The 141,536-nt window shown below is 56.5% G+C and overlaps 1 long non-coding RNA gene across 1 annotated transcript; it reads right to left on the bottom strand.

Moving 5' to 3' along the window:
- Window positions 1-24,427: 24,427 nt before the first annotated feature.
- LOC146808620 (uncharacterized) lies at window positions 24,428-137,099 on the bottom strand. Its single transcript, XR_014968015.1, has 3 exons — window positions 136,985-137,099; window positions 130,799-130,969; window positions 24,428-24,512 (listed from the first exon to the last, which is right to left on the bottom strand). It is a non-coding gene; the product is annotated as an uncharacterized LOC146808620 (long non-coding RNA).
- Window positions 137,100-141,536: the final 4,437 nt, after the last annotated feature.

Raw genomic sequence — 141,536 nt, 5'->3', positions numbered from 1 at the left:
CCCCAGGCACGAGACCCCTCTCCGCGAGGACTCCTGACTTCAAAGAGGAGGGGGAGTATAACAAGAGGTGCTGAAGGGACGAGAGGCAGAGAAGACCTGGACTGACGAGAGCCTGCGGACCTGGTCGCGGCTCGATCGCTCACCGAACAGAAGAATCGCTATCCGTACTCTGAACCATCTGAGCCCTGCTGACGCCGTCGCGGCTCCCCGAACGCTGAACCATCTGAGCCCTGCTGACGCCGTCGCGGCTCCTAGAATTCTGAACCATCTGAGCCCTGCTGACGCCGTCGCGGCTCCCCGAACGCTGAACCATCTGAGCCCTGCTGATGCCGTCGCGGCTCCTCGAATTCTGAACCATCTGAGCCCTGCTGACGCCGTCGCGGCTCCCCGTAACGCTGAACCATCTGAGCCCTGCTGACGCCGTCGCGGCTCCCCGTAACGCTGAACCATCTGAGCCCTGCTGACGCCGTCGCGGCTCCCTGAACGACGACCCTCCGGTGCCTGCTGAGTGACTCGCGGCCTGCTCCTCCAAGAGAATCGGCAGAGATTGCCGAAGAGACGCAACATCCCCTCAGCTCGAGGATTGAGAGCTGTGCGCCGGATACCTCGCAGAGACACTAATTGAAAGACTGTCCCGCTACCCCTTTCCCGTCATCACAAGATCGCTGCCGCTTGTGGCATTAATTCTGCACCTGCCTGCCGGATCATAAAGATCCCTGACAACTACCGATAAAAGCTTAATAACGAACTACTGTGTGGTGTCCCTCTATCCGAAGAGAGAGTAAGCGCAGCGCGTGCGATCCTAGGTGCGAGACCATTCCAGGAAGGGCCTCCCTGCTCTTGCTCGGCCTAAATCTGGGAAGGGTGGGCCTCAGGGTGGTCAGGAACCCATTCCGCAGCCTCCCCGGGGAACCCCTTCCAACATTTGGTGGCAGGCGACGGGATCCGAGCCAACACCTAGAGATCGTGCGGTAGACGGCTTACGCACCACCAAGAAGAATGGAAGGAGAAACTTCCCTAGGTGCCGCAGGCACCAACCCAAGCACGGCATTTCAAAAAGACCAGTTAGAATCGTATACGCACCGAGAACTGAAACAATTTTGCAAAGACTTTGGAATCGCTACCACCGGACTAAGCACGAAAGAGGACTTCCAGGGGGCATTAAAGACCTGGGTCGAGGCAGAAACTCCCCGGTCACAAGCAGAAGGAGAGCACCCCAACGAACCACGAAGCAGCCCAGGGAGGAACGGCGCCCCCGAGGGGGGCCTATCCCCAGAGGAACTAGCGGACCGAGAAAGAAGTCGCAACCACGAACTGGAACTAGCAAAACTAAAAATCGAAGGAGAGATAAAACTAGCTGAGAAAAAACTAGCAGTGGAACAATTACGCCTACACGGAGAACTAGAAGAAAAGAAACGACAGAGAGAACACGAAGAAAAGAAACTCCAACTAGAGCACGAACGTAGCCTGAAGGAGATCGAGCTCCAGGCCAAGCGGGCGGAGACCCGACCCTCGGAAACGCAACCCATCTCCTCCACCGTGGAACCGAAGGTCCACATCCCCAAAGATGTGGTGAAAGAGTACTATAAGAACGACGACATTCAGCAGTGGTTCAAGGCCTACGAAGTCGCCATGACCTCTCACCGAGTCCCGCAGAAAGACTGGGGGGCTGGGCTGTGGGGCCGGTTCCTGAGCGAGGGGAGAGATACCCTGCTGGACCTGCCCTCCACCGTGATGAACTCCTACAGTCACATGAAAGAGGCCCTGGTAGCCAGATATGGGCTCACCCCTGAAATGTACCGGCAACGGTTTAGAGACTGCAAAAAGATACCCGGTACCACATGGGTGGAGTACGTGAACTTTTACAGCCGGGCCTTGGACGGATGGATCAAGGGCAGCAAGGTCTCCACCTTTGAGGAGCTGTTCGACCTGATCGCATGGGAACACTTGGCCGCTAATTGCTTCGTAGAGCTACGCCAGCACCTCCTGGACAGCAAACTCACAGACCCTCGGAAACTGGCCGTCGAAGCTGACCGGTGGGTGAACACCCGGACCTCCCGGGGCCCCGTGGGAGACTACGGTCGCCACAATCAGGGACCCCCCCGCCAGAGGGGCGGAGGGAACCAAAGCCGGCAAAGGGAGCTCCCGGGGGGATCCCTGCTCAGCCCTCCCAGAGGACAATCTCCGCCCTTTCCAGCTCCGCCTCCGGCCAGCACTGGGCCACCAGGGAGGCCGGGACCCCGAGGGAGGATCACATGTTTCCGCTGCCAGCAGACCGGACACTATGCCAGTGACCCTCAGTGTCCCCTGTACCATCGGACCACCACCACAACCCCGCCGGCTCGACAGATGGCCTCTGTAGCCCTGGGGGAAGAGATGGAAGACTCCGAAGAATGGGAACCAGCCGCCATGGCCTTGGTCTCCCTAGGGGACCGGGAGATGGTCCCCGGAACGCCCCTGCCCACCAACACGAAGAATTACCGACAGCAGGTGACGGTCAATGGTCACCGCATCGAGGGGCTCCGGGACACGGGGGCGAGTGTCACGGCGGTCCACTGTCACCTGATTTCCGAGGATCAGATCCTGCCTGACGCCTTTTGCCCCGTCATCTCATCAGACAATTCCGAGAGCCTCTGCCGGATGGCCCTAGTCCCCTTCGAATGGGGGGAGTCACCGGCAAGTTAAAAGTAGCGGTCAGAACCTCCCAGCCCGTGGACTGCCTCCTGGGCAACGACCTGGAGAACTCCCCGTGGGGACAAGTGGAACGAAGGGCCCACCTAGAAATGATGGGCCTACCCGAGTGGGTATGCGCCACCACGCGCTCGATGACTCTCCGGGCACCTTCCTCCGAGGGGGGAGAGGCCATGCCCCTGAACACCGCCACCATCCCCGAGAGCCAGGATACCCCACCAGAGGCCAACGACCCCCTTCTGGACGAACCAACCGCTCCCGGCTAAGAATCCGGGCCTTCCGACCCCGCAACACCGACCCAACTCGGGGACTTGCCAGAACTGGCCCCGTGGCCCTGCGAAGGGGGCCCCTCCCGTGAAGAGTTCTGCCAAGAACAATCCACCTGCCCGTCCCTCATTGGACCCCGACAACAGGCCGAGGCCCAAGCAGCAGGCGACCAGACTGGCACCCACTGGGTATACTGGGAGAACGGACTGCTATACAGTGAACAGAAGTCGGCCGAGTTGGGATCGGCCCGAGTACTAGTAGTACCCCTACGCTTCCGAAGTCTTCTCCTGGGCCTGGCCCATGATGTGCCCCTGGCCGGACACTTAGGCCAAGATAAGACATACCAGCGACTCGTCACCCACTTCTACTGGCCCAAGATGCGAGCCAATGTGGAGGCCCACTGCAAGTCCTGCCCCACGTGCCAGGCCAGCGGAAAGAGTGGGGGCAAGCGCAAGGCTCCGCTCCAACCCTTCCCCGTCGTCAGTACCCCTTTTGAGCGGGTAGGAATCGACATTGTCGGACCACTGGACCCTAAGACCGCCCAGGGCCACCGGTTCATCCTCGTCCTGGTGGACCATGCCACCCGTTACCCCGAAGCCATCCCTCTCCGCACCGTAACGGCCCCCGTGGTGGGCCGGGCCTTGATGGTGATCTTCTCCCGCATGGGCTTCCCCCGCGAAGTCGTGAGTGACCGGGGGACGAACTTTATCTCCCGATATATGAGGTCCCTCTGGCAGCAGTGCGGAGTATCGTACAAATTCACCACCCCGTACCACCCCCAAGGAAACGGCCTAGTCGAGCGCTTTAACAAGACACTGAAAGGGATGATCATGGGCCTCGAGGAACCCCTACGCCGGAGGTGGGACGTCCTCCTCCCATGTCTCCTGTTCGCCTACCGGGAGGTCCCCCAAAAATCCCTGGGGTTCAGCCCATTCGAACTGTTATATGGACACCCCGTCCGAGGACCCCTGAGCCTGGTCAAGGAGGGGTGGGAAGCAACCCCCCGGGGGACCCCTCCAGACGTGTTCCGATACATCCTGGCGCTCCGCAACCAGACCCGAAAATTCAGGGAACTCGCAGAAGCAAACCTCGAGGCCAGTCAAGAAGAAATGAAGCGCTGGTATGACCAGAATGCTACGCTGGTCGAGTTTCAGCCGGGCCAACAAGTCTGGGTCATGGCCCCGGTGAGACCCTGCGCTCTCCAAGATAAAAGGACTGGGCCCTTCAAGGTGGTCGAGCGGAAGAGCCAAGTCACCTATCTCATCGATGTGCAGTCCCCGCGGAACCCCCTCCGGGTTCTCCACGTGAACCGCCTCAAGCCCCACTTTGTACGGACCGAATTAAGTCTACTCCTAGCCACCGACGATGGGGCCGAAGAAGACACCGAGCCCCTCCCAGACCTCCTGGGGGCGAAGGAAGCCGGTGGATCCGTGGAGGGAGTGAAACTGTCGACCGCCCTCACAGCCCAACAGACCAACGACTGCCGCCAGCTACTTGGGCAGTTCGCGGATCTCTTCTCCCTGACCCCCGGGGTCACCAGCTGGTGTGTCCACGACGTGGACACCGGAGACAGCCCGCCAGTGAGACATCGGGCCTACCGGGTCCCTGATCGGATCCGGACCTGCATCCAGACCGAGGTGGCGAAGATGTTGGACCTTGGGGTGATTGAACCCTCCGACAGCCCCTGGGCTAGCCCGGTAGTCCTGGTTCCGAAGGCGACTACCCCGGGTGTTGCCCCCGAGCTGAGATTCTGCGTGGACTATCGAGGCCTCAATGCGGTCACCCGAGCAGACGCTCACCCTATCCCCCGTACCGACGAACTCATTGACCGCCTTGGGGCCGCCTGCTACCTCAGCACCTTCGACCTGACCAGTGGGTACTGGCAGATTGCCCTCACCGAGGGAGCCAAGGAGCGCTCCGCCTTCTCCACCCCGGATGGGCACTACCACTTTAGGGTAATGCCGTTCGGAATGAAAAATGCCCCGACCACCTTCCAGCGGCTGGTGAACAGGGTCCTGGCCGGACTAGAGGGGTTCAGCGCAGCATACCTTGACGACATAGCGGTCTTCAGCTCCCAGTGGACCGAGCACCTCCAGCACCTCCGTCAAGTCCTGCTGGCTCTACGCCGGGCCGGCCTCACCATCAAAGCTGGCAAATGTCAAATTGGGCACGGCTCCGTAACGTATCTGGGGCACCAGGTGGGGAGTGGGCAGGTCGCCCCCCTCCAGCCGAAGATCGACGCCATCTTGTCCTGGGAACCCCCTACAACCCAAACGGAAGTCCGAGCCTTCCTGGGCCTCACCGGCTACTACCGAAGGTTCATTAAAAACTATGGCAGCATCGTAGGCCCTCTTACAGAACTAACCTCCAAAAAACACCCCAAGAAAATACACTGGACTCCCGCCTGCCAGAAGGCGTTCGACACCCTAAAGGCCGCAATGTGCGCGGCTCCAGTACTCAAAGCACCCGACTACGCCCAGGAGTTTGTGGTCCAGACGGACGCCTCGGAACACGGCATCGGGGCAGTCCTCTCACAATACGACGACAAAGGCATAGATCAGCCCATAGCCTTCATCAGCCGAAGGTTACTGCCCCGGGAACAGCGGTGGAGCACGATTGAACGTGAGACGTTCGCCGTAGTCTGGGCTCTCAAAAAGCTACGGCCCTACCTGTTCGGAACACACTTCCGAGTGCAAACGGACCATCGACCCCTGCGGTGGTTGATGCAGATGCGAGGGGAAAACCCCAAGCTGCTACGCTGGTCCATCTCTCTCCAGGGGATGGATTTCACTGTGGAACATCGCCCCGGGACTGACCACGCCAACGCGGGCGGCCTGTCCTGATTCTTCCGCTTCAGCGAGGAGAACTCCCAAGTGGATGGGTAGTTCTCCCCGCCTTTCAGCTGGGGGGGGCATGTGTGAGACCGGCCTCGTGGCGTGGGCCCTCCCGACCAGCAAGTCACACTACAAACACGCCGAACCCCGTGGGCACGACCTTCCGGCCTCCGTGGACCAACATCCCGAGGGCCGACCAGATCCCCAACACGCATGCCCGGCCAAGGGAGAACGAAACCCCCCCCCCAAACCAGACCGAGAGGCGCCGACTCTGTCACACCTCTGGACTCTTCCCGAGGGAGGTTTCGATCGGCCACCCGGCCCCCGGCGAGCGGGCGCCTCTCCTGCTGGGCGTCTGGGGTCCCTCCCGGACACATCTGAACAGATCAAGGGGCTGAGCGACAGGAAACCCCGACACCTCGCCCCCCAGGCACGAGACCCCTCTCCGCGAGGACTCCGGACTTCAAAGAGGAGGGGGAGTATAACAAGAGGTGCTGAAGGGACGAGAGGCAGAGAAGACCTGGACTGACGAGAGCCTGCGGACCTGGTCGCGGCTCGATCGCTCACCGAACAGAAGAATCGCTATCCGTACTCTGAACCATCTGAGCCCTGCTGACGCCGTCGCGGCTCCCCGAACGCGAACCATCTGAGCCCTGCTGACGCCGTCGCGGCTCCTCGAATTCTGAACCATCTGAGCCCTGCTGACGCCGTCGCGGCTCCCCAAACGCTGAACCATCTGAGCCCTGCTGACGCCGTCGCGGCTCCTCGAATTCTGAACCATCTGAGCCCTGCTGACGCCGTCGCGGCTCCCCGTAACGCTGAACCATCTGAGCCCTGCTGACGCCGTCGCGGCTCCCTGAACGACGACCCTCCGGTGCCTGCTGAGTGACTCGCAGCCCGCTCCTCCAAGAGAATCGGCAGAGATTGCCGAAGAGACGCAACATCCCCTCAGCTCGAGGATAGAGAGCTGTGCGCCGGATACCTCGCAGAGACACTAATTGAAAGACTGTCCCGCTACCCCTTTCCCGTCATCACAAGATCGCTGCCGCTTGTGGCATTAATTCTGCACCTGCCTGCCGGATCATAAAGATCCCTGACAACTACCGATAAAAGCTTAATAACGAACTACTGTGTGGTGTCCCTCTATCCGAAGAGAGAGTTAGCGCAGCGCGTGCGATCCTAGGTGCGAGACCCTTCCAGGAAGGGCCTCCCTGCTCTTGCTCGGCCTAAATCTGGGAAGGGTGGGCCTTAGGGTGGTCAGGAACCCATTCCGCAGCCTCCCCGGGGAACCCCTTCCAACACTGCTCTGTGCAAAATACCAGAGGGTGAGCACAGGTTAATTTGGGGTTTTCGTATGCCTTACCCTGACAGGGATTGTGGTTGCTTCTTGAGTAGGGATTCACCCCTGTCAACCAGTAACCCAATTTACAATCCCTAAATTTGGAATCATACATTGGTTGAGAGCTGTTAAGTTACTCAGCATGTTTGATTTAATGTCTGGGTACGGGCAGATTGCTTTAACCAAGGGGACCATTAACAAAGGAACTAATTTTAAGATTGAGATAATGTAAATACTGGGCATGGTTTTCAAGAATGAGCAAAATTTCCATTGGAGTTCCAGACCAGAAGCATCAAGAATTGTAGAAAGAGTCAGTGGTTCGCTGAAAATGAAGTTAGCAAAAGTGAACACCTGAACATCCCTGAAGTGGGCAGTAGCAGCAGCGGCTCCTCCACATTGGCGGAGGAGCGTCGCCCCACTGCCTGGCTTAGAGCCAGCAAATGTTAAATAAAACGATGTTCTTGCATTGTTTTATTCTGCCTTTGCTGGCTCTTAGCCAGTGCTGTTGGAAAGGAAGGACTGAGGCATGGGAGGGGGGAGGAGGAGTGCTACGTGCACTCCACTCCCTATGTGCTCATGTGTGTTTGGCTGACTGTCTCAGGCCGACCAAAACACACATGCACACTTAGGTTTTCTCCAGCCTGGCTGCATGGAACAGTTGGACTGGAGAAACCCCACAGACTTCCTGGTTTGAGCAAGGCGTGTTTCCTGTCCACTCAGACCGATCTCTGTGCTGTTCTGCTGCATGGGGATTAGACAGGGAGTCAGTCCCAGGGGCTGCTGGGTTATGAAGGAAGAGAACTCTACCTGTTTATTCTATAAATGTACAGTCTATCATTTAATAAATATGCTGACACTTAAACTAAGCCTAAACATGAAATTTCAAGCGCTTTCAGTACATAGCCAAGGGTCAATTCAAAAATGTTGTTTATTTTTCTCTATAATCAATTTTTAGACAAAATATATTCAATACATAGGCCTATTCATAATTTTGTGAGAGAAACATAAAATCACAAAGACCCAAAATTTCAATGGGTCCCAGATGAAATCAGCTGCACACAAACTCGCAGACTCATACCGGTATCATAACGCACCAAAAAACAAAAAAACAAAAAACAAACTTCATACATACATAAATAACAAAGTCATAGTGACTGTTGGAGGGAGGACCACCGGGGAGTCGGAGGGACTGCTCCGTGGCGCCTTCCTACCGCAAAGTTATAGCCGAGCGCCGCTGAGAAGCCTCCTAGGAGAGGTCCTTCTCCTATGATCGTACCAGGCTCAGTAACACCACCTCACAGGACTCTGGATCGGAAGAGTCTCAATGTTCTTGGAGGGATAGGGTAGCGGGACAGTCTTAGTACCAGCCAGGTACGGGAGGGCTCTGCGCCAGACCTTGGGTGCTGGTCTCAGAGCGGCTTGGACGTGGAGAGCCGCGACGGCGTCAGCAGGGCTCGGGTGGTAGTTCCGCTCGGGTCGAGCCTCGACACAGTCAGCAGGGCTCCGGTGGTAGGTCGGCTTCGGTCGAGCCGCGACGAGGTCAGCTGGGCTCTGATGGTACGTTTCAACAAGGTCGGGCCGCGACAGCGTCAGCAGGGCCCCAAAGGTTCGTGAAGGTCTTGTAAGCACGAGGGAGCCGCGACGTCGTCAGCAGGGCTCAGAGTCTGGTTTCAGGAAGAGTCTTTCTCCGTGGGGTCAGCCGCGATCAAATCAGCAGGGCTCTTGACTCCGGGATACAACTGTCGTCTTGTTGTCGGGTCGCCCCGGATATAGGTCTGGAACCCTTTGATGTCCGGACCCTTGCGCCCAGGAGGGCGGAGAGGCCGGGTAGGGCGCGGCCAGACGCCCAGCAGGAGAGGCGCCAGGCCCCAGAGAGCTGTGGGGTGATCGCACCTAGGTGTGGAAGGACGGTTGGGGGTCCCATCGATACTGCCCTCCGCCGGGAGTGGGAAGGGCTCACGTGGTGTCCCCCGTGCCAGGGGTTGGCGCCTCGATGTCGGGCCTCACCGGGACCGAGGCCGGGTAGAGCAGGGTCACGTAGGTAGTCACGTGGAGGGACGTATAATCCAACATGGAGGAGCCCCGAGGCACATGGGACCTCGTGCGGCTTTGCGAGGGGGAACAGGACCACGCCACGAGGCCGGCTCCAACACGCGTCCCCCCCAGCTGAAGGCAGGGAGAGTCACCCATCTCCTTGGGGATTCTCCTCGCCGAGGCGGAACAATCGGGACAGGCCGTCAGCGTTGGCGTGGTCGTTGCCGGGCCGGTGTTCCACAGTGAAGTCCATCCCTTGCAGCGAGATGGACCATCACAATAACTTGGGGTTCTCGCCCCGCATTTGCATGAGCCACCGCAAGGGCCGGTGGTCAGTCTGGACCCTGAAGTGGGTGCCGAAAAGGTAGGGCCAGAGCTTTTTGAGAGCCCATTCCACAGCGAAGGCCTCCCGCTCGATGGTGCTCCACCTCTGTTCTCGTGGCAGCAGTCGGCGGCTGATAAAGGCCACAGGTCGGTCGCGGCCCTCGGCGTCCATCTGGGAGAGGACCGCCCCGACCCCGTACTCTGATGCGTCGGTCTGCACCACAAATTCCTTGCTGTAGTCGGGGGCCTGTAGCACCGGGGCAGCACACATGGCCGCCTTGAGGGTTTCAAAAGCGGTCTGACAGCGGGGCGTCCAGTGCACCACCTTGGGCTGTCTCTTGGAAGTGAGCTTCGTAAGGGGCCCCACAATGCTGCCATAGTCTTTAATAAATCGCCGGTAGTAGCCTGTGAGGCCTAAGAAGGCCCGGACAGCGGTTTGGGTTGCGGGGGGCTCCCCCGCCTGGATGGAATCGACCTTTAACTGGAGGGGCGCCACCTGGCCACTCCCCACCTGGTGGCCCAGATAGGTCACGGATCCCTGACCGATCTGGCACTTGCTGGCCTTAATCGTGAGCCCGGCCCTTTGGAGAGCGGCCAGGACTTCCCCGAGGTGTCCTAGGTGCGCGGCCCAATGGTCGCTGAAGACGGCAATGTCGTCGAGGTAGGCCGCGCTGAAGGCTTCTAGCCCGGCCAGGACCTTGTTCACCAGCCTCTGAAAGGTTGCTGGGGCGTTCTTCATACCGAAGGGCATCACCCGAAAGTGGTAGTGCCCATCGGGGGTGGAAAAGGCGGATCGTTCCTGGGCACCGGGAGTGAGCCTGATCTGCCAGTACCCAGCGGTGAGATCAAAGGTGCTTAGGTAGCGGGCGGCCCCTAAGCGATCGAACAGCTGGTCCGCCCGTGGCAGGGGGTGGGCATCGGTCTTGGTGACTGCGTTCAGGCCCCGGTAGTCTACACAAAATCTGAGCTCCGGAGAAGTGCCGGTGGCGGCGGCCTTCGGCACCAAGACCACCGGGCTGGCCCACGGGCTGTCTGAGGGCTCGATGACCCCGAGGGCGAGCATCTTGGCGACCTCGGTCTGTATGCAGGCTCGGACTCGGTCAGGCACTCTGTAGGCGCGGTGTCGCACAGGGGGGCTGTCCCCGGTATCCACGTCGTGGACGCACCAGGGGGTCACTCCGGGCGTGAGAGAGAAGAGGGCAGCGAAGGGTTGCAGCAGCCGCCGGCAGTCATGGCGCTGTTCTGGGGTCAGTGTGGCGGAGAGGTGGACGCCCTCCAAGGAGCCGTCTTGGCCCGAGGACCCCAGGAGGTCTGGTAGGGGCTCGGAGTCGCTTTCGCCCCCATCGTCAGTAGCCAGCAGCAGGCTTAGTTCAGTTCGGGCAAAATGGGGCTTGAGCCGGTTGGCGTGTAGGACCCGGAGGGGGTTCCTCGGGGACTCCATGTCGACCAGGTAGGTGACGGGGCTCTTCCTCTCGACCACCTTGAAGGGCCCGGTCCACTTTTCCTGCAGGGCACAGGGGTCCATGGGTGACATGACCCAGACTTGCTGGCCCGGCTCGAACTCGATGGTCGAGGCATTTGCGTCATACCAGCGCTTCATGTCTTCCTGGCTGGCTTCGAGGTTGGCTTCTGCCAGGGCCCGGAACTTCCGAGTCTGGCTCCGCAGGGCCAGGAGGTACCGGTAGACGTCGGGGGGGGCATCTTGGACGTTCGCCTCCCAGCCCTCCTTGACCAGGCTGAGGGGCCCTCGGACGGGGTGCCCATACAGTAGTTTGAAGGGGCTTAAGCCCAGGGATTTCTGTGCTACCTCTCGATAGGCGAACAGGAGGCAGGGCAGCAGGACATCCCACCTCCTCCTCAGGGGTTCTTCCAGGCCCTTGATCATCCCTTTTAGGGTTCTGTTGAACCGCTCGACCAGTCCGTTCCCCTGGGGGTGGTAAGGGGTGGTGAATCTGTAGGTGACCCCACTGCTGGTATTTCTGGGTGTTGCTTGGGAGGGCCGCTCGGGGCACCATTTCGCGGGAGCCCAGGCATACGAGCGCCATGGCAGCTGGTTCCCACTCGGGGGACTCGTCGTTGCGGTCTTCCTCCCCGTCCTCTCCTTCTCCCAGGGCTGCGGCGGCTATGTGCCGGGGAGGGGGCCCAGCGGTCCCGTTCCGTCGGCTCATGGGGCAGGCCGGGTCGCTCGCATAGTGGCCGGTCTGCTGGCAGCCGAAGCAGGTCACTGGTGGTCGGGGTCCAGGCCGGGCGATGGGGGTCCCCCTTCGGCCCACGGTCGGGGACGTGTGGTTGGCGGCTTGGCCCCGTGGCGGGCTTCGTGGCGGCCCGGCCGGGAATTCTCGATTGCGGTGGGACTCCCCTCCTCCGCCCCTCTGTTGAGGAGGTCCCGTGGTACTCCGTGGGTAGTCTCCCACGGGGTTCCGGGGGACCCGGGTGTTGACCCATTGGTCTGCTTCGGCGGCGAGCTTCCGGGGCTCGGTCACCTTACTGTCCAGGAGGTGTTGCCTTAGTTCCACAAAGCAGTTGTTGGCAAGGTGCTCCCAGACAATGAGGTCGAATAGTTCATTGTAGGAGGTGACCTTGCTCCCTTTTATCCACCCTTCAAAGGCCCGGCTGAAGAAGTCCACGTACTCGACCCATGTGGTACCAGGGAGCTTCTTACAGTCCCGGAAGCGCTGCCGGTACATCTCGGCTGATAGCCCGTAGCGGGTGAGCAGGGCTTCTTTCATGTGGTCGTAGGAGGTCATCACTGCGTCGGGGAGTTGCAGCAGGGTATCACGGCCCTCGCTGAGGAACCTCCCCCATAGGCCAGCACCCCAATCCTTCCGGGGTACCCGATGGGAGGTCATGGCTACCTCGTAGGCTCGGAACCACTGCTGGATGTCGTCGTTTTTGTAGTATTCTTTGACGACATCCTTGGGGATATGAACCTTCGGTTCGGTCAGTGGCAGAGCGTCCCGGGCCCCGGGGGTGCTGGTCCCCCCCGTTCTGGATTTCAGTTCGAGTTCTTTGAGGCTCCTCTCGTGCTCGAGGGTTAGCCGTCTCTCTTCGAGTTGCCGATGCCGTTTCTTTTCTTCGATTTCCTATTGTAGCCGTAGTTGCTCCAAGGCTATTTTCTTCTCCGCCAGTAGGAGCTCACCGTCCAGCCGGAGTCGTGCGAGGTCCATTTCGTGTGTCCGGACCCTCTCCCGTTCTCGCATTTCTTCGAGGGATAGGCCGGCTTCCGGGATGTTTCGTCCCCCATCTGTCTGGGTTGTAGTCGGCAGGTTCCCGTCCCGTGCTGAGGTCCCTTCGGTTCGGGGTGGAGTGGCCTCGGCTTCTGCCCAGGCTTTCAGGGCTTTCTGCATTTCCTCCTTGGTGCCCAATCCTGTGGTTGGGATCCCTTTGTCCTTGCAGAATTGTTTTAGTTCTTTGTGGGTGTATTCTTCCAGTTTTTCCGGCTGGAAGGTTGCGGCCACGGTTGCTTCTTGGCCGTCCATGGTTCCCTTTTTCTTTTCCGTCCGGTTAGGTAGTGGGTGTGTTACTTGCCTGTACGATTGCGTCTGGCTCGGATCCCGTCGCTGGCCACCAAATGTTGGAGGGAGGACCACCGGGGAGTCGGAGGGACTGCTCCGGGGCGCCTTCCTACCGCAAAGTTATAGCCGAGCGCCGCTGAGAAGCCTCCTAGGAGAGGTCCTTCTCCTATGATCGTACCAGGCTCAGTAACACCACCACACAGGACTCTGGATCGGTTGCTTATCTTGGTTCTTTATATAAAAAAAGGAGCACGTTCAATATTTACAGTGGGATCGAGTGATCCAGGAAGAGTCTCAATGTTCTTGGAGGGATAGGGTAGCGGGACAGTCTTAGTACCAGCCAGGTACGGGAGGGCTCTGTGCCAGACCTTGGGTGCTGGTCTCAGAGCGGCTCGGACGTGGAGAGCCGCGACGGCGTCAGCAGGGCTCGGGTGATAGTTCCGCTCGGGTCGAGCCGCGACACAGTCAGCAGGGCTCCGGTGGTAGGTCCGCTTCGGTCGAGCCGCGACGAGGTCAGCTGGGCTCTGATGGTATGTTTCAACAAGGTCGGGCCGCGACAGCGTCAGCAGGGCCCCAAAGGTTCGTGAAGGTCTTGTAAGCACGAGGGAGCCGCGACGTCATCAGCAGGGCTCAGAGTCTGGTTTCAGGAAGAGTCTTTCTCCGTGGGGTCAGCCGCGATCCGATCAGCAGGGCTCTTGACTCCGGGATACAACTGTCGTCTTGTTGCCGGGTCGCCCCAGATATAGGTCTGGAGCCGTTTGATGTCCGGACCCTTGCGCCCAGGAGGGCAGAGAGGCCGGGTAGGGCGCGGCCAGACGCCCAGCAGGAGAGGCGCCAGGCCCCAGAGAGCTGTGGGGTGATCGCACCTAGGTGTGGAAGGACGGTTGGGGGTCCCATCGATACTGCCCTCCGCCGGGAGTGGGAAGGGCTCACGTGGTGTCCCCCGTGCCAGGGGTTGGCGCCTCGATGTCGGGCCTCGCCGGGACCGAGGCCGGGTAGAGCAGGGTCACGTAGGTAGTCACGTGGAGGGACGTATAATCCAACATGGAGGAGCCCCGAGGCGCATGGGACCTCGTGCGGCTTAGCGAGGGGGAACAGGACCACGCCACGAGGCTGGCTCCAACAGTGACCAAAAATAGGAGGCCCAAACAGCCACGGTAATCAGTATATGAATGAGGTCATGAGAGACATTCAGTACAGTGCTGGATAATACATGTTCAGATTTAAGGAATTGGGGCTTGGGTGGACCTCATAGAAGCGCCAAGGGGCTGCTGGGACCAGGCAGGAAGAGGAGAGGTGGCACAACGAGACGCTGGAGATAAAAGGTACGTTTTTTAAATATTGTATTTTTGCCCCACCACGCGATGCCTCCGGTGCTACCCATCAACCCTTCCACCCTTTGTTTATGGTGGGCACTCCCACTTGTATTTGTGAGTCTCAGAAATTCTCCAAACAAATAGACACAACTCTGTCCTTATGTGATTTCAATCGGGGGGGGGGGGCAATATTGTGAATCTTTCTAACCCTGATTGTAGACTGACTGTTGGAAGGCGGACCCCGAGGAGTCGGCGAGACCACTCAGGGGGGGCCCCCACACTGTACGAAGTAGCCGAGCGCTGCAGAGAAGCCTCCTTGGAGATCCTTCTCCTATTATGTACTAGCACAGTAACACCACCACACCGGACTCAAGGAGGTTGTCTCAAGATGAGCAATTCTTTATCAGCACTTTAAAAGGTTACGGGTTCAATATTACACAAAAAGGGGATCGAGGGAGCCGCAAAAGTCTCAGTGTCTCTTTTAGGCGGGAAGGGGTAGCGGGACAGTCTTAGGCAGGAGCTTGGTATGAGGGTACCTGGGGCCCAGTTCTTATCCTCAAGCTGGAGAACCTCCGGGTCTCGGAGGGGTCGAGCCGCGACGGTGTCAGCAGGGCTCTGGCGTTCAGTTCGTGGAGAGCCGCGACCAGGTCAGCAGGGCTCTCAAGATGGTTTCTGCTCAGCTCGAGCCGCGACATCGTCAGCAGGGCTCCGAGGGAGGTTTCAGCGAGGTTGGGCCGCGACAGCGTCAGCAGGGCCCCGATGTTCCGGGGGGCTTCAAGGTTTCAGCAAGAAGGAGCCGCGACGCAGTCTGCAGGGCTCGTGGTGGTTTCAAGCAAGAGTTCTTCTCCGTAGGGTCGGCCGCGATTCAATCAGCAGGGCTCTCGACTCCGGGATACAACTGCCGGTCTGTGGCGGGTCGCCCCAGATATAGGTCTGGAGCCCTTTGATGTCCGGACCCTTGCGCCCGGGGGCGGAGAGGCCGGGTTGGGAGCGGCCAGACGCCCAGCAGGAGAGGCGCCCGGCCCAGGAGAGATGGAGGCCGATCGCACCTTGGTGTGTGGGGACGGTTGGGGGTCCCATCGATACCGCCCTCCGCCAGGGCGATGAGGTGTTCACGTAACACCCCCTGGCCAGTTCTTGGTGCCTCAATGTCTGGGCCTTGCTGGGGCCGAGGCCGGGTTGAGCGGAGTCAGGAGGACTGGTGTGCAGGGTCACGTGGCAGGCGACAAAATGGCGGAGCCCCGAGGCGTAGGTGACCTCGTGCGGCCCGAACGTGTAGCTCGTGGAGGCTAGGGCGGGGAACGGGCCCAACCCCCGGGAAGTCAGGACCACGCCACGAGGCCGGGTCCAACACTGACCTACACACCAGACTCTGGTACCCTATTCCCTTCACGTTAATGACTGGAGCTCACCCTCTCTTCAGGATCTGGGAGCCTTAAAGGAAGCCCCAGGCATGGAGCCTGTGAGAAAAACACGTGTTGGCTAGCCGCAGTCCAGAAGGTTCAACATGTGGAAAGTACATCTACTAACAGCAACAACAAGAAGCTGAGGGTTTGAACAAGACGGAAAGCTGGTCAACCCTTCTTTTTTTACCCTTAGTTGAAAAGGGTCAAACTTACAACACTGTTGTATATGATATGTAAGACAATCTTGATATTTTATTGAAAACTCTTACATCTGTTCATTATTTGTTGGGACTTACCAATACAGTGACATCACACTTAGTGCCCGGGGTCAAAACCCCGGCCTAGAGGGAACCCTTCTGGGATGCAAGACCCGCACACTTATGAATGCCAGGCACACGTCACATACTTGTCCCAGTCTAGGGCAACCCTGAGGGGTGTGTCCGGACACACAGGCCTCGGAGTAAGTACTATTCCAGGGAACAGTTATATGTATTTACTGTCTCTCCAGCCACGAGCCCAGAAGTAGATTGTGGGAGCCGGCCTCGTGGCGTGGTCCTGTTTCCCCGCGCTCAGCCGCACGAGGTCCCATGCACATCGGAACTCCGCCATCTTGGATTGCACGTCACTCCACGTGACCTTCTGTATGACCCTGCTCTACCCGGCCTCGGTCCCAGCGAGGCCCGACATCGAGACGCCAACCCCTGGCCCGGGGGAGACCACGTGAGCCCTTCCCACTCCCGGCGGGGGGCAGTATCGATGGGACCCCCTACCGTCTCTCCACACCTAGGTGTGATCACCCCACTGCTCTCTGGGGCCTGGCGCCTCTCCTGCTGGGCGTCTGGCCGCTCCCTACCCGGCCTCTCCGCCCCCTCCGGGCGCACGGGTCCGGACGTCAAAGGGCTCCCGTCCTATATCTGGGGCGACCCGACAACCGGACAGTAGTTGTATCCTGGAGTCAAGAGCCCTGCTGATCGGATCGCGGCTGACCCTACGGAAGAGAACTCACCCTGAACCACCACTTGAGCCCTGCTGACGGCGTCGCGGCTCCACCGTGCTTAAAGACCTTCACGAACCTTTGGGGCCCTGCTGACGCTGTCGCGGCCCGACCTTGTTGAACCTTACCACCAGAGCCCAGCTGACCTCGTCACGGCTCGACCGAAGCGGAACTACCATCCGAGCCCTGCAGACGACGTCGCGGCTCTCCACGTCCGAGCCGCTCTGGGACCAGCATCCAAGGTCTGGCGCAGAGCCCTCCGTGCCGGCTGGCACTAAGACTGTCCCGCTACCCTTCCCTCTTGAACGAACATTGAGACTCTGAACGGATCCCTCGATCCCTCTGTAAATATTGCACGTATTGCTCACGATAAAGAATCTAATCTTGCAACTACTACTGAGTCCTGTGTGGTGGTGTTACTGGGCCTAGTACGAATATAGGAGAACGACCTCCCCGAGGGGGCTTCTCAGCGGCGCTCGGCTATAACCTTTGCGGTAGGAGGGTGTCCGGAATAGTCTCCCCGACTACCCGGTGGGCCTCCCTCCAACATTTGGTGGCCAGCGACGAGATCCGAGCAAACGCAATCGTACAAGCAAGTAACGCAACCACTGCCTGACCAGACGAAGAGAGAAAAAGGGAACCATGGATGGCCAAGAAGCAACCGTGGCCGCAAGCTTCCAGTTGGAGAAACTGGAGGAATACACCCACAAGGAACTTAAACAATTCTGCAAAGACAAAGGGATCCCAACCACAGGATTGGGCACCAAGGAGGAAATGCAGAAAGCCCTGAAAGCCTGGGCAGAACCCGAAACCCCTCCACCCAGAGCCGAAGGGACCGCGGCCCGGGACGGAAACCTGCCGACAATGACCCCGACAAACGGGGAGCGAACCACCCCAGACACCAGCCTTTACCCGAAGAGATCCGAGAACGGGAAAGGGCCCGGACCCACGAAATGGGCCTTGCCCGACTCCGGCTGGACGGGGAGCTCCTACTAGTGGAGAAAAAGATAGCCCTAGAGCAACTACGACTACAGGAAGAAATCGAGGAGAAGAAAAGGCATCGGGAGCTAGAGGAGAGACGGCTAACCCTCGAGCACGAGAGGAGCCTTAAAGAACTTGAACGAAAAGCTAAAACTGGGGAGAACAGCAACCCCGGAGCACGGGACGCCCTGCCCTCGGCCGAGCCAAAAGTTCACATCCCTAAGGATGTCGTCAAGGAATACTATAAAAATGACGACATCCAGCAATGGTTCCGAGCGTACAAAGTCGCCATGACCTCCCATTGGGTACCCCGGAAGGATTGGGGCGCCGGCCTATGGGGGAGGTTCCTCAGCGAGGGGCGAGATACCCTGCTGCAACTCCCCGACGCCGTGATGACCTCGTACGATCACATGAAGGAAGCCCTACTCACACGCTACGGACTGTCGGCCGAGATGTACGGGCAGCGCTTCCGGGACTGCAAGAAGATCCCCGGCACCACATGGGTCGAATATGTGGACTTCTTCAGCCGAGCCTTGGAAGGATGGATCAAAGGGAGCAAGGTCACCTCATATAACGAACTGTTCGACCTCATTGTCTGGGAGCACCTCGCCAACAACTGCTTTGTGGAACTAAGGCAGCACCTCCTGGACAGTAAACTGACCGAGCCCCGGAAGCTCGCCGCCGAAGCAGACCGATGGGTCAACACCCGGGTCCCCCGGAACCCCGTGGGGGACTACCAACGGAGCACCACGGGCCCTCCCCGCCAGCGCGGCGGAGGAGGGGGGTCCCACCGCAGTCGAGAATTCCCAGCCGGGCCGCCCAGAAGCCCGCCACGAGGTCAAGCAACCAACCACCCTTCCCCGACCCAGGGCCGAAGAGGGACCCCTATCGCCCGGTCTGGACCGCGACCGACGGTAACCTGCTTCGGATGTCAACAGGCCGGCCATTATGCAAGCGACCCGGCTTGCCCCGTGAACCGGCGGAACGGGACCACGGGGCCACCTCCACGACAAATTGCCGCCGCAGCCCTGGGGGAGGGAGAGGACGAGGAGGAGAACCACGACGACGGGTCCCCCGAGTGGGAACCAGCTGCCATGCCACTTGTGTGCCTAGGCTCCCGAGAGATGGTGCCCTGCGCCACCATCCCCAGCAACACCCAGAAGTACCAACAGTGGGTCACCATCAATGGACGACGGGCCGAGGCCCTCCGGGACACTGGGGCCAGCGTGACCGCTGTCCGCTGCCATCTGGTGACCCCCGAACAGATCCAACCACATGTCTTCTGCCCTGTCCGGACCGCCGACAACACCAAGAGCATGTGCCGGATGGCCCGAATCCCCTTCGAGTGGGGAGGAGTGTCCGGCACCCTGAAAGTGACTGTCCGCGACGACGCCCCGGTGGACTGCCTCCTGGGGAACGACCTAGAGAGCTCCCCCTGGGCCCAGGTGGAGCGCTGAGAGCATCTGGGGATGCTAGGACTACCCGAGTGGGCCTGCGCCACCACTCGATCCATGACCGTCCAGCCAGTTGCGGCCCCGGCCCCCGACCAACCAGCGGGCCCCGAACCATCCACCTCCGCCGGCCCGGAGGAACCTCACGAAGAGGCTGGGCCACCCGAAACTTCTTCCAACGAGGCCGCTCTCCTCAGCGAGATCCCCGAGCTAGCCCAGTGGCGCCACGACGGGGGCCCCACCCGTGAACAATTCCAGCAAGAACAGAAGGGCTGCCCGTCCCTCGAGGGGGCCCGACAGCAAGCGGCCGCCCAGGCTGCGGGGGACCCCTCGGGAACCCACTGGGTCTATTGGGACAATGACTTATTGTATAGCGAGCAGAAAGTCGCCGAACTAGGGGCCAGCCGGGTGCTGGTGGTCCCCATACGATTTCGAGAATTCCTCTTGAACCTGGCGCATGACGTGCCCCTCGCCGGACATCTCGGGCGAGACAAGACTTACAGCCGCCTCGTGACACATTTCTATTGGCCCCGAATGAGACGAGATGTGGACCAGCACTGCCGGTCCTGGCCGACCTGCCAAGCTAGCGGGAAAACGGGGGGACGAGTGAAAGCCCCCCTGCAGCCATTCCCAGCCGTCCACACCCCGTTCGAGCGAGTGGGGATAGACATCGTGGGGCCCCTCGACCCCCGAACCGCCCTGGGCCACCGCTTCATCCTGGTACTGGTCGACCACGCCACCCGGTACCCAGAAGCTGTCCCCCTCCGAACTGTGACCGCTCCAGTGGTGGGCCGGGCCCTAATGGGCATCTTCTCCCGGGTGGGGTTCCCCCGAGAAGTGGTGAGCGACAGGGGGACGAACTTTATCTCGAAGTACATGAGATCCCTCTGGCAACAATGTGGGGTCACCTATAAATTCACCACCCCTTACCACCCCCAGGGGAACGGACTGGTCGAGCCGTTCAACCGAACCCTGAAGGGGATGATCAAGGGCCTGGAAGAGCCCCTCAGGAGGAGATGGGTTTTCCTGTTGCCCTGCCTCCTGTTCGCCTACCGGGAGGTACCACAGAAATCCCTGGGCTTCAGCCCCTTCGAACTGTTGTATGGACACCCCGTCCGAGGGCCCCTCAGCCTGGTCAAGGAAGGTTGGGAGGCGAACGTCCAAAGTGCCCCGCCCGACGTCTACCGGTACCTCCTGACCCTGCGGAACCAGACTCGGAAGTTCCGTGCCCTGGCAGAAGCCAACCTGGAAGCCAGCCAGGAAGATATGAAACGCTGGTATGACGAGAATGCCTCAGCTGTCGAATTTGAGCCGGGCCACCAAGTCTGGGTCATGTCCCCCGTGGACCCCTGCGCCCTGCAGGACAAGTGGACCGGGCCCTTCAAGATAGTTGAAAAGAAGAGCCCCGTCACGTACCTGGTCCACATGGAGTCCCCGAGGAACCCCCTCAGGGTCCTGCACGCCAACCGGCTCAAGCCCCATTTTGCCCGAACTGAACTAAACTTACTACTGGCTACCAACGATGGGGGTGAAAGTGACTCCGAGCCCCTACCAGACCTCCTGGGGACCTCGAGCCAAGACGGCTCCTTGGAGGGCGTCCACCTCTCCGCCACCCTGACACCAGAACAGCGCCATGACTGCCAGAAGCTACTGCAGCCCTTCGCTGCCCTCTTCTCCCTCACGCCTGGGGTAACCCCCTGGTGCGTCCACGACGTGGACACGGGGGATAGCCCCCCTGTACGACACCACGCTTATAGAGTGCCTGACCGAGTCCGAGCCTGCATAAAGACCGAGGTCGCCAAGATGCTCGCCCTTGGAGTCATCGAGCCTTCCGACAGCCCATGGGCCAGCCCGGTAGTCTTGGTGCCGAAGGCCGCCGCCCCCGGCACGGCCCCCGAACTCAGATTCTGTGTCGACTACCGGGGCCTGAACGCAGTGACCAAGACCGACGCCCACCCCATGCCACGAGCCGATGAGCTGATTGATCGCTTAGGGGCCGCCCGCTACCTAAGCACCTTTGATCCCACCGCTGGGTACTGGCAGATCAAGCTCACTCCCTGCGCACAAGAACGATCAGCTTCCTCTACCCCCGACGGCCACTACCACTTCCGGGTGATGCCCTTCGGCATGAAGAACGCCCCGGCGACCTTTCAGAGACTAGTAAACAAGGTCCTGGCCGGTCTCGAAGCCTTCAGCGCGGCCTACCTCGATGACATTGCTGTCTTCAGCGACCACTGGGCCGCGCACCTAGGACACCTTGGGGAAGTCCTGGCCGCTCTCCAAAGGGCCGGGCTCACAATTTAGGCCAGCAAGTGCCAGATCGGTCAAGGATCTGTGACCTATTTGGGCCACCAGGTGGGGAGTGGCCAGGTGGCCCCCCTCCGGCTAAAAGTTGACGCTATCCAGGCGTGGGAGCCCCCCGCCACCCAAACCGCTGTCCGGGCATTCCTAGGCCTCACAGGCTACTACCGACGCTTCATAAAGGATTACGGCAGCATTGTGGGCCCCCTTACGGAACTCACCTCAAAAAAACAACCCAAGGTGGTGCACTGGACGCCCCGCTGCCAGACCGCGTTTGATGCACTCAAAGCGGCCATGTGCGCTGCCCCGGTGCTACAGGCCCCCGACTACAGCAAGGAATTTGTGGTCCAGACCGATGCCTCGGAGTACGGGGTCGGGGCAGTCCTCTCCCAGCTGGACGCCAAGGGCCTCGACCGACCGGTGGCCTTTATCAGCCGCCGACTGCTGCCGCGAGAACAGAGGTGGAGCACCATCGAGAGGGAGGCCTTCGCTGTGGTATGGGCTCTCAAGAAGCTCCGGCCCTACCTTTTCGGTACCCACTTCAGGGTCCAGACTGACCACCGGCCCTTGCGGTGGCTTATGCAAATGCGGGGCGAGAACCCCAAGTTGTTACGCTGGTCCATCTCGCTGCAAGGGATGGACTTCACTGTTGAACACCGGCCCGGCAACGACCACGCCAACGCTGACGGCCTGTCCCGGTTCTTCCGCCTCAGCGAGGAGAACCCCCAAGAAGATGGGTGACTCTCCCTGCCTTCAGCTGGGGGGGACGCGTGTGGGAGCCGGCCTCGTGGCGTGGTCCTGTTTCCCCGCGCTCAGCCGCACGAGGTCCCATGCAAATCGGAACTCCGCCATCTTGGATTGCACGTCACTCCACGTGACCACCTGTATGACCCTGCTCTACCCGGCCTCGGTCCCAGCGAGGCCCGACATCGAGACGCCAACCCCTGGCCCGGGGGAGACCACGTGAGCCCTTCCCACTCCCGGCGGAGGGCAGTATCGATGGGACCCCCTACCGTCTCTCCACACCTAGGTGTGATCACCCCACAGCTCTCTGGGGCCTGGCGCCTCTCCTGCTGGGCATCTGGCCGCTCCCTACCCAGCCTCTCCGCCCCCTCCGGGCGCACGGGTCCGGACATCAAAGGGCTCCCGTCCTATATCTGGGACGACCCGACAACCGGACAGTAGTTGTATCCTGGAGTCAAGAGCCCTGCTGATCGGATCGCGGCTGACCCTACGGAAGAGAACTCACCCTGAACCACCACTTGAGCCCTGCTGACGGCGTCGCGGCTCCACCGTGCTTAAAGACCTTCACGAACCTTTGGGGCCCTGCTGACGCTGTCGTGGCCTGACCTTGTTGAACCTTACCACCAGAGCCCAGCTGACCTCGTCGCGGCTCGACCGAAGCGGAACTACCATCCTAGCCCTGCAGACGACGTCTCGGCTCTCCACGTCCGAGTTGCTCTGAGACCAGCATCCAAGGTCTGGCGCAGAGCCCTCCCGTGCCTGGCTGGCACTAAGACTGTCCCGCTACCCTTCCCTCTTGAACGAATATTGAGACTCTGAACGGATCCCTCGATCCCTCTGTAAATATTGCACGTATTGCTCACGATAAAGAATCTAATCTTGCAACTACTACTGAGTCTTGTGTGGTGGTGTTACTGGGCCTAGTACGAATATAGGAGAAAGACCTCCCCGAGGGGGCTTCTCAGCGGCGCTCGGCTATAACCTTTGCGGTAGGAGGGTGCCCCGGAGTAGCCCCCCCGACTCCCCGGTGGTCCTCCCTCCAACATATATAGTCTCTGCTATTTAGCCCCCTGCACAGGAAATAATATCTTTCTACTATTTATTTGGCCAATGGCCAATTAGCACCAACATTTCAGTACTTACGTAGCGCCCTCACCTCCACGACCTCTTCATCTTCTCCTGCCCTTGAAATGATGTGCATTTGTGAGGTGAACTTTACTCCAGCTCGTCACTCCTTAGGTTAGGAGTTACAATACAAACACACTGAACACAATTCGATGAAACAACACAACATGAGACAACCTACTATACCACAACCTCGTCCATGACACATCAGTTGTGATGCTCATGATCAGTCCTGGTTTCTCTCTGCAGCTGGAATGTGCAAGTAGCCCAAAGGAAAGAACAGCTCCTAGGAAGGTGCAAGGAGACGAGAGCCCTAAAGTCCTCTGAGCAACATTTTTTCACAATTTCTGGCATGTAAATTCTATCGTATTCAAACCTCAGCAGGAGCCCATGCTCAGCTCCAAGGTCCACAGTACAACATCCGGGTACTTACATCTCTGTGCTGCATGTTCAAGTTGTTCCACAAGGTCCATTCTGGGAATTTTCTCCAGTACATGTTGTGTGATCTCCAGGGCCCTTCGATCACCGTAATGTTCGATCATAGAGTTCGTGGTGTCCAAGTGATCCGTATTTTCAAGCCGTGATCTTGGGATCTTTGCCTGTCCAAGTTCCACAGCGCAGTCTTGTAGCCGAATTTTGAATTCCCTGAACTGTTGGCCAGTCAGTTCTTCTAAACAATGATAGATCACATCCCTGGCTGTCTCTGGGCTGCTTCTGTGATCTATTCTCGCATGTGAAAAATACCCGCTGGAATGAAAAATGCATCTTTCAGGTGAATTTAGCAGAGATTCGTCACACATAGTCAATGTCATGAGGGTCTAATTGGGTTAATGACAACATGAGCCTCGCTCTGTGTAGGGCGCCGGAGCCCTGCTGATCATACATCCGTACTCATAAAGACAGAGCCTTGGAATATTCAGAGCCTCACATTTATCTGACTTACGATACCCTTGTATATAGGAGGGGAGGCTGCTGTACTCATTTATACAGGTCTGAAGTGCACATTTTCTCTGGGTCTGAAATGCCATAAAACTCATTAAAACACCTCTCCATGACAAACACAGCAATCCTACCCCATTTCCTGGTCTTCTGAGTCACTGGTGACGTCACGCTGAGTGAGTTCAGGAGTTTTTAGAAGAGTTTCGCAGGGGTCTCCAGAGCACTCGCTTGAGAGTCCACGCCCACATACACTGTAGAACAAAAGCAGGTGGTATCAGTCAAGCCCAGTGTAACTCACCCATGTGAATTTCATAAAAAACTATATGTCACGTTCTCCCAAGGGGCCGCCTCTATCCACACCCTGCCCTCTGCGGAGTCCCCAGTCCAGGAGAAATAAAGAGCAATCTGCCCATTGTAGAAGCACAGCCCTGTACAGGAGCTTCTCTGTGAGCAGGGCCTCTGTGTGCGCATGAACCTCTGTGTCCTCAGAGGCCTCTGTGTGCGCAGGAGCCTCTGTGTGCACAGGGCCTCTCTGTCCGCAGGAGCCTCTGTGTGCGCAGGAGCCTCTGTGTGCACAGGGCCTCTGTGTGCTCAGGAGCCTCTGTGTGCACAGGGCCTATGTGTCCGCAGGAGCCTCTGTGTCCTCAGAGGCCTCTGTGTGCGCAGGAGCCTCTGTGTGCACAGGAGCCTCTGTGTGCACAGGGCCTCTGTGTCCGCAGGAGCCTCTGTGTGCGCAGGAGCCTCTGTGTGCACAGGGCCTCTGTGTGCTCAGGAGCCTCTGTGTGCACAGGGCCTATGTGTCCGCAGGAGCCTCTGTGTCCTCAGAGGCCTCTGTGTGCGCAGGAGCCTCTGTGTGCACAGGGCCTCTGTGTCCGCAGGAGCCTCTGTGTGCGCAGGAGCCTCTGTGTGCACAGGGCCTCTGTGTGCTCAGGAGCCTCTGTGTGCACAGGGCCTATGTGTCCGCAGGAGCCTCTGTGTGCGCAGGGAATCTGTGTGCACAGGGCCTCTCTGTGCTCAGGTGCCTCTGTGTGCACAGGGCCTCTGTGTCCGCAGGAGCCTCTGTGTCCGCAGGAGCCTCTGTGTGCGCAGGGCCTCTGTGTGCACAGGGCCTCTCTGTGCGCAGGAGCCTCTGTGTGCACAGGGCCTCTGTGTGCACAGGGCCTCTCTGTGCTCAGGAGCCTCTGTGTGCACAGGGCCTCTGTGTCCGCAGGAGCCTCTGTGTCCGCAGGAGCCTCTGTGTGCGCAGGAGCCTCTGTGTCCGCAGGAGCCTCTATGTGCGCAGGGCCACTGTGTGCACAGGGCCTCTCTGTGCGCAGGAGCCTTTGTGTGCACAGGGCCTCTGTGTGCTCAGGAGCCTTTGTGTCCGCAGGAGCCTCTGTGTGCGCAGGGCCTCTGTGTGCGCAGGAGCCTCTGTGTGCACAGGGCCTCTGTGTGCGCAGGAGCCTCTGTGTGCACAGGGCCTCTGTGTCCGCAGGAGCCTCTGTGTCTGCAGGAGCCTCTGTGTCCGCAGGAGCCTCTGTGTGCGCAGGGCCTCTGTGTGCACAGGGCCTCTCTGTGCGCAGGAGCCTCTGTGTGCACAGGGCCTCTGTGTGCTCAGGAGCCTCTGTGTCCGCAGGAGCCTCTGTGTGCGCAGGTGCCTCTGTGTGCGCAGGGCCTCTGTGTGCACAGGGCCTCTCTGTGCGCAGGAGCCTCTGTGTGCACAGGGCCTCTGTGTGCTCAGGAGCCTCTGTGTGCACAGGGCCTCTGTGTCCGCAGGAGCCTCTGTGTGCGCAGGAGCCTCTGTGTGCGCAGGGCCTCTGTGTGCACAGGGCCTCTCTGTGCTCAGGAGCCTCTGTGTGCACAGGGCCTCTGTGTCCGCAGGAGCCTCTGTGTCCGCAGGAGCCTCTGTGTCTGCAGGAGCCTCTGTGTGCGCAGGAGCCTCTGTGTCCGCAGGAGCCTCTGTGTGCGCAGGGCCTCTGTGTGCACAGGGCCTCTCTGTGCGCAGGAGCCTTTGTGTGCACAGGGCCTCTGTGTGCTCAGGAGCCTTTGTGTCCGCAGGAGCCTCTGTGTGCGCAGGGCCTCTGTGTGCGCAGGAGCCTCTGTGTGCACAGGGCCTCTGTGTGCGCAGGAGCCTCTGTGTGCACAGGGCCTCTGTGTCCGCAGGAGCCTCTGTGTCTGCAGGAGCCTCTGTGTCCGCAGGAGCCTCTGTGTGCGCAGGGCCTCTGTGTGCACAGGGCCTCTCTGTGCGCAGGAGCCTCTGTGTGCACAGGGCCTCTGTGTGCTCAGGAGCCTCTGTGTCCGCAGGAGCCTCTGTGTGCACAGGGCCTCTGTGTGCGCAGGAGCCTCTGTGTGCACAGGGCCTCTGTGTCCGCAGGAGCCTCTGTGTCTGCAGGAGCCTCTGTGTGCGCAGGGCCTCTGTGTGCGCAGGAGCCTCCTTGTGCACAGGGCCTCTGTGTGCTCAGAAGCCTCTGTGTCCGCAGGAGCCTCTCTGTGCGCAGGAGCCTCTGTGTGCACAGGGCCTCTGTGTGCTCAGGAGCCTCTGTGTGCACAGGGCCTCTGTGTCCACAGGAGCCTCTGTGTCCGCAGGAGCCTCTGTGTGCGCAGGGCCTCTGTGTGCACAGGGCCTATCTGTGCGCAGGATCCTCTGTGTGCACAGGGCCTCTGTGTGCTCAGGAGCCTCTGTGTCCGCAGGAGCCTCTGTGTGCGCAGGGCCTCTGTGTGCACAGGAGCCTCTGTGTGCACAGGGCCTCTGTGTGCGCAGGAGCCTCTGTGTGCACAGGGCCTCTGTGTCCGCAGGAGCCTCTGTGTCTGCAGGATCCTCTGTGTCCGCAGGAGCCTCTGTGTGCGCAGGGCCTCTGTGTGCACAGGGCCTCTTTGTGCGCAGGAGCCTCTGTGTGCACAGGGCCTCTGTGTGCTCAGGAGCCTCTGTGTCCGCAGGAGCCTCTGTGTGCGCGGGGCCTCTGTGTGCGCAGGAGCCTCTGTGTGCACAGGGCCTCTGTGTGCGCAGGAGCCTCTGTGTGCTCAGGAGCCTCTGTGTCCGCAGGAGCCTCTGTGTGCGCAGGGCCTCTGTGTGCGCAGGAGCCTCTGGGTGCGCAGGGCCTCTGTGTGCGTAGGAGCCTCCTTGTGTACAGGGCCTCTGTGTGCTCAGGAGCCTCTGTGTCCGCAGGAGCCTCTGTGTGCACAGGAGCCTCTGGGTCCGCAAGAGCTTCTGTGTGCGCTGGAGCCTCTGTGTGCGCAGGAGCCTCTGTGTGCACAGGAGCCTCTGTGTCTGTAGGAGCCTCTGTGTGCACAGGAGCCTCTGTGTCTGCAGGAGCCTCTGTGACCGCAAGAGCCTCTGTGTGTGCAGGAGCCTCTGTGTCCACAGGAGCCTCTGTGTGCACAGGGCCTCTGTGTGCGCAGGAGCCTCTGTGTGCACAGGGCCTCTGTGTGCGCAGGAGCCTCTGTGTGCACAGGGCGTCTGTGTCCGCAGAAGCCTCTGTGTCTGCAGGAGCCTCTGTGTGCGCAGGGCCTCTGTGTGCGCAGGAGCCTCCTTGTGCACAGGGCCTCTGTGTGCTCAGGAGCCTCTGTGTCCGCAGGAGCCTCTCTGTGCGCAGGAGCCTCTGTGTGCACAGGACCTCTGTGTGCTCAGGAGCCTCTGTGTGCACAGGGCCTCTGTGTCCGCAGGAGCCTCTGTGTCCGCAGGAGCCTCTGTGTGCGCAGGGCCTCTGTGTGCACAGGGCCTCTCTGTGCGCAGGAGCCTCTGTGTGCACAGGGCCTCTGTGTGCTCAGGAGCCTCTGTGTCCGCAGGAACCTCTGTGTGCGCAGGGCCTCTGTGTGCGCAGGAGCCTCTGTGTGCACAGGGCCTCTGTGTGCGCAGGAGCCTCTGTGTGCACAGGGCCTCTGTGTCCGCAGGAGCCTCTGTGTCTGCAGGAGCCTCTGTGTCCGCAGGAGCCTCTGTGTGCGCAGGGCCTCTGTGTGCACAGGGCCTCTCTGTGCGCAGGAGCCTCTGTGTGCACAGGGCCTCTGTGTGCGCAGGAGCTTCTGTGTGCACAGGGCCTCTGTGTGCGCAGGAGCCTCTGTGTGCTCAGGAGCCTCTGTGTCCGCAGGAGCCTCTGTGTACGCAGGGCCTCTGTGTGCGCAGGAGCCTCTGGGTGCACAGGGCCTCTGTGTCCGCAGGAGCCTCTGTGTCTGCAGGAGCCTCTGTGTGCGCAGGGCCTCTGTGTGCGTAGAAGCCTCCTTGTGCACAGGGCCTCTGTGTGCTCAGGAGCCTCTGTGTCCGCAGGAGCCTCTGTGTGCGCAGGAGCCTCTGGGTCCGCAAGAGCTTCTGCGTGCGCTGGAGCCTCTGTGTGCGCAGGAGCCTCTGTGTGCACAGGAGCCTCTGTGTCTGTAGGAGCCTCTGTGTGCACAGGAGCCTCTGTGTCTGCAGGAGCCTCTGTGACCGCAAGAGCCTCTGTGTGTGCAGGAGCCTCTGTGTCCACAGGAGCCTCTGTGTGCACAGGGCCTCTGTGTGCGCAGGAGCCTCCTTGTGCACAGGGTCTCTGTGTGCTCAGGAGCCTCTGTGTCCGCAGGAGCCTCTCTGTGCGCAGGAGCCTCTGTGTGCACAGGGCCTCTGTGTGCTCAGGAGCCTCTGTGTGCACAGGGCCTCTGTGTCCGCAGGAGCCTCTGTGTCTGCAGGAGCCTCGGTGTGCGCAGGGCCTCTGTGTGCACAGGGCCTCTCTGTGCGCAGGAGCCTCTGTGTGCACAGGGCCTCTGTGTGCTCAGGAGCCTCTGTGTCCGCAGGAGCCTCTGTGTGCGCAGGGCCTCTGTGTGCGCAGGAGCCTCTGTGTGCACAGGGCCTCTGTGTGCGCAGGAGCCTCTGTGTGCACAGGGCCTCTGTGTCCGCAGGAGCCTCTGTGTCTGCAGGAGCCTCTGTGTCCGCAGGAGCCTCTGTGTGCGCAGGGCCTCTGTGTGCACAGGCCCTCTCTGTGCGCAGGAGCCTCTGTGTGCACAGGGCCTCTGTGTCCGCAGGAGCCTCTGTGTCTGCAGGAGCCTCTGTGTCCGCAGGAGCCTCTGTGTGCGCAGGGCCTCTGTGTGCACAGGGCCTCTCTGTGCGCAGGAGCCTCTGTGTGCACAGGGCCTCTGTGTGCTCAGGAGCCTCTGTGTCCGCAGGAGCCTCTGTGTGCGCAGGGCCTCTGTGTGCGCAGGAGCCTCTGTGTTCACAGGGCCTCTCTGTGCGCAGGAGCCTCTGTGTGCACAGGGCCTCTGTGTCCGCAGGAGCCTCTGTGTCTGCAGGAGCCTCTGTGTCCACAGGAGCCTCTGTGTGTGCATGGCCTCTGTGTGCACAGGGCCTCTCTGTGCGCAGGAGCCTCTGTGTGCACAGGGCCTCTGTGTGCTCAGGAGCCTCTGTGTCCGCAGGAGCCTCTGTGTGCGCAGGGCCTCTGTGTGCGCAGGAGCCTCTGTGTGCACAGGGCCTCTGTGTGCGCAGGAGCCTCTGTGTGCACAGGGCCTCTGTGTCCGCAGGAGCCTCTGTGTCTGCAGGAGCCTCTGTGTGCGCAGGGCCTTTGTGTGCCTTGGAGCCTCCTTGTGCACAGGGCCTCTGTGTGCTCAGGAGCCTCTGTGTCCGCAGGAGCCTCTCTGTGTGCAGGAGCCTTGTTGGAGGGAGGCCCACCGGGTAGTCGGGGAGACTAATCCGGCACCTTCCTACCGCAAAGTTATAGCCGAGTGCCGCTGAGAAGCCCCCTCGGGGAGGTCTTTCTCCTATGATCGTACTAGGCCCAGTAACACCACCACACAGGACTCAATAGCAGTTGCAAGATTAGGTTCTTTATCAGCAGTAATACGTGCAATATTTACAGAGGGATCGAGGGATCCTGTCAGAGTCTCAGTGTTCGTTCAAGAGGATAGGGTAGCGGGACAGTCTTAGTGCCAGCTAGGCACGGGAGGGCTCTGCGCCAGACCTTGGATGCTGGTCTCAGAGCGGCTCGGACGTGGAGAGCCGCGACGTCGTCTGCAGGGCTCAGATGGTAGTTCCGCTTAGGTCGAGCCGCGACGAGGTCAGCTGGGCTCTGGTGGTAAGGTTCAACAAGGTCGGGCCGCGACAGCGTCAGCAGGGCCCCAAAGGTTCGTGAAGGTCTTTAAGCACGGTGGAGCCGCGACGTCGTCAGCAGGGCTCAAGGGTTGGTTCAGGGTGAGTCTTCTTCCGTAGGGTCAGCCGCGATCCGATCAGCAGGGCTCTTGACTCCAGGATACAACTACTGCCCTGTTGTCGGGTCGCCCCAGATATAGGACGGGAGCCCTTTGATGTCCGGACCCGTGCGCCCGGAGGGGGCGGAGAGGCCGGGGAGGGAGCGGCCAGACGCCCAGCAGGAGAGGCGCCAGGCCCCCGAGAGCTGTGGGGCGATCGCACCTATGTGTGGAAGGACGGTTGGGGGTCCCATCGATACTGCCCTCCGCTGGGAGTGGGAAGGGCTCACGTGGTATCCCCCGGGCCAGGGGTTGGCGTCTCGATGTCGGGCCTCGCTGGGACCGAGGCCGGGTAGAGCAGGGTCATGCAGGTGGTCACGTGGAGTGACGTGCAATCCAAGATGGAGGAGCCCCGATGTGCATGGGACCTCGTGCGGCTTAGCGCGGGGAAACAGGACCACGCCACGAGGCCGGCTCCCACATGCCTCTGTGTGCACAGGGCCTCTGTGTGCTCAGGAGCCTCTGTGTGCACAGGGCCTCTGTGTCCGCAGGAGCCTCTGTGTCCGCAGGAGCCTCTGTGTGCGCAGGGCCTCTGTGTGCACAGGGCCTCTCTGTGCGCAGGAGCCTCTGTGTGCACAGGGCCTCTGTGTGCTCAGGAGCGTCTGTGTCCGCAGGAGCCTCTGTGTGCGCAGGGCCTCTGTGTGCGCAGGAGCCTCTGTGTGCACAGGGCCTCTGTGTGCGCAGGAGCCTCTGTGTGCACAGGGCCTCTGTGTCCGCTGGAGCCTCTGTGTCTGCAGGAGCCTCTGTGTCCGCAGGAGCCTCTGTGTGCTCAGGGCCTCTGTGTGCACAGGGCCTCTTTATGCGCAGGAGCCTCTGTGTGCACAGGGCCTCTGTGTGCTCAGGAGCCTCTGTGTCCGCAGGAGCCTCTGTGTGCGCAGGGCCTCTGTGTGCGCAGGAGCCTCTGTGTGCACAGGGCCTCTGTGTGCGCAGGAGCCTCTGTGTGCACAGGGCCTCTGTGTCCGCAGGAGCCTCTGTGTCTGCAGGAGCCTCTGTGTGCGCAGGGCCTCTGTGTGCGCAGGAGCCTCCTTGTGCACAGGGCCTCTGTGTGCTCAGGAGCCTCTGTGTCCACAGGAGCCTCTGTGTGCGCAGGAGCCTCTGGGTCCGCAAGAGCTTCTGTGTGCGCTGGAGCCTCTGTGTGCGCAGGAGCCTCTGTGTGCACAGGAGCCTCTGTGTCTGTAGAAGCCTCTGTGTGCACAGGAGCCTCTGTGTCTGCAGGAGCCTCTGTGACCGCAAGAGCCTCTGTGTGTGCAGGAGCCTCTGTGTCCGCAGGAGCCTCTGTGTGTGCAGGGGCCTCTGTGTGTGCAAGAACCTCCATGTCTGCAGGAGCCTCTGTGTGCACAGGAGCCTCTGTTTCTGCAGGAGCCTCTGTGTGAGCAGGAGCCTCTGTTTCCGCAGGAGCCTCTGTGTGCCCAGGAGCCTCTTTGTACACAAGAGCCTCTGTGTGCACAGGAGCCTCTGTTTCTGCAGGAGCCTCTGTGTCGGCAGGAGCCTCTGTTTCTGCAGGAGCCTCTGTGTGAGCAGGGCCTCTGTGACCGCAAGAGCCTCTGTGTGCGCAGGAGCCTCTGTGTGCACAGGAGCCTCTATGTGTTCAGGACCCTCTGTCTTCACAGGAGCCTCTGTGTGCGCAGGAGCCTCTGTGACCACAAGAGCCTCTGTGTCCGCGGGAGCCTCTGTGTGCACAGGAGCCTCTGTGTGCGCAGGAGCCTCTGTGTCCGCAGGAGCCTCTGTTTGTGCAGGAGCCTCTGTGTCTGCAGGAGCGTCTGTGTCCGCAGGAGCCTCTGTGTGCACAGGAGCTTCTGTGTGTGCAGGATCTTCAGTGTCTGCAGGATCCTCCGTGTCTGCAGCAGCCTCTGTGTGCGCAGGAGCCTCTATGTCTGCAGAAGCCTCTGTGTGTGCAGGAGCGTCTGTGTCCGCAGGAGCCTCTGTGTGTGCAGGAGTCTCTGTGTGTGCAGAAGCCTTTATGTCTGTAGGAGCCTCTGTGTCCGCAGGAGCCTCTGTGTGTGCAGGAGCCGCTGTGACCACTGGACCGTTTATGTGCACTGGAGCCTTTGTGTGTGCAGGAGCCGCTATATCCCCAGGGGCCTCTGTGTCCACAGGGGCCTCTGTGCCTGCAGGAACCTCTGTGTCCTCAGAGGCCTCTGTGTCAACAGGTGCCTCTGTGTGTACAGGCGCCTCTATATCCCGAGGAGCCTCTGTGTCCGTAGGAGTCTCTGTGTCCGCAGGAGCCTTGTTAGGTTTGAAATTCCCCTTTCCACATAATGCACTTGTTTATGCTATATTAGATCAGCAATATGTGGCTAAATAGATGCCATTTGTGTTCACCTTATGCAACCCACTGAGTTATCCTTGCAACATGTAAGTTTTTGTTAGCCCGTGTGACTCCATTTTGTATTTCGTAATCCTTATTAGACTGCTTGGACTTTGCTCGTACTAGGCCTTAATATTCAGAATTGCTTGCCTGAGCAGAACACTGTACTCCGTTATTATTTTCTCTCTTGTTCAAGGCTGCAACCTGACGTGCAAACAAACAATTATTCTGCTTTTGGATACCATTCTCAATGTGTAACTCTGCTCCCACGCTACGAGAGGCTGAGACTCGGCACAGTGGCCTTGGACTACTAACAGTGTGTACCCATCTGGCAGGTGTTAGCTCATCTCTCTGTGCCTCCTTTGTCCATGCCGGGCTTAGGCCGGTAGTTTTTCACTAGAGGCGTGGTCGAAGTCTCCTAGAAAGGTTTATCATGTATTAGCAAACGTAGGGGCACCAGTCCCCTCTGCAGACATCTTAGGGTGAAGGTCTGATTGGACTCCTCTGCAGAGTATATGCTGAATAAATGTAATTTTGTATTCTCTACTGTCTGACTGACTCTTCATTTCTAGGAAGGCATAGCAGGTGGTTCTAAGTAACCCGCGTGGCCCTAATGGGCCCCGTTCTTCAGTCGGCGCCCGAGCAGGTACCCCACAAGGTGATCCCCTCACCCGTAATCGTGTTGTAGGGTCAGGGTGGTGTCCGGTCAGTTGGGCGGATCGGGGCCCACACACAAGACCAAGCTTGGTTCTTGCAACTGCCCCGCCCTTCTGATCGGATGGAACCTCGGCAAGTGGTCAGCAGCTGGGGTACTGAGAAGGCGAAACCTTTGAGTTGACCATTTGGTCTGAAGAGTCGGCAGTGGAGAATAACTTGACTCGACCTGTGTGCACCAGGTGAGTGATTTGGTTCTTGGGAAAATGGCGCCGTTCTGGAATGGCATGAGCCTTTGGGCTGTGTCTTGATTCAGTCTCTGGATTGCCTTGTTTGCGGTTTTTGAACTGCCTTGCTTGAACGACACGAGTCGATGGGCTGTGTCTTTGTGCGGTCCTAGTACTGTCTTGTTTTGAGACACAGAATGCTTGCGAGTAGTCTGCCGGACCAACTGGTAATCAGGATTGCATTTGAAAAATGTCTGGAGCTGTTTGTGAAATAATCTGCCTGGTCAGCTGGTAATTGATATACACTCAAAAAGGTCTGAGACTAGAGCCTGTCTTCTCAAACTTGGCACGGTCTCTGAACTGTTGCCTTGGATGTAATGCAGCCTCCGGGCTGACTTATGGATTGCTTGTTGTGATTGGGTGCTGTGAGGTCTGTGGACCGACACTGATGATGGTGCTGGTGAAATGCTTGTTTGAATGAGTAGCGACTGTGCTTTCTGGACAGTTGGTCTTGATTCTTGAGTAATTTTTGTTATTCCATCTTTCCTCTTATTGCTGTTGTTGGGGTTATATTTGTCCGTTAGGGACAGTACATGTGTCTTATATTCTGATGCATTGTTTAAGTAAGTTAGGATGTTTCGAATATCGATGTTGTTCTACTGATGCTCGGTTGGAAGAAAGCCAGCCTGCACCTCTGGAGGGTACCCCAAATTTCGACATATATGTCAAGCATGGTATTGGCCCTATTATGTTTAGCACATTGTGGAATAAATATTGGAGGGACAATACTGAGCTCCAATGGCCACTTACTGGCTCATTTGATGAACAGAAATTGAATTTCCTGCAGGACAAATTGTTCGATAAAAAGGAGCAGACAGTCTATGTTTGATTCTTTAAGAATGTGGCAGAGGGAAGCTACGCAGCAGCGTATGAGAGCAGAGAAAGTGGCTCGAAGGAGACAGACGCAAACTATTACACAGAAAACAGTAGCCTATGAAAGACAAAAAGAGAAAGGCATAGAGTGCGCAGATAGGACGTTTCGACTGCAGACTGACAAATGTTATGGTACTAGGGATGAGAGTGGTGAGCTTGTTGAAGAGCTATTGGATTCTCGCCACACACCACTATATGCCCCTGAACAGATATACCCCACAGTCCCGACATCCATGACTTCGGCTTCTAGTTTCGCTCTCTCTGGTATTGCTGTTTCTAGTACTAGGGCCTCAGACCCAGCTCCACTTGCATCACCTTTGCACCCGCCAGTAACAGGGGCGGGTGTCTTTACCTCCCCTGTTCTGTCTCTTGGCTCCGTCTCAACAGCTACGCCCCCTTTCACCCCTACAACTCTGTATCCCTACATGATTGTACCTGTTTCTGCCTTTGCCATTTCCCCTGTAAGTGTAACGCCCCAAACACCATTGAATGTCGAAATGCCTGCACATGGGATGCATGGAGCGAGTTGGGTAGCAGCACGAGACAGCATGGAGAAAGTGTTAGTGCGCTCTGCTGTGGGTACTGAGGAGAAACAGATGGTGGTGGATCAGGCGGCTCAATGGGCCCAGCACCTTATTTATAGCATGGAAGATGTGTGGAGTGTGATGAAAGACTATGAGCCCTTCATACAGCAGCACGCCCTTAAGCACATATCAGCCACGCTGATAGAGTTGTGGGAGTATTGCTTACAGGGTGTTGCACTGCAGATTATCTCTCACATGCGGGACAGAGTATCTGTTACAGATATGGCCCCAAATTAGGTTTTCAGCAATGTAATTAGATTGATGGGTTACCGGGACAGGTTACTTCAAAAGGTTCCAACGCTAAGGACACAGCACCCCATGATGGAAGTCCATCCCATTTACCATCCTGAAATACAGGAATTGCGCGACTCCAGGGATACTGTAATCAGACCACGAGTTGACGCTCGGTTTCAAGAACAATGGATCTACACTCCTTGGAAAAGGAGTGAGGTCCTTTCCCTAAAGAGCCAGTTGCCGGACCCCCCAAAAAACCCCACTGCATATTATAAGAAATCGACGAGGCGGCCTCCTCCACGGTGATGACATTGGCTGCCTTAGTTATTTTTCGTCTTGCTGGTGCCTGTAGATATATGGAGACAGGTCCATACGCAGAACCATGCATTGGAGTTGGGTGGCACATGGGACGAGATCAGAGCATGGGATACGGAGTGCATGCAAGGTGAGGAGCCAAAGGTAGAACTATTGGCTTTGCCTGTACGTATTATCGCCTATATGCACTCCCTTATCCCACCGATGCGAGTGGACTGGAATAGGTTGACTGCGTGTCCTCAGAAGAAGGATGAGAATGTTTTGGATTTCTTTATCAGATTTGAAGGGGTGTTTCTAGATTTCAGTGGTCAGGATTTGTTGCAGGAGGGTGGTGTACGTTTGTTCGTGAACAGATTTGTCACTAACTTACTCCCTGAGGTTGCAAAAAGGTTGCAGGCATCGGAAAGTACCTGGACAACCTCCTCTCCGTCGGTCATATTAAGTATGGCACAATACTACCAGCATAGAGAGAACGAGGACAAGGAAAAGGTAGAGAAAAAGTTGAAAGATTTGAAGAAAAGGGTGTTGATGCAGCAAGTTGCGAGGGGAGGTGGAAGGGGAGGAAGTTCGGGTTCAGGCCCACAGCCACCTCGATCTAACAGGGGTGGTGCTTCAAGTGCACCTGTGGGACCCAATCAATGTGTGTACTTTAAGAAGGAGGGACATTGGCGAAACGAGTGTCCGGAATTGTTGCATAAAGGTGGGGCCAGAGAGGTCAGGGTTTTAGAGGACGCGGAGGCGGAGGCCGAGGGGGGATGCAGTCAGAGGACTCCTCGTACAATAGGCAGAGCAGGAACTATTTTGACAACCCTCGAGGAAGACAGTACTACCGTGACGATTATTAAATGGACAAAGTGACGGGGTTGTCTCACAGCTAGGACAGCCAGAGACAGGGCAAGGGTCCAGTTTCGGTGCCTGTAGATCAACGTGGACCCTACATAACTGCAGATCTATAGGGTATCACCAAGACATTTTTAGTTGACACAGGGGCTATGAATAGCTCTGTTTCCCGTTTTCTGGTCCCGGGGGCAGCTCTGTCTGGCCAGAATTATGTTTCGGTGGGTTTCTCAGGCGTTCCGGTTGTTAGCCCCATATCCGAGCCTCTTGCTTTGACTATTGGCCCCTTTACGGTTGACTCACCATTTTTACTGACGTCAAATTGTGGGGAGAACCTACTAGGACTGGATCTGTTAAAAAGGTTGCATGCGACAATTTATTGTTCCTCAGACGGTGTTTACATGACTGTTGGCCTGCAAGTGGCCCATGCCAAACAATGCTTCACAAAGGATGCCCCCCTTCCCCTTGAGTTCCAAGATGTGCTACTCACATTATGAGCTACAGGAGACACAGATGTGGGGTTGCTCCAGATCCCACCAGTCTCTATACAGATCAAGGACAATGTTAAATGGCGTCTAATTCCCCAGTACAAGATATCCCAGGCAGAAGACAGGGCCTTGTTGTAAATAATACAAGAGTTGATTAAGTCTGGTGTGGTTGAAGAGACAATGGCGAATGTGTGCATTAGCCCTATTCTTCCTATTCTTTAAAAGGCACCCTTGGACTCTTCTGACGCCCATCTTGATGTTTATAGTTTTGTCATTGACCTTAGAGAGGTCAATAAAATTGTGGTTCCCCAGTATCCTGTGGTCCCTGACATTACAACAATCCTGACAATGATTCCCCCGTCGGCCAAATTCTTTTCAGTGATAGATTTGAAGAATGCTTTCTTTAGCATTCCAATCCATCCAGATAGCAGATATCTGTTTGGATTTGCAATAGCTGGTCGGAGCTTTAGATGCTGCCGTGCTCCACAAGGCTATACAGAAAGCCCCAGTATTTATAGTCAGGCTTTGAAAACACAATTTGACTCTTTGGAACTTCCCCCTGGTAATGTGTTGCTGCAATACATTGATGATCTCCTTGTGGCCTCGGACACTGAAAAAGGCTATAAAGAAGCCACGGTAAAATTGCTGCTACATTTAGCACACCATGGACACAAGGGGGCAGATTTATGTTGCACTTGCGCCTCATTTACGCCGCCGTTGCGTCACTTTTGTGACGCAGCAGCGGCGCAAATCCTGCGCCATGGTGCGGGGTATTTACAAACGTGACGCATCTCCCAGATGCGTCACGTTGTAAAGCCCTGCGCCACATGTAGGCGTTCCAGGGCAGGTGGGGGCGTTCCGGCGCAGGAACGCCTCCTAAAAGTGGCTGAGTGAAATCTACAAGATTTCACTCAGTCACTTTTAGGCCCATGCTGCGTCAAAACCCTGCGCCTGCTTGAAGCAGGCGTAAGGATTGACGCAGCATTGTACAGATAGGGCCCCCCAGATCATTGCTGGAGCTGCGTCGCGCTTGCGACGCAACTCCAGCAATGCGCCACTTTTCGGCACAGATGCGTCACGCATCTGTGCCGTTTTTGCCTCATGGTGCGCCGCATTATAAATGCGGCGCATCCATGGTGGCGCAGCTGTGGCGCATATTAACTGGCGCATCCCTGCTGATATGCAGGGATGCGCCAGTCGTCATAAATCTGCCCCTAGGTGTCACTTTCAAAATTTCAATATTATCGACAGGAGGTCACCTAATTAGGTCACCTACTGTCAAGGAGGGTCGCAGACTAACACCTGAACGCATAGCTGCTTTGATATCCAAAGGTCATGGAACTCCGCTAGTCCCTAATGATCAACTCCCTCCCCACGAACCACTCCCCTTCATTGTGGACCCCATGGGCTTCCACCGAGGCCCCCTTTCTCCACCCCTTTCAGACTTGGTTGCGCGCCTGGATGATATATCTCTCCAGCTGCACCTTCTCACCACTGAACTACATGACATGAAAGCCCTCTCAAACAATCTTTTCCCTGTGATCCGCTCCTTTCTCACCTCTGCGAATCAACCCAGAGCCTCCCCTAGAGTTAGTGAACACACAAGCCAGTTTCTAGCCCCCTCCATCTCGCAAACCATTCCCTTAGCTAACGCGCCCTCCCGGCCCAGAAGATTTGAGACCTATCTGGCGCCCAATGATCTCATTGGCCTTCTCAACTCTTACTCTACTAGGGCCAACTCCAACATGAGCCCGCTGAGAGAAATACAAACTCTCCATTCTAACCTTTACAGAGAACCTCCCCAAAATCTTAGAGGCATCAATAAAGACAACCTCACGAGAGTGAGCGTGATACAGACTTCTTCCCCCACAAATCCATCACAACTTAAATATCTACTACTCAATTGCAGGTCAGCCAGCAAACACGCCTCCGACATCTTCGACCTCATCCTACACAATGATTGAGACATTATCATTCTCACTGAAACTTAGCCAGTCAGTCAGTCAAAGCTTTTATTTCGGTAAAATACCATAAAAAGACATAAATACAAAAATACATTTAAAACATGATTAAATAACATTGTATAGAGTGAAATCCATTAAAACATTAAGACAGTTCTATGGAACTTACACAGTAAAAAGAAGATCTTTTCCACGAAACGGGAAAAAAGTTAAAATTAATCCAGGGCCAGAGATATACACATTATACCTCAAAGTACTAAGATGATGATATAGGTAGTACTAAATCAGGGGGGTGAGTAGCAGAAGACAAAAATTTGGACCTGGCAAACCACATTGAGAGGAGGAATTTAGCCATTGCAAACACTACCAAAGGGGTGGTGTCATATTTCAGAATTCTGAACACCTCCTTATAGTCCCTAAGACCCCTCGACTTGCATAGCTGGATGATCCACTTTTTCCGTGCAATAGTATATGAGGGGCAAAAGAGAACAACATGCAACTCTGTTTCGCAAGTAGCTGAGCATAGGGGGCACGAGCTAACGGGGTTTGCAACATTAGACCATCTATGGGTGAGATCTCTCAGTGGAAGCGAACCGTGTCTAAACTGTATGTAAAGTTTCTTAGCCAGAGGAGGTTGGATCACGTCTAGGAAGACTTCGAATTGGGGACTGCACTTAATATCCAGAAAAGTGTCAGTGAGCCTGCCCAGGGAGGAATGGAGTAAGATACCCTTCCTAAAAGATTTCAAAACCTCCCTCAATGAGTTCTTCGATAGTGTACGGCAGGTCACTTCCGGGGCAGACCATAAATTCCTCATCCCAATTAGGTTGCAAAGGTTCTTTATGTAGGCAAGCCAGGGGATCTTATCCGAATTTCCCCTTGCCATAACGTCACCAAGATCAAACCTATAGCTTTCCAACTCGGGCGTTGACCAAAGACGCCTCCAGAACTGAAGAGGACGGTTCAGGGCAATCTCTTCTATGGGAATCAAACCCAGGTCCCATCTCAGAGGAGTTAGTGGGGTGCTGACAGGTAGTTTCAGCAATCTCCTAATAAAGGAATTCTCAATAGATGAGAGGGAAGCGGGGGTGGAGTATCCCCATAATTCAGCACCATAAAGTGCTCCTCCTCTGGCTTGGGATTTGCAGATTTCCATTGGGGGGCCCAGAGGTTTGCACGAAGAGTTATTAAACACCTTCAGGATACCCCCCACTGATTGGGCTAGTCTCAGATTTGCCTTTGCCAAATGGGATCCCCAATTCATTTTATCATTAAGGGTCACCCCCAAATAGTCAAACGTGGCAACCCTATCCAACTCAACCTCTCCCAGTTTAGGGTGGGGGCAATTAAGTGAATTAGAACCAAAAACCATAAATTTGGTCTTAGAGAGGTTCAGTTCCAGATCCCTGATTTTACAAAAAGAGCAAAAGGCCTCTAGTGTACGCTGTATGCCCATGTAAGATTGAGATAACAAGAGCGTATCATCAGCGAACATCAGGGACGGGACCTTACGCCCCGCCAAAACGGGGGAGTCCAGGTTAGCGGAGCGCAAAAGATACTCAATCAGCCCATTGATGAAAAGGGAGAAAAGGGTGGGGGCCAGGACACAGCCCTGCCTCACACCCTTCTCTACCGGGAATGGCCTGGAGATTTCCCCGCCTCTCCCATATCTCACCCTTGCATAAGTGCCTAGGTGGAGTCGTTTGAATAAGTGGCAAAGGTAGGGGGGGCCCCCATCTCTAGCAAAATGGCCCAGAGTTTTTCCCTTTGCACCATATCAAAAGCGGACCGAAGGTCCACAAAGATCAGATACAAATTACCAGCACCCATGCTGACTGTCTTCCAATAGATCAAGAGTAATCTAAATAGTTGATCAATAGTTGAAACCTTAGCTCGGAACCCCGCCTGTAGGGAGGTTAGAATGTGTTGATCCTCCATCCAGAGCTGCAGTCTGGATAAGAGGACTCGGGCGAACAGCTTCTGAAGAACATCAATCAGGCTTATGGGGCGGTAATTGGCTGGGTCCAGTGGGGAAGATTTTTTGTGGATGGGGATGATTTCTGCACCCAACCAGGTGTCCGGGATTCTAAGGCCCTGCAAAATGGCATTAAAATATACACGTATATAAGGTGCCCAAATTTTTACATCACTTCGGTAGAGATCACCGGGGATCTTGTCGAGCCCCGGAGCTTTCCCTACTGAAAGGGAATTGAGGGCCAATTCGATTTCTGGGAGAGAAAAGAGGCTAGACTCAATTTCTTCCTGGCTCAGCAAGTCCATTGCGATATCAATCTGTGAGAGGCCTGCAACGTTGCTACCCGGAGGGTTACTGGCCGAGAAGAGGGGTTGGAAATGGGCGAGCCAGTCCTCCTCACTGAGATTAGGAATAATTGCTGGGGTACTAGCTACCGTGCCCGATCGAACAATGTTCCAAAACGCCCTCGAATCACGGTCTGCTAGAGCTTGGAGTAAATTTTGCCACCTTAGATCCTCCCACTCGGCTTTTGCTTCCTTGATCAGGTCTTTGTAGGTGGCCCTAGCCGCCCGGATACTGGACAAGGTACCCTCTTTCACTTCTATTAGCAGGGCAGACTTAGCCCGCCTACAGGTACCATTGAACCAGTGCTCGGGCCTAAAGGGCCTTGGTTTTGAGGCCGTAGGGTTATAAAAGAAGAAGCTAGCCAAACTGCCAAGAAAATCCTTGTGGATAGTCTGGAGTTCGAAAAAGCGGGACTGCGGGATATCCCCAGCAGGACTCAAAAGATGGAAGACTGCTTCCAAGGAGCGGGTCACAGTACTATAAATATCAGCCAGCTTTAAGTCGTCAGACGCTACCCTTTCCCACCTGATCCGTCTGCCACCTGCCGCTAGAACCAAATTCTCACTATGTAATGGAGATTGGGGCCTAGGAGATTCACTACCACCTAGATTGTTAATCAATTCCAGAGACAATAGGTTGTGATCGCTATCGACCCGTGGAATAATAGAAAAAGAGGCCAAATGGCCCCAGAATTCCACGTTCACCAAAACATAGTCGATAGTCGAACAGCTCCCAGCTCTGTTAAAGGTGAAAGACCCCGGCACGTCCGGGCAGAGTCTACCATTGCAGGCCCGGAAGGAGTGTGCAATGGTAAGCCTATTAATCTCAAGGGCAAGAGGGGAAAGACGTTTGGCCGGATAGGATATAAGATCTGGGATTAGATAGATTTCATCCTCCTCACAGGAGGGGGAAGGGATCCCTGGGAGGGGTTCAAAGTGGCAATTAAGATCTGCTCCAATTAGTTTATGGGACGCCGGTGGAAGAGAATGTAAAACATTTTCCAGGGCGCCCAGGATAGACAGACCTAACTGAACCGGCTGGGGGCGCAAGTATACATTTATAACTACTAGTGAAAAGCTAGCAGGAAAAGTTAGTAGCAGGCATAGAATATCAGGGGACTTTGGATCCAGTGACTTTACTGAACACCCCAAGTGTGTTGCAACCCATACAACTAGCCCCCCTGAGGGTCTCCCTCGCATCCCCTGGACTGCTGGAACTGCAAATGATGCGTAACCCACCCTCCGTGGTATAGACCGTAGCCAGGTTTCTTGGAATATACAGATGTCATATTTGTCCATTAACTCTCCCCACTCGGGATCAGAGAGTTTGGACTCTAAACCGGCCACATTCCAGGACCCAACTAATGGATTCCGGGAAGGTATACGGGGTGGGCTGTCAACCGAAGGGATGGGAGAGGGGGGGCTGTGGGAAGCAAAATGCACAAGGGGGTTCGACCCTAGACCACCCACTGATGCGCTGGGGGACAGGGACGATGGAGAAGGGGGCCCAGGGCCACTCTCCCTACCCGGAGCTACCGAGGGCACCATCGTCATTATATCATAAACATCCTCATCCTGGATCCCCCCCACGGGCAAGAACTCCCCCTTACGAGGACTCAGATGTGGTGGTCAGTCCACCGCATTAAGCACACCAAAACGGTTTTCAACCGGGATGTTAAAGTAAGAATTGTGTGGGGCCTGGTGGAAGTAAGGTAAATCAGCTGGGTCCAGAGTATTGGAGATGGAATAAAAGTACCCCAAATGCGATGCCTCAATAGCACTCCTTCTGTGGTGCCCTCCCTGCGCCAGAATGTGATCTACAACTCTGGGGTCCCTAAAATTAATCAGGACACAGTCCCCCCCTATGTCCTTTAAACGGGTCCCTAGCCAGCTAACCCTCCGAACATGAAGGATCTCCCCTCTCCCTTCTCCATTCAATGGTCTATTTTTGGACAGCCAGTGGATGACTTTATTTTTTAGTTCAAGATAGGATTCCCCCCTTCCATTCATTACCGGTGGAACTCCTGTAAGCACGATCACATAAGGTGCTGCCTCCGGAGGAAGCTGGACTAAAAGATGAGAATCATCCACGCTCCGGAGGGGTCGGTTCCCCCCCCCATGTAGGCGGGATCCATCCCCGTCTATATTCCGAGAACCTGAATCCCTGCAGCGGGTTAGCTGCTCATTTGATGGAACGACAGTAGGGGCTCGGGGCACAGTCAGGGACAAATGAGGACCAGCGTTAAGGGAGGGGGCAGTTGGATGCACCATAGAAGGCTGGCCCGGATCCGTGGCCACCTGGATCGGGGGTAAAGGTGGCTGTGATTGGGGGGTAGAATTGGTAAGATTTACTTGAAAACTAGCACCCTCCGAACTGCCCAAGATGGGCTTAGGGTCCTGGGTTGACTGCTTCTTCCCAAATCCTTTGGAATTAACTAAGGATACCAACCTGTCAATTTTAGAAGACAGGGATTTAACCAGAAGGTTTAGAGACTGGTCTATGTGGGACTGGAGATCAATTAATAGGGTAGTCACCCAGGTCGGGGGGATAGAAGTAGGGGGGTGGTGGATCGGGGCCAAGAGGGGAGAGCTATCAACAGCAGGGGCTGGTAAGAATCTCCTTTTTCTCTGTTTCTGTTTGTTTAGTTTTTTCCTTGGCTTAACCTGCTTTATGGGGGCCACAATAGAAACAAAGGAGGATGATGATAACCCCTCTTCCCCTAGAGCTGGCTCATCTATTTGAGCCTGAGCGCACGGTAGTTGCGTAAATGAGGGCAACATGGAAGACATAGCTTCAGGATCCACCTGGTAAGAAGAAAAATCAGACAATCCATCTAAAGGGGGGGGCCATATTGAATGCCGGTGTGATCGACAGCCGTTTTTCTGTATTTTCTGTAGCCACCACTCCGATTGTCTTTTGCAGCATCTTATCTATCGCTGTAAGACTAGGGATCTGAGAAGTAGAGTTGGCTAGCTGTCTAGTCATCGGACGACTAGCTGTAGATTTGGAGTGCTTCCCCATGCTTCTAATGAGCCCCCAACAATAAGCAATGAAAAACTTATGGCACAACTCTCTAAAAACCAACGATACTAGATAAAAGGAACACACTCTAATCCAAGGAAATGACTGACTATAATAATTAAAATGGAAATAGCCAATGGGAGTTCAATCACTACTGATCCGAGGAGCAATACTTAGAGGGGCGGCCCAGCCCGGCCTCCTCCGGCCCCGGACGGCCACAGACGGCCCGCCCTTTGCCCGGGCTTAGCCCGCGCGCGGTCCCGCGTCGTGGGGGGCTGGATCGATTAAATAGCGCCTCCGGGCGCGCAAGGTCCGTGGGGTTTCCTTCCGGTTTGCAAAAGGTTGCAAGGGGACCTGGGTATTGAAGTCCCGCCGAACGCTCTCCCCTCACAGCGGTCGCGGTGACAGGCGACGGCGGGGGAGAGACGTAGGAGCCAAAAGAAGGGCAGTTGGAACAGGTAACTGGAATCAGGGCAAGCAGCGTCCACTGACTAGCAACATCCCCCGCTCTGCCGGGGGCTGGATCGATTAAATAGCGCCTCCAGGCGCGCAAGGTCCGTGGGGTTTCCTTCCGGTTTGCAAAAGGTTGCAAGGGGACCTGGGTATTGAAGTCCCGCCGAACGCTCTCCCCTCACAGCGGTCGCGGTGACAGGCGACGGCGGGGGAGAGACGTAGGAGCCAAAAGAAGGGCAGTTGGAACAGGTAACTGGAATCAGGGCAAGCAGCGTCCACTGACTAGCAACATCCCCCGCTCTGCCGGGGGCTGGATCGATTAAATAGCGCCTCCGGGCGCGCAAGGTCCGTGGGGTTTCCTTCCGGTTTGCAAAAGGTTGCAAGGGGACCTGGGTATTGAAGTCCCGCCGAACGCTCTCCCCTCACAGCGGTCGCGGTGACAGGCGACGGCGGGGGAGAGACGTAGGAGCCAAAAGAAGGGCAGTTGGAACAGGTAACTGGAATCAGGGCAAGCAGCGTCCACTGACTAGCAACATCCCCCGCTCTGCCGGGGGCTGGATCGATTAAATAGCGCCTCCGGGCGCGCAAGGTCCGTGGGGTTTCCTTCCGGTTTGCAAAAGGTTGCAAGGGGACCTGGGTATTGAAGTCCCGCCGAACGCTCTCCCCTCACAGCGGTCGCGGTGACAGGCGACGGCGGGGGAGAGACGTAGGAGCCAAAAGAAGGGCAGTTGGAACAGGTAACTGGAATCAGGGCAAGCAGCGTCCACTGACTAGCAACATCCCCCAACTTAGCTAAAACCCGCCTCCACTCCTATCCTAGACCTCCAAGTGCCGCCTACTCACGACATAATTAGGCTAGACAGAGCTCGGAAGCTGGGGGTGGCCTAGCCTGTATTCATAGGTACACACTCTCGATTTCTAACTTGGTGTCATCTTCCCCCTCCTCCTCTGAATACCTTTGTCTCAACATCTCAAGAAACAACCTGCCGGTTTGCAAACTTCATACTTTTTATCACCCCCCTGGAGACAATCTCCCCTTCATCGAGCAATTAATGGAAGTCATCACTGGCAATGTCAACTCAGCAGTGTCCCAAATCTTCCTTGGTGATTTCAACCTTCACTGGCCTAACCCCAATGACCCCGCGGTAACTTGCCTTAAAGAATTCTTGAAGGATCAAGAACTGATTTAGCACTATGACTAACCAACGCATAATAGAGGGGAAATTCTAGACCTCATTATCAGACCATCACATTGGTCCGACCACCACTGAATTCTCTTTTATATTAACAGGGTGGTGATATTGAGGAAGGCTCAGCCAACAAAATCAAAGATCAGGAAACGGGACCTCAGATCAATACATTCACTCGAGCTAGCAGCCCACTGTAAATCTGCCCTGTCCTCCCAAGCTGACCTGGTTGAGATTCAGTTACTCACTGAAGCCTACAAATGGACCGTCTCCAACATCATGGATGATATTGCACAACTCCAGCAAAGAAATGCCTCAACAAAAATTTGCAAACCATGGTACAACAAATTTAAATACTAAACGCCGTAACCTTAGGGCAGCCGAACGTTCCTGGAGATCCAAACCCTCCCTGGAACAAACTCCTTAGAGATGTTAGGAGCTTATACAACAAACAAATCAAGAGCGCTAAGGGAGAGTACTTCTGACCCCAACTTAATCAAGCTGCAAACCGCCCCAAGAATCTTTTCGAATTGGTCAAACAGCAATCATTGGTAGGTCTAAACCATTCTGATGCCAGAGGCAATCCACCCTCTTGCGATGAACTTGCTTCTTTCTCCGCTGAGAAATCAAAACTCATCACCATTGAACTCGCTTCTAAGAAGGCTCTAGTGCCATCCTCGGGTCCGCACCACCTCTTGATCTCTCAGATAAGTGCAAACCTATCAGCCTGAACACTAAGAACAATGCATCATGGGGCTCCTTCACCCCATTCAGTGAAAAAGACATTGACAAGATTCTTCAGAACATCAACCCATCTAACCACTTCAGTGACCCGTTGCCCCTGACCATCTTCAAAGAAATCAAGAATGAACTCATCCCCACCTGGACAATGATTGTAAATGCTTCTCTATCACAAGGCACAATCCCAGACTGCCTAAAAGCAGCTCAGGTGTTACCTATACTAAAAAAAAACTAACGCAGACTCATACGACCTCAATAATTTTCGCCCTATCGCCAACATCCCCACTATAGCCAAACTATTAGAAAAATGCGTAGCTTTGTGCCCACATAGAGAATTCCCAACTGGTCGACCAGCATCAATTCGGCTTTCGGAAAGGACACAGTACTGAATCGGCTCTCATGCATTTTATGGATGACATTTTAAAAATGCTTGATCAAAATGATTCCTGCCTTCTAATCCTCCTTGACCTTCCCTCCGCATTCGACTCGATTAATCATGACAACCTCCTATCCATTCTGAAGAACAGGATGGGTTTCTCCAGTCGGGTGTTACAATGGTTCTCGCCCTTCCTCCAACACAGATCACAAAGAGTCGGGCAACCCACTCCCTCTCCCAGCCCTCTCCAGTACTCAAGGGTGTCCCCCAAGGGTCCACCCTATCTCCTATCCTCTGCAACCTTTTCTGGGAACCACTAGCTAACTCACTAAATTCCACGAACATTCTCTTCCATATGTATGCGGATGACACACAACTTTATCTGAAAATCTCATCCCCGGATAACATCATCTCGCTCAACACTACCCTAACGTCTACTCAAAATTGGTTAACGGAGAACCAACTCCTACTCAACACCTCCAAAACTGAATTCCTTCTCATCTCGCCTCCAAATCACATCTCCAAGCTAGACCTTTGGTTGATCCACCTCACTGCTTTCAACTACACCCCTCTCATCATAAACTCAGCCAAATCTCTCGGTATCACCACTGGACAAGCACCTGAATATGAAAAAATCATATCAGCAATGTGTGTAAGGGAGCTAATCACTTGATGAGGACACTCAGAAATATCAAACCATTCCTTGCACAAAAGGATTTCAAGCAGGTGGTTCAAGCACTGGTCTTGCCGAGGGTGGACTACGGCAGTGCTAAGCTCTGTGGTCTTCCCAAATACACCCTGGCTCCACTAAGGGCATCACTGAACGCTGCGGCCAGACTGGTCATAGGTACCAAACAAAATGAGCACATATCCCCAGTACTAAAATCTCTCAAATGGTTGCCCTACGAAGCTCGAATTAAGTTAAAGATTGCCGTTCTGGCGCACAAAGCCCTGCATCTCAAAACACCCTGGTATCTCGCGCAAAAGCTTGAATTATCCTGTGGTGGGAGAGCCTCAAGAAGTGCAGACACTTTCCTCCTGAAACCGATCATCCTTAGCAAAAAGAGAACTTGTCACCAAGCTTTCTCCAGAGCTGCCCCAAAGATATGGAACTCTCTTCCACCGGATGTACGCAGAATTTCTTCAATGGCTGCTTTCAAATTGGAAGCCAGAAGATTCCTAATGAACAAATCCTTACCTTAATTGGGTCTAGGTTTCTCCTGCTAGAATTCATTGATCCTACAACCATTGCACCACCATTTGTTGTTGCTCTCCTTCACCGCATTGTGTGTCCCGCCTCCTAGCCCGCTATATTCCTGTTTATTGTATTACTCTCCCTGATTTGATTGTCTGGGCGTTATGTGATTATTCCTGTTGTGTATTCTTACTTGATGTCGATATTGGATTGATATCCTGCCTTCCATTTTTTTTGGTAAATCTCTCTGATATCCTTCGGGATCATGTTCGCGCTATGGAAACTTTATAAATAAATAAATAAATATTACTAATATGCCTGTTCCTAAAACCCAACGTGAGGTATGCGAGTTTATTTGGATAACTTTGTATTGTCGGCATTGGATCCCAAACTACTCACTACTAACAAAACCCCTTCTTTACCTGACCACCAAGTACGTGCATGAACCTTTGCCTTGGACACCTGCATGCCAGCCAGCTTTTGAACGATCAAAGGTTGCGCTTTGCTCTGCTCCTGTGCTTGGTACTCGTGACTACCAGAAGCCTTTTGTGCATTATGTCCTTGAGGCGGACGGTTGCGCGCTTTCTGTTCTAACACAGGGTTTCGGTGGTAAGCAGAGACCCTGCGCTTACTTCTCCGCTATCCTTGATAATGACGCCAGAGCGCTCCAGAGCTGCCTGAGAGCTGCCGCGGCGGCAACAGTTTCTATCAGAGAATCGGCAGGGCTCGTCCTTGATGCCGACCTCACAGTCATAGTAACACATGTTGTGGACACGTTTTTGACAAAGATGAAGACGCAGCACCTAACCAGTGCATGTCTCACTGGATATGAGCTGACCTTATTTGCTCCGCACATTACCATCAAATGATGCGCTACTTTTAACCCAGCCACGTTACTAGCCCTCCCTTCGGAAGAAAAGGACAGTTATGTCCATTATTGTTTATTTCGGACTGAGGAAGAAACGAAGGGACGGGTAGACTTGACTGATGTTCCCTTATCTGATCCCCAAGGGGAACTATATGTTGATGGCTCTGGTTTTAAACTGCCGGATGGCACCACTACTGCAGCATATGCAATCACTACGTTACACACTGTCATTGAAATATCTCGTATTCAATATCAGTCGGCCGAAGCTGCAGAGTTAGTTCTCCTCCTTAGGCCCTGTGAGTTGAGTGAGGGACTGGCTGTTAATGTCTACACTGACAGTCAGTACTCTTTCGGGGTGGCCCATAATTTTGGGCGCCTCTGGGCAGAAAGAGGGTTCTTGACTTCGCATGGGCAGAGAATACAGCATGGTCCACTAATACTTAAATTGTTATGAGCATTGACACTTCCTGATCAGCTGGCAATTGTAAAATGCAGTGCCCACAAATCTATCAAAGATGATGTGGGGAGGGGAAATGTGTTTGCGGACCAGACAGCCAAGGAGACAGCTCGGTCGTAGATGAACAAAATGTTTGTGGCAGGTCCCGTTAGATGGGTTCCAGACAATGGATTGTTTGAGGACACATTGGAAAATGTTAGGGAGATTCAGAGAGAGGCGACTGTAGATGAACTGGCAATATGGGAAGAGAGGACAGGATGTCTGGATGAGGTTGGGTGTTGGACTGACTTGTCAGGAAAACAGAGATGGTTGTTGCCCAATGCCTATGTTCTCCTTGTTGTTACTATGACCCACGGTCCAGCACACATTAGTGCCAAAGGAATATGCAAGCTACTGGACCCAGTATGGCAGAATGACAATATCTCTAAGGTAGCCACATCTAGTAAAACACTGTATTGTCTGTCTGAAACACAATCCTGAGAAGGACACCCTTACACCTGCAGGTAACTTTGCACCGCTTTCCTTCCCTTTCGAAGTTCTTCAAATGGATTTCATCGAAATGGAACGAGTAAATACCCTGAAATATGTACTCGTGGTAGTTTGCGCATTCAGTAAATGGATTGAGGCTTAACCTACTAAAGAGAATACGGCCATGGCGCTGACAAAGGCACTTTAAAAGAGTACTTCCCACGCTATGGATTGTAACATGTGATCTGGAGTGACAATGGAAGTCACTTTAATGCCAAAGTCATTGATTTGGTGTACAAGGGCTTACAAATTAAGCAAAAGTTTCATGCTGCAAACCACCCCCACTGAGCAGGCCTAGTTGACAAGTACCATGGTACTCTCAAGCTGAAAGTAGCTAAAATCCAAGAAAGCACAGGGTTGCTGTAGTGAATCAGCCACTTTTGTGGTCTGACACTCTATGATGACCCTCAACCACCACCATTCTGTACTGACTTAAGTATGTTCCTTAATGCAGGATGGGTTTGCATATGCCTGCTTTTCTTCTGCCTTTTATGTGGGATGTTGAGGTGCAGTCTTGTGGGTGGTGGTGCACACATGTGCTCAATGTTGTATACTGAGGGATTAAGTGTATAATGTTATTTGGGTTAGGTGAATTATGACTTTGACCTATTGGCTTTGACGTGGTCTAATGTCATTCTGCCTTCTGACTTTACCTTGCTTCAAACTTTTCTGTGTGCACAGTGGTGCTTGTAAGTTGTGTGGATGAGAATTATAGGTGCTCCTTTGACATGGTCTCATGTCATCTTGCTTTTCTGATTCCATCTTGCTTTGGGCCTTTCTGTGTGCATGGCTTAACTAACTTTCTGTGCCTTCACGAAGAAGAGGGCATGTTTTGGCTTTCCTCCTGTTTTTACTGACTAGAGAGAACTGGTTCTTATCAGAGGAATGTACATGGTTTGACTCAGCCATAGCGAGGGCCTGATCAACCCTTTGCTGTGACCTTGAAAGAAGCTGGTGCGGCTCTCATGAGAACTAGGGGGCGGAGTTTGCTAGAAGCTTCGCTGAGTTTGAATGTGTATTAAAAAGAGGAGTCTACACTGGCTTGGTGGAAGTTCATCCTTGAAGCAGACGTGCTGTCATGGAAAAAGTGGGGTCACCTCTGAGCTTTCGCACGGTTCAAGCAATGGACTCCCCTTGAGCAAAGTGGGGTGAAATGATCAAGAATTAGGTGAGGTGTCTCTGCTACTAACTGTCTCTTGATTCTTTTCTGAATTCTTTCCTTTCCTTCTGATTTCTGATTCTTATATCCATACATATATATTTCTAAATATGTATATTTGTCTTGATTGAGTTTCAATCATATTATTGATATGTTAGAGTCTGCTATGTTAGGTGCATTTGGCTTACTGTGGGGTGCTATTTACAAATAAATACATCTCAGATATACCATTTCGTCTTTTCCTTGTAGCAGGAGGTGTGGACTCTTCTTGGCCAAGTATTCTGTTGTACAAGGATGGGTGAATTCCTTTGGCGTTATTGTCTACGAGAGTGACTGCGCATTCTAGAACAGGATTGTTCCCCTATGAGGTGGTCTTTGGGCGCCCTGCTAATGTCTGGGGCGTCCCAAGACCCAAGCGCTTTTTCGAGATAGAGTTACCCATGTTGATTGATGTTGGAAGGCGGACCCCGAGGAGTCGGCGAGACTACTCAGGGGGGCCCCCCACACTGTACGAAGTAGCCGAGCGCTGCAGAGAAGCCTCCTGAGAGATCCTTCTCCTATCATGTACTAGCACAGTAACACCACCACACAGGACTCAAGGAGGTTGTCTCAAGACGAGCAATTCTTTATCAGCACTTAAAGGTTACGGGATCAATATTTACACGAAAGGGGATCGAGGGATCCACCAAAAGTCTCAGTGTCTCTTTAGAAGGGAAGGGGTAGCGGGACAGTCTTTGGCAGGAGCTCGGTACGAGGGTACCCGGGGCCCAGTTCTTATCCTCAAGCTGGAGGACCTCCGGATCTCGGAGGGGTCGAGCCGCGACGGCGTCAGCAGGGCTCTGGCGATCAGTTCGTGGAGAGCCGCGATCAGGTCAGCAGGGCTCTCAAGATGGTTTCTGCTCAGCTCGAGCCGCGACGTCGTCAGCAGGGCTCCGAGGGAGGTTTCAGCGAGGTTGGGCCGCGACAGCGTCAGCAGGGCCCCGATGTTCCGGGGGGGCTTCAAGGTTTCAACAAGAAGGAGCCGCGACGCAGTCTGCAGGGCTCGTGGTAGTTCAAGCAAGAGTTCTTCTCCGTAGGGTCGGCCGCGATTCGATCAGCAGGGCTCTCGACTCCGGGATACAACTGCCGATCTGTGGCGGGGTCGCCCCAGATATAGGTCTGGAGCCCTTTGATGTCCGGACCCTTGCGCCCGGGGGGGCGGAGAGGCCGGGTGGAGGTGGCCAGACGCCCAGCAGGAGAGGCGCACGGCCCAAGAGAGCTGGAGGCCGATCGCACCTCGGTGTGTGGGGGCGGTTGGGGGTCCCATCGATACCGCCCTCCGCAAGGGCGATGAGGTGTTCATGTGACACCCCCTGGCCAGTTCTTGGTGCCTCAATGTCTGGGCCTTGCTGGGGCCGAGGCCGGGTTGAGCGGAGTCATGAGGGCTGGCGGGCAGGGTCACGTGGCAGGTGACAAAATGGCGGAGCCTCGAGGCGCAGGTGGCCTCGTGCGGCCCGCTCGGGTAGCTCGTGGAGGCTAGGGCGGGGAACGGGCCCAATCCCCGGGAAGTCAGGACCACGCCACGAGGCCGGGTCCAACAGGCGTCCCCCCCAGCCGAAGGAGGAGAGAGTCACCCATCTCCTTGGGGATTCTCCTCGTCAAGGCAGAAGAAGCGGGACAGGCCGTCCGCGTTGGCGTGGTCATTGCCGGGTCGGTGTTCAACTGAAAAGTCCATCCCTTGCAGGGCAATGGACCACCGCAGCAGCTTGGGATTCTCGCCTCTCATTTGCATTAACCACCGCAAGGGCCGGTGGTCGGTCTGGACCCGAAAGTGGGTACTGAAGAGATAGGGCCGGAGCTTCTTAAGGGCCCACACTATGGCGAAGGCCTCGCGCTCGATGGTGCTCCATCGTTGCTCCCGGGGCAGCAGCCGTCGGCTGATGAAGGCCACCGGGCGGTCGAGTCCCTTCTCATCAACCTGAGACAGGACGGCCCGATCCCATATTCGGAGGCGTCTGTCTGCACGATGAACTCCTTACTGTAGTCAGGGGCCTGGAGTACAGGGGCAGTGCACATCGCTGCCTTGAGAGTTTCGAAAGCTGACTGGCAGCGAGGAGTCCAGTGCACCTTCTTGGGTTGTTTCTTCGAGGTGAGCTCTGTGAGAGGCCCAACAATGCTCCCATAGTCCCAGATGAACCGCCGGTAGTATCCAGTGAGGCCCAGGAAGGCCCGCACAGCGGTCTGGGTAGCGGGGGGTTCCCATGCCTGGATGGCATCGACTTTTGGCTGTAGAGGGGCCACCTGACCGCTTCCCACTTGATGGCCCAGGTAGGTCACTGATCCTTGGCCGATCTGGCATTTGCTGGCCTTGATCGTGAGCCCGGCCCGCTGGAGGGCGGCCAGGACGGCTTTGAGGTGAAGGAGGTGCTCAGCCCAGTGGTTGCTGTACACGGCAATGTCATCCAAGTAGGCCGCGCTGAAGGCCTCGAGCCCGGCCAAAACCTTGTTTACAAGTCTCTGAAAAGTGGCCGGGGCGTTCTTCATGCCGAAGGGCATCACCCGAAAGTGGTAATGCCCATCAGGGGTAGAAAAGGCGGATCTTTCTCGGGCGCCGGGGGTGAGCTGGATCTGCCAGTACCCGGCGGTGAGGTCCAGCGTGCTCAGGTAGCGGGCGGCCCCCAAGCGGTCGATGAGTTCGTCGGCCCGGGGTATAGGATGGGCGTCCGTCTTGGTCACCGCATTCAGGGCTCGGTAGTCTACGCAGAATCGTAACTCCGGGGGGTGGCCGGGGGCTGCAGCCTTTGGTACCAGGACGACAGGGCTGGCCCACGGGCTGTCGGAGGGTTCGATGACCCCCAGGGCCAGCATCTTCGCTACTTCGGCCTGGATGTATGCCCGCACTCGGTCGGGTACCCTGTAGGCTCGGTGTCGCACGGGGGGGCTCTCCCAGGTGTCGACGTCGTGGACGCACCAGTGGGTCACCCCCGGGGTGAGGGAGAAGAGGGCTGCGTAGTCCTGCAGCAGTTGTTGACATTCGTTACGCTGTTCCGGGGTCAGGGAAGAGGCGAGTTGGACACCTTTGATGGATCCGTCGTGGACGTTGGACTGCAAGAGGTCGGGTAGGGGCTCGGAGTCGTCCTCGCCCCCCTCGTCGGTCGCCAGTAGCAGGCTCAGTTCGGTCCGGGCAAAGTGGGGTTTGAGCCTGTTAGCATGTAGAACCCAGAGGGGGTTCCGGGGGGACTCCAGGTCGACTAGGTAGGTGACGGGGCTTTTCTTCTCCACCACCTTGAAGGGCCCGGTCCACTTGTCCTGGAGGGCGCAGGGTTCAACCGGGGCCATGACCCAGACTCTCTGGCCGGGCTCGAACTCGATGGTAGAGGAGTTCCGATCGTACCACCGCTTCATGTCCTCCTGGCTGGCCTCGAGGTTGGCTTCGGCCATGGCTCGGAACTTGCGGGTCTGGTTTCGGAGGGTCAGGAGGTATCGGTAGACGTCAGGAGGGGCGCCTTGGAGCTTCGTCTCCCAGCCCTCCTTGACCAGGCTGAGCGGTCCGCGGACCGGATGTCCGTACAATAGTTCAAACGGGCTGAACCCCAGGGACTTCTGCGGGACCTCCCGATAGGCAAACAGGAGGCACGGCAGCAGGACATCCCATTTCCGCCTTAGGGGCTCTTCCAGGCCCTGCATCATTCCCTTTAAGGTTCTGTTGAACCGATCGACCAATCTGTTCCCCTGAGGGTGATAGGGGGTTGTGAATTTGTACATGACCCCGCACTGCTGCCACAGGGACCGCATGTATTTGGAGATAAAGTTCGTGCCCCTGTCGCTCACCACTTCGCGGGGAAATCCCACTCGGGAGAAGATCCCCATCAAGGCCCGGCCTACCACGGGGGCCGTTACAGTTCTTAGCGGGACCGCCTCCGGGTACCTGGTGGCGTGGTCCACGAGGACCAGGATGAAGCGGTGGCCCAGGGCGGTCTGGGGGTCCAGGGGCCCCACGATGTCGATTCCGACCCGTTCGAACGGGGTGCTGACTGCTGGAAAGGGCTGGAGGGGGGCCTTGACCCGACCCCCCGTCTTCCCGCTGGCTTGGCAGGTCTGGCAGGACCGGCAGTGGTTGTCCACGTCTCTCCGCATCCGGGGCCAGTAGAAGTGGGTCACCAGATGGCTGTAAGTTTTGTCTTGCCCTAAGTGTCCGGCGAGAGGCACGTCATGTGCCAGGTTGAGAAGGAACTCCCGGAAACGTAGGGGGACCACCAACACGCGGCTGGCCCCGAGTTCTGCCACTTTTTGCTCACTGTACAACAGGCCCTCGGCCCAGTAGACCCAGTGGGTGCCGGTCTGGTCCCCGATGGCTTGTGCGGACGCTTGTTGTCGGACCCCTTCGAGAGAGGGACAGGACTGCTGTTCTTGCTGGAACTGCTCACGGGTGGGGCCCCCTTCGTGGCGCCATTGTGCAAGTTCTGGTAGGGTGCCCAGGCAAGCAATCTCTTCGGGGGAGGATTCAATAGGTCCAGGGTCGGTGTCCGCCTCTCCCTCGCCGCAGGCGGGGGCTGGTGCGAGCCCCTCGGGCTGGGCAGCACCGGGGGCCAAGGGCGAGCGGGGGGCCTGGGCGGTCATGGACCGGTTGATGGCGCAGGCCCATTCGGATAGTCCCAGCATTCGGAGGTGCTCTTGTCGCTCTACTTGAGCCCAGGGGGAACTCTCCAAGTAGTTCCCCAGGAGGCAGTCTACGGGTGCGTCGTCGCGGACAGTCACCTTTAGCAGGCCTGTCACCCCTCCCCACTCGAAGGGGACCAGGGCCATCTGGCACAGGCTTTCGCTGTTGTCGGCCGTCCGGACAGGGCACAGCACATTGGGTAGGATCTGTTCGGGGGTCACCAGGTGGCAGCGGACAGCGGTGACGCTGGCGTCGGTGTCACAAAGGGCTTCGGCCCGTTGTCCATTGACGGTGACCTGCTGCCTGTACTTCTGGGTGTTGCTTGGGATGGGGGTGCGGGGCACCATTTCTCGGCTACCCAGGCAGACCAGGGACATGGCTGCCGGCTCCCATTCGGTGGTTCCTCGGTCGAGGGGTTCTTCTTCTTCTTCTCCTTCCCCCAGGGCGGCGCCCGCCAGCTGTCGGGGCGGGGGCCCGCCGGCCCCGCTTCTTCGGTTCAGGGGGCAGACCGGGTCGCTGGCATAGTGTCCGGTTTGTTGGCAGCCGTAGCATGTTACTGGTGGCCGTGGTCCGGTTCTGGCTGGGGTCGCCCCCCTTCGGGCTAGGCTCGGGGAGAGGGGTTGCTGCGGTGGCCCTCGAGGTGGGCTCCTGGGGGCCCCGGCGGGGGGGTCCCGGTTCCTGTTCGGCCCTCCCCCTCCACAGCGTTGGCGGGGGGGTCCGGTGGGGTTCCTCTGGTACTCCCCCATCGAGTTCCGGGGGACTCGGGTGTTGACCCATCGATCGGCCTCGACGGCGAGTTTTCGTGGGTCGGTCATCTTGCTGTCGAGGAGGTGTTGTCTTAGCTCCACGAAGCAATTGTTGGAGAGGTGTTCCCAAACGATGAGGTCGACCAGCTGCCCGTAGGTGGTGACTTTGCTACCCTTGATCCATCCTTCTAGGGCCCGGCTGAAAAAGTCCACATATTCCACCCAGGTAGTACCCGGAATCTTTTTGCAGTCTCTGAACCGCTGGCGGTACATTTCCGCGGTTAGCCCGTAGCGGGTGAGCAGGGCCTCCTTCATGTGGTCGTAGGAGGTCATCACCTGCTCCGGCAGCTGGAGCAGTGTGTCTCGACTTTCACTCAGGAACCGACCCCACAGGCCAGCGCCCAAGTCCTTTCGGGGCACCCGATGAGAGGTCATGGCCACCTCGTATGCCTTGAACCATTGTTGGATGTCGTCATTCTTATAGTACTCCTTGAAGACCTCTTTCGGGATATGTACCTTGGCCTCGGCAGGCGGTAGGGTGTCTCTAGTACTGGGGGTGTCGGTCCCCCCGTTCTTGGCTTTGATTTCGAGCTCTTTGAGACTTCGCTCGTGCTCAAGGGTCAGTCTTTTTTCCTCCAACTCTCGGTGCCGTCTCTTCTCTTCTATCTCCTCTTGTAGCCGTAGCTGCTCTAGGGCCAGTTTTTTTTCCGCCAGCTGGAGTTCGCCGTCCAGCCGCAGTCGTGCGAGCTCTAGTTCATGGTTCCGGACCTTCTCCCGCTCTCGTATCTCTTCTTCGGAGAGGCCGGCTTCTAGGCTCTTTCTTCCTCCGGTTGCCGGAGTCGGTGCGGTTGATGTGGTCTCAGTCAGGGGCAAGGGACCTTCTTCCTGGGAGTGGCCTGCCTCGGCCTCCAGCCAGGTCCTCAGGGCTTTCTGCATCTCTTCTTTGGTGCCTAGGCCGGTGGTTGCAATGCCTTTGTCCTTGCAGAACTGTTTCAGTTCCTTGTGCGTATATTCCTCCAACCGTTCGGGCTGGAACTCCATGGTCGCGTTATTTTCCTGGTTGCTCATGATTCCTGTTTGTCTGGATGGGTAGCTAGTGGGTACTGGCTGGTACGTACTGCGTTCGGCTCGGATCCCGTCGCTGGCCACCAAATGTTGGAAGGCGGACCCCGAGGAGTCGGCGAGACTACTCAGGGGGGCCCCCCCACACTGTACGAAGTAGCCGAGCGCTGCAGAGAAGCCTCCTGAGAGATCCTTCTCCTATCATGTACGAGCACAGTAACACCACCACACAGGACTCAAGGAGGTTGTCTCAAGACGAGCAATTCTTTATCAGCACTTAAAGGTTACGGGATCAATATTTACACGAAAGGGATCGAGGGATCCACCAAAAAGTCTCAGTGTCTCTTTAGAAGGAAAGGGGTAGCGGGACAGTCTTTGGCAGGAGCTCGGTACGAGGGTACCTGGGGCCCAGTTCTTATCCTCAAGCTGGAGGACCTCCGGATCTCGGAGGGGTCGAGCCGCGACGGCGTCAGCAGGGCTCTGGTGTTCAGTTCGTGGAGAGCCGCGATCAGGTCAGCAGGGCTCTCAAGATGGTTTCTGCTCAGCTCGAGCCGCGACGTCGTCAGCAGGGCTCCGAGGGAGGTTTCAGCGAGGTTGGGCCGCGACAGCGTCAGCAGGGCCCCGATGTTCCGGGGGGCTTCAAGGTTTCAACAAGAAGGAGCCGCGACGCAGTCTGCAGGGCTCGTGGTAGTTCAAGCAAGAGTTCTTCTCCGTAGGGTCGGCCGCGATTCGATCAGCAGGGCTCTCGACTCCGGGATACAACTGCCGATCTGTGGCGGGGTCGCCCCAGATATAGGTCTGGAGCCCTTTGATGTCCGGACCCTTGCGCCCGGGGGGGCGGAGAGGCCGGGTGGAGGTGGCCAGACGCCCAGCAGGAGAGGCGCACGGCCCAAGAGAGCTGGAGGCCGATCGCACCTCGGTGTGTGGGGGCGGTTGGGGGTCCCATCGATACCGCCCTCCGCAAGGGCGATGAGGTGTTCATGTGACACCCCCTGGCCAGTTCTTGGTGCCTCAATGTCTGGGCCTTGCTGGGGCCGAGGCCGGGTTGAGCGGAGTCATGAGGGCTGGCGGGCAGGGTCACGTGGCAGGTGACAAAATGGCGGAGCCTCGAGGCGCAGGTGACCTCGTGCGGCCCGCTCGGGTAGCTTGTGGAGGCTAGGGCGGGGAACGGGCCCAATCCCCGGGAAGTCAGGACCACGCCACGAGGCCGGGTCCAACAGGCGTCCCCCCCAGCCGAAGGAGGAGAGAGTCACCCATCTCCTTGGGGATTCTCCTCGTCAAGGCGGAAGAAGCGGGACAGGCCGTCCGCGTTGGCGTGGTCATTGCCGGGTCGGTGTTCAACTGAAAAGTCCATCCCTTGCAGGGCAATGGACCACCGCAGCAGCTTGGGGTTCTCGCCTCTCATTTGCATTAACCACCGCAAGGGCCGGTGGTCGGTCTGGACCCGAAAGTGGGTACTGAAGAGATAGGGCCGGAGCTTCTTAAGGGCCCACACTACGGCGAAGGCCTCGCGCTCGATGGTGCTCCATCGTTGCTCCCGGGGCAGCAGCCGTCGGCTGATGAAGGCCACCGGGCGGTCGAGTCCCTTCTCATCAACCTGAGACAGGACGGCCCGATCCCATATTCGGAGGCGTCTGTCTGCACGATGAACTCCTTACTGTAGTCAGGGGCCTGGAGTACAGGGGCAGTGCACATCGCTGCCTTGAGAGTTTCGAAAGCTGACTGGCAGCGAGGAGTCCAGTGCACCTTCTTGGGTTGTTTCTTCGAGGTGAGCTCTGTGAGAGGCCCAACAATGCTCCCATAGTCCCAGATGAACCGCCGGTAGTATCCAGTGAGGCCCAGGAAGGCCCGCACAGCGGTCTGGGTAGCGGGGGGTTCCCATGCCTGGATGGCATCGACTTTTGGCTGTAGAGGGGCCACCTGACCGCTTCCCACTTGATGGCCCAGGTAGGTCACTGATCCTTGGCCGATCTGGCATTTGCTGGCCTTGATCGTGAGCCCGGCCCGCTGGAGGGCGGCCAGGACGGCTTTGAGGTGAAGGAGGTGCTCAGCCCAGTGGTTGCTGTACACGGCAATGTCATCCAAGTAGGCCGCGCTGAAGGCCTCGAGCCCAGCCAAAACCTTGTTTACAAGTCTCTGAAAAGTGGCCGGGGCGTTCTTCATGCCGAAGGGCATCACCCGAAAGTGGTAATGCCCATCAGGGGTAGAAAAGGCGGATCTTTCTCGGGCGCCGGGGGTGAGCTGGATCTGCCAGTACCCGGCGGTGAGGTCCAGCGTGCTCAGGTAGCGGGCGGCCCCCAAGCGGTCGATGAGTTCGTCGGCCCGGGGTATAGGATGGGCGTCCGTCTTGGTCACCGCATTCAGGGCTCGGTAGTCTACGCAGAATCGTAACTCCGGGGGGTGGCCGGGGGCTGCAGCCTTTGGTACCAGGACGACAGGGCTGGCCCACGGGCTGTCGGAGGGTTCGATGACCCCCAGGGCCAGCATCTTCGCTACTTCGGCCTGGATGCATGCCCGCACTCGGTCGGGTACCCTGTAGGCTCGGTGTCGCACGGGGGGGCTCTCCCAGGTGTCGACGTCGTGGACGCACCAGTGGGTCACCCCCGGGGTGAGGGTGAAGAGGGCTGCGTAGTCCTGCAGCAGTTGTTGACATTCGTTACGCTGTTCCGGGGTCAGGGAAGAGGCGAGTTGGACACCTTTGATGGATCCGTCGTGGACGTTGGACTGCAAGAGGTCGGGTAGGGGCTCGGAGTCGTCCTCGCCCCCCTCGTCGGTCGCCAGTAGCAGGCTCAGTTCGGTCCGGGCAAAGTGGGGTTTGAGCCTGTTAGCATGTAGAACCCAGAGGGGGTTCCGGGGGGACTCCAGGTCGACTAGGTAGGTGACGGGGCTTTTCTTCTCCACCACCTTGAAGGGCCCGGTCCACTTGTCCTGGAGGGCGCAGGGTTCAACCGGGGCCATGACCCAGACTCTCTGGCCGGGCTCGAACTCGATGGTAGAGGAGTTCCGATCGTACCACCGCTTCATGTCCTCCTGGCTGGCCTCGAGGTTGGCTTCGGCCATGGCTCGGAACTTGCGGGTCTGGTTTCGGAGGGTCAGGAGGTATCGGTAGACGTCAGGAGGGGCGCCTTGGAGCTTCGTCTCCCAGCCCTCCTTGACCAGGCTGAGCGGTCCGCGGACCGGATGTCCGTACAATAGTTCAAACGGGCTGAACCCCAGGGACTTCTGCGGGACCTCCCGATAGGCAAACAGGAGGCACGGCAGCAGGACATCCCATTTCCGCCTTAGGGGCTCTTCCAGGCCCTGCATCATTCCCTTTAAGGTTCTGTTGAACCGATCGACCAATCCGTTCCCCTGAGGGTGATAGGGGGTTGTGAATTTGTACATGACCCCGCACTGCTGCCACAGGGACCGCATGTATTTGGAGATAAAGTTCGTGCCCCTGTCGCTCACCACTTCGCGGGGAAATCCCACTCGGGAGAAGATCCCCATCAAGGCCCGGCCTACCACGGGGGCCGTTACAGTTCTTAGCGGGACCGCCTCCGGGTACCTGGTGGCGTGGTCCACGAGGACCAGGATGAAGCGGTGGCCCAGGGCGGTCTGGGGGTCCAGGGGCCCCACGATGTCGATTCCGACCCGTTCGAACGGGGTGCTGACTGCTGGAAAGGGCTGGAGGGGGGCCTTGACCCGACCCCCCGTCTTCCCGCTGGCTTGGCAGGTCTGGCAGGACCGGCAGTGGTTGTCCACGTCTCTCCGCATCCGGGGCCAGTAGAAGTGGGTCACCAGATGGCTGTAAGTTTTGTCTTGCCCTAAGTGTCCGGCGAGAGGCACGTCATGTGCCAGGTTGAGAAGGAACTCCCGGAAACGTAGGGGGACCACCAACACGCGGCTGGCCCCGAGTTCTGCCACTTTTTGCTCACTGTACAACAGGCCCTCGGCCCAGTAGACCCAGTGGGTGCCGGTCTGGTCCCCGATGGCTTGTGCGGACGCTTGTTGTCGGACCCCTTCGAGAGAGGGACAGGACTGCTGTTCTTGCTGGAACTGCTCACGGGTGGGGCCCCCTTCGTGGCGCCATTGTGCAAGTTCTGGTAGGGCGCCCAGGCAAGCAATCTCTTCGGGGGAGGATTCAATAGGTCCAGGGTCGGTGTCCGCCTCTCCCTCGCCGCAGGCGGGGGGTGGTGCGAGCCCCTCGGGCTGGGCAGCACCGGGGGCCAAGGGCGAGCGGGGGGCCTGGGCGGTCATGGACCGGTTGATGGCGCAGGCCCATTCGGATAGTCCCAGCATTCGGAGGTGCTCTTGTCGCTCTACTTGAGCCCAGGGGGAACTCTCCAAGTAGTTCCCCAGGAGGCAGTCTACGGGTGCGTCGTCGCGGACAGTCACCTTTAGCAGGCCTGTCACCCCTCCCCACTCGAAGGGGACCAGGGCCATCTGGCACAGGCTTTCGCTGTTGTCGGCCGTCCGGACGGGGCACAGCACATTGGGTAGGATCTGTTCGGGGGTCACCAGGTGGCAGCGGACAGCGGTGACGCTGGCGTCGGTGTCACAAAGGGCTTCGGCCCGTTGTCCATTGACGGTGACCTGCTGCCTGTACTTCTGGGTGTTGCTTGGGATGGGGGTGCGGGGCACCATTTCTCGGCTACCCAGGCAGACCAGGGACATGGCTGCCGGCTCCCATTCGGTGGTTCCTCGGTCGAGGGGTTCTTCTTCTTCTTCTCCTTCCCCCAGGGCGGCGCCCGCCAGCTGTCGGGGCGGGGGCCCGCCGGCCCCGCTTCTTCGGTTCAGGGGGCAGACCGGGTCGCTGGCATAGTGTCCGGTTTGTTGGCAGCCGTAGCATGTTACTGGTGGCCGTGGTCCGGTTCTGGCTGGGGTCGCCCCCCTTCGGGCTAGGCTCGGGGAGAGGGGTTGCTGCGGTGGCCCTCGAGGTGGGCTCCTGGGGGCCCCGGCGGGGGGGTCCCGGTTCCTGTTCGGCCCTCCCCCTCCACAGCGTTGGCGGGGGGGTCCGGTGGGGTTCCTCTGGTACTCCCCCATCGAGTTCCGGGGGACTCGGGTGTTGACCCATCGATCGGCCTCGACGGCGAGTTTTCGTGGGTCGGTCATCTTGCTGTCGAGGAGGTGTTGTCTTAGCTCCACGAAGCAATTGTTGGAGAGGTGTTCCCAAACGATGAGGTCGACCAGCTGCCCGTAGGTGGTGACTTTGCTACCCTTGATCCATCCTTCTAGGGCCCGGCTGAAAAAGTCCACATATTCCACCCAGGTAGTACCCGGAATCTTTTTGCAGTCTCTGAACCGCTGGCGGTACATTTCCGCGGTTAGCCCGTAGCGGGTGAGCAGGGCCTCCTTCATGTGGTCGTAGGAGGTCATCACCTCCTCCGGCAGCTGGAGCAGTGTGTCTTGACCTTCACTCAGGAACCGACCCCACAGGCCAGCGCCCAAGTCCTTTCGGGGCACCCGATGAGAGGTCATGGCCACCTCGTATGCCTTGAACCATTGTTGGATGTCGTCATTCTTATAGTACTCCTTGAAGACCTCTTTCGGGATATGTACCTTGGCCTCGGCAGGCGGTAGGGTGTCTCTAGTACTGGGGGTGTCGGTCCCCCCGTTCTTGGCTTTGATTTCGAGCTCTTTGAGACTTCGCTCGTGCTCAAGGGTCAGTCTTTTTTCCTCCAACTCTCGGTGCCGTCTCTTCTCTTCTATCTCCTCTTGTAGCCGTAGCTGCTCTAGGGCCAGTTTTTTTTCCGCCAGCTGGAGTTCGCCGTCCAGCCGCAGTCGTGCGAGCTCTAGTTCATGGTTCCGGACCTTCTCCCGCTCTCGTATCTCTTCTTCGGAGAGGCCGGCTTCTAGGCTCTTTCTTCCTCCGGTTGCCGGAGTCGGTGCGGTTGATGTGGTCTCAGTCAGGGGCAAGGGACCTTCTTCCTGGGAGTGGCCTGCCTCGGCCTCCAGCCAGGTCCTCAGGGCTTTCTGCATCTCTTCTTTGGTGCCTAGGCCGGTGGTTGCAATGCCTTTGTCCTTGCAGAACTGTTTCAGTTCCTTGTGCGTATATTCCTCCAACCGTTCGGGCTGGAACTCCATGGTCGCGTTATTTTCCTGGTTGCTCATGATTCCTGTTTGTCTGGATGGGTAGCTAGTGGGTACTGGCTGGTACGTACTGCGTTCGGCTCGGATCCCGTCGCTGGCCACCAAATGTTGGAAGGCGGACCCCGAGGAGTCGGCGAGACTACTCAGGGGGCCCCCCCACACTGTACGAAGTAGCCGAGCGCTGCAGAGAAGCCTCCTGAGAGATCCTTCTCCTATCATGTACGAGCACAGTAACACCACCACACAGGACTCAAGGAGGTTGTCTCAAGACGAGCAATTCTTTATCAGCACTTAAAGGTTACGGGATCAATATTTACACGAAAGGGATCGAGGGATCCACCAAAAAGTCTCAGTGTCTCTTTAGAAGGAAAGGGGTAGCGGGACAGTCTTTGGCAGGAGCTCGGTACGAGGGTACCTGGGGCCCAGTTCTTATCCTCAAGCTGGAGGACCTCCGGATCTCGGAGGGGTCGAGCCGCGACGGCGTCAGCAGGGCTCTGGTGTTCAGTTCGTGGAGAGCCGCGATCAGGTCAGCAGGGCTCTCAAGATGGTTTCTGCTCAGCTCGAGCCGCGACGTCGTCAGCAGGGCTCCGAGGGAGGTTTCAGCGAGGTTGGGCCGCGACAGCGTCAGCAGGGCCCCGATGTTCCGGGGGGCTTCAAGGTTTCAACAAGAAGGAGCCGCGACGCAGTCTGCAGGGCTCGTGGTAGTTCAAGCAAGAGTTCTTCTCCGTAGGGTCGGCCGCGATTCGATCAGCAGGGCTCTCGACTCCGGGATACAACTGCCGATCTGTGGCGGGGTCGCCCCAGATATAGGTCTGGAGCCCTTTGATGTCCGGACCCTTGCGCCCGGGGGGGCGGAGAGGCCGGGTGGAGGTGGCCAGACGCCCAGCAGGAGAGGCGCACGGCCCAAGAGAGCTGGAGGCCGATCGCACCTCGGTGTGTGGGGGCGGTTGGGGGTCCCATCGATACCGCCCTCCGCAAGGGCGATGAGGTGTTCATGTGACACCCCCTGGCCAGTTCTTGGTGCCTCAATGTCTGGGCCTTGCTGGGGCCGAGGCCGGGTTGAGCGGAGTCATGAGGGCTGGCGGGCAGGGTCACGTGGCAGGTGACAAAATGGCGGAGCCTCGAGGCGCAGGTGACCTCGTGCGGCCCGCTCGGGTAGCTCGTGGAGGCTAGGGCGGGGAACGGGCCCAATCCCCGGGAAGTCAGGACCACGCCACGAGGCCGGGTCCAACAGGCGTCCCCCCCAGCCGAAGGAGGAGAGAGTCACCCATCTCCTTGGGGATTCTCCTCGTCAAGGCGGAAGAAGCGGGACAGGCCGTCCGCGTTGGCGTGGTCATTGCCGGGTCGGTGTTCAACTGAAAAGTCCATCCCTTGCAGGGCAATGGACCACCGCAGCAGCTTGGGATTCTCGCCTCTCATTTGCATTAACCACCGCAAGGGCCGGTGGTCGGTCTGGACCCGAAAGTGGGTACTGAAGAGATAGGGCCAGAGCTTCTTAAGGGCCCACACTACGGCGAAGGCCTCGCGCTCGATGGTGCTCCATCGTTGCTCCCGGGGCACCAGCCGTCGGCTGATGAAGGCCACCGGGCGGTCGAGTCCCTTCTCATCAACCTGAGACAGGACGGCCCGATCCCATATTCGGAGGCGTCTGTCTGCACGATGAACTCCTTACTGTAGTCAGGGGCCTGGAGTACAGGGGCAGTGCACATCGCTGCCTTGAGAGTTTCGAAAGCTGACTGGCAGCGAGGAGTCCAGTGCACCTTCTTGGGTTGTTTCTTCGAGGTGAGCTCTGTGAGAGGCCCAACAATGCTCCCATAGTCCCAGATGAACCGCCGGTAGTATCCAGTGAGGCCCAGGAAGGCCCGCACAGCGGTCTGGGTAGCGGGGGGTTCCCATGCCTGGATGGCATCGACTTTTGGCTGTAGAGGGGCCACCTGACCGCTTCCCACTTGATGGCCCAGGTAGGTCACTGATCCTTGGCCGATCTGGCATTTGCTGGCCTTGATCGTGAGCCCGGCCCGCTGGAGGGCGGCCAGGACGGCTTTGAGGTGAAGGAGGTGCTCAGCCCAGTGGTTGCTGTACACGGCAATGTCATCCAAGTAGGCCGCGCTGAAGGCCTCGAGCCCGGCCAAAACCTTGTTTACAAGTCTCTGAAAAGTGGCCGGGGCGTTCTTCATGCCGAAGGGCATCACCCGAAAGTGGTAATGCCCATCAGGGGTAGAAAAGGCGGATCTTTCTCGGGCGCCGGGGGTGAGCTGGATCTGCCAGTACCCGGCGGTGAGGTCCAGCGTGCTCAGGTAGCGGGCGGCCCCCAAGCGGTCGATGAGTTCGTCGGCCCGGGGTATAGGATGGGCGTCCGTCTTGGTCACCGCATTCAGGGCTCGGTAGTCTACGCAGAATCGTAACTCCGGGGGGTGGCCGGGGGCTGCAGCCTTTGGTACCAGGACGACAGGGCTGGCCCACGGGCTGTCGGAGGGTTCGATGACCCCCAGGGCCAGCATCTTCGCTACTTCGGCCTGGATGCATGCCCGCACTCGGTCGGGTACCCTGTAGGCTCGGTGTCGCACGGGGGGGCTCTCCCAGGTGTCGACGTCGTGGACGCACCAGTGGGTCACCCCCGGGGTGAGGGAGAAGAGGGCTGCGTAGTCCTGCAGCAGTTGTTGACATTCGTTACGCTGTTCCGGGGTCAGGGAAGAGGCGAGTTGGACACCTTTGATGGATCCGTCGTGGACGTTGGACTGCAAGAGGTCGGGTAGGGGCTCGGAGTCGTCCTCGCCCCCCTCGTCGGTCGCCAGTAGCAGGCTCAGTTCGGTCCGGGCAAAGTGGGGTTTGAGCCTGTTAGCATGTAGAACCCAGAGGGGGTTCCGGGGGGACTCCAGGTCGACTAGGTAGGTGACGGGGCTTTTCTTCTCCACCACCTTGAAGGGCCCGGTCCACTTGTCCTGGAGGGCGCAGGGTTCAACCGGGGCCATGACCCAGACTCTCTGGCCGGGCTCGAACTCGATGGTAGAGGAGTTCCGATCGTACCACCGCTTCATGTCCTCCTGGCTGGCCTCGAGGTTGGCTTCGGCCATGGCTCGGAACTTGCGGGTCTGGTTTCGGAGGGTCAGGAGGTATCGGTAGACGTCAGGAGGGGCGCCTTGGAGCTTCGTCTCCCAGCCCTCCTTGACCAGGCTGAGCGGTCCGCGGACCGGATGTCCGTACAATAGTTCAAACGGGCTGAACCCCAGGGACTTCTGCGGGACCTCCCGATAGGCAAACAGGAGGCACGGCAGCAGGACATCCCATTTCCGCCTTAGGGGCTCTTCCAGGCCCTGCATCATTCCCTTTAAGGTTCTGTTGAACCGATCGACCAATCCGTTCCCCTGAGGGTGATAGGGGGTTGTGAATTTGTACATGACCCCGCACTGCTGCCACAGGGACCGCATGTATTTGGAGATAAAGTTCGTGCCCCTGTCGCTCACCACTTCGCGGGGAAATCCCACTCGGGAGAAGATCCCCATCAAGGCCCGGCCTACCACGGGGGCCGTTACAGTTCTTAGCGGGACCGCCTCCGGGTACCTGGTGGCGTGGTCCACGAGGACCAGGATGAAGCGGTGGCCCAGGGCGGTCTGGGGGTCCAGGGGCCCCACGATGTCGATTCCGACCCGTTCGAACGGGGTGCTGACTGCTGGAAAGGGCTGGAGGGGGGCCTTGACCCGACCCCCCGTCTTCCCGCTGGCTTGGCAGGTCTGGCAGGACCGGCAGTGGTTGTCCACGTCTCTCCGCATCCGGGGCCAGTAGAAGTGGGTCACCAGATGGCTGTAAGTTTTGTCTTGCCCTAAGTGTCCGGCGAGAGGCACGTCATGTGCCAGGTTGAGAAGGAACTCCCGGAAACGTAGGGGGACCACCAACACGCGGCTGGCCCCGAGTTCTGCCACTTTTTGCTCACTGTACAACAGGCCCTCGGCCCAGTAGACCCAGTGGGTGCCGGTCTGGTCCCCGATGGCTTGTGCGGACGCTTGTTGTCGGACCCCTTCGAGAGAGGGACAGGACTGCTGTTCTTGCTGGAACTGCTCACGGGTGGGGCCCCCTTCGTGGCGCCATTGTGCAAGTTCTGGTAGGGCGCCCAGGCAAGCAATCTCTTCGGGGGAGGATTCAATAGGTCCAGGGTCGGTGTCCGCCTCTCCCTCGCCGCAGGCGGGGGGTGGTGCGAGCCCCTCGGGCTGGGCAGCACCGGGGGCCAAGGGCGAGCGGGGGGCCTGGGCGGTCATGGACCGGTTGATGGCGCAGGCCCATTCGGATAGTCCCAGCATTCGGAGGTGCTCTTGTCGCTCTACTTGAGCCCAGGGGGAACTCTCCAAGTAGTTCCCCAGGAGGCAGTCTACGGGTGCGTCGTCGCGGACAGTCACCTTTAGCAGGCCTGTCACCCCTCCCCACTCGAAGGGGACCAGGGCCATCTGGCACAGGCTTTCGCTGTTGTCGGCCGTCCGGACGGGGCACAGCACATTGGGTAGGATCTGTTCGGGGGTCACCAGGTGGCAGCGGACAGCGGTGACGCTGGCGTCGGTGTCACAAAGGGCTTCGGCCCGTTGTCCATTGACGGTGACCTGCTGCCTGTACTTCTGGGTGTTGCTTGGGATGGGGGTGCGGGGCACCATTTCTCGGCTACCCAGGCAGACCAGGGACATGGCTGCCGGCTCCCATTCGGTGGTTCCTCGGTCGAGGGGTTCTTCTTCTTCTTCTCCTTCCCCCAGGGCGGCGCCCGCCAGCTGTCGGGGCGGGGGCCCGCCGGCCCCGCTTCTTCGGTTCAGGGGGCAGACCGGGTCGCTGGCATAGTGTCCGGTTTGTTGGCAGCCGTAGCATGTTACTGGTGGCCGTGGTCCGGTTCTGGCTGGGGTCGCCCCCCTTCGGGCTAGGCTCGGGGAGAGGGGTTGCTGCGGTGGCCCTCGAGGTGGGCTCCTGGGGGCCCCGGCGGGGGGGTCCCGGTTCCTGTTCGGCCCTCCCCCTCCACATCGTTGGTGGGGGGGTCCGGTGGGGTTCCTCTGGTACTCCCCCATCGAGTTCCGGGGGACTCGGGTGTTGACCCATCGATCGGCCTCGACGGCGAGTTTTCGTGGGTCGGTCATCTTGCTGTCGAGGAGGTGTTGTCTTAGCTCCACGAAGCAATTGTTGGAGAGGTGTTCCCAAACGATGAGGTCGACCAGCTGCCCGTAGGTGGTGACTTTGCTACCCTTGATCCATCCTTCTAGGGCCCGGCTGAAAAAGTCCACATATTCCACCCAGGTAGTACCCGGAATCTTTTTGCAGTCTCTGAACCGCTGGCGGTACATTTCCGCGGTTAGCCCGTAGCGGGTGAGCAGGGCCTCCTTCATGTGGTCGTAGGAGGTCATCACCTCCTCCGGCAGCTGGAGCAGTGTGTCTCGACCTTCACTCAGGAACCGACCCCACAGGCAAGCGCCCAAGTCCTTTCGGGGCACCCGATGAGAGGTCATGGCCACCTCGTATGCCTTGAACCATTGTTGGATGTCGTCATTCTTATAGTACTCCTTGAAGACCTCTTTCGGGATATGTACCTTGGCCTCGGCAGGCGGTAGGGTGTCTCTAGTACTGGGGGTGTCGGTCCCCCCGTTCTTGGCTTTGATTTCGAGCTCTTTGAGACTTCGCTCGTGCTCAAGGGTCAGTCTTTTTTCCTCCAACTCTCGGTGCCGTCTCTTCTCTTCTATCTCCTCTTGTAGCCGTAGCTGCTCTAGGGCCAGTTTTTTTTCCGCCAGCTGGAGTTCGCCGTCCAGCCGCAGTCGTGCGAGCTCTAGTTCATGGTTCCGGACCTTCTCCCGCTCTCGTATCTCTTCTTCGGAGAGGCCGGCTTCTAGGCTCTTTCTTCCTCCGGTTGCCGGAGTCGGTGCGGTTGATGTGGTCTCAGTCAGGGGCAAGGGACCTTCTTCCTGGGAGTGGCCTGCCTCGGCCTCCAGCCAGGTCCTCAGGGCTTTCTGCATCTCTTCTTTGGTGCCTAGGCCGGTGGTTGCAATGCCTTTGTCCTTGCAGAACTGTTTCAGTTCCTTGTGCGTATATTCCTCCAACCGTTCGGGCTGGAACTCCATGGTCGCGTTATTTTCCTGGTTGCTCATGATTCCTGTTTGTCTGGATGGGTAGCTAGTGGGTACTGGCTGGTACGTACTGCGTTCGGCTCGGATCCCGTCGCTGGCCACCAAATGTTGGAAGGCGGACCCCGAGGAGTCGGCGAGACTACTCAGGGGGGCCCCCCCACACTGTACGAAGTAGCCGAGCGCTGCAGAGAAGCCTCCTGAGAGATCCTTCTCCTATCATGTACGAGCACAGTAACACCACCACACAGGACTCAAGGAGGTTGTCTCAAGACGAGCAATTCTTTATCAGCACTTAAAGGTTACGGGATCAATATTTACACGAAAGGGATCGAGGGATCCACCAAAAAGTCTCAGTGTCTCTTTAGAAGGAAAGGGGTAGCGGGACAGTCTTTGGCAGGAGCTCGGTACGAGGGTACCTGGGGCCCAGTTCTTATCCTCAAGCTGGAGGACCTCCGGATCTCGGAGGGGTCGAGCCGCGACGGCGTCAGCAGGGCTCTGGTGTTCAGTTCGTGGAGAGCCGCGATCAGGTCAGCAGGGCTCTCAAGATGGTTTCTGCTCAGCTCGAGCCGCGACGTCGTCAGCAGGGCTCCGAGGGAGGTTTCAGCGAGGTTGGGCCGCGACAGCGTCAGCAGGGCCCCGATGTTCCGGGGGGCTTCAAGGTTTCAACAAGAAGGAGCCGCGACGCAGTCTGCAGGGCTCGTGGTAGTTCAAGCAAGAGTTCTTCTCCGTAGGGTCGGCCGCGATTCGATCAGCAGGGCTCTCGACTCCGGGATACAACTGCCGATCTGTGGCGGGGTCGCCCCAGATATAGGTCTGGAGCCCTTTGATGTCCGGACCCTTGCGCCCGGGGGGGCGGAGAGGCCGGGTGGAGGTGGCCAGACGCCCAGCAGGAGAGGCGCACGGCCCAAGAGAGCTGGAGGCCGATCGCACCTCGGTGTGTGGGGGCGGTTGGGGGTCCCATCGATACCGCCCTCCGCAAGGGCGATGAGGTGTTCATGTGACACCCCCTGGCCAGTTCTTGGTGCCTCAATGTCTGGGCCTTGCTGGGGCCGAGGCCGGGTTGAGCGGAGTCATGAGGGCTGGCGGGCAGGGTCACGTGGCAGGTGACAAAATGGCGGAGCCTCGAGGCGCAGGTGACCTCGTGCGGCCCGCTCGGGTAGCTCGTGGAGGCTAGGGCGGGGAACGGGCCCAATCCCCGGGAAGTCAGGACCACGCCACGAGGCCGGGTCCAACAGGCGTCCCCCCCAGCCGAAGGAGGAGAGAGTCACCCATCTCCTTGGGGATTCTCCTCGTCAAGGCGGAAGAAGCGGGACAGGCCGTCCGCGTTGGCGTGGTCATTGCCGGGTCGGTGTTCAACTGAAAAGTCCATCCCTTGCAGGGCAATGGACCACCGCAGCAGCTTGGGATTCTCGCCTCTCATTTGCATTAACCACCGCAAGGGCCGGTGGTCGGTCTGGACCCGAAAGTGGGTACTGAAGAGATAGGGCCGGAGATTCTTAAGGGCCCACACTACGGCGAAGGCCTCGCGCTCGATGGTGCTCCATCGTTGCTCCCGGGGCACCAGCCGTCGGCTGATGAAGGCCACCGGGCGGTCGAGTCCCTTCTCATCAACCTGAGACAGGACGGCCCGATCCCATATTCGGAGGCGTCTGTCTGCACGATGAACTCCTTACTGTAGTCAGGGGCCTGGAGTACAGGGGCAGTGCACATCGCTGCCTTGAGAGTTTCGAAAGCTGACTGGCAGCGAGGAGTCCAGTGCACCTTCTTGGGTTGTTTCTTCGAGGTGAGCTCTGTGAGAGGCCCAACAATGCTCCCATAGTCCCAGATGAACCGCCGGTAGTATCCAGTGAGGCCCAGGAAGGCCCGCACAGCGGTCTGGGTAGCGGGGGGTTCCCATGCCTGGATGGCATCGACTTTTGGCTGTAGAGGGGCCACCTGACCGCTTCCCACTTGATGGCCCAGGTAGGTCACTGATCCTTGGCCAATCTGGCATTTGCTGGCCTTGATCGTGAGCCCGGCCCGCTGGAGGGCGGCCAGGACGGCTTTGAGGTGAAGGAGGTGCTCAGCCCAGTGGTTGCTGTACACGGCAATGTCATCCAAGTAGGCCGCGCTGAAGGCCTCGAGCCCGGCCAAAACCTTGTTTACAAGTCTCTGAAAAGTGGCCGGGGCGTTCTTCATGCCGAAGGGCATCACCCGAAAGTGGTAATGCCCATCAGGGGTAGAAAAGGCGGATCTTTCTCGGGCGCCGGGGGTGAGCTGGATCTGCCAGTACCCGGCGGTGAGGTCCAGCGTGCTCAGGTAGCGGGCGGCCCCCAAGCGGTCGATGAGTTCGTCGGCCCGGGGTATAGGATGGGCGTCCGTCTTGGTCACCGCATTCAGGGCTCGGTAGTCTACGCAGAATCGTAACTCCGGGGGGTGGCCGGGGGCTGCAGCCTTTGGTACCAGGACGACAGGGCTGGCCCACGGGCTGTCGGAGGGTTCGATGACCCCCAGGGCCAGCATCTTCGCTACTTCGGCCTGGATGCATGCCCGCACTCGGTCGGGTACCCTGTAGGCTCGGTGTCGCACGGGGGGGCTCTCCCAGGTGTCGACGTCGTGGACGCACCAGTGGGTCACCCCCGGGGTGAGGGAGAAGAGGGCTGCGTAGTCCTGCAGCAGTTGTTGACATTCGTTACGCTGTTCCGGGGTCAGGGAAGAGGCGAGTTGGACACCTTTGATGGATCCGTCGTGGACGTTGGACTGCAAGAGGTCGGGTAGGGGCTCGGAGTCGTCCTCGCCCCCCTCGCCGGTCGCCAGTAGCAGGCTCAGTTCGGTCCGGGCAAAGTGGGGTTTGAGCCTGTTAGCATGTAGAACCCAGAGGGGGTTCCGGGGGGACTCCAGGTCGACTAGGTAGGTGACGGGGCTTTTCTTCTCCACCACCTTGAAGGGCCCGGTCCACTTGTCCTGGAGGGCGCAGGGTTCAACCGGGGCCATGACCCAGACTCTCTGGCCGGGCTCGAACTCGATGGTAGAGGAGTTCCGATCGTACCACCGCTTCATGTCCTCCTGGCTGGCCTCGAGGTTGGCTTCGGCCATGGCTCGGAACTTGCGGGTCTGGTTTCGGAGGGTCAGGAGGTATCGGTAGACGTCAGGAGGGGCGCCTTGGAGCTTCGTCTCCCAGCCCTCCTTGACCAGGCTGAGCGGTCCGCGGACCGGATGTCCGTACAATAGTTCAAACGGGCTGAACCCCAGGGACTTCTGCGGGACCTCCCGATAGGCAAACAGGAGGCACGGCAGCAGGACATCCCATTTCCGCCTTAGGGGCTCTTCCAGGCCCTGCATCATTCCCTTTAAGGTTCTGTTGAACCGATCGACCAATCCGTTCCCCTGAGGGTGATAGGGGGTTGTGAATTTGTACATGACCCCGCACTGCTGCCACAGGGACCGCATGTATTTGGAGATAAAGTTCGTGCCCCTGTCGCTCACCACTTCGCGGGGAAATCCCACTCGGGAGAAGATCCCCATCAAGGCCCGGCCTACCACGGGGGCCGTTACAGTTCTTAGCGGGACCGCCTCCGGGTACCTGGTGGCGTGGTCCACGAGGACCAGGATGAAGCGGTGGCCCAGGGCGGTCTGGGGGTCCAGGGGCCCCACGATGTCGATTCCGACCCGTTCGAACGGGGTGCTGACTGCTGGAAAGGGCTGGAGGGGGGCCTTGACCCGACCCCCCGTCTTCCCGCTGGCTTGGCAGGTCTGGCAGGACCGGCAGTGGTTGTCCACGTCTCTCCGCATCCGGGGCCAGTAGAAGTGGGTCACCAGATGGCTGTAAGTTTTGTCTTGCCCTAAGTGTCCGGCGAGAGGCACGTCATGTGCCAGGTTGAGAAGGAACTCCCGGAAACGTAGGGGGACCACCAACACGCGGCTGGCCCCGAGTTCTGCCACTTTTTGCTCACTGTACAACAGGCCCTCGGCCCAGTAGACCCAGTGGGTGCCGGTCTGGTCCCCGATGGCTTGTGCGGACGCTTGTTGTCGGACCCCTTCGAGAGAGGGACAGGACTGCTGTTCTTGCTGGAACTGCTCACGGGTGGGGCCCCCTTCGTGGCGCCATTGTGCAAGTTCTGGTAGGGCGCCCAGGCAAGCAATCTCTTCGGGGGAGGATTCAATAGGTCCAGGGTCGGTGTCCGCCTCTCCCTCGCCGCAGGCGGGGGGTGGTGCGAGCCCCTCGGGCTGGGCAGCACCGGGGGCCAAGGGCGAGCGGGGGGCCTGGGCGGTCATGGACCGGTTGATGGCGCAGGCCCATTCGGATAGTCCCAGCATTCGGAGGTGCTCTTGTCGCTCTACTTGAGCCCAGGGGGAACTCTCCAAGTAGTTCCCCAGGAGGCAGTCTACGGGTGCGTCGTCGCGGACAGTCACCTTTAGCAGGCCTGTCACCCCTCCCCACTCGAAGGGGACCAGGGCCATCTGGCACAGGCTTTCGCTGTTGTCGGCCGTCCGGACGGGGCACAGCACATTGGGTAGGATCTGTTCGGGGGTCACCAGGTGGCAGCGGACAGCGGTGACGCTGGCGTCGGTGTCACAAAGGGCTTCGGCCCGTTGTCCATTGACGGTGACCTGCTGCCTGTACTTCTGGGTGTTGCTTGGGATGGGGGTGCGGGGCACCATTTCTCGGCTACCCAGGCAGACCAGGGACATGGCTGCCGGCTCCCATTCGGTGGTTCCTCGGTCGAGGGGTTCTTCTTCTTCTTCTCCTTCCCCCAGGGCGGCGCCCGCCAACTGTCGGGGCGGGGGCCCGCCGGCCCCGCTTCTTCGGTTCAGGGGGCAGACCGGGTCGCTGGCATAGTGTCCGGTTTGTTGGCAGCCGTAGCATGTTACTGGTGGCCGTGGTCCGGTTCTGGCTGGGGTCGCCCCCCTTCGGGCTAGGCTCGGGGAGAGGGGTTGCTGCGGTGGCCCTCGAGGTGGGCTCCTGGGGGCCCCGGCGGGGGGGTCCCGGTTCCTGTTCGGCCCTCCCCCTCCACAGCGTTGGCGGGGGGGTCAGGTGGGGTTCCTCTGGTACTCCCCCATCGAGTTCCGGGGGACTCGGGTGTTGACCCATCGATCGGCCTCGACGGCGAGTTTTCGTGGGTCGGTCATCTTGCTGTCGAGGAGGTGTTGTCTTAGCTCCACGAAGCAATTGTTGGAGAGGTGTTCCCAAACGATGAGGTCGACCAGCTGCCCGCAGGTGGTGACTTTGCTACCCTTGATCCATCCTTCTAGGGCCCGGCTGAAAAAGTCCACATATTCCACCCAGGTAGTACCCGGAATCTTTTTGCAGTCTCTGAACCGCTGGCGGTACATTTCCGCGGTTAGCCCGTAGCGGGTGAGCAGGGCCTCCTTCATGTGGTCGTAGGAGGTCATCACCTCCTCCGGCAGCTGGAGCAGTGTGTCTCGACCTTCACTCAGGAACCGACCCCACAGGCCAGCGCCCAAGTCCTTTCGGGGCACCCGATGAGAGGTCATGGCCACCTCGTATGCCTTGAACCATTGTTGGATGTCGTCATTCTTATAGTACTCCTTGAAGACCTCTTTCGGGATATGTACCTTGGCCTCGGCAGGCGGTAGGGTGTCTCTAGTACTGGGGGTGTCGGTCCCCCCGTTCTTGGCTTTGATTTCGAGCTCTTTGAGACTTCGCTCGTGCTCAAGGGTCAGTCTTTTTTCCTCCAACTCTCGGTGCCGTCTCTTCTCTTCTATCTCCTCTTGTAGCCGTAGCTGCTCTAGGGCCAGTTTTTTTTCCGCCAGCTGGAGTTCGCCGTCCAGCCGCAGTCGTGCGAGCTCTAGTTCATGGTTCCGGACCTTCTCCCGCTCTCGTATCTCTTCTTCGGAGAGGCCGGCTTCTAGGCTCTTTCTTCCTCCGGTTGCCGGAGTCGGTGCGGTTGATGTGGTCTCAGTCAGGGGCAAGGGACCTTCTTCCTGGGAGTGGCCTGCCTCGGCCTCCAGCCAGGTCCTCAGGGCTTTCTGCATCTCTTCTTTGGTGCCTAGGCCGGTGGTTGCAATGCCTTTGTCCTTGCAGAACTGTTTCAGTTCCTTGTGCGTATATTCCTCCAACCGTTCGGGCTGGAACTCCATGGTCGCGTTATTTTCCTGGTTGCTCATGATTCCTGTTTGTCTGGATGGGTAGCTAGTGGGTACTGGCTGGTACGTACTGCGTTCGGCTCGGATCCCGTCGCTGGCCACCAAATGTTGGAAGGTGGACCCCGAGGAGTCGGCGAGACTACTCAGGGGGGCCGCCCCACACTGTACGAAGTAGCCGAGCGCTGCAGAGAAGCCTCCTGAGAGATCCTTCTCCTATCATGTACGAGCACAGTAACACCACCACACAGGACTCAAGGAGGTTGTCTCAAGACGAGCAATTCTTTATCAGCACTTAAAGGTTACGGGATCAATATTTACACGAAAGGGATCGAGGGATCCACCAAAAAGTCTCAGTGTCTCTTTAGAAGGAAAGGGGTAGCGGGACAGTCTTTGGCAGGAGCTCGGTACGAGGGTACCTGGGGCCCAGTTCTTATCCTCAAGCTGGAGGACCTCCGGATCTCGGAGGGGTCGAGCCGTGACGGCGTCAGCAGGGCTCTGGTGTTCAGTTCGTGGAGAGCCGCGATCAGGTCAGCAGGGCTCTCAAGATGGTTTCTGCTCAGCTCGAGCCGCGACGTCGTCAGCAGGGCTCCGAGGGAGGTTTCAGCGAGGTTGGGCCGCGACAGCGTCAGCAGGGCCCCGATGTTCCGGGGGGCTTCAAGGTTTCAACAAGAAGGAGCCGCGACGCAGTCTGCAGGGCTCGTGGTAGTTCAAGCAAGAGTTCTTCTCCGTAGGGTCGGCCGCGATTCGATCAGCAGGGCTCTCGACTCCGGGATACAACTGCCGATCTGTGGCGGGGTCGCCCCAGATATAGGTCTGGAGCCCTTTGATGTCCGGACCCTTGCGCCCGGGGGGGCGGAGAGGCCGGGTGGAGGTGGCCAGACGCCCAGCAGGAGAGGCGCACGGCCCAAGAGAGCTGGAGGCCGATCGCACCTCGGTGTGTGGGGGCGGTTGGGGGTCCCATCGATACCGCCCTCCGCAAGGGCGATGAGGTGTTCATGTGACACCCCCTGGCCAGTTCTTGGTGCCTCAATGTCTGGGCCTTGCTGGGGCCGAGGCCGGGTTGAGCGGAGTCATGAGGGCTGGCGGGCAGGGTCACGTGGCAGGTGACAAAATGGCGGAGCCTCGAGGCGCAGGTGACCTCGTGCGGCCCGCTCGGGTAGCTCGTGGAGGCTAGGGAGGGGAACGGGCCCAATCCCCGGGAAGTCAGGACCACGCCACGAGGCCGGGTCCAACAGGCGTCCCCCCCAGCCGAAGGAGGAGAGAGTCACCCATCTCCTTGGGGATTCTCCTCGTCAAGGCGGAAGAAGCGGGACAGGCCGTCCGCGTTGGCGTGGTCATTGCCGGGTCGGTGTTCAACTGAAAAGTCCATCCCTTGCAGGGCAATGGACCACCGCAGCAGCTTGGGATTCTCGCCTCTCATTTGCATTAACCACCGCAAGGGCCGGTGGTCGGTCTGGACCCGAAAGTGGGTACTGAAGAGATAGGGCCGGAGCTTCTTAAGGGCCCACACTACGGCGAAGGCCTCGCGCTCGATGGTGCTCCATCGTTGCTCCCGGGGCAGCAGCCGTCGGCTGATGAAGGCCACCGGGCGGTCGAGTCCCTTCTCATCAACCTGAGACAGGACGGCCCGATCCCATATTCGGAGGCGTCTGTCTGCACGATGAACTCCTTACTGTAGTCAGGGGCCTGGAGTACAGGGGCAGTGCACATCGCTGCCTTGAGAGTTTCGAAAGCTGACTGGCAGCGAGGAGTCCAGTGCACCTTCTTGGGTTGTTTCTTCGAGGTGAGCTCTGTGAGAGGCCCAACAATGCTCCCATAGTCCCAGATGAACCGCCGGTAGTATCCAGTGAGGCCCAGGAAGGCCCGCACAGCGGTCTGGGTAGCGGGGGGTTCCCATGCCTGGATGGCATCGACTTTTGGCTGTAGAGGGGCCACCTGACCGCTTCCCACTTGATGGCCCAGGTAGGTCACTGATCCTTGGCCGATCTGGCATTTGCTGGCCTTGATCGTGAGCCCGGCCCGCTGGAGGGCGGCCAGGACGGCTTTGAGGTGAAGGAGGTGCTCAGCCCAGTGGTTGCTGTACACGGCAATGTCATCCAAGTAGGCCGCGCTGAAGGCCTCGAGCCCGGCCAAAACCTTGTTTACAAGTCTCTGAAAAGTGGCCGGGGCGTTCTTCATGCCGAAGGGCATCACCCGAAAGTGGTAATGCCCATCAGGGGTAGAAAAGGCGGATCTTTCTCGGGCGCCGGGGGTGAGCTGGATCTGCCAGTACCCGGCGGTGAGGTCCAGCGTGCTCAGGTAGCGGGCGGCCCCCAAGCGGTCGATGAGTTCGTCGGCCCGGGGTATAGGATGGGCGTCCGTCTTGGTCACCGCATTCAGGGCTCGGTAGTCTACGCAGAATCGTAACTCCGGGGGGTGGCCGGGGGCTGCAGCCTTTGGTACCAGGACGACAGGGCTGGCCCACGGGCTGTCGGAGGGTTCGATGACCCCCAGGGCCAGCATCTTCGCTACTTCGGCCTGGATGCATGCCCGCACTCGGTCGGGTACCCTGTAGGCTCGGTGTCGCACGGGGGGGCTCTCCCAGGTGTCGACGTCGTGGACGCACCAGTGGGTCACCCCCGGGGTGAGGGAGAAGAGGGCTGCGTAGTCCTGCAGCAGTTGTTGACATTCGTTACGCTGTTCCGGGGTCAGGGAAGAGGCGAGTTGGACACCTTTGATGGATCCGTCGTGGACGTTGGACTGCAAGAGGTCGGGTAGGGGCTCGGAGTCGTCCTCGCCCCCCTCGTCGGTCGCCAGTAGCAGGCTCAGTTCGGTCCGGGCAAAGTGGGGTTTGAGCCTGTTAGCATGTAGAACCCAGAGGGGGTTCCGGGGGGACTCCAGGTCGACTAGGTAGGTGACGGGGCTTTTCTTCTCCACCACCTTGAAGGGCCCGGTCCACTTGTCCTGGAGGGCGCAGGGTTCAACCGGGGCCATGACCCAGACTCTCTGGCCGGGCTCGAACTCGATGGTAGAGGAGTTCCGATCGTACCACCGCTTCATGTCCTCCTGGCTGGCCTCGAGGTTGGCTTCGGCCATGGCTCGGAACTTGCGGGTCTGGTTTCGGAGGGTCAGGAGGTATCGGTAGACGTCAGGAGGGGCGCCTTGGAGCTTCGTCTCCCAGCCCTCCTTGACCAGGCTGAGCGGTCCGCGGACCGGATGTCCGTACAATAGTTCAAACGGGCTGAACCCCAGGGACTTCTGCGGGACCTCCCGATAGGCAAACAGGAGGCACGGCAGCAGGACATCCCATTTCCGCCTTAGGGGCTCTTCCAGGCCCTGCATCATTCCCTTTAAGGTTCTGTTGAACCGATCGACCAATCCGTTCCCCTGAGGGTGATAGGGGGTTGTGAATTTGTACATGACCCCGCACTGCTGCCACAGGGACCGCATGTATTTGGAGATAAAGTTCGTGCCCCTGTCGCTCACCACTTCGCGGGGAAATCCCACTCGGGAGAAGATCCCCATCAAGGCCCGGCCTACCACGGGGGCCGTTACAGTTCTTAGCGGGACCGCCTCCGGGTACCTGGTGGCGTGGTCCACGAGGACCAGGATGAAGCGGTGGCCCAGGGCGGTCTGGGGGTCCAGGGGCCCCACGATGTCGATTCCGACCGGTTCGAACGGGGTGCTGACTGCTGGAAAGGGCTGGAGGGGGGCCTTGACCCGACCCCCCGTCTTCCCGCTGGCTTGGCAGGTCTGGCAGGACCGGCAGTGGTTGTCCACGTCTCTCCGCATCCGGGGCCAGTAGAAGTGGGTCACCAGATGGCTGTAAGTTTTGTCTTGCCCTAAGTGTCCGGCGAGAGGCACGTCATGTGCCAGGTTGAGAAGGAACTCCCGGAAACGTAGGGGGACCACCAACACGCGGCTGGCCCCGAGTTCTGCCACTTTTTGCTCACTGTACAACAGGCCCTCGGCCCAGTAGACCCAGTGGGTGCCGGTCTGGTCCCCGATGGCTTGTGCGGACGCTTGTTGTCGGACCCCTTCGAGAGAGGGACAGGACTGCTGTTCTTGCTGGAACTGCTCACGGGTGGGGCCCCCTTCGTGGCGCCATTGTGCAAGTTCTGGTAGGGCGCCCAGGCAAGCAATCTCTTCGGGGGAGGATTCAATAGGTCCAGGGTCGGTGTCCGCCTCTCCCTCGCCGCAGGCGGGGGGTGGTGCGAGCCCCTCGGGCTGGGCAGCACCGGGGGCCAAGGGCGAGCGGGGGGCCTGGGCGGTCATGGACCGGTTGATGGCGCAGGCCCATTCGGATAGTCCCAGCATTCGGAGGTGCTCTTGTCGCTCTACTTGAGCCCAGGGGGAACTCTCCAAGTAGTTCCCCAGGAGGCAGTCTACGGGTGCGTCGTCGCGGACAGTCACCTTTAGCAGGCCTGTCACCCCTCCCCACTCGAAGGGGACCAGGGCCATCTGGCACAGGCTTTCGCTGTTGTCGGCCGTCCGGACGGGGCACAGCACATTGGGTAGGATCTGTTCGGGGGTCACCAGGTGGCAGCGGACAGCCGTGACGCTGGCGTCGGTGTCACAAAGGGCTTCGGCCCGTTGTCCATTGACGGTGACCTGCTGCCTGTACTTCTGGGTGTTGCTTGGGATGGGGGTGCGGGGCACCATTTCTCGGCTACCCAGGCAGACCAGGGACATGGCTGCCGGCTCCCATTCGGTGGTTCCTCGGTCGAGGGGTTCTTCTTCTTCTTCTCCTTCCCCCAGGGCGGCGCCCGCCAGCTGTCGGGGCGGGGGCCCGCCGGCCCCGCTTCTTCGGTTCAGGGGGCAGACCGGGTCGCTGGCATAGTGTCCGGTTTGTTGGCAGCCGTAGCATGTTACTGGTGGCCGTGGTCCGGTTCTGGCTGGGGTCGCCCCCCTTCGGGCTAGGCTCGGGGAGAGGGGTTGCTGCGGTGGCCCTCGAGGTGGGCTCCTGGGGGCCCCGGCGGGGGGGTCCCGGTTCCTGTTCGGCCCTCCCCCTCCACAGCGTTGGCGGGGGGGTCCGGTGGGGTTCCTCTGGTACTCCCCCATCGAGTTCCGGGGGACTCGGGTGTTGACCCATCGATCTGCCTCGACGGCGAGTTTTCGTGGGTCGGTCATCTTGCTGTCGAGGAGGTGTTGTCTTAGCTCCACGAAGCAATTGTTGGAGAGGTGTTCCCAAACGATGAGGTCGACCAGCTGCCCGTAGGTGGTGACTTTGCTACCCTTGATCCATCCTTCTAGGGCCCGGCTGAAAAAGTCCACATATTCCACCCAGGTAGTACCCGGAATCTTTTTGCAGTCTCTGAACCGCTGGCGGTACATTTCCGCGGTTAGCCTGTAGCGGGTGAGCAGGGCCTCCTTCATGTGGTCGTAGGAGGTCATCACCTCCTCCGGCAGCTGGAGCAGTGTGTCTCGACCTTCACTCAGGAACCGACCCCACAGGCCAGCGCCCAAGTCCTTTCAGGGCACCCGATGAGAGGTCATGGCCACCTCGTATGCCTTGAACCATTGTTGGATGTCGTCATTCTTATAGTACTCCTTGAAGACCTCTTTCGGGATATGTACCTTGGCCTCGGCAGGCGGTAGGGTGTCTCTAGTACTGGGGGTGTCGGTCCCCCCGTTCTTGGCTTTGATTTCGAGCTCTTTGAGACTTCGCTCGTGCTCAAGGGTCAGTCTTTTTTCCTCCAACTCTCGGTGCCGTCTCTTCTCTTCTATCTCCTCTTGTAGCCGTAGCTGCTCTAGGGCCAGTTTTTTTTCCGCCAGCTGGAGTTCGCCGTCCAGCCGCAGTCGTGCGAGCTCTAGTTCATGGTTCCGGACCTTCTCCCGCTCTCGTATCTCTTCTTCGGAGAGGCCGGCTTCTAGGCTCTTTCTTCCTCCGGTTGCCGGAGTCGGTGCGGTTGATGTGGTCTCAGTCAGGGGCAAGGGACCTTCTTCCTGGGAGTGGCCTGCCTCGGCCTCCAGCCAGGTCCTCAGGGCTTTCTGCATCTCTTCTTTGGTGCCTAGGCCGGTGGTTGCAATGCCTTTGTCCTTGCAGAACTGTTTCAGTTCCTTGTGCGTATATTCCTCCAACCGTTCGGGCTGGAACTCCATGGTCGCGTTATTTTCCTGGTTGCTCATGATTCCTGTTTGTCTGGATGGGTAGCTAGTGGGTACTGGCTGGTACGTACTGCGTTCGGCTCGGATCCCGTCGCTGGCCACCAAATGTTGGAAGGCGGACCCCGAGGAGTCGGCGAGACTACTCAGGGGGGCCCCCCCACACTGTACGAAGTAGCCGAGCGCTGCAGAGAAGCCTCCTGAGAGATCCTTCTCCTATCATGTACGAGCACAGTAACACCACCACACAGGACTCAAGGAGGTTGTCTCAAGATGAGCAATTCTTTATCAGCACTTAAAGGTTACGGGATCAATATTTACACGAAAGGGATCGAGGGATCCACCAAAAAGTCTCAGTGTCTCTTTAGAAGGAAAGGGGTAGCGGGACAGTCTTTGGCAGGAGCTCGGTACGAGGGTACCTGGGGCCCAGTTCTTATCCTCAAGCTGGAGGACCTCCGGATCTCGGAGGGGTCGAGCCGCGACGGCGTCAGCAGGGCTCTGGTGTTCAGTTCGTGGAGAGCTGCGATCAGGTCAGCAGGGCTCTCAAGATGGTTTCTGCTCAGCTCGAGCCGCGACGTCGTCAGCAGGGCTCCGAGGGAGGTTTCAGCGAGGTTGGGCCGCGACAGCGTCAGCAGGGCCCCGATGTTCCGGGGGGCTTCAAGGTTTCAACAAGAAGGAGCCGCGACGCAGTCTGCAGGGCTCGTGGTAGTTCAAGCAAGAGTTCTTCTCCGTAGGGTCGGCCGCGATTCGATCAGCAGGGCTCTCGACTCCGGGATACAACTGCCGATCTGTGGCGGGGTCGCCCCAGATATAGGTCTGGAGCCCTTTGATGTCCGGACCCTTGCGCCCAGGGGGGCGGAGAGGGCGGGTGGAGGTGGCCAGACGCCCAGCAGGAGAGGCGCACGGCCCAAGAGAGCTGGAGGCCGATCGCACCTCGGTGTGTGGGGGCGGTTGGGGGTCCCATCGATACCGCCCTCCGCAAGGGCGATGAGGTGTTCATGTGACACCCCCTGGCCAGTTCTTGGTGCCTCAATGTCTGGGCCTTGCTGGGGCCGAGGCCGGGTTGAGCGGAGTCATGAGGGCTGGCGGGCAGGGTCACGTGGCAGGTGACAAAATGGCGGAGCCTCGAGGCGCAGGTGACCTCGTGCGGCCCGCTCGGGTAGCTCGTGGAGGCTAGGGCGGGGAACGGGCCCAATCCCCGGGAAGTCAGGACCACGCCACGAGGCCGGGTCCAACAGGCGTCCCCCCCAGCCGAAGGAGGAGAGAGTCACCCATCTCCTTGGGGATTCTCCTCGTCAAGGCGGAAGAAGCGGGACAGGCCGTCCGCGTTGGCGTGGTCATTGCCGGGTCGGTGTTCAACTGAAAAGTCCATCCCTTGCAGGGCAAGGGACCACCGCAGCAGCTTGGGATTCTCGCCTCTCATTTGCATTAACCACCGCAAGGGCCGGTGGTCGGTCTGGACCCGAAAGTGGGTACTGAAGAGATAGGGCCGGAGCTTCTTAAGGGCCCACACTACGGCGAAGGCCTCGCGCTCGATGGTGCTCCATCGTTGCTCCCGGGGCAGCAGCCGTCGGCTGATGAAGGCCACCGGGCGGTCGAGTCCCTTCTCATCAACCTGAGACAGGACGGCCCGATCCCATATTCGGAGGCGTCTGTCTGCACGATGAACTCCTTACTGTAGTCAGGGGCCTGGAGTACAGAGGCAGTGCACATCGCTGCCTTGAGAGTATCGAAAGCTGACTGGCAGCGAGGAGTCCAGTGCACCTTCTTGGGTTGTTTCTTCGAGGTGAGCTCTGTGAGAGGCCCAACAATGCTCCCATAGTCCCAGATGAACCGCCGGTAGTATCCAGTGAGGCCCAGGAAGGCCCGCACAGCGGTCTGGGTAGCGGGGGGTTCCCATGCCTGGATGGCATCGACTTTTGGCTGTAGAGGGGCCACCTGACCGCTTCCCACTTGATGGCCCAGGTAGGTCACTGATCCTTGGCCGATCTGGCATTTGCTGGCCTTGATCGTGAGCCCGGCCCGCTGGAGGGCGGCCAGGACGGCTTTGAGGTGAAGGAGGTGCTCAGCCCAGTGGTTGCTGTACACGGCAATGTCATCCAAGTAGGCCGCGCTGAAGGCCTCGAGCCCGGCCAAAACCTTGTTTACAAGTCTCTGAAAAGTGGCCGGGGCGTTCTTCATGCCGAAGGGCATCACCCGAAAGTGGTAATGCCCATCAGGGGTAGAAAAGGCGGATCTTTCTCGGGCGCCGGGGGTGAGCTGGATCTGCCAGTACCCGGCGGTGAGGTCCAGCGTGCTCAGGTAGCGGGCGGCCCCCAAGCGGTCGATGAGTTCGTCGGCCCGGGGTATAGGATGGGCGTCCGTCTTGGTCACCGCATTCAGGGCTCGGTAGTCTACGCAGAATCGTAACTCCGGGGGGTGGCCGGGGGCTGCAGCCTTTGGTACCAGGACGACAGGGCTGGCCCACGGGCTGTCGGAGGGTTCGATGACCCCCAGGGCCAGCATCTTCGCTACTTCGGCCTGGATGCATGCCCGCACTCGGTCGGGTACCCTGTAGGCTCGGTGTCGCACGGGGGGGCTCTCCCAGGTGTCGACGTCGTGGACGCACCAGTGGGTCACCCCCGGGGTGAGGGAGAAGAGGGCTGCGTAGTCCTGCAGCAGTTGTTGACATTCGTTACGCTGTTCCGGGGTCAGGGAAGAGGCGAGTTGGACACCTTTGATGGATCCGTCGTGGACGTTGGACTGCAAGAGGTCGGGTAGGGGCTCGGAGTCGTCCTCGCCCCCCTCGTCGGTCGCCAGTAGCAGGCTCAGTTCGGTCCGGGCAAAGTGGGGTTTGAGCCTGTTAGCATGTAGAACCCAGAGGGGGTTCCGGGGGGACTCCAGGTCGACTAGGTAGGTGACGGGGCTTTTCTTCTCCACCACCTTGAAGGGCCCGGTCCACTTGTCCTGGAGGGTGCAGGGTTCAACCGGGGCCATGACCCAGACTCTCTGGCCGGGCTCGAACTCGATGGTAGAGGAGTTCCGATCGTACCACCGCTTCATGTCCTCCTGGCTGGCCTCGAGGTTGGCTTCGGCCATGGCTCGGAACTTGCGGGTCTGGTTTCGGAGGGTCAGGAGGTATCGGTAGACGTCAGGAGGGGCGCCTTGGAGCTTCGTCTCCCAGCCCTCCTTGACCAGGCTGAGCGGTCCGCGGACCGGATGTCCGTACAATAGTTCAAACGGGCTGAACCCCAGGGACTTCTGCGGGACCTCCCGATAGGCAAACAGGAGGCACGGGAGCAGGACATCCCATTTCCGCCTTAGGGGCTCTTCCAGGCCCTGCATCATTCCCTTTAAGGTTCTGTTGAACCGATCGACCAATCTGTTCCCCTGAGGGTGATAGGGGGTTGTGAATTTGTACATGACCCCGCACTGCTGCCACAGGGACCGCATGTATTTGGAGATAAAGTTCGTGCCCCTGTCGCTCACCACTTCGCGGGGAAATCCCACTCGGGAGAAGATCCCCATCAAGGCCCGGCCTACCACGGGGGCCGTTACAGTTCTTAGCGGGACCGCCTCCGGGTACCTGGTGGCGTGGTCCACGAGGACCAGGATGAAGCGGTGGCCCAGGGCGGTCTGGGGGTCCAGGGGCCCCACGATGTCGATTCCGACCCGTTCGAACGGGGTGCTGACTGCTGGAAAGGGCTGGAGGGGGGCCTTGACCCGACCCCCCGTCTTCCCGCTGGCTTGGCAGGTCTGGCAGGACCGGCAGTGGTTGTCCACGTCTCTCCGCATCCGGGGCCAGTAGAAGTGGGTCACCAGATGGCTGTAAGTTTTGTCTTGCCCTAAGTGTCCGGCGAGAGGCACGTCATGTGCCAGGTTGAGAAGGAACTCCCGGAAACGTAGGGGGACCACCAACACGCGGCTGGCCCCGAGTTCTGCCACTTTTTGCTCACTGTACAACAGGCCCTCGGCCCAGTAGACCCAGTGGGTGCCGGTCTGGTCCCCGATGGCTTGTGCGGACGCTTGTTGTCGGACCCCTTCGAGAGAGGGACAGGACTGCTGTTCTTGCTGGAACTGCTCACGGGTGGGGCCCCCTTCGTGGCGCCATTGTGCAAGTTCTGGTAGGGCGCCCAGGCAAGCAATCTCTTCGGGGGAGGATTCAATAGGTCCAGGGTCGGTGTCCGCCTCTCCCTCGCCGCAGGCGGGGGGTGGTGCGAGCCCCTCGGGCTGGGCAGCACCGGGGGCCAAGGGCGAGCGGGGGGCCTGGGCGGTCATGGACCGGTTGATGGCGCAGGCCCATTCGGATAGTCCCAGCATTCGGAGGTGCTCTTGTCGCTCTACTTGAGCCCAGGGGGAACTCTCCAAGTAGTTCCCCAGGAGGCAGTCTACGGGTGCGTCGTCGCGGACAGTCACCTTTAGCAGGCCTGTCACCCCTCCCCACTCGAAGGGGACCAGGGCCATCTGGCACAGGCTTTCGCTGTTGTCGGCCGTCCGGACGGGGCACAGCACATTGGGTAGGATCTGTTCGGGGGTCACCAGGTGGCAGCGGACAGCGGTGACGCTGGCGTCGGTGTCACAAAGGGCTTCGGCCCGTTGTCCATTGACGGTGACCTGCTGCCTGTACTTCTGGGTGTTGCTTGGGATGGGGGTGCGGGGCACCATTTCTCGGCTACCCAGGCAGACCAGGGACATGGCTGCCGGCTCCCATTCGGTGGTTCCTCGGTCGAGGGGTTCTTCTTCTTCTTCTCCTTCCCCCAGGGCGGCGCCCGCCAGCTGTCGGGGCGGGGGCCCGCCGGCCCCGCTTCTTCGGTTCAGGGGGCAGACCGGGTCGCTGGCATAGTGTCCGGTTTGTTGGCAGCCGTAGCATGTTACTGGTGGCCGTGGTCCGGTTCTGGCTGGGGTCGCCCCCCTTCGGGCTAGGCTCGGGGAGAGGGGTTGCTGCGGTGGCCCTCGAGGTGGGCTCCTGGGGGCCCCGGCGGGGGGGTCCCGGTTCCTGTTCGGCCCTCCCCCTCCACAGCGTTGGCGGGGGGGTCCGGTGGGGTTCCTCTGGTACTCCCCCATCGAGTTCCGGGGGACTCGGGTGTTGACCCATCGATCGGCCTCGACGGCGAGTTTTCGTGGGTCGGTCATCTTGCTGTCGAGGAGGTGTTGTCTTAGCTCCACGAAGCAATTGTTGGAGAGGTGTTCCCAAACGATGAGGTCGACCAGCTGCCCGTAGGTGGTGACTTTGCTACCCTTGATCCATCCTTCTAGGGCCCGGCTGAAAAAGTCCACATATTCCACCCAGGTAGTACCCGGAATCTTTTTGCAGTCTCTGAACCGCTGGCGGTACATTTCCGCGGTTAGCCCGTAGCGGGTGAGCAGGGCCTCCTTCATGTGGTCGTAGGAGGTCATCACCTCCTCCGGCAGCTGGAGCAGTGTGTCTCGACCTTCACTCAGGAACCGACCCCACAGGCCAGCGCCCAAGTCCTTTCGGGGCACCCGATGAGAGGTCATGGCCACCTCGTATGCCTTGAACCATTGTTGGATGTCGTCATTCTTATAGTACTCCTTGAAGACCTCTTTCGGGATATGTACCTTGGCCTCGGCAGGTGGTAGGGTGTCTCTAGTACTGGGGGTGTCGGTCCCCCCGTTCTTGGCTTTGATTTCGAGCTCTTTGAGACTTCGCTCGTGCTCAAGGGTCAGTCTTTTTTCCTCCAACTCTCGGTGCCGTCTCTTCTCTTCTATCTCCTCTTGTAGCCGTAGCTGCTCTAGGGCCAGTTTTTTTTCCGCCAGCTGGAGTTCGCCGTCCAGCCGCAGTCGTGCGAGCTCTAGTTCATGGTTCCGGACCTTCTCCCGCTCTCGTATCTCTTCTTCGGAGAGGCCGGCTTCTAGGCTCTTTCTTCCTCCGGTTGCCGGAGTCGGTGCGGTTGATGTGGTCTCAGTCAGGGGCAAGGGACCTTCTTCCTGGGAGTGGCCTGCCTCGGCCTCCAGCCAGGTCCTCAGGGCTTTCTGCATCTCTTCTTTGGTGCCTAGGCCGGTGGTTGCAATGCCTTTGTCCTTGCAGAACTGTTTCAGTTCCTTGTGCGTATATTCCTCCAACCGTTCGGGCTGGAACTCCATGGTCGCGTTATTTTCCTGGTTGCTCATGATTCCTGTTTGTCTGGATGGGTAGCTAGTGGGTACTGGCTGGTACGTACTGCGTTCGGCTCGGATCCCGTCGCTGGCCACCAAATGTTGGAAGGCGGACCCCGAGGAGTCGGCGAGACTACTCAGGGGGGCCCCCCCACACTGTACGAAGTAGCCGAGCGCTGCAGAGAAGCCTCCTGAGAGATCCTTCTCCTATCATGTACGAGCACAGTAACACCACCACACAGGACTCAAGGAGGTTGTCTCAAGACGAGCAATTCTTTATCAGCACTTAAAGGTTACGGGATCAATATTTACACGAAAGGGATCGAGGGATCCACCAAAAAGTCTCAGTGTCTCTTTAGAAGGAAAGGGGTAGCGGGACAGTCTTTGGCAGGAGCTCGGTACGAGGGTACCTGGGGCCCAGTTCTTATCCTCAAGCTGGAGGACCTCCGGATCTCGGAGGGGTCGAGCCGCGACGGCGTCAGCAGGGCTCTGGTGTTCAGTTCGTGGAGAGCCGCGATCAGGTCAGCAGGGCTCTCAAGATGGTTTCTGCTCAGCTCGAGCCGCGACGTCGTCAGCAGGGCTCCGAGGGAGGTTTCAGCGAGGTTGGGCCGCGACAGCGTCAGCAGGGCCCCGATGTTCCGGGGGGCTTCAAGGTTTCAACAAGAAGGAGCCGCGACGCAGTCTGCAGGGCTCGTGGTAGTTCAAGCAAGAGTTCTTCTCCGTAGGGTCGGCCGCGATTCGATCAGCAGGGCTCTCGACTCCGGGATACAACTGCCGATCTGTGGCGGGGTCGCCCCAGATATAGGTCTGGAGCCCTTTGATGTCCGGACCCTTGCGCCCGGGGGGGCGGAGAGGCCGGGTGGAGGTGGCCAGACGCCCAGCAGGAGAGGCGCACGGCCCAAGAGAGCTGGAGGCCGATCGCACCTCGGTGTGTGGGGGCGGTTGGGGGTCCCATCGATACCGCCCTCCGCAAGGGCGATGAGGTGTTCATGTGACACCCCCTGGCCAGTTCTTGGTGCCTCAATGTCTGGGCCTTGCTGGGGCCGAGGCCGGGTTGAGCGGAGTCATGAGGGCTGGCGGGCAGGGTCACGTGGCAGGTGACAAAATGGCGGAGCCTCGAGGCGCAGGTGACCTCGTGCGGCCCGCTCGGGTAGCTCGTGGAGGCTAGGGCGGGGAACGGGCCCAATCCCCGGGAAGTCAGGACCACGCCACGAGGCCGGGTCCAACAGGCGTCCCCCCCAGCCGAAGGAGGAGAGAGTCACCCATCTCCTTGGGGATTCTCCTCGTCAAGGCGGAAGAAGCGGGACAGGCCGTCCGCGTTGGCGTGGTCATTGCCGGGTCGGTGTTCAACTGAAAAGTCCATCCCTTGCAGGGCAATGGACCACCGCAGCAGCTTGGGATTCTCGCCTCTCATTTGCATTAACCACCGCAAGGGCCGGTGGTCGGTCTGGACCCGAAAGTGGGTACTGAAGAGATAGGGCCGGAGCTTCTTAAGGGCCCACACTACGGCGAAGGCCTCGCGCTCGATGGTGCTCCATCGTTGCTCCCGGGGCAGCAGCCGTCGGCTGATGAAGGCCACCGGGCGGTCGAGTCCCTTCTCATCAACCTGAGACAGGACGGCCCGATCCCATATTCGGAGGCGTCTGTCTGCACGATGAACTCCTTACTGTAGTCAGGGGCCTGGAGTACAGGGGCAGTGCACATCGCTGCCTTGAGAGTTTCGAAAGCTGACTGGCAGCGAGGAGTCCAGTGCACCTTCTTGGGTTGTTTCTTCGAGGTGAGCTCTGTGAGAGGCCCAACAATGCTCCCATAGTCCCAGATGAACCGCCGGTAGTATCCAGTGAGGCCCAGGAAGGCCCGCACAGCGGTCTGGGTAGCGGGGGGTTCCCATGCCTGGATGGCATCGACTTTTGGCTGTAGAGGGGCCACCTGACCGCTTCCCACTTGATGGCCCAGGTAGGTCACTGATCCTTGGCCGATCTGGCATTTGCTGGCCTCGATCGTGAGCCCGGCCCGCTGGAGGGCGGCCAGGACGGCTTTGAGGTGAAGGAGGTGCTCAGCCCAGTGGTTGCTGTACACGGCAATGTCATCCAAGTAGGCCGCACTGAAGGCCTCGAGCCCGGCCAAAACCTTGTTTCCAAGTCTCTGAAAAGTGGCCGGGGCGTTCTTCATGCCGAAGGGCATCACCCGAAAGTGGTAATGCCCATCAGGGGTAGAAAAGGCGGATCTTTCTCGGGCACCGGGGGTGAGCTGGATCTGCCAGTACCCGGCGGTGAGGTCCAGCGTGCTCAGGTAGCGGGCGGCCCCCAAGCGGTCGATGAGTTCGTCGGCCCGGGGTATAGGATGGGCGTCCGTCTTGGTCACCGCATTCAGGGCTCGGTAGTCTACGCAGAATCGTAACTCCGGAGGGTGGTCGGGGGCTGCGGCCTTTGGCACCAGGACGACAGGGCTGGCCCACGGGCTGTCGGAGGGTTCGATGACCCCCAGGGCCAGCATCTTCGCTACTTCGGCCTGGATGCATGCCCGCACTCGGTCGGGCACCCTGTAGGCTCGGTGTCGCACGGGGGGGCTCTCCCCGGTGTCGACGTCGTGGACGCACCAGTGGGTCACCCCCGGTGTGAGGGAGAAGAGGGCTGCGTAGTCCTGCAGTAGTTGTTGACATTCGTTGCGCTGTTCCGGGGTCAGGGAAGAGGCGAGTTGGACACCTTTGATGGATCCGTCGTGGACGTTGGACTGCAAGAGGTCGGGTAGGGGCTCGGAGTCGTCCTCGCCCCCCTCGTCGGTCGCCAGTAGCAGGCTCAGTTCGGTCCGGGCAAAGTTGGGTTTGAGCCTGTTAGCATGTAGAACCCGGAGGGGGTTCCCGGGGGACTCCAGGTCGACTAGGTAGGTGACGGGGCTTTTCTTCTCCACCACCTTGAAGGGCCCGGTCTACTTGTCCTGGAGGGCGCAGGGTTCAACCGGGGCCATGACCCAGACTCTCTGGCCTGGCTCGAACTCGATGGTAGAGGAGTTCCGATCGTACCACCGCTTCATGTCCTCCTGGCTGGCCTCGAGGTTGGCTTCGGCCATGGCTCGGAACTTGCGGGTCTGGTTTCGTAGGGTCAGGAGGTATCGGTAGACGTCAGGAGGGGCGCCTTGGAGCTTCGTCTCCCAGCCCTCCTTGACCAGGCTGTGCGGTCCGCGGACCGGATGTCTGTACAATAGTTCAAACGGGCTGAACCCCAGGGACTTCTGCGGGACCACCCGATAGGCAAACAGGAGGCACGGCAGCAGGACATCCCATCTCCGCCTTAGGGGCTCTTCCAGGCCCTGGATCATTCCCTTTAAGGTTCTGTTGAACCGCTCGACCAATCCGTTCCCCTGAGGGTGATAGGGGGTTATGAATTTGTACGTGACCCCGCACTGCTGCCACAGGGACCGCATGTATTTGGAGATGAAGTTCGTGCCCCTGTCGCTCACCACTTCGCGGGGAAATCCCACTCGGGAGAAGATCCCCATCAAGGCCCGGCCTACCACGGGGGCCGTTACAGTTCTTAGCGGAACCGCCTCCGGGTACCTGGTGGCGTGGTCCACGAGGACCAGGATGAAGCGGTGGCCCAGGGCGGTCTGAGGGTCCAGGGGCCCCACGATGTCGATTCCGACCCGTTCGAACGGGGTGCTGACGGCTGGAAAGGGCTGGAGGGGGGCCTTGACCCGACCCCCCGTCTTCCCGCTGGCTTGGCAGGTCTGGCAGGACCGGCAGTGGTTGTCCACGTCTCTCCGCATCCGGGGCCAGTAGAAGTGGGTCACCAGATGGCTGTAAGTTTTGTCTTGCCCTAAGTGTCCGGCGAGGGGCACGTCATGTGCCAGGTTGAGGAGGAACTCCCGGAAGCGTAGGGGGACCACCAACACGCGGCTGGCCCCGAGTTCTGCCACTTTTTGCTCACTGTACAACAGGCCCTCGGCCCAGTAGACCCAGTGGGTGCCGGTCTGGTCCCATTGGCTTGGGCGGACGCTTGTTGTCGGACCCCTTCGAGAGAGGGACAGGACTGCTGTTCTTGCTGGAACTGCTCACGGGTGGGGCCCCCTTCGTGGAGCCATTGTGCAAGTTCTGGTAGGGCGCCCAGGGAAGCAATCTCCTCGGGGGAGGAGTCAATAGGTCCAGGGTCGGTGTCCGCCTCCCCCTCGCCGCTGGCGGGGGTTGGTGTGAGCCCCTCGGGCTGGGCGGCACCGGGGGCCAAGGTCGAGTGGGGGGCCTGGGCGGTCATGGACCGGGTGGTGGCGCAGGCCCATTCGGATAGTCCCAGCATTCGGAGGTGCTCTCGTCGCTCTACTTGAGCCCAGGGGGAACTCTCCAAGTAGTTCCCCAGGAGGCAGTCTACGGGTGCGTCGTCGCGGACCGTCACCTTTAGCAGGCCTGTCACCCCTCCCCACTCGAAGGGGACCAGGGCCATCTGGCACAGGCTCTCACTGTTGTCGGCCGTCCGGACGGGGCACAGCACATTGGGTAGGATCTGTTCGGGGGTCACCAGGTGGCAGCGGACAGCGGTGACGCTGGCGCCGGTGTCACGAAGGGCTTCGGCCCGATGTCCATTGACGGTGACCTGCTGCCTGTACTTCTGGGTGTTGCTTGGGATGGGGGTGCGGGGCACCATCTCTCGGCTACCCAGGCAGACCAGGGACATGGCTGCCGGCTCCCATTCGGTAGTTCCTCGGTCGAGGGTTTCTTCTTCTTCTTCTTCCCCCAGGGCGGCGGCCGCCAGCTGTCGGGGCGCGGGCCCGCCGGCCCCGCTTCTTCGGTTCAGGGGGCAGACCGGGTCGCTGGCATAGTGTCCAGTTTGTTGGCAGCCGTAGCATGTTACGGGTGGCCGTGGTCCGGTTCTGGCCGGTGTCGCCCCCCTTCGGGCCAGGCTCGGGGAGAGGGGTTGCTGCGGTGGCCCTCGAGGTGGGCTCCTGGGGGCCCCAGCGGGGGGTCCCGGTTCCTGTTCGGCCCTCCCCCTCCACCGCGTTGGTGGGGGGGTCCGGTGGGGTTCCTCTGGTACTCCCCCATCGAGTTCCGGGGGACTCGGGTGTTGACCCATCGATCGGCCTCGACGGCGAGTTTTCGTGGGTCGGTCATCTTGCTGTCGAGGAGGTGTTGCCTTAGCTCCACGAAGCAATTATTGGAGAGATGTTCCCAAACGATGAGGTCGACCAGCTGCCCGTAGGTGGTGACTTTGCTACCCTTGATCCATCCTTCTAGGGCCCGGCTGAAAAAGTCCACATATTCCACCCAGGTCGTACCCGGGATCTTTTTGCAGTCTCTGAACCGCTGGCGGTACATTTCCGCGGTGAGCCCGTAGCGGGTGAGCAGGGCCTCCTTCATGTGGTCGTAGGAGGTCATCACCTCCTCCGGCAGCTGGAGCAGTGTGTCTCGACCTTCACTCAGGAACCGACCCCACAGGCCGGCGCCCCAGTCCTTTCGGGGCACCCGATGAGAGGTCATGGCCACCTCGTATGCCTTGAACCATTGTTGGATGTCGTCATTCTTATAGTACTCCTTGAAGACCTCTTTCGGGATATGTACCTTGGCCTCGGCAGGCGGTAGGGTGTCTCTAGTACTGGGGGTGTCGGTCCCCCCGTTCTTGGCTTTGATTTCGAGCTCTTTGAGACTTCGCTCGTGCTCAAGGGTCAGTCTTTTTTCCTCCAACTCTCGGTGCCGTCTCTTCTCTTCTATCTCCTCTTGTAGCCGTAGCTGCTCTAGGGCCAGTTTTTTTTCCGCCAGCTGGAGTTCGCCGTCCAGCCGCAGTCGTGCGAGCTCTAGTTCATGGTTCCGGACCTTCTCCCGCTCTCGTATCTCTTCTTCGGAGAGGCCGGCTTCTAGGCTCTTTCTTCCTCCGGTTGCCGGAGTCGGTGCGGTTGATGTGGTCTCAGTCAGGGGCAAGGGACCTTCTTCCTGGGAGTGGCCTGCCTCGGCCTCCAGCCAGGTCCTCAGGGCTTTCTGCATCTCTTCTTTGGTGCCTAGGCCGGTGGTTGCAATGCCTTTGTCCTTGCAGAACTGTTTCAGTTCCTTGTGCGTATATTCCTCCAACCGTTCGGGCTGGAACTCCATGGTCGCGTTATTTTCCTGGTTGCTCATGATTCCTGTTTATCTGGATGGGTAGCTAGTGGGTACTGGCTGGTACGTACTGCGTTCGGCTCGGATCCCGTCGCTGGCCACCAAATGTTGGAAGGCGGACCCCGAGGAGTCGGCGAGACTACTCAGGGGGGCCCCCCCACACTGTACGAAGTAGCCGAGCGCTGCAGAGAAGCCTCCTGAGAGATCCTTCTCCTATCATGTACGAGCACAGTAACACCACCACACAGGACTCAAGGAGGTTGTCTCAAGACGAGCAATTCTTTATCAGCACTTAAAGGTTACGGGATCAATATTTACACGAAAGGGATCGAGGGATCCACCAAAAAGTCTCAGTGTCTCTTTAGAAGGAAAGGGGTAGCGGGACAGTCTTTGGCAGGAGCTCGGTACGAGGGTACCTGGGGCCCAGTTCTTATCCTCAAGCTGGAGGACCTCCGGATCTCGGAGGGGTCGAGCCGCGACGGCGTCAGCAGGGCTCTGGTGTTCAGTTCGTGGAGAGCCGCGATCAGGTCAGCAGGGCTCTCAAGATGGTTTCTGCTCAGCTCGAGCCGCAACGTCGTCAGCAGGGCTCCGAGGGAGGATTCAGCGAGGTTGGGCCGCGACAGCGTCAGCAGGGCCCCGATGTTCCGGGGGGCTTCAAGGTTTCAACAAGAAGGAGCCGCGACGCAGTCTGCAGGGCTCGTGGTAGTTCAAGCAAGAGTTCTTCTCCGTAGGGTCGGCCGCGATTCAATCAGCAGGGCTCTCGACTCCGGGATACAACTCCCGATCTGTGGCGGGGTCGCCCCAGATATAGGTCTGGAGCCCTTTGATGTCCGGACCCTTGCACCCGGGGGGGGCGGAGAGGCTGGGTGCAGGTGGCCAGACGCGCAGCAGGAGAGGCCCAAGAGAGTTGGAGGCCGATCGCACCTCGGTGTGTGGGGGCGGTTGGGGGTCCCGTCGATACCGCCCTCCGCCAGGGCGATGAGGTGTTCACGTGACACCCCCTGGCCAGTTCTTGGTGCCTCAATGTCTGGGCCTGGCTGGGGCCGAGGCCGGGTTGAGCGGAGTCATGAGGGCTGGCGTGCAGGGTCACGTGGCAGGTGACAAAATGGCGGAGCCTCGAGGTGTAGGTGACCTCGTGCGGCCCGCACGGGTAGCTCGTGGAGGCTAGGGCGGGGAACGGGCCCAATTCCCGGGAATTCAGGACCACGCCACGAGGCCGGGTCCAACAGCCACCGTAATGCAATTCGTACGGTCCCCTTCAGATACTAGGTTAGGAAAAAGTAATGGAACGTGTAATACAGTTATCAGGCAGTTCATTAAGTGAAACTAATGCAATACGGAACACATCAGGCAGTTCGGTATGCAACACTAATGCAATATGTAATACGACAATCCGGCAGTTCGTGATGCAGGACTAAGACAAGGCGTAACATCTATCAGGCAGTTTGTTATGCAAACCTAGTGCAATGCGTAACACACCTATCAGGCAGTTTGTTTTGCAGAAATAAGGCAATGCATCATACAATCATCAGATACTCAGTTATGCAGAAATAATGCAATACGTAATTTACTCCAGCACCGTTCACGTTGCCTCCGGCGGTCTCTCCGCCACTCGTGCTGGCTTGCGGTTAGTCTACGGCCACAGTTGCCCCTCCCCCTCCCCCCCACACGGGTAAGATATAACAGTGAATGCAGCTTCGCACTCTGGCCCCGCTGCTGCCACTTCTTTGGCACACGGGCCGCAGTCCGAGCCGAAGCAGAGGCTCGCGCCGTGGGGCAGAGAAAGAGGCCAAGAGCGTCTACATCCGAGCCCACGCCCCAGGAGTCGACACACGTTACCGGGGGGAAGGGGTGGGGGGCGAACCAACTCTCCTCTCCTCATCCAGCGACTTGGGCCTCCGATGCAATCTCTCTGAATTTCTGGGCAATGGGAAGATCCCAGGCTGCACACTACACCCGCACTCTGAGTGAATGAGACTCACTGGAACTCCGGGTGCACGATAACCAGACAACTCCTCACGAGGGTCTCAGGCTGAACATGACACCTGCACGCAGCGTAACCGAGACACTTGATCTTCTGGTGCCCATGGTCACAGGGCACAACTTGCGCAGGTCTCAGGCGGTATAAAAGCACACGCACTTCGCGGCGTTTAGACGCTTGATCTTCGGGTGCCCCCGATCACAGGGCACCTCTGGCGAGGGTCTCAGGCTGCAAAACAGCACACGCACACAGCGTCGCTGAGACACTTGCCTTCTATCACGGGCCAATCCACACGAAAGTCTCAGGCGGCACCAAGCACACGCACACTGCGTCGCTGAGACTTTCTTGGCTTCCCGGTTCACACGATCACAGGACAATCCTCTCGAGGGACTTAGGCTGCACCACACACACACACACACACGCTGAGTCTTGTTTGGAACTCCAGGTGCCCGAGATCACAGGGCACAACTTACGAAGGTCTCAGGCTAGACAGAGCCCACGCACACAGCATATCGGAGAGTCGTCTCTGGAAACTTATGTTCCTGTGTTCCCAAACAGGGAGCCAGCTCACCTCAGGCCCTTGAGGTTAGTTACTTCAGGACACAGCACACAGAAAAGTCCTTCAAGCAGGGGGACACAGCAGCATCCCTTTAGCCTTTCCTTGGCTGAAACAGCAAACTGCAGGCCAACCCCAGATCACACAGCAAGAGCAGTCCTATCCATCAGTCTCTTCAGTTGTTTCTTCTTTGGCAAAGGTCCCCTTGACCACGAAGTAGCTCCAATCTTGTTCACACTTGATCAAGCCATTCTCCCAAGGTTCAGGGGCTTCAGCTCGTATAGTTATACCCCTCAATGGCTTTGAAGTCTTTGTGTAACAGGGGGCACTGACCCCGGCTCAAACCAGTTCTGGGTGCCTCCCTACCAGTGACCAACTTCTTCCTTTGATTAGTGGGGGTCTGGATTCTCAATCACTCAGCAGGAGATGGGACAATTGTTTTATAGCACCAGTCAAGACCTCTTCGCCTCTAGGCTACTCCACCCGTAAACTCCAAATGCAGGTCAGCCTGTGCGGTCTCACCTCCTCCCCTGGGTCAAGACATTCCTCAGATCCTATCGCTTTCAAATCCAGCCAGGCAATCCACAACCAAGCAGAGACACACAAATGTTTAAAGCACAAAAACCCCGCCACTTCTGAAAGAGGGGCTTACAAACACATGATGCAAAAACCATCTTCATAAAAAGATGTGTTATTGGGGGAGAGTTCAGGCATACTAAACTTCACCTTTCCATCTTAAGCCTTTGGGGAGAGGCTGGAAAACGTATTACACAGCCTTCCCATTATATTCTAATGGGCAAGATGGCCTTTCAGTAGTGAAAACGAAATGGAGATTATTTCACTGCCAGGACATGGTACACACTTTGGTACATGTCCCACCTTTCACATGCACTGCACCCTGTCCATGGGGTATTCTAGACCTACCATAGGGGTGCCTGATGTGTATGGAAAGGAAGGGCAGGGTCTGGTTAAGTGCGTGCACTTACCAGAACAACATGGCAGTTTAGGAAACTGAGCGCAGGCCCTGCAATGGCAGGCCTGAGTTCCCTTTATCAAGGCTACTTGAGTGTGTGGCACAATAAGTGCTGCAGGCCCACAAGTACCATTTGCATTACTATCCCTGGCACACCTACGCATCTTACTAGGGACTTCACTAGTAATACAACATACCAATCATGGACAACCAATTACCATTACACTGTACTTAGGGAGCACTTGCACTTTGACACTGTTTAGCAGTGGCAAAGTGTCCAAAGCATCTAAGTTGGCAACATGTCAGAAAAAAGGTCTAGGGGAAAAGCAAAAAGTTTAGGAAACTTTAGCCAAAAAGGGCCAAGTTCCACACTTACTAACATGCATTAGCAGAAGGTGTATATGACACACGACAATACGCAAGAATCAGCAACCAAGATGTCCCACAACCTAATGCATCAGTTATTGGGACAAAAGGTCATTTCTAAACAGAAGTACATAGAATAATACTACATACAAGCCAAATAATCATGCTGATGAATCAATGGTAGGTTATAGTTTAACAGTTCAGTTGGATAAATGACAGGCAGACGATGTCTCAACTTTATGGCACAGTATACCCTCAAATAATAATTTCAATTGCTAAGTCCTTGGATATAGGACTACTGTGCTTTCTAAATTAATCCGTAGGCTTTGTGTAGTCTTTTTTTCAACATCTTCAGACCTGTCCCAATCAAATGTCAGCTCATCGCTCCCCTTCATGACGTCTTACGTTAACACAACCAGCGTCTCAAATATGATGGACAGGTCTGGAAACACAACCATGTGTGAAGCTCCTTCACAAGCAAGTTACGCTGCCATACAAACAGAACCGCTTCTGGTGCTGACCAACTCAAAGAGGAAAGCCTCTATTTACCTGGTGCCGCGCATTGTCACAAGACCTCTTGATCATCTACATCCAGCGCTAGCAGGCGCAGTGTCATTTTTTTAGGGCACTCTACATTTGGTGCCATTAAATATGCAGATTGCACACACAAATCTTCAAAGGCATGGACTAGCCTATGCCACAGCCATCCTAATTGAGAAAGCCTACTGCGCTCTCGCCACCGCTTCTCCTTATGTCACAATTTAATGCATTTCTGCCTGATGCTCCAAGGGTCATTTCAAAACTATACTTACTGTAAGTAATAAGATTCTACTGTCACCACAGCGTCGTCCATATATTTTCATAGCATTGCCCTTCTTAGGCCCATAAAGAGGGACCAGTCTTCTCAGTTTATAAATCCCCATAGCAGGCTCTATCCTTGCCAGACCTTCACCGCCCACCTCACTAGGCTTCTCCTTCCCAGTAGCTGAGATGACACCACTTGATGGTGGATTCAAGTATGGGCGGCATCAAGCTAGTACTCCATGGTCACAGGGCAATCCTTCTCACAACAACCTTCTCCACGACGTGTTGCAAAAATGTTCAAGGCGGAGGGCAGGATCTTCATACAAGAGCCACTCAATTAAGATCTTTATTTCATGTTAGACCCTTAGGTTAGAGAAACAGAAGATATGTCCTCTCAGAACTTCATCCTTCATGTAACTGTCTCCCTCATATAACATACCAATACATCATTCACTCTCACCATTTCAGACACTAGCTTAGACATCCAGGAAATGGGGAATCACAGAAGACTACGGATGGGTATCTGCCCTTTGCCACAAGATCAATCTTGACTAGTGAAAGCCTTCTGCAAAGCATAAATCCTTTAATGAAATGTTTCTATAACGTTTGAATTCTACATCAGCGAGTTAAAATGTCGACATTGCTGATTTATACAATGCGCTACATAACTAGATTTTTGGTTCTATGTCGTCCCCTCAAACTTCCCAAAACTGTTGCTTTTGGAAACATCAGGAAGTAGTACATTTGAAGAAAGAAAAAAAAAAAACAACAACACCACATGAACACTGCAACCCTGAACCATTTATTTATTTTACTCTCAAAGCTTCCGTCGGTCACGGGGGTGGTGAGGACGGGAGAACAACATGTTTAAACTTTGTTTTTAATCAAGCATCATGGTACAACAATAGTTCGAATTTGTCGGCCTATATAAACGGTCTTCCAAAATGTATGCTGGAAAGTCGACCACCCAACCAAGTCCTACACATCCCAACCACGAGCTCCGCTAAACCATACCCCGGTAATTAGTTTCGTACTTTTGCATGTAAAATGTGTAGAATAGAAATTGATGCCACGAACCACGTAAAATCTGCATTATTTCTCAGAAAAATGACGACCTCTAGACCAGACAACTACAATCCGTGAACTAACGCAGGGGCATAAATATCGGCTGCACACTCTGAAAGTGTAGCCCTCGTGCAACATCGGATAGAAAATGAAACCACGGGACGTAAATTTGCAAGTTTTTCTGGCGTATATGTATAGTCTATGAAACGCCCCTTCGCAAATTTTAGGTCATGCAATTGATCCCTAAAACACAGATCATTCATGTTTTGTTAAAAAGATACTCCTAGGAAGTCATAGGTTGGAAATCCACTTTCTCTCTACCAAACTATGCAAAATTGGTACCTTAGTTAAAGTAACCCAGGTGCATTCGCCGTTCGTTATGTGTTAAAGATGCTGCCCTTGCCGGCGTTACTCACATTATCGTCCCCGGATAGGTCGGGGTTGCTATTCTCATCGCTGCTAAGCTTCTGCTTCTTGCCCGGCATCTCGCTGTTTCCCGCCAGAGCTGCCCCGCTCTCGGACATGTTCCGCTTCCTAGACTGCCTCCCGGACTCAGTTCAATCAATGGCGGCCATGCAGCCGCTGCTGCAAAACCTAGCAGTCTATCGACACAGAAATATGACAAGAACAAGTCCGGCGGTCGGCGGAGCGTGGCGCGCGCACGCTTGGGGGCGTGTGCGTCTGCGCGTGCCCCGGTCTGTCTTCCTTGAGAGGCATCACGGTAACAATAGTTCTCGTTGGCGGCAGCGCTTCGCGCTGCAACGCCAGCGAGACCTAAAAAGGGACGGTTTGGGCCTGGCATAAGGGTTAGTTTGCCAGGTCGATATGGCAGTTAATAACTGCACACACTGGCTGCAATACCAGACCTGAGACATGTCTTAATGGGTTACATAAGTGGGTGGAACAATCAGTGTTGCAGACCCACTATTAGCATTTAATTTAGAGGTCTTGGACACATTTAGTGCCACTTTACTAGGGACTTTTAAGTAAATTAAATAGGCCAATTGGGTATAAGCCAATGTTACCATGTTTAGAGGAGAGAGCAAGTGTGCACACTCCTAAGGCCAGCAAAAACAAGGTCCGTGATAGTGGTTGAGGAAGCAAAAAGTTTGGAGAAAGACCTCCGTAAGACAGACGGGTCTAACATACTTCTTGCATATGAATGTTCCCTGAATATTCACACAGAATGACTTATGTTATGTTATGCCAACTTATAGAGCGCTCTAATACGCGCAGGAGTCCTGGCGCTGTAGCAGAAAGTCTGGAGGGGCCATGACAAACCATAACCAGAGGCGAAGAGGAAGTCTAAGCTGAGAAAAGCCAGGTCTTTAGGCCTTTTCTAAAAGAGAGCAGATCGGAGGTGAACCTAAGAAATAGAGGGAGTTCGTTCCAGGCGTGGGCCGCCTTGCGTACAAAGCTCCTCCCACCCCAGTTTGACTTTTTGGCCCTGGTTACTAATGCCAATTTGGCATCGCTGGAGCGAAGAGTTCTCCCGGGAATGTACCACTGGATACGATTTCTCAGGTCAAGAGGACCGGTTCCATGAAGAGATTTATGAGCTATGCAGAGAGATTTAAAAAGAACCCGCGGCTTCATAGGAAGCCAATGCAAATCTCGTAGTCCTTCACTAACGGACACAAATTTGGGGGTATTCGTTAGCAGCCTTGCTGCCGCATTCTGAGCCATCTGGAGTTTGTTAAGATGTTTATTGTAAACCGTGAGAAAAAGGCTATTGCAGTAGTCCAGATGGGACAGAGCTAGGGCAGAAACAACAGACCTGAAGCTGTCGGTGGTCAGATAGGGCTTTATTTTTCTCAGCGTCCTAATGGTTAAAAAGCATGTGGATGTGACTTTGTTAACCTGTTTCTCAAAAGAGAGTTTATTGTCTACTATCACCCCCAAGTCTTTAACTTTCAGTGCGGGAGGGGGGGGGAGGGCCCAGATCACTGGTCCACCAAGCTGGCGACCAGAGACAGGGACTGTTCCCGAACAGGATGACGTCTGTTTTGCCCTCATTAAGCTTTAAACAGTTGGCCGCCATCCAGCTGGTGATAGCAGACATACAGTCTTGACAGGTAGAGGCTTTAATTACTTCCGTCCCCTTATTAAGGGAGATCATGATCTGGGTGTCATCGGTGTAGGAGGTTAGCCTAAGGCCATAGGATCGGATAAGGGGTCCCAGAGGTTTAACATAGACATTAAAGAGCGTCGGGCTCAACGAGGACCCCTGAGGCACTCCACAGGGAAGAACAAATGATTTGGAGGAAAAGGTGCCCATGTCCACGTTTTGGGTTCTGTTGGACAGGAAGGACTTAAGGAGGGTAAGGGTGGTGCCCTGAATGCCGACCTCTGTTAAAACTGTATGGTGAACCGTATCGAAAGCCGCCGACAGGTCCAGTAAGATCAAGATAGCTGAACCTCCCTCGTCGACGGCTTCCCTTATCTCTTCGGTTGCTTTCAGCAGAGCCGTTTCAGTGCTGTGCCCGGCCCGGAACCCATATTGGGAGTGGTCCAACAGAACGTTGGAGTCCAGAAAAAGACTGAGCTGCGAGTTCATCGCCTTCTCCAGTACCTTGGCCGGTAGAGGAAGACGGGAAATAGGCCTGTAGCTGTTAGGGTCTTTTGGATCAAGGTTGGTTTTTTTTAGGAGAGGTAGGATCGAAGCGGTTTTCCATGACAAGGGGTATTGCCCAGTAGCCAGAATCTGATTGAGAAGTGGAGTGAGAGTGTTGGCGATGGTATCTGGTGCCAATTTGATTATAGACGCAGGGCAAGGGTCATTCGGGGAACCAGAATTACAACCCAGCAGCAAATTGACTACCACCTGATTAGACAGAGACGAAAAATGATCAAAGGTGGGGAGGTTGTTAGACGGTATCACATCGGTGCTAATATCAGTGGGGGGGGTCCTGAAGGCATGTTGAAAGAAGAAAAGATGGCATCAACTTTAGACAAAAGAAATTGTGCAAGAACATTGCAGAGCTCAAGGCTACTGCCCGGGTTAGGTTTGGGGGGGGCAAGCAGGGCAGTGACAGTTTTAAAAAGTTGTTTAGCAGAAGATTTAGCTTCAATAATCTTTTTGGAAAAGAAGGCCTTTTACTCAGTGAGCAATGAGTTTTTGTAATCATGGAGGCGGGATCTATACCTATCTTTATTGATGGAGTTGTAGCCATTCCTCCATAAACGCTCCAAGCGTTTACATTCTGATTTGAGCTTTTGAAGGCTCTGCGAGAACCAAGGGGCAGATGGGGTTCTACGTTTGGGGATGCACCATTTGACCGGTGCGAGGAGGCAACACGCAGATTTAATCCAGTCAGTATAGGCTGCAGAAGCATCCTCTATACTAGGCGTTAGATCCGGGACTGAGTTAGTCAGTATTTCATTAAAATTAGATGGATTGATGTTTTTCCAGGCCCGGATGGCTAACCTGTCTCTGGGAGTACGAAGGGCTTGATGAGGGGTTGACTGGGCAATCTCAAAGAGAATAGCCGAGTGGTCTGTCCAAGGTAAAGACAGGGTGGTCGAGATAGAAAGACAGGGTGAATTAGTGAAGATCCCATCCAGGGTATGGCCAGCCCTGTGAGTGGGACCAGATACTAGTTGGTGAAGGTCAACGGCACTCAATGTGTCCACCAGTTGGGTTGTATCAGGATCCGATGGATCATTTAAGTGAAAATTGAAATCACCTAAGGCGATGAAGGAGTTGGCACAGAGGCCATCTTCCAACCGAAGGCCTATCGAGTCTAGAAAGGCCACTTTGGAGCCTGGGGGGCGGTAAATGAGCATCACTTTAAGAGAATCATGGGGCCAAACCGCACATTAATAGAGTGATTCACAGGAACTGTTGGACGCGTCCTCAAAAGTAGGGCTGAGGCTTTTGTGATAGATCTCTGCCAGGCCTCCCCCTCTTCTCAGAGGGTGGTCCAGACTATAGCTAAGAAAGTCAGGTGGCGAGGCTTTAACCAAATCTGGACCAGACGCATTGTCAGTCCAAGCTTCGGTAATAAAAGCCATTTTAACATCCTGATCTTCAATCAGGATGGAGCATTCTAGGCTATGCTTCACTAGCGACCGGGCATTAACCTGGAGACACTTGAGAGGAGATGCCTTCATAGGTGGCTCGGATCTTAAGCAGCCATGAGAGAAAATTTTGATGGGTGCAGCAAGAATTAATGGCAGTTCACCAGAGCAGTTCCCACAATAATGGGGCAGCGTGTCAACTGGTGTCGAGGGGGAGAATCTAGGGCAGGGTAATACGTCGGTAGCGGGATTGAGCCGTAGGAGATTCTCCCTAGCGTAGGATAAGCGCAATCCTTGCGTGGAGGCATGGGTCATCGCCCTGAGCCCGGCACGAGCGCGGACGGGCTTGCCTTTGGCGCGCCCACTGCGCGGTCGGTTCAGGGCGTGTTTTTGTAACATGGGCGACTGTAGCGCGACTAGAGCGCTAACTCAATGATGGCCGCCGCTCACCAGGTCCGAGGCGGTATAGACCGGCGAACCAGGCTTCAGCAGCGACCACAAGGTAAGATATTTACACACAGTACAGTGTTGCAGAAAATGCTGATATTTTAAAAAGTTAAAAGAGGCAAAAGCCGCTATGTGCAAAATAGCAAGTAAACGTTCAGGCAGCAAGAAATACCGTGAACTTCACAGCCAGCCACTCGCACCCAGCGGTCAATTCTCACACGCACCTGGAGGGTATTGAACACAACCCTCCAGGCAATCACTGCTGCGCGGTCGCTTCAGGGCGTGTTTTTGTAACATGTGCCACAGGAGGTCGCTCCCCTCCCACTGCTGCTGCCTGACGCCTGCCTGCTGAAGCGACCGCTGCGCCGCTCCTCCTCACCTCTGCTGACCTGCTTGGAGGTACAGCCCTCCGCTCGCTGCCTGCTACGGCTGCCCATTTCACTCGGCATCTTCTTGGGCGCCGCTGCCCCGGTCACTCTCCTCCCTGGTTCCCGCCTGTTTCCCGCCGCTGCTGCTTCCCGCCGTTGACCCCGCAGCCCCGCCTCCCCTCCTCGCCCATTGGACACACAGCCTCCCGCCTCCCAGCTGACCCTCCCTCCCGGCTCCTTACTTATGACGCCCCCAGAGCGACCGTGCCTGGACCGCGCCCAGCGCCAGACCCCCTGTCCCCCGCAGACGCCAGCCCACCCGCCTGACCTACGACGCCACCGAACTCAACGCACTCAACGCCGGCCGATTCCCGGCCTGCTTCCAAGCCACCCCGAGATGCACCCACGGACCCTTCTGCTGCAACTCCTGCGAGTTCACCTGCATCCGGACCTGCACTACACCAGCACCGACCAAGACCAAGACGAGCAACAGCAGCAACCACCTGAAGTGCATCCTGCTCAACACCCGCTCCGTCCACAGACACGCCGTCGAGCTCTGGAACCTGCTCGACACCACAACCCCAGACGTCGCCTTCCTCACGGAAACCTGGATGAACGCCTCCTCAGCTCCCGACATCGCCATCGCCATCCCGGACGGCTACAAGATCATCCGGAGGGACCGCGTCAACCAGATAGGAGGAGGCATCACCATCATCCACAGGAACACCATCCGCATCACGACCAACACCGACGACTCCCTCACACCCGCCGAGCACCTGCACTTCCAGGTCCACATCAACCCCAAGACCACCCTCAGAGGCACCCTCATCTACAGACCCCCGGGACCACGCACACAATTCAGCGAAGACATCGCCGACTTCATCAGCCCGCACGCCCTCCCCTCCGCTGACTACATCCTCCTTGGGGACCTCAACTTCCACCTGGAGAACAACAACGACCGCAACACCACCACCCTGCTGGACAACCTCGCAAACCTCGGACTCAAGCAACTGGTGACCTCCCCCACCCACTACGCCGGACACACACTCGACCCCATCTTTTCATCCAGCAAGGACATCACCTTCAGCCACGCCACCGGACTCCACTGGACGTACCACAGCTGCGTCCACTTCAGCTTCAGAAGGACCACGATCCTCCACCACCAGCAACAGGTTGCACGCCGAAGCTGGAACAAGATCACAGCCGACCAGCTCGCAACCTCCCTGAGCAAGAACCCACCCACCAGCGCAACGAACCCCAGCCAAGTGGCCACCAACCTCACGAAGTGGATCAGTGACTGCGCAGACGACCTCGACCCCTGAGGGCCCCGCCTAGCAGACCCGGCAGCAAGAAAGCCCCATGGTTCACCAACGAACTCAAGAGCTCCAAGAAGAACTGCCGAGCCCTCGAGAGAGAGACTGGCGCAGAGACCCAACACCTGTCAACATGACGGCCCTCAAGCTCGCCACCCGAAAACACCACCAACTGATCCACGCCACCAAGAAGACAGCATTCAAGGAACGACTGGACAACAACGCACACAACAGCAAGGAACTCTTCAACATCGTTAAAGAGCTCTCCAACCCCAACGCCGGAAACAACGACATCACCCCTTCGCAAGACCTCTGCAACTCCCTCGCCTCCTACTTCCACAACAAGATCGCGGACATACACAACAGCTTCACCACTCTACCATCGCACGCCACGACCGAACCACCGCCCCCCACCACCACCCTCCACGCCTGGACCCCGATCAGCTCCGAAGACACCGTCCGCACGATGAACTCCATCCACTCCGGGTCACCGACCGACCCCTGCCCTCACCACGTCTTCAACAAGGCCGACGCTGTCATCGCACCCCACCTGCGAGACATCATCAACACCTCCTTCGACACCGCTACCTTCCCGGAGAGCTGGAAGCACGCCGAACTCAGCGCTCTACTAAAGAAGCCATCAGCCGACCCCGCCGACCTCAAGAACTACCGCCCCATCTCGCTGCTCCCGTTCCCAGCAAAAGTCATCGAGAAGACCGTCAACAAGCAGCTGGCCGCCTTCCTCGAGACAAACGGTTCCCTCGACCTTTCGCAGTCTGGCTTCCGGGCCAACCACAGCACCGAGACTGCCCTGATCGCAGCCACCGATGACATCCGAACCCTGCTCGACAACGGAGAAACAGCGGCCCTCATCCTCCTAGACCTCTCCGCGGCCTTCGACACGGTCTGCCACCGTACCCTAGTGCAGCGCCTCAGCAATGTCGGAATCCAGAAGAAGGCCCTGGAGTGGATCATCTCCTTCCTCGCTGGAAGGACACAGAGAGTCCGCCTCCCCCCGTTCAGATCAGAAGCCACCGAAGTCATCTGCGGCGTTCCTCAAGGCTCTTCGCTTAGCCCAACCCTCTTCAACGTCTACATGAGCCCACTCGCAGCCATCGCACGCCAGCACAACCTCAACATCATCTCCTACGCCGACGACACCCAGCTGATCCTCTCCCTCACCAACGACCCCGACACCGCCAGAGCCAACCTACACGAAGGGATGAAAGAGGTAGCCGAATGGATGAAGAACAGCCGCCTGAAACTGAACTCGGACAAAACGGAAGTCCTCATCCTGGGATCCTCACCCTCCGCCTGGGACAACTCCTGGTGGCCCCCCGCCCTAGGCAGCGCACCCAAACCAACAGACCATGCTCGCAACCTGGGCTTCATCCTGGACTCCTCCCTCTCCATGACCAGACAAGTCAACGCCGTCTCCTCGTCGTGCTTCAACATCCTGCGCATGCTATGTAAGATCTTCCGGTGGATCCCCACCGAGACCAGGAAAACGGTCACTCAGGCCCTGGTCACCAGCCGTCTGGACTACGGCAACTCCCTCTACGCCGGAACCACCGCCAAACTCCAGAAGAGACTCCAGCGGATCCAGAATGCCTCAGCACGACTCATCCTGGACATCCCCCGCCGCAACCACATCTCCGGACATCTGAGAGACCTGCACTGGCTCCCGGTCAACAAGAGAATCACCTTCCGTCTCCTCACCCACGCACACAAAGCCCTACACAACCAAGGCCCAGGATACCTCAACAACCGCCTCAACTTCTACGCTCCCAAACGCCAGCTTCGATCGACCAGCCACGCCCTCGCCGCCATCCCCCGCATGCGAAGAGCCACCTCAGGAGGAAGGTCCTTCTCCTACCTCGCCGCCAAGACCTGGAACTCCCTCCCGACCCACCTCCGCCTTACCCAGGACCACCTCGCCTTCAGGAAGCTGCTCAAGACCTGGCTGTTCGAGCAGTAGCGGACCCCCCTCCCCTAGCACCTTGAGACCCTCTGGGTGAGTAGCGCGCTATACAAATGCTGTGATTGATTGATTGATAGCGCGACTAGAGCGCTAACTCAATGATGGCCGCCGCTCACCAGGTCCGAGGCGGTATAGACCGGCGAACCAGGCTTCAGCAGCGACCACAAGGTAAGATATTTACACACAGTGCAGTGTTGCAGAAAATGCTGATATTTTAAAAATTTAAAAGAGGCAAAAGTCGCTATGTGCAAAATAGCAAGTAAACGTTCAGGCAGCAAGAAATACCGTGAACTTCACAGCCAGCCACTCGCACCCAGCGGTCAATTCTCATACGCACCTGGAGGGTATTGAACAGAACCCTCCAGGCAATCACTTATTATTAACGTATTCCAAAATGCCTTTGTGAATAGGCCCAAATTAGTTTTCTGATACTTCACCAATCTGATGTAATTTATTATGTTTAGGTGGGTACAGTTTTAGACTCACAAATTTGTGAATGTAAACAACTTTTCAGGGTCATTTATAGACAGAAGCACACCCAGATTGTATATTGGGTGAATTAAGGCAAACAGTCCACTCCTACAGAACAGCAAGTACAGAAGAGTAAGCTGCAGATGTCAGTTTGGAGATGACTGGATTTCAAACTGTTTATACCTGATATTTCTCCAGTCTGACATACACATCTATAACTACGGAATACTGTTCCATACCATCATGTGAAGCATTGCAAGAAGGGGAGTAGAGTCTTCCGTTTGTCCATCTAAAATACCAATGTAAGCTGCTGCTTTTACGTTCAATGTTAGGGCAATCTAGAGAACACCTAAAGACAACGTGATGATGTTCCCCAGTCAAAGAGAACACGATGGAACAAGCTTTTAGACTCAACACATGGTGGCAAGGGATCTAGTCTTATCACCTATGGCTCTCAAGATACTGAAATATTGACATGGGCAGCGGAAAATTCTAACTACAAATATGTGTACTAAGAATCAATTTCTGGCATAAAATATCACTTTTGTTCACAACCAAGTTACTTCTTAGACATGAATGTGTCAGCTTAGGTATTGAAAATAGGCAATATATTCTCCTACTGAGAGGTATTTCTGGCGTTCGGCCCACTAACATGCCAATGTCAATCAATGTCAGAAACAGAAGAGAGCAGTAGGAGAGTAAAAGTTTGGGACACCGTTTGTGAAGTTGGATGAAAGTTCCCAACTTCGCCCGAGGCAATGGCAACCTACCTGCGATCTGCCAATTTTGCTTAACATATGCTTTAGCGAGTCTCGCCCAGGAGGAAGGGAACATGCTGTGGCTGTAAATCTATCGGCATTACCAGGAAGAAGGTGCTGTGGGTGGGGGTAAGCTGAGCTCTGTCAAAGGACCTTGCCTGGGCTAAGGGTGCTACAGTGAGGCTTGGGCAGAGAGCTAACCAGTGAGTAGCGAGACTGTGCTTGGGCAGATAACCTTGAGGATGGACTTGAGGGATTGGCCAGGGTCCTTTTTCGGAGAGGGCTGAGGCTTTACTCAGGGGATGCTGCTAGAGGCAGAGGCTGCAGGTGCAGAAGAAAAGGGAAACCTTCCAAGAGGTCCACATGCTGCTTTGCACTTCAGGGTTCACCAAAATGATATGGGATCCTAACAGATAAGATACACATCCCTTTGTTAAAGAACTGTTATTCACTAGCGATGCTTTTTAATGAATTGAAACAAGCGGACACAATGTACTTTGCAAAAGAACACAAGCATTTGCAATGCAATAGGTCTCGCAGTTAAACGAGTTTAAGCTATTGGCATTGTAAATGACAATGCCTTTTATTTATGTTTTTAAAACAAAAACAAAAATAAAAAGCATTGTTATTTGCAATGTCAATAGCTCAAACTCACGTAAATGCGAGACCTATTGCATTGCAAATGCTTGTTAAAATTTAATTTTAGCGCACTCGCGCGCACACAACTCCCGGGCTTGTTGCCCTTAGACCAGATAACATTAACAAACTAGTGTGTACCGCCCGCACCAACCCTCCAAGGTCGATGCTTGTTTAAACGCAGCTTCTGAGTCTTTCACACTGCTATCTTAAAAACGAGTGTGAAACATTTTACAAGCAATACTTTATTTATAGGGCTTTTTCTGTCAGGAGCAGGAACCTCGTAGCACTATAAATAACTCATGCTACTTTTACCCAATGCACCAACTAGGATTCGAACCTTTGACCTTCGGTTTTCACACACAGACATTGGGAATGTTTGCATCAACCCACGGAGCTGTTTTAGCTGCTGGCTTTCCAGACTCAAATGAGAGCCACTGCCACAGCAGCTTATTTTCTGTTCAGAGGCAGATGTGTGCAGTATTGAACATTCTCACTATATCAAGAAACCAAAAGTGTCGCCCCTCCTCCCCTTCCCTCAAGAAGATACTTTATACTCTGTTCTGAATGATATTATAAGTAGGTCACCAACTCTTAAGTTGTCGGAGTCTTTATCGATCCCTAGTTTTTTTTATACTTGTATAGTTTGTGGAAGTGTGAATTAAAATTAAAGTGATACAGAAACGTTTATGTGTGGCTGTAATTACTGTATAAAATGGGACATCTGGACACCACAGGTTCATTTAAAATATGTGCATCATTGCCCTGTGTGCTAAAAGCACCTGCCATTAGTACCCAGAAAAAAGTCTGTTTGTAAAGTGTACTATATAGGTGAACTTGACAGACAGGGGGGCCTGGCAATCCGCATTCATTTATTTTAGCTCAAGGCCCAGTGAATAGGGTGACAGACAGTTGTGTAACGTAAAATTACGCCCCCCTCCACCCCTGCGGAATGTGAAGCGGGCCGATGACTCTCCAATATCTCACAGGTGTTCATTGGTCTTGCCTGCATGGGGCCCTTGAAGTGTTGCCCTCACCCCCTCCTGCACTGTAGGAGTCTGCCTTACGCCTTTGTGACAGAGCGCTCTATAGCATGGTGCTATGAGAGTGGCGTAAAGCCAAATGATGCCCACCCTCCCCCACGCAGAATGTGATTGGGGGCATAGAGCATCCCCTATCTCACAGATATTGATTCAATATATTGGGGAATGGGACCACCTTGAAGGATTGCGGCCCCCTGTAGGTTTGGGGCGCTCTCTGCAACGCAGGGGCCTGCGTTACGCCCCTCTACTGTGATACAAAGCACACGAAGAAATAAGACCGTTCACATTGTCAGCAATGACAACGTGAAAATACACGCAGGAGAGGTGTTCCGCGTGCCCGTGTTATTTAGTCAGCGTCAGACAATGCTACGTAGTCATATTTTATTTATTTTATAGTTGTAATGTAATGGCCGTTTTATATAGCTCCGCCAGGAATGGAATGTCTTCTGGGCACTTGAATGATATAGGTTTTTAAACGACTTTATTTCTGGTGTGAAGTATTTTGCCAACCGAAGAGAGGTGCAGTATACGTAGGCAACGAAAGGGAACCACTCAGTTAAGCTAATAACCACCAGGTGGCGCACTGGGCCCACGAGTGGAAAGGGTGAATGTTTACCGATCGGAGCCACTATTCTCGGCTAGGGCCTGTTAGTAGACAAGGAAGACAAAAGTAGCGTGTGTCTTCCCGTGGGCGGGAACGCGGGCTTTGAAGCGGCAAGGGGCGGCGGAGCGCATTCCAGGCGGGGGAGCGGACCCTTTGAAGTAGGTGCACGCGCCAGTGGGCTGAGGCGCTTCCCCAAAAGTGGATTGCATGGCGGCACGATGCACGTGATTGTGCGCGTGCTCGCCATGCAATCCGCTTTTGGGAGCACTTTTGGGAGCCCCTTACTATAGTCTTGCATAGCAATTGCTATCGCAATAGCTAGGCGAGACCTAAAAACAGGTATGGGGACCGCGAATTAGATCATGTTACCTTAATCTGGGTGTACAAGGACTTTTAGTACATTTCGCGCCGTGAGCACTGGGCACCCTGAGTAGCATGCGCACAACCCTTTCCATAAGTACAAGAATACCGGCCGGGGAGCTGGATTTAAAGCGATTTTTACCAGCATGGCCATATTGAGTCTCATCGAATTGTTAGAACTTGCCAGTAAAAATAGTTGATGTTTTTTCTGTGGCCAAGCGCCGATGGCTTGTCTTGCGGGGTTAATGGTAGCAAAGAAATGATATGGTGGAAATTAGATTTCTCTAATATATGTACAGTAAATATGCTATCGACACTTGTGGCTTGAAAAACTAGGTAGCTTGGTTGTGTTGCAGTGTGTTTTATGACGAAGTTTGGCTGCATTCCAATTGTGGTGGAGGAGGGGGAGAAGAGGGAGTTGTGTGTGCGCGTGCGTCATCGTGATCACGATCGCTCTGAAAGCGAAAGTGATCGCGATGATGCCCGAGTTTTCAAAGTGCTGCTGGCGGCCGGCTGCGCGCGTGCACGATCGCGTGAACGTAAGCGTTAGGCCAGCCAGCAGCACTTTGAAATTCCCACATACAAAATGTCTCTTCGAGCCAGCGCATACGCTGGGCTCAGCGAGACCTAATTATTAAATCTAGTTGGGTACATAGTATACCATATACTAGGGGCTTATAAGGCACTCCAAAATCCAATTAGATATGTACCTAATGTACATGCAAACCATTTTAGTGAGGAAGCGGCTAGCTGTGGTCCTGATTAGCAGGGCCACAGCCAGACTAAGGTCGAAAAACAGTGAAACACCAGCAAAAAGTGGGGGTATCCATGTGAAGCAGATCCTACTCTCCTACACTGTCCTCAACTGTTGTTTTTGCATTTATCACCCCGAGTGGGATGGGTATGCCCAGACGTGCGTCCCGTGCTCCCCATGCCACTGGAATCAAGCGATCCAAGGCTTGTTTCCAGTCCAGGGAGGACCTGGCTTGGCAGTTCGGGCTGGACTGTTCCCATGAGGCACAGGGTCAAGACTGATTTGCATATGGCTGGGTTCAAACTGGAATGGGATGGTGAGCAAAAAAACAATGGATTTAGGCCCAGATCTCTGTACTGGGGTGAATGTATGACATTGTTCTGCATTCTGTCCATCAACTGTTGTTTTTGCATCTGTGTCCGCAGGGCCCTCAGTGTGCGCAGGACCCTTTGTATCCGCAAATGCCTCTGTGTCCGCAGAAGCCTCTGTGTCTGCAGGACTGTCTGTGTGTGCAGGTGCCTCTCTCAGTGTAAGAGTCTCCGTGTGCTCAAGAGCCTCTATATTCCCTGGGGCTCTTTATCCGCAGGGGACTCTGTGTGCTCACGAGCTTCTGTTTCCACAGGAGCCTCTATATCCCCAGGGGCCTCTGTGTCTGAAGGAGCCTCAGTGTCCATAGGGCCTCTGTGCCCTCAGGAGCCTCTGTGTCTGCAGGAGCCTCTTTGTCTGCAGGAGCCTCTGTTTCCACAGGAGTCTCTGTGTCTGCAGGAGCCTCTGTGTCCACAGTAGCCTCTATGTGCTCTGGAGCCTCTGTGTCCGCAGGAGCCTCTGTGTCCGCAGGAGCCTCTGTGTCTGCAGGAGCTTCCGTGTCCTCAGGGGCCTCTGTTTCTGCAGGGGCCTCTATTGTCACAGGAGCCTCTGTGTCTGCAGGATCCTCTGTGTCCGTGGGAGCCTCTGTGTCTGCAGGAGGCTCGGTGTCCACAGGAGCCTCTGTGTACGCATGAGCCTCTGTCTGTGCAGGAGCCTCTGTGTCCGCAGGGGCCTCATGTGTCCGCAGGAACCTATGTGTCCGCAGCAGCCTCAGTGTTCACAGGAGCCTCTGTGTCCACAGGATCCTCTGTGTCCGCAGGAGCCTCTGTGTCCACAGGAGCCTCTATGTGCTCCGGAGCCTCTGTGTCCGCAGGAGTCTCTGTGTCTGCAGGAGCTTCCGTGTCCTCAGGGGCCTCTCTGTGCACAGGAGCCTCTGTGTGCACATGAGCCTCTGTGTCTGCTGGAGCGCCTGTGTCTGTAGGGCCTCTATGTCCACAGGAACCTCTGTGTCAGTAGGATCCTCTGTGTCTGCAGGAGCCTCTGTGTCAGTAGGATCCTCTGTGTCTGCAGGAGCCTCTGTGTCTGCAGGAGCCTCTGTGTCCACAGGAGCCTCTGTGTCTGCAGGAGCCTCTGTGTCCACAGGAGCCTCTGTGTCAGTAGGATCCTCTGTGTTGGAGGGAGGACCACCGGGGAGTCGGAGGGACTGCTCTGGGGCGCCTTCCTACCGCAAAGTTATAGCCGAGCGCCGCTGAGAAGCCTCCTAGGAGAGGTCCTTCTCCTATGATCGTACCAGGCTCAGTAACACCACCACACAGGACTCTGGATCGGTTGCTTATCTTGGTTCTTTATATAAAAAAAGGAGCACGTTCAATATTTACAGTGGGATCGAGTGATTCCGGAAGAGTCTCAATGTTCTTGGAGGGATAGGGTAGCGGGACAGTCTTAGTACCAGCCAGGTACGGGAGGGCTCTGCGCCAGACCTTGGGTGCTGGTTTCAGAGCGGCTCGGACGTGGAGAGCCGCTAACATTTTACAAGCAATACCGCGACAGCTTCAGCAGGGCCCCAAAGGTTCGTGAAGGTCTTGTAAGCACGAGGGAGCCGTGACGTCGTCAGCAGGGCTCAGAGTCTGGTTTCAAGAAGAGTCTTTCTCCGTGGGGTCAGCCGCGATCCGATCAGCAGGGCTCTTGACTCCGGGATACAACTGTCGTCTTGTTGCCGGGTCGCCCCAGATATAGGTCTGGAGCCCTTTGATGTCCGGACCCTTGCGCCCAGGAGGGCGGAGAGGCCGGGTAGGGCGCGGCCAGACGCCCAGCAGGAGAGGCGCCAGGCCCCAGAGAGCTGTGGGGTGATCGCACCTAGGTGTGGAAGGACGGTTGGGGGTCCCATCGATACTGCCCTCTGTCGGGAGTGGGAAGGGCTCACGTGGTGTCCCCCGTGCCAGGGGTTGGCGCCTCGATGTCGGGCCTCGCCGGGACCGAGGCCGGGTAGAGCAGGGTCACGTAGGTAGTCACGTGGAGGGACGTATAATCCAAAATGGAGGAGCCCCGAGGCGCATGGGACCTCGTGCGGCTTAGCGAGGGGGAAAAGGACCACGCCACGAGGCCGGCTCCAACACGCGTCCCCCCCAGCTGAAGGCAGGGAGAGTCACCCATCTCCTTGGGGGTTCTCCTCGCCGAGGCGGAAGAATCGGGACAGGCCGTCAGCGTTGGCGTGGTCGTTGCCGGGCCGGTGTTCCACAGTGAAGTCCATCCCTTGCAGCGAGATGGACCATCGCAATAACTTGGGGTTCTCGCCCCGCATTTGCATGAGCCACCGCAAGGGCCGGTGGTCAGTCTGGACCCTGAAGTGGGTGCCGAAAAGGTAGGGCCAGAGCTTTTTAAGAGCCCATACCACAGCGAAGGCCTCCCGCTCGATGGTGCTCCACCTCTGTTCTCGTGGCAGCAGTCAGCGGCTGATAAAGGCCACAGGTCGGTCGCGGCCCTCGGCGTCCATCTGGGAGAGGACCGCCCCGACCCCGTACTCTGATGCGTCGGTCTGCACCACAAATTCCTTGCTGTAGTCGGGGGCCTGTAGCACCGGGGCAGTACACATGGCCGCCTTGAGGGTTTCAAAAGCGGTCTGACAGCGGGGCGTCCAGTGCACCACCTTGGGCTGTCTCTTGGAAGTGAGCTCCGTAAGGGGCCCCACAATGCTGCCATAGTCTTTAATAAATCGCCGGTAGTAGCCTGTGAGGCCTAAGAAGGCCCAGACAGCGGTTTGGGTTGCGGGGGGCTCCCACGCCTGGATGGCATCGACCTTTAACTGGAGGGGCGCCACCTGGCCACTCCCCACCTGGTGGCCCAGATAGGTCACGGATCCCTGACCGATCTGGCACTTGCTGGCCTTAATCGTGAGCACGGCCCTTTGGAGAGCGGCCAGGACTTCCCCGAGGTGTCCTAGGTGCGCGGCCCAATGGTCGCTGAAGACGGCAATGTCGTCGAGGTAGGCCGCGCTGAAGGCTTCTAGCCCGGCCAGGACCTTGTTCACCAGCCTCTGAAAGGTTGCTGGGGCGTTCTTCATACCGAAGGGCATCACCCGAAAGTGGTAGTGCCCATCAGGGGTGGAAAAGGCGGATCGTTCCTGGGCGCCGGGAGTGAGCCTGATCTGCCAGTACCCAGCGGTGAGATCAAAGGTGCTTAGGTAGCGGGCGGCCCCTAAGCGATCGATCAGCTCGTCCGCCCGTGGCAGGGGGTGGGCATCGGTCTTGGTGACTGCGTTCAGGCCCCGGTAGTCTACACAAAATCTGAGCTCCGGAGAAGTGCCGGGGGCGGCGGCCTTCGGCACCAAGACCACCGGGCTGGCCCACGGGCTGTCTGAGGGCTCGATGACCCCGAGGGCGAGCATCTTGGTGACCTCGGTCTGTATGCAGGCTCGGACTCGGTCAGGTACTCTGTAGGCGCGGTGTCGCACAGGGGGCTGTCCCCGGTATCCACGTCGTGGACGCACCAGGGGGTCACCCCGGGCGTGAGAGAGAAGAGGGCAGCGGAGGGTTGCAGCAGCCGCCGGCAGTCATGGCGCTGTTCTGGGGTCAGCGTGGCGGAGAGGTGGACGCCCTCCAAGGAGCCGTCTTGGCCCGAGGACCCCAGGAGGTCTGGTAGGGGCTCGGAGTCGCTTTCGCCCCCATCGTCAGTAGCCAGCAGCAGGCTTAGTTCAGTTCGGGCAAAATGGGGCTTGAGCCGGTTGGCGTGTAGGACCCGGAGGGGGTTCCTCGGGGACTCCATGTCGACCAGGTAGGTGACGGGGCTCTTCCTCTCGACCACCTTGAAGGGCCCGGTCCACTTGTCCTGCAGGGCACAGGGGTCCACGGGTGACATGACCCAGACTTGCTGGCCCGGCTCGAACTCGATGGTCGAGGCATTTGCGTCATACCAGCGCTTCATGTCTTCCTGGCTGGCTTCGAGGTTGGCTTCTGCCAGGGCCCGGAACTTCCGAGTCTGGCTCCGCAGGGCCAGGAGGTACCGGTAGACGTCGGGGGGGGCATCTTGGACGTTCGCCTCCCAGCCCTCCTTGACCAGGCTGAGGGGCCCTCGGACGGGGGGCCCATACAGTAGTTCGAAGGGGCTGAAGCCCAGGGATTTCTGTGGTACCTCTCGATAGGCGAACAGGAGGCAGGGCAGCAGGACATCCCACCTCCTTCTCAGGGGTTCTTCCAGGCCCTTGATCATCCCTTTTAGGGTTCTGTTGAACCGCTCGACCAGTCCGTTCCCCTGGGGGTGGTAAGGGGTGGTGAATCTGTAGGTGACCCCACATTGTTGCCAGAGGGATCTCATGTATTTTGAAATAAAGTTCGTACCCCTATCGCTCACCACTTCTCGGGGGAACCCCACCCGGGAGAAGATGCCCATCAGGGCCCGGCCCACCACTGGAGCCGTCACCGTACGGAGTGGGATGGCCTCAGGGTATCGAGTGGCGTGGTCGACCAGTACCAGGATGAAGCGGTGTCCCAGGGCGGTTCGGGGGTCGAGGGGCCCCACGATGTCGATCCCCACTCGTTCGAACGGGGTGCGGACGGCTGGAAACGGTTGGAGGGGGGCTTTAACTCGACCCCCAGTCTTTCCGCTAGCCTGGCAGGTTGGGCAGGACCGGCAGTGATGGTCCACGTCCCTTCGCATTCGGGGCCAATAGAAATGGGTCACTAGGCGGCTGTAAGTCTTGTCCCGCCCGAGGTGTCCGGCGAGGGGTACGTCATGCGCCAGGTTCAGGAGGAACTCCCGGAACCGGAGGGGAACCACCAACACCCGGCCGGCTCCCAGTTCGGCGATTTTCTGTTCGCTATATAGTAAGTCATTGTCCCAATAGACCCAGTGGGTTCCCGTGGAGTCCCCCGAGGCCTGGGCGGCCGCTTGCTGTCGGGCCCCCTCGAGGGATGGGCAGGCCTTCTGCTCTTGCTGGAATTGTTCGCGGGTGGGGCCCCCATCGTGGCGCCACTGGGCCAGCTCGGGGATCTCGCTGAGGGAGGCGGCCTCGTCGGGGGAAAGTTCGGATGGCCCGGCCTCCTCGTGGGGTTCCTCCGTGCCGGAGGAAGGGGATAGTTCTAGCCCCGTAGGCTTGTCGGTGGCCGCGGCTGACGGGGTGGTCATGGACCGGGTGGTGGCGCAGGCCCACTCGGGCAGCCCTAGCATCCCCAGATGCTCTCGGCGCTCCACCTGGGCCCAGGGGGAGTTCTCTAGGTCATTCCCCAGGAGGCAGTCCACGGGGGCGTCGTCGCGGACAGTCACTTTTAGGGTGCCGGACACTCCTCCCCACTCGAAGGGGATCCGGGCCATCCGGCACATACTTTCGGTGTTGTCCGCGGTCCGGACAGGGCATAGGACATGTGGCAGGATTTGTTCGGGGGTCACTAGGTGGCAGCGGACAGCGGTCACACTGGCCCCCGTGTCCCGAAGGGCTTCGGCCCGTCGCCCATTGATGGTGACCCACTGCTGGTATTTCTGGGTGTTGCTTGGGAGGGCCGCTCGGGGCACCATTTCGCGGGAGCCCAGGCATACGAGCGCCATGGCAGCTGGTTCCCACTCGGGGGACTCGTCGTTGCGGTCTTCCTCCCCGTCCTCTCCTTCTCCCAGGGCTGCGGCGGCTATGTGCCGGGGAGGGGGCCCAGCGGTCCCGTTCCGTAGGCTCATGGGGCAGGCCGGGTCGCTCGCATAGTGGCCGGTCTGCTGGCAGCCGAAGCAGGTCACTGGTGGTCGGGGTCCAGGCCGGGCGATGGGGGTCCCCCTTCGGCCCACGGTCGGGGACGTGTGGTTGGCGGCTTGGCCCCGTGGCGGGCTTCGGGGCGGCACGGCCGGGAATTCTCGATTGCGGTGGGACCCCCCTCCTCCGCCCCTCTGGCGAGGAGGTCCCGTGGTACTCCGTTGGTAGTCTCCCACGGGGTTCCGGGGGACCCGGGTGTTGACCCATCGGTCTGCTTCGGCGGCGAGCTTCCGGGGCTCGGTCAGCTTACTGTCCAGGAGGTGTTGCCTTAGTTCCACAAAGCAGTTGTTGGCGAGGTGCTCCCAGACAGTGAGGTCGAATAGTTCATTGTAGGAGGTGACCTTGCTCCCTTTTATCCACCCTTCAAAGGCCCGGCTGAAGAAGTCCACGTACTCGACCCATGTGGTACCAGGGAGCTTCTTACAGTCCCGGAAGCGCTGCCGGTACATCTCGGCGGATAGCCCGTAGCGGGTGAGCAGGGCTTCTTTCATGTGGTCGTAGGAGGTCATCACTGTGTCGGGGAGTTGCAGCAGGGTATCACGGCCCTCGCTGAGGAACCTCCCCCATAGGCCGGCACCCCAATCCTTCCGGGGTACCCGATGGGAGGTCATGGCTACCTCGTAGGCTCGGAACCACTGCTGGATGTCGTCGTTTTTGTAGTACTCTTTGACGACATCCTTGGGGATATGAACCTTCGGTTCGGTCAGTGGCAGAGCGTCCCGGGCCCCGGGGGTGCTGGTCTCCCCCGTTTTGGATTTCAGTTCGAGTTCTTTGAGGCTCCTCTCGTGCTCGAGGGTTAGCCGTCTCTCTTCGAGTTCCCGATGCCGTTTCTTTTCTTCGATTTCCTCTTGTAGCCGTAGTTGCTCCAAGGCTATTTTCTTCTCCGCCAGTAGGAGCTCACCGTCCAGCCGGAGTCGTGCGAGGTCCAATTTGTGTGTCCGGACCCTCTCCCGTTCTCGCATTTCTTCGAGGGATAGGCCGGCTTCCGGGATGTTTCGTCCCCCATCTGTCGGGGTTGTAGTCTGCAGGTTCCCGTCCCGGGCCGAGGTCCCTTAGGTTCGGGGTGGAGTGGCCTCGGCTTCTGCCCAGGCTTTCAGGGCTTTCTGCATTTCCTCCTTGGTGCCCAATCCTGTGGTTGGGATCCCTTTGTCCTTGCAGAATTGTTTTAGTTCTTTGTGGGTGTATTCTTCCAGTTTTTCCAGCTGGAAGGTTGCGGCCACGGTTGCTTCTTGGCCGTCCATGGTTCCCTTTTTCTTTTCCGTCCGGTTAGGTAGTGGGTGCGTTACTTGCCTGTACGATTGCGTCTGGCTCGGATTCCGTCGCTGGCCACCAAATGTTGGAGGGAGGACCACCGGGGAGTCGGAGGGACTGCTCCGGGGCGCCTTCCTACCGCAAAGTTATAGCCGAGCGCCGCTGAGAAGCCTCCTAGGAGAGGTCCTTCTCCTATGATCGTACCAGGCTCAGTAACACCACCACACAGGACTCTGGATCGGTTGCTTATCTTGGTTCTTTATATAAAAAAAGGAGCACGTTCAATATTTACAGTGGGATCGAGTGATCCAGGAAGAGTCTCAATGTTCTTGGAGGGATAGGGTAGCGGGACAGTCTTAGTACCAGCCAGGTACGGGAGGGCTCTGCGCCAGACCTTGGGTGCTGGTCTCAGAGCGGCTCGGACGTGGAGAGCCGCGACGGCGTCAGCAGGGCTCGGGTGGTAGTTCCGCTCGGGTCGAGCCGCGACACAGTCAGCAGGGCTCCGGTGGTAGGTCCGCTTCGGTCGAGCCGCGACGAGGTCAGCTGGGCTCTGATGGTACGTTTCAACAAGGTCGGGCCGCGACAGCGTCAGCAGGGCCCCAAAGGTTCGTGAAGGTCTTGTAAGCACGAGGGAGCCGCGACATCGTCAGCAGGGCTCAGAGTCTGGTTTCAGGAAGAGTCTTTCTCCGTGGGGTCAGCCGCGATCCGATCAGCAGGGCTCTTGACTCCGGGATACAACTGTCGTCTTGTTGCCGGGTCGCCCCAGATATAGGTCTGGAGCCCTTTGATGTCCGGACCCTTGCGCCCAGGAGGGCGGAGAGGCCGGGTAGGGCGCGGCCAGACGCCCAGCAGGAGAGGCGCCAGGCCCCAGAGAGCTGTGGGGTGATCGCACCTAGGTGTGGAAGGACGGTTGGGGGTCCCATCGATACTGCCCTCCGCCGGGTGTGGGAAGGGCGCACGTGGTGTCCCCCGTGCCAGGGGTTGGCGCCTCGATGTCGGGCCTCGCCGGGACCGAGGCCGGGTAGAGCAGGGTCACGTTGGTAGTCACGTGGAGGGACGTATAATCCAAAATGGAGGAGCCCCGAGGCGCATGGGACCTCGCGCGGCTTAGCGAGGGGGAACAGGACCACGCCACGAGGCCGGCTCCAACACTCTGGGCCCGATTCACAGAACTAACTCAAGACAAAATCCTAAACTTACTACCATTTTGGTATTCACAGAAGGCACTTACTCATTTTGGTATTCACAGAAGGCACTTACTCATTTCGGTATTCACAGAAGTTAGGAGTCCTAACTTTAGGACTCCTAAATGCCTTCTGTGAATACCGAAAGTCTTAAAATTAGGATTTTTCTCAGTTTAGTAGTAGTATAGTTAGGACTCCTAACTTTAGGATTCCTAAATGCCTTCTGTGAATACCGAAAGTCTTAAAATTAGGATTTTTCTCAATTTAGTAGTCCTAAGTCTAAATTTAGGACTACTAAATTGAGAAAAATCCTAATTTTAAGACTTTCGGTATTCACAGAAGGCATTTAGGAGTCCTAAAGTTAGGAGTCCTAACTATACTACTACTAAACTGAGAAAAATCCTAATTTTAAGGCTTTCGGTATTCACAGAAGGCATTTAGGAGTCCTAAAGTTAGGAGTCCTAAATTTAGGACTACTAAATTGAGAAAAATCCTAATTTTAAGACTTTCGGTATTCACAGAAGGCATTTAGGAGTCCTAAAGTTAGGAGTCCTAACTATACTACTACTAAACTGAGAAAAATCCTAATCTTAAGACTTTCGGTATTCACAGAAGGCATTTAGGAGTCCTAAAGTTAGGACTCCTAACTTCTGTGAATACCGAAATGAGTAAGTGCCTTCTGTGAATACCAAAATGAGTAAGTGCCTTCTGTGAATACCAAAATGGTAGTAAGTTTAGGATTTTGTCTTAAGTTAGTTCTGTGAATCGGGCCCCCTGTGTCTGCAGGAGCCTCTGTGTCTGCAGGAGCTTCTGTGTCCACAGGAGCCTCTGTGTCTGCAGGAGCCGCTGTGTCCACAGGAGCCTTTGTGTGCACAGGAGTTTCTGTACACGCCGGAGTCTCTGTGTCCACAGGAGCCTCTTTGTCTGCAGGAGACTCTATTTCCGCAGGATCCTCTGTGTTCACAGAGCCTCTGCGCCCGCAGGAGCCTCTGTGTCTGCAGGACTGTCTGTGTGTGCATGTGCATCTGTCTGTGTAGGAGTCTCTGTGTGCATAGGAGCCTTTGTGTCCACAGCAGCCTCTGTGTGCCTAGAAACCTCTGTTTCCTTAGGAGCCTCTATCTCCCCAGGGACCTCTGTGTTCCAGGAGCCTATGTCTGTGTAGGAGTCTCTGTGTGCTTAGGAGCCTTTGTGTCTGCCGCCGCCTCTGTGCCTGTGGGGACCTCTGTGTCCCAGGATCCCCTGTAACCAGCTGTCCCGAGATTGCCTCCCCAAGTTTTCAGCTCCTGACTGCGAGAAAGAGGTGATGTATTATACGCCACCCGCCCAGCAGTGTAATTAGAGGCACAAGAGAATATTACAGGGATCAAGGGATCATATAGGACAGACCTCACCCTATAGATTTAGCACCACTATCCATACTGTGCTGTTTATACTTCTTGCCACAGACAGGTTTAGCGAGAGCTGGGACAGATCTTTCTTATTTCTGGCTCCCAGCCTGTGGAACTCAATTCCAGAACATCTTCTGGGGTGTCGGTCCCCCCGTTCTTGGCCTTGATTTCGAGCTCTTTGAGACTTCGCTCGTGCTCAAGGGTCAGTCTTTTTTCCTCCAACTCTCGGTGCCGTCTCTTCTCTTCTATCTCCTCTTGTAGCCGTAGCTGCTCTAGGGCCAGTTTTTTTTCCGCCAGCTGGAGTTCGCCGTCCAGCCGCAGTCGTGCGAGCTCTAGTTCGTGGTTCCGGACCTTCTCCCGCTCTCGTATCTCTTCTTCGGAGAGGCCGGTTTCTAGGCTCTTTCTTCCTCCGGTTGCCGGAGTCGGTGCGGTTGATGTGGCCTCAGTCAGGGGCAAGGGACCTTCTTCCTGGGAGTGGCCTGCCTCGGCCTCCAGCCAGGTCCTCAGGGCTTTCTGCATCTCCTCTTTGGTACCTAGGCCGGTGGTTGCAATGCCTTTGTCCTTGCAGAACTGTTTCAATTCCTTGTGCGTATATTCCTCCAACCGTTCGGGCTGGAACTCCATGGTCGCGTTATTTTCCTGGTTGCTCATGATTTCTGTTTGTCTGGATGGGTAGCTAGTGGGTACTGGCTGGTACGTACTGCGTTCGACTCGGATCCCACCGCTGCCACCAAATGTTGGAAGGCGGACCCCGAGGAGTCGGCGAGACCACTCAGGGGGGGCCCCCACACTGTACGAAGTAGCCGAGCGCTGCAGAGAAGCCTCCTGAGAGATCCTTCTCCAATCATGTACTAGCACAGTAACACCACCACACAGGACCCAAGGAGGTTGTCTCAAGACGAGCAATTCTTTATCAGCACTTAAAGGTTACGGGATCAATATTTACACGAAAGGGATCGAGGGATCCACAAAAAGTCTCAGTGTCTCTTTTAGAAGGGAAGGGGTAGCGGGACAGTCTTTGGCAGGAGCTCGGTACGAGGGTACCTGGGGCCCAGTTCTTATCCTCAAGCTGGAGGACCTCCGGATCTCGGAGGGGTCGAGCCGCGACGGCGTCAGCAGGGCTCTGGCGTTCAGTTCGTGGAGAGCCGCGATCAGGTCAGCAGGGCTCTCAAGGTGGTTTCTGCTCAGCTCGAGCCGCGACATCGTCAGCAGGGCTCCGAGGGAGGGTTCAGCGAGGTTGGGCCGCGTCAGCGTCAGCAGGGCCCCGATGTTTCGGGGGGCTTCAAGGTTTCAACAAGAAGGAGCCGCGACGCAGTCTGCAGGGCTCATGGTAGTTCAAGCAAGAGTTCTTCTCCGTAGGGTCGGCCGCGATTCGATCAGCAGGGCTCTCGACTCCGGGATACAACTGCCGGTCTGTGGCGGGGTCGCCCCAGATATAGGTCTGGAGCCCTTTGATGTCCGGACCCTTGCGCCCGAGGGGGGCGGAGAGGCCGGGTGGAGGTGGCCAGATGCCCAGCAGGAGAGGCGCCCGGCCCAAGAGAGCTGGAGGCCGATCGCACCTCGGTGTGTGGGGGCGGTTGGGGGTCCCATCGATACCGCCCTCCGCCAGGGCGATGAGGTGTTCACGTGACACCCCCTGGCCAGTTCTTGGTGCCTCAATGTCTGGGCCTTGCTGGGGCCGAGGCCGGGTTGAGCGGAGTCATGAGGGCCGGCGTGCAGGGTCACGTGGCAGGTGACAAAATGGCGGAGCCTCGAGGCGTAGGTGACCTTGTGCGGCCCGCACGGGTAGCTCGTGGAGGCTAGGGCGGGGAACGGGCCCAATCCCCGGGAAGTCAGGACCACGCCACGAGGCCGGGTCCAACATGTGTCCTCTGAGTCCCTCTTTATTTATTTATTTAGTGTTTTATAGAGCGCGAACTTGACCCGTTAGAGTATCAGAGAGCTCTACAGGAGTCATAAAGTTATACAAAAGGCTTCACAAAGTATACATACAATGCTGGAAATGTAATGGATAGAAGGACATGTATGTACAGTTTATATTTACAGTTACACAAGACAGGTCCACAGGTATCTTGGGGGGAGAGTCGGTAGTCAGGGGGGAGGCCAGAAGTTAAAACAGGGTCTTAGTGGTGGTTGATGGCAGAAGCTAAACGAGGAATTTACCCATAAGGAAGGTTTTGGCTTTCTTTTTGAAGCGTGCCAGAGAAGGGATTCTTCGAATGGCGGGTGGGAGAGAGTTCCATATTCTTGGTGCGGCCCCCGGGAAAGGCTCGATTGTAAGTTTTTTCTTTCCAAAAACGTGCAGGTTGGAGCAAGTATTCTCTAGCGGACCGGGAGATTCTGCTTCCTCCAGATATCATAAGTTTCTGTGCCAGATATGCAGGGGAGTTTGTGTATAGAGCCTTGTGTGTCATGCATGCCAGCTTCAGCTGTATTCTGGCCTTGAGAGGAAGCCAGTTCAGAGCTTTCAGGTGTGGAGAGATATGGTTGATCTTCCTTGTGCCGGTAAGTAGTCTGGCGGCCGTGTTGAGGCAGGCTTTCAAAGGTGAAAGGGAGGTCATGGGTAACCCAGAGAGGGTGGAACAGCCATATTCTAGTCTAGAGATGACAAGTGCTTGGACTGCCATTTTTAGGACAGGAGCGTCGAGGAGGGTTCCAGTTTCCTTAGGTAGCTCATGTGGAACCTGGCTGATTTGGCCATCGAGTTGATGAGATCTCTCATGTTTAGATTGCAGTCCAGGATTATTCATAGGGATTTGGCTGATTTCACGATGGTCGGTGGGCAGTTTATGGCTGTGATAGCCTTTATCCATAACTGAAGCTCGGGGTTGGATTTTGTTGGGGAAATTAGGAGAAATTCTGTTTTCTTTGCGTTGAGTTTAAGTTGATTGGAGGCAAGCCATTGGACAGTCAGTTTCAGGGCCTCATTCAGCGAGAGAATCTCCTCGAGAGAAGAGGCTTTGATGTAGATCTGGGTATCGTCAGCATACATATGATATGAGATATTTGCGATGCGAAGAACATTGGTAAGCGGTTCTAGATAAAGGTTGAAGAGGGTGGGAGCAGGGTAGATTCTTGGGGGACTCCGACCGTGACTAGAGAGGGAGCAGACAGGTTACCGTTAATTAGAAATCTCTGTGATCGGTTTTGTAGGAAGGATCTAAACCATTCTAGAACAGAGCCATCCAATCCCATCCTGAACTTGAGGCGTTCAAATAGTTTTTCATGGTTGACCGTGTTGAAGGCTGAGGATAGATCTAGGAAGATTAGGAGACAGGTTTTGCCTTGGTCCAGAGCTTGGAGGGCATCATCAACGATGTTGAGAATGGTGGTTTCCGTGCTGTGCCCAGGCCTGAACCCGGATTGGAAGTCATCTAGTAGGTGGAAGTTGTTGGTGTGTTGACTTAGCTGTTGTTGCACACACTTCTCCAACACTTGGCTAAGAGAGGGATGTTAGAGATAGGTCTGAAGTTGTCAGGGGAGGCTGGATCCAGTGACGGCTTTTTCAAAATGGGGAGGACTTGGCCGGCTTTCAAAGAATCGGGAATCGATCCCTGCCAGAGAGCGACATTAATTATTGTAGTCCAGCTAGGAATAATTGATTGGGTGGCGGCAGCTAGGCAGTTGGAGGGGAGCAGGTCATTAAAATGGTTATTAGGGTTTAAGGTGGATAGGATTTTTGAGACAGAGTCTTCTTTATAGAGTTTGAAGTCGGTCCAGTGTGCTTGATTTTTAGGTGAAGCCAGAGGGGGAGGGGGGCGTGGATGGAGGAGGTGATGGGAGTATGTGGCCGAGCTGAGTTCTTTTCCTAAGGCTGTAATTTTGTCAGAGAAGAAAGAGGAGAAATCCTTGGATGAGATTAGAGACTTTGGGGTTTCTTTCGATATTTTGGCCAGTTTGTTGGATTAGTGTTTGATCAGTTTTAAGAGCTTGTGGGGCCTGTTCATGGCGTTCCCTAGTTCAGATCTGAAGAATTCTTTTTTTGAGTTGAGAATGTTTTTGTTATAGGCATTTCTAACCTGGCGGAGTAGTTTTAGATGAGCGGCAGAGGGGTGTTGTCTCCAAATTCTTTCTGCTTGCCGGAGGGATCGCCTTTCATTATTGAGGGATCCAGTGAACCAGGGGTTTCTCTCTTTTATTTGCGTTCTTGTTAGTTTTAGCGGGGCTAGCTCACCCAAAATGTTCGATATAGTCGTAAATTAGTGATCATTGAGGTCACTGACCGCAGTGGTATGCGAGGGGGGGGAGGCCAGATTTGCAGCGAGCCTCCAGTTCCCTGTGGTCTAGGTTCCTGGTATCTCTGATCTAGCATTTGGGAATCACCGGTTGCGGTGCCTTTGTCTTGAGGGTGCCGGATAATAGGAAGGCGATGGCGTGGTGGTCAGACTAGTCACAAGGGTCTATAGAGATGGGGCGTAACTATTGATTCCTTAGAGGCTGACTTAAAGACTCACCTGTTTAGAGAAGTGTAATCTGACCCTACATTATTCCGTGATTTTTCTGGTTAGTTACGGGAGTTGGGACCCTGCTTCCCTGTGTCAACACATCGACAAGATGCTCCGGTGCAGCTGCTGCGCTTCATAAACTCTGGTTCACTGGTTCATTCTGGGAGACCTCCTGCTAACTCACTTTAGAGAGGGTACCTAAGACCTACTACGAGGGAGTGGAAGCATTGGATGGGCTAGAGAATGGTGCCGGAAACCTAGAGGTGGGCAAGGCGGCAAATTGAATAGGGCGAGCTGAGCTGAGGGGCTTGCCCCCAAGACTCACTGCAGAAACTGTTCCACTAAAATATTGCCACAGACATCAGACAACAAACGTCATTCAAAAATAAGAAAAAGGCCTTAAAATTCAAATAGTGTATTTCTGTTACAGGCTAAAGTGTTTCACTTTAGAACCTTAGATTATGTCATTGCACTGAGTGTATTTGTCAGACGTGATGGTTTCTAAACAAGAATTTAGAAACTTATGAACCTAGAAACATTCCTGAACTGTTCCCTTGCCAAGACACAAAGCCATCAGTGACCCAAGAGGCATGTCTGTTGCTATGCTTGTCCCAAATATACTGTCTGTATTGGTCTTAGGAATGGACACACTCTAGTCTATTAAACCTAATGCAGAAGACCTTTGCGTATGGCACATCCTGTTTCTTCATTTGACGCCTCTTGTTGGCGGAGACATGTGCCCGAGCATCAGGCTTTAGTGGAAGCTATTTTTTAACGCACTGTTTTATTGCTGTTAGTGCTCAGATACTACTGTTTTAACTGCAGCACTCACTGCTTACTTGCCGCATTGAGTCACGGAGTCTTTGCTTTCCGGTCCATCGCAGCTTCAGTAGCTGATTGTGCGGAAAAGCAAATTGACTCCCGTCTGTCAGGGTTTGCGGTTAGCGCTCTTGTGTATACGAGGTACCGATTCCCGTCACATGGACAGATCATTTCTTAATTACCTTTCACGTTCGGACTCCTCAACCTCCCCACACAAACCCTTACAGGCTGTGGCACCTACTCACTCCTGAGGCTTTTAGTGAAGCCTTTCACTTCAGCCTGCTGAAAAGTAATCCTGAGGTCACCAACCTACTGGAGTTTTTCAAGACTGCCTTACCTGAAGTTTTATATTCAACAGTCCCCTATAAAAACTATAGCTCTATCAAAGGCCAACCCTCTGCTCCCTGGTTTACCACTGAGCTACAACTAGATAAATCGAGGTGTAAGAACTTAGAGAGTCGCTGACGCAGAAATAAAAAGCCTCATGATAAGGATCTTTATAAACATGCCTTATCATGTTACCATCGTAAGATCAAAATCAAAAGCGTTTCTCCCTGGACATGTTAGCAATCGCCGACTGGATGAATGAGAACTATCTCCAAGTGAATGTAGATAAGACGGGGATTATGCTATTTGGAAAGGATCCTCGATCTGGACAGATAAATGGTGGCCTCCCCAACTGGGGTCTACTCCTGTGCCCAAACAATCAGTGAAGAATCATGGAATGAAAATAGACCAAGCTCTAACGACGAAAGAACACATTTTGGCCACTACTGGAGTATGTTATCATAACATGCGCCTTCTAGGCAGAATATTTCCCTATCTTCCAACTTCTGCCAGAAGGACTCTAGTCCAAGCCTTAGTGATAAGTAGGATAGACTATGGCAATGCCTTTTTGGCGGCTGCTCAGGAGACCCTAGTTGCCAAACTTCAGGTAGTCCAAAATACTGCATCCAGGCTTGTTCCTAATTAATCTTCGGGTACTTCTTCGGCCTCGATGCTGAAGGAAATGCACAGGCTGCCAGTGAAAAAAAGGTGTTGCTTGTTTTAAGATCTGCTATAATGCCCTAACGGGAAAAGGGGCGTTATATTTGCAAATAAAAATTAAAGCGTACACACCTAGTCGTAGTCTAAGATCCTGTGATAAAGCCTTATTGTGTGTTCCGCGTATTCGCTTGACTCGTAGCGGAGGAAAGGCTTTCTCCTACCTTGCTCCCTACTATGTAAATGTAGTGCATTTATATAGCGCTCCGCACACCCCCGAAAGGGTCTCTCAGGCGCTGTGCACATACCGCTGTGGAACCCTTCCTGGCCTTATCCCTGTGAGGCGTCCACTCCTGGGCACCCCCAAGGTGAAGCCAGGCATCCTAGCGCTGCAGGGGCCATTGTGGAGATTAAGCAAGCTATTGCCCAGAGTTGCAGAGTGGGACCCATGATTAGAATAGGCACTGAGGCGAGAATTATCAGGTCCGGGGAAATTGAGCCCAAGACCCACCGAGGCGGGAATTGAACCCTGGTCTGGGCCAGACCTCTGCATCAGGGTCTGCCACTCTAACCATTGAGCCACACTTCTCTTACTATTGGAACAAGCTTCCACTTTACGTTTGCATGTGTATGAACTACTATAAATTTAGAAAATTACTTAAAGCTCATCTACTCTAAACTCTTTTCCACTTCACTGATACTTGTTTCTGTTACTGCGCCGAGATGCCTCTGGGTGAGTTATGTGCTATATTGAATATAAAGAACATAACATAACACAACATAATATTAATGTATTTCAAAGTGAAAATTAATGAAAAGGAGGCAGAGTAAAATAAAGTTATTGCTTAGGATCACTCAATCTGGTCAAGCAGGAAAGCTGGGATTGCATTTTATACTGCGTTTTTCTGCAGATTGCATACTTCCAATAAAAAATTGGCTTGCGTAGAATATTGCATGTATTTAAAGGCTATGTAAGGTCACTGGTTACTTCTGTTATTCTTCTGTACAGTCCATCATCCATACAGAAGAATAAGGAGTGAGGGGTCTGTCCATGGCAGTAGACCTAGGGATGCAGCTGGTGTGTGGATGTGCAGAAAGGCTGGCTGGAGATGGTGCCCGGGCAGAGAGGATGGCTGGAGAAGGTGCCCGGGCATTTATGGGCAGAGAGGCTGGCTGGAGAAGGTGCCCGGGCAGTTATGGGCAGAGAGGCTGGCTGGAGAAGGTGCCCGGCAGTTAAGAACAGAAAGGCTGGCTGGAGAAGGTTCCCAGGCAGTTATGGGCAGAGAGGCTGGCTGGAGAAGGTGCCCGAGCAGTTATGTGCAGAGAGGCTGGCTGGAGAAGTTGCCTGGGCAGTTATGGACAGAAAGGGTGGCTGGAGAAGGTGCCTGGGCAGTTAGGGGTGGAGAGGCTGCCTGGAGAAGGTGCCTGGGAAATTATGGGCAGAAAGGGTGGCTGGAGAAGGTGACTGGGCAGTTACGGAAAGAGAGGCTGGCTGGAGAAGGTGCCCGGGCAGTTATGGGCAGAAAGGCTGCTGGAGAAGGTGCCCGGGCAGTTACAGGCAAAGAGGCTGGCTGGAGAAGGTGCCTTGGCAGTTATGGACAGAGAGGCTGGCTGGAGAAGGTGCCCGGGCAGTTATGGGCAGAAAGGCTGCTGGAGAAGGTGCCCAGGCAGCTATAGGCAGATCTGCTCTGTCCTTAAGGCCCACTACACTTTAGCCCAAACACCTGAAACACAAGGTATAAGACGAGCCCTTCGGCACCTCTGGAGGGGCTTGTTTCAGACACAGTAACTGGGATCAGGCACCCACACTTCATAAACCTCACGTATTGCACAAATGCGATTATCATGGAATGGATACTTTCCCCACAACATTATGAAATACATGTATAAGTCCCCAGCAAAAATCTAAAGTTTAGAAGTCAATAACGTGATAAGAACACATAGCTCTGTACCACAGTTTCTGTAGTCTGCATCCGGGATGTCTTAGGCCTTCACACACCTTCTTCACTCCAGTGTCTCCCAGCTCATTTTCACTCAGCCACAGCTCTTTGAGAGATGTGCTTGTTTTGAGGACAGAGACGAGGTCTTTGCAGCATGAACTGGTGAGGGAGCAGTAAATCAATCTGCAGGAGAGAAGAGACATGGAGAGGAATAAAGCAGAGCACAGACAGGGGCGTCACAATTCCAGCTTTATCTTGATTCATCTCCCTTCTTTGACTTACTCATTTCTAATTACGCATCTCCACCTTAGACATCCAACCACGCCCTGTTTATAAGAATCTTATGGGGTGAATTTTAAGACTAGCAGTGGCAAAACTCAATGTACCTATAATAAACGATTAAATGTTTTATGCTGGAGACACTCTTTTGTGGTGTGAATGGTGAGCTCACTTTAGTAGTTGTTGCAACTATTTGTATGTTAACGCTGGTCGTTCTTCATACATGAAGGGACTTTTGGTCAGAAGTCTTAATCCACTAATCAGTTAAATTGTTGTTCACATTTTTAGGTCTTGACTCTAGACAACGCATGCTCTGTCTCGAAAGAGACATATAGTATATACTTTGTGGGCTTCAGCCCGCCGATAGGCGAATGGGTAGCAATTCCTTAATCGCAATTAAGAAATATTTAGGAATCTCTATTTGTTTAGGGATTCCTACATGCATAGGCATTTGCGATTCCATATTAGCGAATCCTTATTTTTCGCTAATAAGGATTCGCAAATGACATTTTTGATGCATGTGCCAGTATGTCCTTTTGCAAATTGTACAGCCCAGCACGACAGCACTTTTTGATACCCTTGTTACGGAAGTTAGGTTTTCGACGTTGTAGACCAGCTCGTCTTCATCTACAATCCCTAAGTTCACCTGAAACTGTTTTCATTGTCTGTGCCTTTTTGAAAGCAGCTGTTCAGGCTAGACAAACCATGTTGGTATAACTTGTTAGAATTGTATGTGTAATGCGGTTTAGCATATGGAGTTTCGTTGAAATGATTTGGTTTAACTTTGGGGGCCAGTAAAAGTGCATTTGTGGACCCTATTTGAGATTTTTGCTCTCTCTCCATTCCCTTTTTCTCACTCTACGAGTGTAATGGAGCTTAGAAATCTAATTACGACTTGCACCTTTTTGCTCATCTTAAACATGGCTGTTTGATATATTGAGAAACTTTTAAAGTTGTTCATACACTTATATCCTTTTTAACTGTTTTTAATGTAAGATTATTTTTGAATGTATGAATGAAGAATGAAAAAGCATTTATTGAGCGCATAGCTACCCGAGGGCATTCCAGCCCTACTGGCAGCACAGACAATAACAACTACTAAACAGCATTAAGGAAAAAACATGTTTTAAGAGATTTACGGAAAGTCAGATGATTATGTTCAAGATGAATGTGAAGGGGGAGGGTATACCACAATCTAGCAGCACTGAAGGAGAACAGACGGCCCCCACTTCTCGCCTTTCTTATTCTGGGCACTACAGCGAGACGGAGGTTGTGTGAGTGCAGGCATCTGCTTGGGCGATAAGGCAGAATAATGGACCGATTAATAGGCGGTCCCTTCCCTGCTAATGTCTTGTGAACGATACAGAGAGCCTTAAATTTAATTCTATCCTGTATGGAAAGCCAGTGAAGAGTATTAAGGACTGGTTTCGCGGATTGACGATTCGGAATCCGAAGAAGCATACGTGCTGCACAGTTTTGAAGTCTGTAGCTTTCCAATGGTACCATGAGGAGCTCCTAAATAAGGAGCATTCCCATAGTCCAGGCGAGAGAGAATTAAAGCCTGGACCATAAGTCTCTTTGCAAGGAAGGGTAGGCGGGGAAGAATTTTTCTAAGCATCCTCAGGATTCCATACCAGATGACTGCCACTTTTAGGGCCTGATACTTAAAGTTCAGATCACGATGGAGTCAGATGCCCACACTCTTGATCTGGTTCTTAGGAGTGGGGGCAGGGCCAAGACAAGTTGGCCACAGCACAGCAGTATTAAAAATGGGGGAGTTACCTAGGATCATCAGCTCTGTCTTATCTCCATTCATTTTCAGATAAGAATGCTCCATCAACCTGGCCACCTTCTCCAGGCAAGGACCTAGGCCAGGATAGGAGTTGTCAGAGTTATTAAGGGCAACCACAAGTTGCGTGTCGTCAGCATAGGTGACAATCTGAACCCCAAATGGGAGTACTATCTCAGCTAACTGGCTCATATATATATTTAACAAAGTGGGACTCAGGAAAGATCCCAGTGGGATACCGCAGCTAGGAGGCACGCGTTTTGAAATAGCATATCCTTCAAAAACCTGAAATGACCTGTTTTCTAAGAAGGATTGTAGCCACACTATGGCCCCCCATCCCCCCACATTCCTGAGTCTACAGACCAAGATTTGGTGGTTGACCGTATCAAAGCTGCGCTAAGGTCTAGAAGGATGATAGTCGCAGAACCTCCACAGTCTAAAATTTTTCTTGGACTCTTCGACAACTGCCTGTTGGGGAAGAAATCCAGTCTGTGAAGGATGGAGGGGATTGTGAGACTCCAGAAATGTGGAGAGAGCTGATTTAACATGCTTCTCAGCAATCTTACTGATCCCTGGAAGGAGCGAAATGGAGCGATAATTCTCCAGGAGATCAGAGTTGAGATTCGGCTTTTTAGCAGTGCCTTTACCATGGCACTTTTCCAAGGAGGGGGGAATATTACAGTGGAGGTAGAGGCGTTGATCAGCTCCACTATCACTGGGGAAACTATTGCAGCAACTTGATTCAAAATAGTGGGACGTGCTGAATCTCTGGGCGAACCAGATTTTACCAGGGCCAAGATAATTTCAAACGATTTGAGGTCCATTCAAGGTCCAGACAGTGTTCCCTGATCTGAGACGCAATATCCAAACGCAGCGAACTGCTATGGTCAGCCGCCTGGGGGAAGGAGGAGTAGATGACTTGGATTTTTGTGTGAAAAAACTCTGCCAGTTTATTACAACGAGAACAAGGCTCATCAGAACTAACTGGGCCGAAGATGGTTTAAAAGATTTTTAGCAATTGGAAAAAGTTTCGCGAGGAGAGTTAGATGCCACGGTGATTCTTTCTTCATAATATGAGGTTTGTGCAGATTTAATTTCCGCCTCATGGTTTTTAATGGCTTCCCTATATTTCTGTTTATTAAATAGGGAAAAGTGATTTCTCCATATTCTTTCAAGCCTTTTACAGATTTGTTGAAGCTCACGTAGCTTACGAACACCTTGAGCCTCAGCATCATTGCTGTGTAAGCACAACATGATCCTCAGCATCTCTCCTGGATAAGCACACCGTGAGCCTCAGCATCTCTGCTGGGAAAGCACACCGTGAGCCTCAGCATCTCTGCTGGGTAAGCACACCGTGAGCCTCAGCATCTCTGCTGGGTAAGCACACCGTGAGCCTCAGCATCTCTGCTGGCTATGCACACCTTGAGCCTCAGCATCTCTGCTATCTAAGCACACCGTGAGCCTCAGCATCTCTGCTGGGTAAGCATACCATGAGCCTCAGCATCTCTGCTGGGTAAGCACACCGTGAGCCTCAGCATCTCTCCTGGATAAGCACACCGTGAGCCTCAGCATCTCTGCTGGGTAAGCACACCGTGAGCCTCAGCATCTCTGCTGTGTAAGCACAACATGATCCTCAGCATCTCTCCTGGGTAAGCACACCGTGAGCCTCAGCATCTCTGCTGTGTAAGCACACCGTGAGCCTCAGCATCTCTGCTGGGTAAGCACTCTGTGAGCCTCAGCATCTCTGCTGGGTAAGCACACCTTGAGCCTCAGCATCTCTGCTGAATAAGCACACCATAAGCCTCAGCATCTCTGCTGGGTAAGCACACCGTGAGCCTCAGCATCTCTGTTGGGTAAGCACACCGTGAGCCTCAGCATCTCTGATGGGTAGGCACATTGTGAGCCTCAGCATCTCTGCTGGGTAGGCACATTGTGAGCCTCAGTATCTCTGGTGGATAAGCACACCATGAGCCTCAGCATCTCTGCTATGTAAGCACACTGTGAGCCTCAGCATCTCAGCTGGATAAGCACACCATGAGCCTCAGCATCTCTGCTGTCTAAGCACACCGTGACCCTCAGCATCTCAGCTGGGTAAGCACACTGTGAGCCTCAGCATCTCTGCTGTCTAAGCACACCGTGACCCTCAGCATCTCAGCTGGGTAAGCACACCGTGAGCCTTAGCATCTCTGCTGGGTAAGCACACCGTGACCCTCAGCATCTCTGCTGGGTAAGCACACCATGAGTCTCAGCAGCTCTGCTGTCTAAGCACACCGTGAGCCTCAGCATCTCTGCTGGGTAAGCACACCGTGACCCTCAGCATCTCAGCTGGGTAAGCACACTGTGAGCCTCAGCATCTCTGCTGTCTAATCACACCATGAGCCTCAGCATCTCAGCTGGGTAAGCACACCGTGAGCCTTAGCATCTCTGCTGGGTAAGCACACCGTGACCCTCAGCATCTCTGCTGGGTAAGCACACCATGAGTCTCAGCAGCTCTGCTGTCTAAGCACACCGTGAGCCTCAGCATCTCTGCTGGGTAAGCACACCGTGACCCTCAGCATCTCTGCTGGGTAAGCACACCGTGAGCCTTAGCATCTCTGCTGGGTAAGCACACCTTGAGCCTCAGCATCTCTGCTGGGTAAGCACACCGTGAGCCTTAGCATCTCTGCTGGGTAAGCACACCTTGAGCCTCAGCATCTCTGGGGGGTAAGCACACTGTGAGCCTCAGCATCTCTGCTGTCTAAGCACACCGTGACCCTCAGCATCTCAGCTGGGTAAGCACACCTTGAGCCTCAGTATATCTGCCGGATAAGCACACTGTGAGCCTCAGCATCTCTTACTGTGAGTAAACCTTCTTCCTCTATTCTTCACGTGTGGCACATCATTTTCACAAGGCTGCGCAATCATAAATTCAGATGTCGCTTCATCAATAGTCCTGAAGAGACACCACATTGTTTTGAGGGTCAAAACGCCGTCAGGAAACAGAAGAAGCGAGCCATTTTCCCAGCACATATCATCTTATATAGCTGCTGTTGAAATGGAATTATTTTGATAAATAGTCGACTTGTACAAACTGTGGAAACCTTGTATTTAATATTCACATTGTCACTTGGGACACTATGCACAAATGTTGTTTTGATGTATAATGTTTACTCCTAACTTTATTGTTTAAAAATTCCATAAAATATACTACAATGGAATTGGTGTGTTAGTGGTTCCTTCGCGCTCTGCCATTATCTAACCCTCTATATCGCGATTGTGCTTATGTATCATAATCCCATAGTATATTATTCCACAGGAACCACTGTTTTTCTTATATAACTATTACCCTGGTTCCTTAGTGAGTAGGGTTCCCCTGTTTCTCTTGAAGTCCTGGTCACATTGAGGCACAGGAAGCACAGAAAAGGCTCCACTGACCAATCACAATGCTGCAATGCAGCGTTGTGATTGGTTTTGAGCGTCCCGGTTTGATGCTCAACCAGGGAATGGAGACCTGGGCATGATCTCCATGCATGCTGTAATGCAGCCCGCATGTAGAATGGGGAAAGTGCACATGACTGGCCGACCAAACAGTCATTGTGCACTTAGAAGTGGGAAAACCACTCTTCCCCAGGCCTGCTGGAACAGCAGAGCAGCCCCGCCCACCCGCAAAGCAGCAGGAAACATAAAATGATAATAACTCAAAGTTATTATCATTTTATGTTTCCTTCACTTTGCAGTGCACTGCTTAAAAGCAGTGAGGCGATGCTCCTCCGTGCACACGCAGTCCTGCAGCCGGTCTGTTGACAGGTAGGGAAAGTGATTACAGAAGGATGCCTGGCTGTTCTCTTGTTAAGGCCCATTAGCTTTTAGCACAAATACCTGAAATACTGGCTTTCATATGACCTTCTGCACTATTACAGGGGCTTCTTCCATGACAGCAGATTTGGGCTTTGGTTCCCCCACTTCACAAACCTCACTTATTGCATACATTGCATTGCTATAAAATGGATGTGACTTTCCCACAACATTAACAGAAAGAGACAATTATATACATATTTAAGTTTATACATTTAATATGTATGTATGTGATCCACATCTACAATGTATACTTAAACAATCACTAATATGATAAGAAATACACAACTCAATACCGCAGTTTTTGTATTTTGCAGTTTGGATGTTTTAGGCCTTTACACAACTTCTTCACTCCTGAATCTGCCAGCTCATTGCCTCCTAGGTCGAGCTCTGTGAGTGAAGATTTTGTTTTCAGGACAGAGGTGAGATATTTACAGCATAAATGGCTGAGAGAGCATCCTTTCAACCTGCAGGAGAGAAGAGACATGGAGAGGAGTAAAGCAGAGCACAGACAGGGGCGACACAACTTCAGTTTTATCTTCATTTCCTTCCCGCCCTTGACTTACTCCTCTCTAGTGACATCCCCACCTTCACTTCCACCAGACCCTATCAATATAGGAATCTCATGAGGGGAAAGCAGAAATACACGTGTACGTATTAATAAATGTCGAAATAAATGTTTTATGCTGGAGACACTGTGCTGTGGTGTGAATGGTTTCAGGTCAGAACTTTAGCAGTTACTTTAGCGACGGACCTATTAATACGTTGGTTGTTATTCATACACAGAGTATGCTTGGTCAGAGGGCTTCACTCAGTGGTCTGATAACATGTTCTCATTTTGCTTCCGTCCACCTGGAGATCCCCCCTCTCCTTGGTTGTTGGGGTATCAGCACTGTCCAGGAGTATGTTGTGGAATTGGGAAAAAAGTTCTTGCAGAGTACAACTTTGAGTGATCATATGAAGCGTAACAAGTCTAATATAAAGATCCCTCGTTTCATGTGTGGTCTGCTCAGCAGCTTTGCTATGTTAGCACTTGGTGATGCTCAGCAGCTCTGATGTCTACGTACACCGTGAAACCTCAGCAGCTCTGCTACGTAAGCACACCATGAACCTCAGCAGCTCCTCTATGTAAGCCCATTGTGAACCTCAGGAGCACTGTTGTAAAGGCACAAGACGAGCCTCAGCAGTTCTGCTGTCTAAGCACACAGAGAGCCTCAGCAGCTCTGCTATGTAAACACACCGTTACCCTCAGCATCTCTGCACGGCAAGCAAACAGCGAACCTCAGCAGCTCTGCTATGTAAGCACACCGCGAGCTTTAGCATCTCTGCTGAATAAGCACACCGTGAGCCTCAGCATCTCTGCTGGGTAAGCACACCGTGAGCCTCAGCATCTCTGCTGGGTAAACACACAGTGAGCCTCAGTATCTCTGCTGGGTAAGCACACCGTGAGCTTCAGCATCTCTGCTGTCTAAGCACACCATGAGCCTCAGCATCTCTGCTGGGTAAGCACACCGTGAGCCTCAGCATCTCTGCTGGGTAAGCACACCGTAAGCCTCAGTATCTCTGCTGGGTAAGCACACCGTGGGATTTAGCATCTCTGCTGTCTAAGCACACTGTGAGACTCAGCATCTCTGCTGGGATAGTACACCGTGAGCCTCAACAGCTCTGCAGTCTAAGCACACCATGAGCCTCAGCATCTCTGCTGGGTAAGCACACCGTGAGCCTCAGCATCTCTGCTGGGATAGTACACCGTGAGCCTCAGCAGCTCTGCAGTCTAAGCACACCGTGAGCCTCAGCATCTCTGTTGGGTAAGCACACCGTGAGCCTTAGCATCTCTGCCGGTTAAGCACACCGTGAGCCTCAGCATCTCTGATGGGTAAGCACACATTGAGCCTCACTATCTCTGCGGGATAAGCACACTGTGAGCCTCAGCATCTCTGCTGGATAAGCACACAGTGAGACTCAGCATCTCTGCTTGGTAAGCACACCGTGAGCCTCAGCATCTCTGCTGTCTAAGCACACCGTGATCCTCGGCATCTCAGCTGGGTAAGCGCACTTTGAGCCTCACTATCTCTGCTGGATAAGCACACTGTCAGCCTCAGCATCTCTGCTATCTAAGCACACTGTGAGCCTCAGTGTTGGAAAGGCGTTCGCTGGAGGGGGGTTCGATGCCCGTCTTGCCCACCCCTTTGACCCACCTCTCCCACGTAGGCCGAACCAGGCGCGCACACCCTGAGATACACTACGAACAGAGAGACACTACACGTATTCTTCGTAGGACGATAGGTTCTTTTATCGATGATTTCAAGGGATCTTTATGATCCAAGATGCAAGCAGTACAGCCGTGGCACAACGTACCACAAATCGGTCGTGGGGAATGGGGGTAGCGGGACAGTCTTTCAAGATAGTGTCTCTGCGAAATACCCTGCGGATAGCTCACAATCCTCGAGCTGGAGGGTGTCGTGTCTCTGGGCAATCTCTTACCGAGTCGTCCTCAAGGGGAGCGCCGCGAGTCTCTCAGCAGGCACAGGTGGTCGGAGTTCGGGAGCCGCAATTCCGTCAGCAGGGCTCAGATGGTTCAATAGCTGGGGGCCGCGAGTCACTCAGCAGGCCTAGGTGGTTCAGTGTTCGGGAGCCGCGACCTCGTCCGCAGGGCTCAGATGGTTCAATAGCGAGAGGCCGCGAGTCACTCAGCAGGCCCAGGTGACTTCAGCGTTCAGGAGCCGCGACAGCGTCAGCAGGCTCAGATGGTTCCAGGTCTTCTCTGCACTCGTTTCTCCGGCACCCCTTGTTATACTCCGCTGGCTCTTTGAAGTCCGGAGTCCTCGCAGAGGGGGGACTGGGGTGACGGAGGGGGTTCGGCGGGATTTCCTGCCGCTCACTTCTTTGGTCTTTTCAGGTGGGTCTGGGAGGGACCCCAGACGCTCGGCAGGGGAGGCGCCTGCTCCCCAGGGGCCTGGTGGCCGATCGAGTCCTCCCGGGGAAGGCGACCCGAGGTGTGACTGGGCTGGCGCCTCTGGGTCTGGCTCGAGGGTTCCCGCTCCCTCGGTTGGACATGCGTGGTAGGGTATCGAGTCTGTCAGGCCTCTGGCCGGCCCTCGGATCTGGGTGGCTGGGGCGGCCGGAGTCGGAGATGTCGTGTCTTGAGGGTGGTTGCAGGTTGGCTGGATGATGGAGAGGGCAACGCCGTGAGGCCGGTCTCACACGCGTCCCCCCCAGCTGAAAGGCGCGGAGAACTACCCATCCACTGGGGGGTTCTCCTCGCCGAAGCGGAAGAACCGGGACAGGCCGTCGGCGTTGGCATGATCCGTCCTGGGGCGATGTTCGACAGTGAAATCCATCCCTTGGAGAGAGATGGCCCATCGTAGTAGCTTGGGGTTCTCCCCCCTCATCCGCATTAGCCACCGCAAGGGCCGGTGGTCCGTCTGTACTCGGAAATGGGTTCCGAACAAGTAGGGCCGTAGTTTCTTGAGGGCCCAGACTACGGCAAAGGTCTCTCGTTCTATAGTACTCCAACGCTGCTCTCGCGGCAGCAGCCTTCGGCTGATGAAGGCTATGGGCTGATCAATGCCCTTGTCGTCGAACTGCGAGAGCACGGCCCCGATGCCGTGTTCGGATGCGTCGGTCTGGACCACAAACTCTTGGGAGTAGTCGGGGGCCTTGAGTACGGGGGCAGTGCACATGGCGGTTTTCAAGGCGTCGAACGCCTGCTGGCACGGGGTGGTCCACTGCACCTTCTTCGGGAGTTTTTTGGAGGTCAACTCCGTGAGGGGCCCCGCGATACTACCATAATTTTTAATGAACCTCCGGTAGTACCCCGTAAGGCCCAGGAAGGCCCGGACCTCCGTCTGCGTGGTGGGGGGTTCCCAGGACTTGATGGCGTCGATCTTCGGCTGGAGGGGGGCGACCTGGCCGCTGCCCACCTGATGCCCCAGGTAGACCACGGAGCCTTGCCCGAGCTGGCATTTGCTGGCTTTCACTGTTAGGCCGGCTTGGCGCAGGGCCATTAGTACTTGTCGGAGGTGCTGGAGATGCTCGTGCCATTGAGAGCTGAATACGGCGATGTCGTCAAGGTACGCTGCGCTGAACTCCTCGAGTCCGGCCAGGACCTTGTTCACCAACCGCTGGAACGTGGCTGGGGCGTTTTTCATCCCGAACGGCATGACCCTGAAGCGGTAGTGGCCATCTGGCGTGGAGAAGGCAGAGCGTTCCTTCGCTCCCTCCGTGAGAGCAATCTGCCAGTATCCGCAGGTCAGGTCGAAAGTGCTGAGGAACCTGGCGGCCCCCAGGCGGTCTATGAGCTCGTCGGCGCGGGGAATAGGGTGAGCGTCTGCGCGGGTGACCGCATTGAGCCCCCGGTAGTCCACACAGAATCTTAGTTCGGGGGCGACCCCTGGGGAAGCCGCCTTCGGGACCAGAACCACTGGGCTGGCCCAGGGGCTGTCTGAGGGTTCGATTACTCCCAGGATGAGCATCTTCTGTACCTCGGTCTTGATGCAGGTGCGGACCCGGTCAGGCACCCGGTAGGCTCGGTGTCTCACAGGCGGGCTGTCGCCGGTGTCCACGTCGTGGACACACCAGTCGGTGACCCTTGGAATGAGGGAGAAGAGGTCTGCAAATTGTCTGAGCAGCTGGCGGCAGTCGTCGGACTGTTGGGGAGTGAGGGTGGTTGAAAGTCTCACTCCCTCCACGGAACCATCCAGGTCTTTAGCGCACAGGGGGTCGGGCAGGGGCTCGGTGTCTTCTTCCGCCCCATCATCGGTGGCCAGTAGCAAACTTAATTCCGTCCTCACAAAGTGGGGCTTGAGACGGTTCACGTGGAGGACCCGGAGGGGGTTCCGTGGGGAC

This window comes from Triturus cristatus, chromosome 8 (assembly GCF_964204655.1).
Source record: "Triturus cristatus chromosome 8, aTriCri1.1, whole genome shotgun sequence".
NCBI lineage: Eukaryota > Metazoa > Chordata > Amphibia > Caudata > Salamandridae > Triturus > Triturus cristatus.
This window is presented reverse-complemented; position numbering and strand designations above follow the sequence as displayed.